Raw genomic sequence first — 114,609 nt, forward strand, 5'->3', positions numbered from 1 at the left:
CATTTTAAGATTTTTGTTAACAAATCAACACTATAATTTAATAGTTTTTTAATTTTGTTATTTTGCATTTTCGTAAACGTTTTACTGGTCTTATTTATGAGTACTCATAATGCGTATGTTCAGAGTATAACTACTGTATATGTATGAGTCAATGTATTCTTCTTTCAACTTTCTACTACTAGTTTGGCAATTTGTAACTGTGCTATATTCTTAAACGTTTTACTGGCTGCTGTTTTTAAGTAGTTGAATATTTATTCGCTTAAGCCATAGGGCATCTTTTAGTCGACCATTAGTGATGCTAGTTTTTTCCCTCTAATATTATTCTTTGCATTTTTTGTTTCTTGTCGCTTTTTACGCAGTTTTTTTTGCTTTACATTCGCACAAGAACTTGCGATTGCCACCCCTTTACTTTACATTACTTTTTTTTTGCGTGCGTGCGTGTGTGTGTGTGTGTAAGGACCGTTGTCCGCAGCGAGCCCAAAGGAGATGTGGGACGCAGAAGGCAGGACGCAGGACGTTGTGTCCGGGTCTTTGGGCTTTGCCTCTTTTTCTTCTGCTTCTGCTTATTTTTTTTTATTTACTCGCCTCGCCGTCCGTGCACTTTATGTCCAATTTTTTTCGACATGTATTCGCCGCGTGCGTTTTTCTTTTTTCTCATACTATATATATATATATATATATATATTTTTTTGCTTTCTTTTCGGTGTTTAAATTAGAACTTTGTTCGTGCTTTGAATTTTTAAGTTATAAACTCAAGGGGGTATTTTCTCTGCTTCTGCTTCTGCCTCTTTTTTTTTTTTTTCGCATTTTGTAGGCGTTGCTGTGGCCTAAAGTGAAAAAAGGGGAAAATGAGTTTCACTTTTGCTGGCGAGCGGAAGGTTGGCTGTATTTTTTTTTTTGTATTTTGGCGCTCAAAGTGAAAGTAAAAGCGAAAGTGAAAGTGCGTGCAGAAGAAGATATCAGAGTAAAGCTAAAGGCGTTGGAGAATGGGCAGAAGGAGAAGAAGCAGCAGCCGTTGATACATTGCGTCCACTCTAAATGCTCCACTGTGGCCGCCCAAGCAGCTGCTGCTTCTTTCCCCCTCTCTAAATACACACACACATACACACACACACTCGCAGAAGTCCACAAGGACCTCAAGTCCTGCGAGAGCCACGCACACTTGGGTTATTATCAAATTGAATAGAAATAAATGCGACTGCATGTGAGTTTAAATTTTGCGAGGATGTCGAAGGGGGAAATCGTATGATTTCTGGTACAAAATTGCAGAGAAGTGGGGAGGGAAAAAAGGGAGAGATTGCAGCGAGGGTGAGCATTGGAAAACAGGCTAATGAAGTCAATACCCGGCACTTGTTGCTAGCTCAGGTCAATAGCAAGATCTATTAGCGGGGAAGGTTGAGGGGACTGAAAGTCTACTGAAACTAAAGATGTGTGCAAACGATTAGTTAACGATAAGAAAGAAGAACAGCAAAGGCATTCATATTAATTTTTTTTTTTTTTTGATATTCTATATAGAGTTTAATTTATACATTATTATGGTAATGGATTGGCAAAACTGATAGAATGACGACATTTTTTACTTAAATATGTCGAAATCAATCATTAAATATCAGTTAAAGAACTTGCGTGTGCATAAATTTATAGTCTTGATATAATACCTATTTTATATTATTCATTTTCGAGACAGTAGAAAGATTGTATTCCAATTTTCGCACAAATTATAGCTATATTTGATGTCTGACAACCTGCATACCAAATTTCCTATCATTTGGACTTATAGTTCCTGAGTTAAGTAAGATTATAAATCACATTGATACCTTAATCAGCTCATAAGCTCTGTCAATTAAATGTCTGCTCTATAAGATACAAGTTGACAATTTCTCAACATTCAACTTGAAAAAATTTCTTATCTTAGCAATTATTCTAACTCTTCAAGCCAAAATTCATTTTAATTTCGACTTAATTACTTAAACAGTTGAAATGTCATCGAGAGTTTAGAACAAAGAACTATCTCAAGTTTCAACTGGCAATGCTCACTTTTCATTTTGAATTGTCCAAGTTTTGCAGTTGGCTTCAAAGTGAAATTAATGTAATGAAACATTTATACAATTTCCATTTGCTGTCCAGTGAGTTAAGTCAAAGGAAAATCGGACAAATGAGACGTGAAGATAAACACATGCCGAAATGAAAGGCAAGCCTAAAGTACGAAGAAAAAGGCATTTTAAAAAAAGGATAAAAAAAAAACTAAGGGGAAATACAAATAACAAACGCAAGACAAACTGGACAGAGAAAAGGGACGACTGTTGGGACTTACAACAGCTCCAATTCCAATTCCAGCTCCATCTTCTTCTCCACCTTCAGCACCAGCTACATTCTCCAAAGAGAAAAATGAAACGCTGCAGAAAAATTACATTAATGTGTTTTTTTTTAAATACCCTGTACTCATTAAAAATGCACTAAGCGGGTATGTCACATTTTATATCTTTAGATTCTAATCATTTGAGAGGGACTAGTTTTTTTTTTTAATATGCTATTTCTATCATAGGACATTCAATTTTTTTAAAGATTAGGATTAAACCATAATCTTAAGAGTAAACCAAGAAACAAGATGCTACATAACTCCAACTGCTTACAGGATATCTGTTAATCGAGTTCTTCTTTTTCGCATTCGTTTTGTGCGACTAACCCCAAGACGATACAAGGACGAGGACGAGGACGAGGACGAGTCCGATGAGGAGGTTAGGTGGATGGGTAATGAGTCCGAGTCCAACCCTATCTTTCTTATTAAAATTTTCCTTTTAAAAATAAATGAAAACTAAATAGAAAACTGAAAACGCGGCCCGAACTGAGGGCAAACATTTTGATTTTAACCCCGTTTCTTTCGCTCCCCCTCTCTCACTATCTCACTCCCTTCCACTCTCTTTCCCTTTCTCTCTCTCTCGCGTAGATGCGACGCTGCTGGAAAACTTTTTAACCCTTTTGTTTAATTAAAAAATACAAAAAAAAAGATGAAAATGAATATATATATATAGAAAAATATATATAGAGGATATATATGTATAGGATAGGACAGCTGGCGCTGAATTTTAAAATGCTTTTCAATATCAAAAAGCAAAAAAAAAAAGAGTGAAAAACGCAGAAAATGTGAAAAGAAGAAATAGAAAAGACGAAGGAAAAGTACATAAATTTCGACAGCCGCTGCCCCGAAAGGGTTATTACAACAAGGAAGAGGGGGCGGGGTTAACGGAAAACCAAAGAAAAAGTAAAGTAATTATTTTGCATTTGCGTAGATAAAATTAACGATGATGGCAGAAGAAAAAATAAAAAAAAAAAACCAAGAAGGGGGCGAAAAAAAATGAAAAGAAATTGTAAACGCCAAGAACCAAAGCAAAGTTTGGTGGAGGATTTCCAAGGCAGCCGGACCAGTGACAATGGCTGTCCGTCCCACTTGGAAGACAACTGCCCCCTTCCCCCTTCCCCCAACTCTTCCACACCCAAGTCCTCCGTACTCCTTCTCAAAGCGTCACTAACCCCATCATTATGCCAATTCAGCTGTCAAAACTTTGTGCGTATTTTAATTTTTCTTCTCTTCTCTTCTCTTTTTTTTTTTGTTTTCTTTTTTGTCGCGTTTTATGGCCTGGAAATGGAATGAGGAATGGGCTCTAAGGGGGCAGTTAGGAGAGGGGGCGGTGGCAAAGGGCCAAGTGCTTTGATTGGGGCGGCAACGTTTTTTTTTTTTTTTTTTTTTGGTGGCATTTAAGTGCGTGAGCTTGATTTTCGTTTGCTGGGATTTTATTTTCCTACTCCTGCATAACAATTTGAATATGCATGGAACGTTCTTACAACGCTTTGTTGCATGCCACGTGCGTAGACACTGACCAAATATGATAAGCATTGGAGAGTGAGTTTGATGGCTAAAACTGGTTAAGGGCTGACTCAAAAAAAGGGTTAGTTTACTTTCGAAATCAAATTCAATTGATTCGCAAGCAATAACAAAATAATCATATGTGTATTTTATGATATTTTTCGGATTTATTAGTTAGCTTAAAGTTAGTCAAGGATTATTATAATATGATATAAGGGGTTTTCCATGTTATGTAAATAAATTAAATGATAGTTTAACTAGTTTATCATGAGGTTATTTTATATTAAATAATAACAAATTAATGTATTTAATGTATTTAAATTGGTAAATAAGTAAAAAAAACCTGGAGATATTCAAAAAAATTTTATTTGAACCAATGGTTGATGCAATAAATTTTTGAGATATATTCATATATGGTTTATGGATAATTTAAGATTCGTTTTATACACAGTTTTCTCTAGATCCTAATGAGCTAAATAAGTTATTTGAGTTCTGCTATTAATGTCAGAATAAAATAGATTAAATTTATTTTTGGGATGGAAATTTGGAAATTATTTTGGTTTTGAGCACAGTAGTTCTTAAAGTATGTTTTTTGATAAAAAAGTTGTTAAAGCAGTTTTCGGCTTCTGGAAAACCCAAGTTTTAGATAGTTTTACTGCACTTATAGTTATGTTATTAATTGACATAACGATTTGAATGATGGAAAATTTCATGTATAACTTTACCCCCTCTGCTATCCACGCCTCTGCTTCTTTGATTTGTTCAGCTGTACTTTGAACTCGTTATTTCTGCTACTTACTCCTTTCCTTTGCATTCCCCTTTCTCTTGCCCCATCCCCCCTCACATTCATCAGCAATCGCCTTACGCACTTTTTTTTTGCATACCAACAACAAGAAAATCAAGAAAAAAAGGGGTTGATTATGGTCACTTGCAAATTGGTAGTACGAAAAGATGAAGCAGTGCCCCCCACCCCCACCTTCCTGTTCCCCCCCCCATACGCCCACGCGGCCCATGCCGGGTCCAGTTGGAACAGTGGGAAAGGGGGAAGAGGAGCAGGATGAGGACCAAACGTCGACAACGACACGACAAGGACGAAAACAAAAAGTGGAAAAGTGGATGTTTTTTTTTTTTTCTTTTGGCTGCTGTTGATTTTCCTCTTTATTTATATACAAATTTTTTTCTATTTTTTTTTTATTCGCGCGCAATTTTCGGTGTTAAGAATTTTTACTCCTTCTCCGTCTATATGGGTAGAGTCTACATAAGATATTTATGTATAGAAAGCAAGAAGGAATAATATAGCGAGAGTGAGCTAGAGAGAGAGAGAGAAAGGAAGTATGGGGTTGGGGGTATGGGGTATCAAGTGCGGAGGGCGGGGAAGGAGCTTTCTTGTCTGTTTATAATGGTTTTTAAATTTTTGTAATATTTCAATGTCATTTTGCTAATGCGAAGCGCGAGGCGAGTTGAAGAAACATTTGGTCCAAGTACAGTTGGCTACAAAAGTTCAACAAAGGGTTAAGCGTTTGTTCTTAATTGCGGCGCCATCTGTTGGCCAGCAAGTGAACTAAACAGTTTAAATTCTCGTTTAAGCCTGATTTCAATTGGCAGTGAATGAAAAATTAAAAAGTCCACAGACTTGACGCATAAATAACACACACTTACACACTCACACACACACACACTTACCCACTCACACACAAACACGCACACTGCCATACGTAACAAAATACACATGTGCTCTAAAATGTTGTCAAATAAACAAATAGACAGTGGGACAGACAAACGCATTTCGCTTTCAGCTTTTGGCCAACGGGCAAAGGGGAAATGATAGAGAAATAAGTGATTGGGGGTGGAGAAGGGGCTGTTAGACGTCCAGACGTATGTGAAAGTCAAATGGGGGTAGCAAGGCAGCAACACACACACACACACACTCAAACACACACTCACACACATGTACAATCTAAAGAACGTAATCGCACGTAAGTCGTGGCGTCCGGTAAAAAATGCAAAAAGATATTGTCAATAGAAGTAAGCGACTACAAGTTACCCTAGATATTTCGATGCTAAGGGAAAATAAAAAATATCTTTTAAAAAACTGCTGATGTCTTCATAATTATAAAACAATACCTAAACTTTAAAAATATCAGTACACTGATTAAAAAAAAAGGTTCTAAAATCAAGTTTTTGGTCTCAAAACTAAGTATTTTGTCAAAAAAAATGGGTCGAGTACATAAAATTCTTAAATTCAGAAAACACAACTTGGTTTTAAAAACATTTTAAATAAGACCAAGTTTTTATTTTAAGAATAAATATTCTTTAATTGTAAATCCAAATATGAATAGAAATTAAAAATGATATTTAATTCATATATATTTTTTTTAATTTTGATTAATATACAATTTATTTTGACTTGGTAATTTTTTATTTTTATTTATTTTTTTTTTTGATAGGGGTAGATAGGGGTAATAAATTTATTGTGGGTGAACACACTCGTGCTCATCAAAGCACTTTCGTATCTTGAGCATGTGGAAGAACAAAGCAGGGAAAATTGCAGTTACGGTAATTTTTTTAATGTTATTTTAATTTGTTAGAACTGGGATTCGAACCGTCGCCTACTGCTTTACAACTTAAGAGGTTTCTCTAACCAGAGCGCCACGGGGCCCTCATTTGCTTCATATGAAATAGTACATATTTATAATTTCCTAACAATTTAAGATTTTTGTTCTTTTATAAAGAACTCTGATTTTTTAGCTTTATATTCTTAGTCTTAGTAATATGGTCTTGAAATGTTCTTATTTTAAGCACAAAATACTTAAGATGAATGTTCTTGATGGTTTTTTTCTGTGCAGTATTTGCTACAGTAACCGCTTGAAAGTATTTTTTTTTTTTTTTTAGCATTTTAGCAGTATAAATTTAGAGTTTGCTGCAAATTTTAAAACTCGTTTGGAAACATTTGTGGAATTGCTTTCGGTGTATTTATTAGTTAATTTCTTCTAATATGCCCATCAACTAAACTTATATAGGATATTTAAACTGTAAAGCAAATCGAAAACAGGAAGCTGCCAGTAACTGTCCTGATGCTGGTGCTGCCTTCTGATGTTGTCTCCGTCTCCGCCTCCGCCTCAGAGCTGGCTCAGTTGCCACCGTTCCCGCCTTCAGCTCCGCCTGCGTCTCTGTCTCCTTTTCCTTCTCCATCTTTATCTCAGGCTGTACTGCGGCTCTTTCTAGTCCTGTAAAAAATTCATGCGTGTTTTTGTGCGTCCTGACGCAACGGCTCAACGAACGCGCCACACGGTCGAACGCACGCATTGCCACAGAGTCGGTGGCAGTGGCAGACAGAGACTGAGGCAGAGGCAGAGTCTGAATCAACTGCCTTCTGTTTTGTGTCCACATGTGTGTGTTGGTTGTCTGGTTGATTTCTTTCCATCTTTCTTTTTTTTTTTTCTTTTTTTTTTTGCCTGGACAGCTGCTGGCAATTCCTGCCACGATTTTGGCGACAACAGAAATGCTCAACTAACTGATTTTCACATTGCCTAAGAGTTCAACTTGAAATTGGATTCGATTATGCCTGCGAATTGAATAACAAACAGTTGTGAATAGAAGAGGATTCTAGGACCCAAAACTAAATAGGTTCACAATGTGTGAGAAACGAATGTGAAAGTTAATTGGCATTTACAACAGTCTCCGATAAGATTAAAGAAGCTGTGACAATTAATAGATCGCCATTTTAAATCTTGATTATTCTCTATGTTGCATATTTCATTGACAGCATTTATGGCGAATTCTTTACATTACAAAATAGTATTCTACATAAGCATTGTAAGTGACATTTATGCTTTTAATACATTTATTCAGAAAGAGAAATTCCATTTAAAAATAACAAGCTCTTGTGGCAGTCTTTGGTCATATTTATTGAATGTAGAAATTCTGCTTAAATTCAATTTCTTTTATTCAATAGATATGTGATTTATTTTCTTTGAAACTATCAAACCAAAGGCATTGTTAAACTTTGAATGTTTCTGACAACAAACTTTTACAACACACTGTTGATTTAAAGAATTGTATAACGAACTTTGTCTAATATAATTCTCTAAAGCTTAATTTTATGCAGTTTTTTGCAAAGGTTACTATATTAATTTCTCAACTGTTTTCAATTTTCGTAAACAAAAAAAAATTTTTTAAGTCCACGACTGAACTCATTTTTCCCCTTTCACGTCAAGTTGTTATGTATATTTGTTTTTTTTTTAACGAATCGCATTCTCACTGTTAAAACGAATCGCATTTTTCTAAATTCGTCTAAAAAAAAAAAAAAAAAAAAAAAAAATTCAAGTGATTTTTAAGAAATTCAGAAATTGAAAGTCAAGCTAAAATAAAATTACATTTATCATTGTTAAATGTATTTAATTTATGTAATGATTTGTTCATCAAGCCTTACCTTTATTTTAAGAAATATTTTTAATTAATTTTTTTTTTTTATTGGAATAGTTGATATATTAAATAATACATCTTTTATCACAAAATAAAATATCAGTAATGTTTGGGCTTAAAAATGTGTTCGTTACTAGATTTACCTTTTGTAGAGTTTATTTTTTATTTTATTTTCTGCTACTAGAATCGAAACTTTAGCCTGTTAATATTAATTTTGGAACTACTCTGCTCTATAGTTAAGTTTAACTGGGATTTTGAAATGCCCCTTTTCTATAAGCTTAGTTGTAGCTACATATATCTAAGTATTTAAGTACATATGTCATACTCACACACATGTGTGTGGTGTGTGTGTGTGTGCAGGACAATCCCTTGGTTGGTAACGGACCAAGAACTCCCCAATGCCCAAGACAAGGTCCAAACGCTAATTTCGATGCTGTAGCCGACGGCGCTTATGAGCTTTAGCAAAAGCGCCATGAAGTTGGCATTACGTATGTAAAATAGTGCGCCCAATCGCACACACACACACACACACACGCATGTATACCCCACCCACTAATGTGGCACAACTTACGCACTTTACACACAACAACAACAACAATAACAACAACGACAAGAGAAGAAGGAAGAGGAGAAGGCAAAAGGCAGGCGACGCTGGCAATGGCTTTTATTGTAAGTTAAGTTAAGGCTAGGTGTGTGTGTGTGTGTGTGTGTGTTTGTGTGTGAGAGTGTGCATGTGAGGGGTTGGAGCACGCTTCAGGCCAGGTCTTCAATTTGGCATTCGCAAATCTTAGTCCTGCGTCCTGCGTCCTTCTGCGTGTGTCGGAAATTTAAAATTTTTTGTGTGGAAATAGGTTTAGCAATGTGCTCTCTCTCTCCCTCTCTTTTCTACTCTCTACCTCCTTCTCTCTCTCTCTCTCTCCCTCTTTCTCTCTCTCATTCTATGTGCTTGTGTGTGTGGGGCAGGTGTATGTCATGCTGATCAGCCTGGGCTGACAAATAATATATAGCATAGACCCAATACATGGAGAATGAGGCATGAGGCATGTGGCAGGAGCAACATGCGTTCTTGCCTGTTTCTATGCTACACTTTACACAACTCTAAACTATGTGACTCTGTGTTTGTGTGTGTGCGGGTGTCTGTGTGTGTGATTGTGAAAGGGGTGGGCCAAAACTAATGCACAAGTTTGGAATATTCATCATGGACAAGTTCGTCCTCAGTTGTTGTCCTTCGTTTGTAACACAGTGGTGCAAATTATGCTAGACTCGCAAAATTATTTTCAAATAACAGAATATTATCTTAGCTGAATAAATCTATATGCAATAAATTAAGATATTAATAGAAATAAACTTTATATTTCATTTATTTACTTTCAAAAACTCTTTGCATCAAAATATTTTTTTCTTTTTAACGTAAATCTTGAGGAAAACTCAGTTAAAATAGTTTTTATTAACACTTAAATTATTGTATTTAATTTAATAAATAAATTACTAGTTTAATCGACCTACCATTTAAAAAAGGTTTAACTTTTAATATATTGTTTGATCAACTTATTGCAAATTTCACTCTGGAGAATATTTAATAATAATATTTGTTATTTTGCAACTAAAAGAAAGAAGCTGTAAAACGAAACTAATTATCCAAAACATTTTACTTTGATATAATGGTTTAGACTTAAACAAACCAATTTGTAATGCTGATCCATATTTTACAAGTATATAATACTCTCATATTATAAAAGCCATAAAATATATAACTCTGCTAATTGATCTATAATGTACTTATTTCCAAATTCATTTGGTTAACTTGTATGTGTAATAACTAAAGTGAATGTCACTAAGAAATTAAAGAACTAAATCTCATACATACTTTTCACTTTCAGGTTGTAAGCTTTTCAATAAGTTGTGTCCCACTGTGCAGGCGGTTTGTGTTTGTATTGCGATAGTTATGCTGGCCATAAATTAGTGCAAACGCTCACACACACATACACACACACACACAAAGACTTATGCTGATACAAAATACGCATTAGCATTTACACACACTCACACTCACTAAAACCCACACACACACACATACACATGCATACATAAATATGTATGTGCGACACAGTTTGAAAGGATTAAATTTTGTTTATGTAATTAAGTTGAAATTTATAATCAAGGCAGTTTTTGGGGCTATTTCAGATTTGTTAGTTGGCTTGTACATACATAAAGCAGCACAACTGGCCAACAACACACACACACACACACACAGACATACACTCATACATACACTCATACATTTACAGTAAACGATACGCATGTTGTTGTCTTATGCAAACTAGTTTTCAAGTTTTGCGACCGCATAGTTCTGTCTACCCAAAAAGGTGGGCGATGGACAACCTAGGGATATACACAGAGATGGAAAGTGAAAGAGAGAGTGTGAGTGTGAGAGTGAGAGTGAGAGAGTACTGAGTGTATGTGTGTATGTAAGGATAACGAAAGTTTTTGATTGCGTGGCATTTGCACGGTTCGTCGCATCAGTGTAGCATACTTTTGAGCGTCGACTGAAACTGAAAGCTGCATGTTTAATTTATAGCCACAACACACAACAACAACTACACGTCAGAGTTGCCATGTTAGCTTCTTTTTTTTTTTTTTGCTAGATCTAGCTTATTTTAAAATAAAACTGCCAAAATATAATTTTTTATTATCTGTATGAACCAGGGTCCGTAAATAATAATTTGTTTTTTTAATTACAAAATCACTCGATAATCATTTTTTTTTTTTGATACTCAAATATAATGATTATACATGATTTATATTTTTTTCGCTCAAAATAAAACTCAACAATAGTTTATGGCTTATGTGTTAAACTTTTGACTATATGATTACATATTCTTGATCTATGATTTTATACCTTTCCTATGATACATCACATGTCGAAAAGTTGAACACAGAAGCCGTAAACTATTGTTGAGTTTTATTTTGAGCCAGAAAAACAAAAATCCCTTATAATCATTATTTTTGAGTTTTAATTTTTTGATCAAAAATAATGATTATCGGTGAAGAAAATCGTAAAAATCATTATATAATCATTAAAGCTTGATTTTTAAAATAAAACTTATAATGATTACGGTCCCTGCTATGAACACCTAAATCTCTGAGACTTGGAGGGGTGTTCCAGAAATGTAAACCAACCGAAAATCTATAATGTATGGTTTGGTTTTCGGTTTTCTGGCATACCGCCAAACTTGGGTTTTAAATTCCTGTATAATCTAAGTTGATTTGATAGGTTTTAGAATTTTTTTATTTAATCCTCTTCCACTCCCGAAAATCGACAAATAAATTTATTAAGTGTCAATTTAAATAGCTTGAGGCTTAAATTTTGCACTGCATGATGAGAATTGTTTGCAGTTGTGTCCTGAAATCTTTCCAACAATCGGAGACATACACAAATATTTTTAAGTTTTAGTCAATGTCACGCTATAAAGAAGAAAGAAGAAATTAACACAGAGTACTTAATCGCTTCTCTAAATTTTTATAGTTAAATAAAAACGATAAAAGCAAAAATTTTCATTTATTTTTGTCATATTAATTTTGTGTTTTCATCCAATTATAGCAACTTTTTCCCAAAATCTAGCCTTAGTGGACTGTCAAAAGTTGGCAACACTGTAGTTCACACACACAAACACACCTCTATTTATATGTGTGTGTGTGTGTGTGTTTGTTTGTTAGTTTTTGTTGCCGACAACAGACACAGTGACTTAGTTCCCACAGTCGCTGCAAAAATTTGGGTTAAGTTGACGCCTTTTAAATCGGCCAAAAAACAAGTAACGCAAAAACATGAAAACGAAAGCAAAAGCGAATGCAAAATCACGTTAAAAAACAAAAGCAAAAAAAAATACATTTTCGGAACATTCAGCAATGCCAATGACAAGCGTATGCGACATTAGCATTAGTCCAATACTCCCCCTTTCTCCCCCTTTCTCCAGCTTTCTTCCACCCCCTTCCTACCCCTGCCACCACCTTGCCAAGGAACTTAAAAGGGTTGTCTGTTGTCCTGTCTGTTCCGACCGTCTGTCTGTCCGTCTGTCTGTCTGTCCGTCTGTCTGTCTGTCCGTCTGTCGCGTCCTTCTGTTTCGCCTTGACGGGCAGCAAGTTTACAAAAGAAAATCATTTGATAACAACGCGCAAAAGAGAGCGAGCGAGGTAGAGATCAAAAGAGAGAAAGAGAGAGAGATAGAAAGTGAGAGAGGGAAAGAGAGAGAGCGCGCAGAAGGACAACGATGAGCAGCTCGGACACAATTTCCTACTTAAAAAAGCAACAACAAACGGCAAAGGGGGCGGACAATTGACAGTGGGTGGGGGGGGTGTCTGTGAAAGGGGCAGGGGAGGGGGGTGCGGTAGGAGTGCGTCTGACTGTCAACTACACAACATTGAAATGAAAAGTTAAGGGAAGATTTTTCTCTGTTCCGTTCCTTTTTTTTTATTTTATTTTTACTTTATTTTGTGTTGTATTTTTCGTGCATATGCACATGCATATGTGTGTGTGTGAGTGCTGTGTGTGTGTGCGTATATAAATTTGGTTTTTATGTAATTTTTCATTTGCTGCCGCTGTCGACGTTGACGTTGACAGCGACGCTTCGCTGCTGTCCGCCTGCTTTTTTTTTTGTTGGTCAAAGTCGTCAGTGTGCGTTCTTCTTCTTCTTCCCTTCTTTTTGCTTCTTCTTTTTTTGTATATTTATTTTTTTTTAGCATACTTTGGCGCGCAAAGTAAAAGGCAACGTGTGTGACTGATGGGAGGGATGGGGAGTGGGAGTCGGACAGGGGTGGGGGGGAAATGGTTGTCCGTGTGATGACTGCGTTTGATTTGCCGTATTAGCTTGACCAACGTGCGTGTGTGTGACTGTGTGTGTGTGTGTTGTTGTTGTTGTTGTCTGTACCACATTTTATAATGTATATGCATATGCATGAACATGTGCGACTTCTGCCTCTTCCCCTCCCTCTTCTACCCCCTCTTTCACTTTCCCTCTCTTTTTGTGTGTGTGCGTGTGTGTTGGACATGGCCAGCACTTTTGCTAGCTGTTTATTAATGTGCACAAACAACAACAAAATCTGCGTCTTCCTCTTCATCTACTTATTCGTGCTGTTGTTTCTCTTGTTGTTGTTGTTGTTGTTGTTGTCGTGACAGCTGCGTCAAGTTGTAACATATTTCAAAGCAGTGGACACAACTTTTATTTTATATCCAATATTATTTAATAGTTATGGCCAAGCAAAATGATTTAACTCGTCAAATTGTTAGAAAGAATGAACTGGAAAGCTTAAGATTTATTTATTTTTTATTTATTTATTCATTTATTTATTTATTTATTCAATCATTTATTTATTCATTCATTTATTTATTTATTTATTTATTTAATAATAAAATTAATAAATTAGAATTTCAATAATTTTATTGTTGGAAAAAGTAAAAATGCATTAATAAACTCATTAAGCTACTTTAAATTACCATAATACCATAATTTAATATGCTTAATGTAAATTGGTAAATAATTGAGAAAATATAATAATTGCTTTTGTATATGAAATTCATCTAGGTTTCACGCCTTTTAGACAATCAAGATTTATAAGCATATAGGCTTGCTGATTTTATTTCGGATTGCTGAGAAATTAATAATTTTGAATTGGATGTGAGAATTTGAATTTTGTGGAGAAAAAAATTTTTTAAAAATTTTTAAGTATTGTTTAAGTTTTATATGCGATGATTTAGTTTGACATTTAATTAATAATTAATTAATATACATATATGCATGGATTCAAGGGATACAAGTCATAGTTTGGAATATAATAGCAATATAATAACAATGATGGTCAGTCCAATTTAAATATTTAAGTTGGTCACCCTAAAACAGTTTTCGAAGATGATCTTTTTAAAGCGGTTGTGAGTTATCATCGTTGTTTTAACACAAATATGGTCACTCTAATGTGTATTTCGACTATGGTCACTCTAAAAATCATAATTGAAATTAAATCGCAGTATTTTTTTAAATTCAGTTTCAACTGACAAGTGAATGCACTCACCCCTCTTAGCCTTACATCCCCCTTTGCCACACCCCCTTTGCCACACCCCTTTGAAGAGTATGCTTTGATCACGCTACTTTAATCTATTAGTCCAAATAGTTTTCAATCTTATCGCTAGAAATAACAAAAACTATGTAGAGTGTGAGAGTAGAAGAAGAGGAGAAGGAAGCGGAAGATGAGGAAGTGGAAAGAAGCAGCAGCAGTTAACATAAACTTGCAACTTACACAACTCATTTCCGGAACTCTGATAAGCCCACGGCCCATGGCACAAAGTAACTGTCCCCGTATTTCCCCATTGGCCCCCTATGTCCACCACCCTACTCCCCACTCCCCCCTCCATCATCCTGCTGCTTGTCGTCTGGTCCTGTGGACACCCTCACCTTATCGCGGTAATAACTGTAAGCATGTAAGCCTGGCCAAAGGGGGTGATTTTGTAATTTTCTTTACATTTCTTTACTTGAACGCCGACGTAGACGTTGACGTTAACGCTGACGTTGACGTTGACGCCGGCATCGACGTCGACGTAATTTCGTAACCCTTTTTTTTACCACGATTTTTTCGTTCTTGTTTTTTTTTTGTTGCTCAGAGATTTTGCCTGCTTTTCTTCCTCTTTTTATTTGTTGTTGTATTTTCTTTTCTTTCGTTTTTTTTTATGTGCAATATTGTTGCTGTTGTTGTTGTAAATTTTCTATATAATTTGGTGCGTTTGCTTTTGCTTTTTTGTGCTGGTCAGCTTTTCTGCACGCTTGGCAAACAGCAACAGTGGAAAAGGGGAAAGGGGAAAGCAGGCGGTGCGGAAAGGGGAGGGTGAAGGGATACTTTGCCAAAAAAAAAAAAAAAAGAGAAGGAAAGAAATGAAAGCCATGGCCAATTGTCCAAACGAGCGTGCATGTGTGTGTGTGTGTGTGTGTATGTGTAGAGCCTTTTCCATTCTTTTCTCTCCTTTTTGTTGTTGTGACGCAAGAAGCAACCCATTCTTTAGCCCTTACCTAACAACCACCCCATCCCCGTCTTACACCCTTTGAACGCCTACACAGCATCCGCTTTTGTTACAATTTTTGGTTCGCGTTTTATACCCTATAATCGGGCATTGAGATGAAAAAGGTTGTCATTAGCTAATTTAATTTAATTGAGAAGTTATAATTCGGTTATAAGAAGATTTAATTCATAAATATTCCTTATATTTTAGCTTCAGAATTTTGTTATAGTTTAATATTTGTTACTTTTATTATTAATTTTAAATATTGTATTTTCTTTATTCATTTTTTATTAATCTATTTATCTTAAATATTTCAGAATTTTTTTTTCAAAAGATGTTTTGGTACCAGATATTTTGGTTTCTACGATCGGTATGTAAGCCAACTTAATGTGACTCCCCAAAAAAAAAGAGAAATACCAAAATTAAGAACACTCTTAATTATATTCATATATTGTTTATCTTTCTGTAAAGTATATTTTAACATAAAAAATTTCCACATGGTATCTACTAGTCTAACATATTCAATAAAAGCATATTTCAATGTTTAATATTTAGTTATAATATGCTAAAAATAAGCTTGTAACTACTGTACTCTATGTATTTGAATATAACATAGCTCAAGCATTTCATGCAGGGTATCTGCCAGTCGAGCATATACAAATAAAATCCTTTAAATTAATTATTGATATTTGATAGGGCTAAAATAACAAATTATGGTATCCCACATTTTAAATTTTTTTTTTATATTATAATATATATAGGGTATCTCACAGTCGATCAATATCAGTATAAGAATTCTTATGTCTTTTGGTCATTACAAACACTAATGTTTCAAGAATCTTTTAGTTATCCTTATGCTTAACACTTTGTACAGGGTAGCTGTCCGTCGAGCAAGCTTAACTAGAGCACATTCACTCGGTTTTTTATCAGGTGGTTAGAGAGAGGAGGGGAAGAGGGGGTAGCGTTGCGCAGGCGAAAGGATTCGTGCGAAACAAAAAGCCTGTCCAGTTGACCAGCCTAACCTAAACCTCCCCCCAACCCCCAACCCCCATCCCTTGTCGTCTTCACCCCCTACCCCATAGTTGGCTGGCACACGCCACGCACATTTTGGCTGACTTTATCATGGGCAGTTTTGGACCAAAGCAGCTGAGGAAACAACTCAACCCTCGAGGCTCGAAGCTCGTGTCCAGTCCATCTTTCGTTTTTTAGCATTTTCCATTTTCTTTTAATTCAGCATACATATATAGTGGCTGTGGGTCTCCCTCACACACACACACACACACACACACACACTTTCTTTTGTGCAAAATAAAAAAAAAAGGGAAAAGAAGCAGAGCGAGTGAAAGTAAAAGCAAAATTGTAAATTGAGTTACGCATTCTGACAGTTTGCATTACGATCTCTCCCTCTCTTTTGCTCACTCTCTCTCCCTCTCCACCTACTGGTCACACATGCTGGCCATAAATGCGTGTGTGCGTGTGTGTGTGTGTGTGTGTGTATAGTGGCGGCTATCTATCGATCTACTTTTTACTCTTCATTGGCATTATTCCCACTACGTTCCTCCCACCGTTGCAACGCACAGTGGGGCAATTGGGCTAACAAAATAAATTTTTAAGATATTAATTTTTCTGTTATAGTAACCCATTCAGAAAAATTGTTAAAATATTTGTATACCTGTACTTATAAAATAAGTAAAAGGGTATATTGTGTTCGTTGGAATGTATGTAACAGGGAGAAGAAGGCATCTCCGACCCCATAAAGTATATGTATTCTTGATCAGCATCAACAGCCGAGTCGATATAGCCATGTCCGTCTGTCCGTCCGTCCGTCTGTGTGAGCGCCTAGATCTCAGAGACTATAAGATATAGAGATACCAAATTTGGCACACAGATTTCTGTAGACCCTACGCAGGTCAAGTTTGTTTTAAATTTTTGACACGCCCCCTTCCAAATCGCGAAAAGCCACCACTCCCACAGTTTTTAAAATAATTCAGTTCTTATGGTTATTAACGTTATCTATTAATATTATCTATAATATAACTTAATCGCAGCAAGATCGGACAAGTAGAACGGGAGTAACAGCTACCCAAAGTTATTAATAAAGTTATTATTTCAATCCAATCGCCTAAAAGTATGCAGTAGTTTTTATTAGTCATTTGTTTAAAGTATATATATTAAAATAAGTAACGGGTATCTTATGGTCGGGATCTCGACCATAGCCTTTCCCACTTGTTTTTTTTATTGAATCTGAATCGGAATCCAATAAATGCAAAAAAAATAAAAAAATTTTGAAAAAAAACTTTCAAATGTAAATTAAACTCCAATAGCTGAGCTGTTGGGCCCACTGTGCGTCGAGTCGTCCTCAATCTCGTCCTTGTCGTCGTCATCTCAATTGAATTCGTTTCATTTCGTTTCGTTTGAATGAATTTCACTTGCCCTTTTGCTGATGTTTCTTTCGACTACTATATCAGCATATATCTAACACACACACACACACACACACAAACACACAGACATAAGCTGTGTCCGGCGCGTGTATGTTTTGTTTCAGTTTTTCTCCTTTTTTGGAGTCCTTTTTTTATTTTGGCTTTAGCCCCGACTCGCTTCAAAGGATTCGAATATTTAAACATATTAAATATCAAAGACATTTTCCTTTCATTTGCCATTTTCAATTTGATTTCGAATTCTCGTTTATCAATCATTTTATTGATGCTGTTTCGCATCGCATTGTCAATTAAATTTGCATCATTTGCCATGGCAAATCATTTGTCATTTGATACCAGCTCTGGTCACACTTTCTTCCCCAATGCCTTGATCGAATACTATTAGTTTATCATCTAATCTAAGTATTTTTGTGTCAACTTAAAAGTTGTCTAGCTTTTAACTTTCGCTTTGGCATCTCAATTCAGAATCCACAATTAATAAATAGATCAATTGATTGTTATTATATAATTATAACTTAAAAAAATTACATATTTTATATAATAAGCATTCAATAAATATTTCACTTTCTTAAAGTGGCCATTTAATTTTTGTTTTTATATTTATTTTATTATAAAATTTTCTATCTAAAATAAATGTTATTTTAACTCTTCTGTACACTATGGCTATTTTTTGCTTTCATTTTATAGTTTTTCGCTACCTCAACTATTTTCTTTGCATTGCAATTTCCAAATTGTGATTTGAAGGATCAAATTTACATTAGAAAGACTTTTTGCATTCCACATATAAGTTATTATTATTGTCATTTGAGTTATAAATTCAATTTGTAAACAGATTTGTATAAAAAATTTGGCAATATCAGAAACCTTATTCAACACATAATTTATAGCTTCATTTATCAATACAATTTCTGAAACTTTCTTAAACAGGCTCAAATCCATTTCCATTTATTAAGCACTCATAGAATTTGATTTTGTTCAGAATGAGAATTGTTGTTGCAATCAGCGTAAACTAATTAACAAAAGCTTCAATTCATTGTTACCATCCTTTTATCGGGCAGAATATTTTATAATTGAAAACCTTCATAAATTTTGTATTACAAAAATGTTGCTTTTCCTTTTTATTGTTTAGTCTAGTTGGCAGCATCTTTATTTATTTTCATTTTCTGACGTTCGCTGAAAAGTAGGCAACAATTTTTTCCAAGACAATTAAAATTGCTTGTTATTGTTGTTCTTAGCTGAAACTTTGTGTGTGTGTGTGTGTGTGTTAAGCTGTTGTGCACAGCAAATGTAAATACTTTTGGCCAAAAAGCACCTTTCTCTACTCCTTTCCCCGCTGCCCAAAAGCCTGCGGCTTGAAAAAAAACTAAATAAATGGATTTGTGTATTTGTTAAAAATTCAATTAAAATTGTTTAGCTTAGGCGAAAGAAAAAGTTGCCGACTCGCACAATATACATAAAAACACATAAAATACATTATATATCAAATTGTACAGAACAGCAACAACAACAACTGCGAAAACAACAATAAAAAGCAGAGCAAAAAAGGAGGAAAGTATAAAAAAAGAGTTAGAGCAACGTCAACGTCGACTGCGACGCAGCGTCGCTGCAGCAGCGGTCATTTCAAACAACAGACAACATAACGAGATTCACACACACACACACACACACACACACACACACACACACACGTAGTCCAGTCAAAAAAACCACCCCTTTATATATATATATATATATATTTATATATATTCGAGGCAAAATCAAATAAAAAACACGAAACGAAAAGCATGTAAAAACGTAAAAAAAAGAACGCAAAATTGAGAAAAAATAAAACCCGCTTAAATTAAGCCCACCGGCTGCCCAACACCACCACCACCACCACCACCACCATCACCACCGCTACCATCATCAGCGCCACCCACTCGGCAATCCACCAACCACTGGACAACGCACGCACGAAGCATCCAGCGCAACGCACGAACGGGTTAAGGTCCAGATCGTGGCGCATCCCAACCTCCTGCTGATGAGCCTGGCACCACCAAAGTCCGGCCAGTGATGGTGATGGCTATGGTGGTGGTGGTGTTGGCTAATGGACGGGGTGGCGCTGCATTTTGATGGCTGCTGAGCTGCCCGCTGGCGCTTGCCAATTTAAAAAGCACAACAAAAGCAAAAAAAAAAATTAGAAGAACATAATAATTGACTAATGCACACCGAGTAGTAAATACCCTTGCTTTCCCTTATTTATTAAGCCTTTATTTTTTGAATGTTAAAATCAAGGCTGCAAACCTGTTCTGAACCAAACTTCGTTAAACCGGTTTGCTTCGGGTTTTTAAACAGCCTGAACCGAATCATGAACCGAACCCTTGAAATTATTTACTTTGCGAACCCGAACCTAAACCGAACCGCTTTCTAAATTAAAAAATTCGGTTCGAAAAAAAACAAAATAACTACATAAATTCTATGGTTTTCTAATATTACGCAATTATTTAAGACTTCGAATTAAAATAAGTCATATTTAAATCTTAAATATAGACCAATTCGCAAACCGAACCGATGCCTTGCTCTATGGTTCGAACCGCCGAACTGAACCTTTAAAACAATTTTGGAGGTTTGCAGCCTTGGTTAAAATACTATTTTACTATAACAATACATTGATTTTGTAGATAGTTATTTTGAAGACCTTATATTGCAGTCTATAAGTTGTTTGTTTATATAAATTTATTTAACACAAGTATTATCTATTTTTAATGCTTCAAAAAGTTTTGAAAGATGCACTTTAGCTCAAAAAAAATAAGAAAGTTAATGCTATATAAAATATTAAATAAAATAATAATAATGTTAAAAAACAATTATTAGAAATTATTGCAAAATCTTAACACTAATTTTTCAGGCACTTTTATATATAATGTCAGTTAGCTAATATGCCGCATTGCGGCTGTAGGGTATCAAAGCAGCGAAAACGTAGCGATTGGCAACGAAACGACCACGCAGCATAAATAAAATGCCAAGCTAAATAAAAAGCAAACACAAGCAACCCTTTTTGGCCAGCTGGACTCCTTCTCCTCCGCCCTAATTCTCATCTCCATTCTCATTCGCATTCTCATTCGCATCCTCAGCCTCATTCACATTCTCATTCTCATCGTTGTCCTTGTCGTCGTGTCCACCTAGAGAAAGAAATTCAAAATTATGGAGTCGCCTTCATCGTCGTTGTCGTTGTCGTCGTCGTTGGCTGCTCTGCTGCCTTTGTCCAGTTATCCTTGTTGTGCTCTGCTTCGTCCTCCTCCTCCTCCTCCTCCTCCTTCTGCGCCATTTGCTGCTGCTGCTCGTCGGACTTCGGGTCTGGTCTGCGCCTGGTCGTTGGTCAGTGCGTAGACATTAAAATGCGTAAATTTGCAAGACTTCTATGTGTGTGTGTGTGCGAGAGTGTGTGTGTGTGAGCGAGAGTGTGTGTGTGTGTGCGAGAATGTGTGTGTAAGGGAGTCGCAGTCGGAAGTGTGTGCGTTGCTATCTTCCTCAACAGCATCGTCAACAGCGTCGCACAGTGGGCAAAAGTTAAAAAATAGCATGAAAAATATTTCAGTGTGGCCGACCTATTACATAATAACTAGAACTACAGTGTGAAAAACAACTAGGTTCGAACCCTGCCATGTTAAAAATCTGTAACTAACCTGTTCTGTTAATTCTTAAAAATGCACTGAAAATGATTTAGGTAAAATGTAGCGAGCTTATAATATTAATAAAACGTATAAGAAAAAAATAATAATAATAAATAAATTTAAAGCATTAAGAACGCAAAGCATGGCTTAAAATTTAGTTTGAAGCTACTGTACTTATCAGGCGTGCTCCACAAACTTCTTGTTAGATATTTGTAGAACATGCCTGTTAATTTTGTTTATTAACACCTCTCTGTTAACTAAAAATGTTGGAAAAAATCTATACTGTAGAAAACTTATCATGAACAAGATATCTTAAACATTTTTTGACATACAAAAATCACACTGAAAATTAAGATCAACTGAGTTTCTATTAGCTAAAAGACATTTAAATTTTTAATTTAATTTTAAACGTTAATTTTTATAAGTTTTTATAAAAAAAAGATGCTAAAGAAGAAGATTATAAATTGATTTATTAATGGCAATCTTTAAGAAGGAGAATTTATGTGAATCCAAAGCAGAATTTATTTCATAATTTTTATTTTTAAGAATCAAGCTCAAGTTACAGACAATAAACTCCTAAAATTTTAAAAGATTTTAAATTAAAATTTAATAATAAGTTCTTGTTAAGCCTGAATGTTAAGTAGCTCTTGAACTGTTTAAAATAGCAGTTCCATTTTATATACTTATTTAATAATTAAGTTAATAAAAAATTAAAAATTTGCTTTAATATTCTCACTAATTCACATGTTGTGGACCATATTTCTCGTTTTTTTGCCATTGTCACGTGAAAGTGAAAGTGAAAACGAGTTGAGATCCAACAGGGGACATCTCAACCAACGGGGCAAATGATTGGTGGCATTGCGTGCGTTGCATGAACGAGTACTCGTATGTGTGCGTGTATTGTACGAGTATACTTGTGTAATGCCACATTTCGATTCGGTTGCATATGTTCTGTACCACCTTCTCATCGAAATAAAATATTCCCTTTTTTCACTTCTTTAGTACCATTGACTGTCGGGGGATGCGCTTGACTGGATTTGTGTCCTGGTTACTCCTGCTTCCTTCTAATTCAATCCACTGCCCCTTTTGCCCTCTGCAGTAATATGATTTACTGGTCGGTCTATCTGTCTGGATTGTTATGGGCTAGCTGATTGCTGGTTGCGCCTTTTGAATTTGCCTAATTCGACCCTGATGCCAAGGGGTTTCTTAAACAGCTTCTTCATATTATATTTAATGTAATCTTATCTGTAAAACTGTTAAACTCTCTTTATTATAGTTTCACTGCAGGAGATCTTGAAATTATCGCAGGCTTATCGACTTTAATTCAATTAAATTAATTAATGCAGAGTGTACCCTTTTCTTTAAATAGAATAGTAAAGATCAAGTCTCTATTTAAGCCTTAAGGTTTTAAGTTACATAATTTTTACCATGTTAAGCCATTTTTACAAACAAAAATAATTTAAAATCTGTTCTACCTCACTTAGAAGACTCACAATCTCTGTCAAATTATCTGAAAACAAAAGCAGTTTTCTTAAAATCTAAATTCTAGTTTCAACTGAATAAAAGTATATTCGCAAAAGTCACATAATCTGCCTTGTTTTGATAAAATTTGTATTTTCCTATAAAAATTCCAAGGTATACTAAGATTCATTAACTTAACTTGAATAAAAGGCGAGTTCAGATAGGGAAATGCCTTCCAACTCCGCTTCCTTAATTTTCTAGGACCATTTACATTCATTTTCTCGCAAGTTGGCAGCTCTGAAAAGATATTTTAAAAATAAAAATCAATTTCGTTATATTCTTGTTGGATTTTAGGCATTTTTTGCATTTATTTCTCATTTGTTTTACTTTTTACTTTTTATTTTTCTTTTTGTTTTTTTTTTAAACACATTATCTTTGCAGTTTTTTTCTTGTTTGTGTTTTTTTAATTTTTGTTATTTTTTTTCATATGTTTTTAATGTTTCTATCAAAATTACAAAAATTCCATTTTAATCGGAATATTAGGTATATATGTATGTATATATATCAAATGTCTTGTTGGAAAAAAATCGTATCAAATGGCAACATTGTTCACTATATAATAGACCTGCAAAAAATTTCATGTATTTGCTTTATTTAATTTTACTTTTAATTAGTTATAGTAGTTGTAGTGGTTTTTGTTCTTCTTGTTATTGTTTTTTTTTTTTTTTTGTTGTAAATTTGTAGTTATAGCGTACATTAATTATATAATATTTTCTTGGTTTTCCTTTTAGATATTAATAATGAAGTTATTTATTTTTCCGTTTTGTTGTGTAAGTCTCTTCTTTGTTGTCTGTGGCTGATTTTTATTTAACGTTTGGATTTTTATTAATTTTATTCATATTTTGCTTTGTCCTTATTTAATTTGCAATTTGCTGCGTTTTTTATTTTGTTTGATTTGCTTTGAGGTTAAGATATAAAAAATTCCATTCGGTACAAAAAGCGTAAAAAAGACGGAAAGAATAAATTAACAATGGCTTGAGCCAAAGTTATAATACCCTTGATGATGTTAATTATTTATATTTTCGAGTTTTTTCTATAGCAGCTATATAATATAGTAAGTCAATTCGGCCGATTTCGACATGTGCCCAACTTTAAATCAGGCATAGCATCTGAATCAAGTTTTATCAGAATAGCTAAAGTGAAAGATAAGTTCTTGGAGTCGGATAACGTTATATCAATTAGTTTTGTTAAACTTTTAATAAAAAAACTCATGACTTCAAGGGTATAATCAAGGATTTTCAATTCCAAACTTGTTCCAAATTTTTAAAATATTAAAATTTAGCATTGTGAATAATGATAATTGAACTTGAAACAATCTCGTTTATACCATTCCATATTATGTGTAAGTTTTTTCCATAAAAACCGATTAGTTAGCACATACTTAAAGTATTTGAAATTTCTTTCATGTATTAGTTACGCTCTCATTTCTCAATATTATGATATAAAATGGTTGTTGATTTTTTGTTGTTTGTTTTGATTCAATTAGTATAACTTATGCTAGTATTTATATAAATTTTAGTACATTGATTTAGCATATTTTCAAAGTTTTTCAATCATTTTATTTCTTTCTCTCGCTTTTTTTTCATTCTGCCACGCTGGCGCCTATGGCACATTTTTTTATCAAGCATAGCATTTTTTATTTATAAGTATTATTTATTTATTTATATTTTTACTGTTGCTATATAATAGTAATAATAATAATAGTATCTAAAAAATAGCTTCATGTATCCATATAAATTCAATAATTGTTTTCAGAATTATGCAAGCTTTAGAATCGGCATTTTCATTAGTTTATGTATGCATACACATACACTTACATTAAAACACATTACACTTACTTTTAGTTTGTAATGGTAAAAAAAATTATAAAGAATAAAACTCAAAAGATGATCATAAATAGCATTTATTTATATAAATTCATATATATATATATTATTTTTGATAATAGCAAACAAATCTGAACATTAATGCAAATAATACAAAAATCAATTCTATGTAGGTATGTGTATATTTATAGGCAGTTCATCCAGTTCATATCAGATATCATATAGGACAGACTTTCAATATTTTTTGATTTCACGGCGGGCATTAAATGACCTAAATGATAGCTAACAATCTAAATCGAATCAAATGCAATTACCTTGTTCCTACACTGAGGGAGTACTGATTTAGATAGATTGAAAATCTTAGGTATACTGATAGGCATATCATAAATACATATTTATCCTTTCCGAACTAGGTTCTCACTTGAGCTGTGTGGCTGGATATTGGTACAGTTGTTTCATCTTATTGTAGTTACTAATATCGAACGGATCGGATCACTATATATAGCTATATCTCTATATGAACAATCTATCCAAAATGACATTTTGTATGATTTTGATTTAATATTTTGACAAATTCAGACTACATTCACTCATAAATATCCCATAGGGATTATCTTTTCATAAATAGATTATGATTTCGTTTACATAGAGCTTGTCACTTAATTGTTTTTATTATATTTTTTAAGTGGTCTAGCCCAATGGATCTCAGAATTAATTTTTTATAGCTTCTGTATAGTTCTGAGCCACTCTAATATTCCAAACATTTCCTTGTTTCCTACTGTATTTACTTTTGTATAAATAGTTTTTGATATTTTAAGATTTTCAATCAATTAGCAGACAGCACTCCCAAAGCGATTACTAGGCATCGTTATCGAATCAATTTCAAGCAATTATCGATTAGTTAGCCAACAAATACTACAAAAAATAAATAAGAATAAGAACAAAGATATTATATGTATATTCGATTCGACTGTACTTTCATTTTTGATTCAATTTAAGAATTGTCTTAAACATAACATAATTACATATTTCTTTATATATAAAAGTATATTCTTTAAATCTGTATAGCTGTTATCTTCATCGATTTATGGCGCTCAATGTATGGTCTGTTATGTATTGATCTGATATTGTATGAGGGGGGATTTTAAAATTATACAACAATATGTGAAAAAATAAACATGGCAAATGAGTTACAATTACAATAATGCGTTACGATTTAAAGTTGTAATGATAGCAATTGATTTTGGCTCTGTTTCGTATTCTGTCTGATCTATTCTGATTGCTGGACATTCAGATAGAACCATTAGGAACGCCGGCTAAGCGCTATGCAAAATATAAACAACAAATATTGAAAGACAACAAAAATTCCATTTAGCGCATATGAATTGCTATAGATGCATTGCAAAAAGTACTTAGATATCTAACTATGTATGTATATATATAAATATATATTTATATGCACAACTATAGGTATTCTATATAGTTATCATCTGCTGTCTCTGTATTGATTTGCAGTAAGTACAATTACAATTACAATTCCAAAACATAAAGGCAGCGTATAATTCAAAGCGAAAGCAATTTTAATAATGACATTCTCTATGTATTTATGACTTATATATAAATATGTATGTATATATGCACTTAGCTTACATAGTTGTTTATTGACTTAATTTTAGTTATTTGTATTTTATTATTATGTAAGATGCATTAATTGATTAATAGTTGTATAAGGCTTGCTTGCAACGTAGTTTTTTCCTCATTTCTTTGCTTCTTTTGCTGGCGCATTTAATGCGCCACATTAAAAAAAAGTTTTTACTACGATTTAAAGAAAAAAAAAAAACAAAAAAAATTTATAATTTGCAAATTAAAACAATTACTAGTTTAAAAAAATAGTGGTTGTATTTATATATATAGGCATATATTTATATAATACAAAAACAAAACATTGTGGCTCGTTCTTATAATCTACAATTTAGCTTAGTTATTATAAATTTTTGATTAATTTTCGAAATTGAAATCAATTGAAAATTCTCGAATTATTCGATTTTTGTGCTGCAAATGTTGAATTGCAAATTGTAACATTAAAATAAAAAATAATAACAAAATAAAGGAAATATACATAGCTATATTTATGCAAATATAGGGCATACACTGCTGTGCATTTCAATAGGCACGCTTTACATCTTTTTATCAATTTATTTGATACTTTAATCAGATTGATATAAAACAATGACTTTAGCTTTATACCAGCTGTTTACTATGATTTTATGAGAATTAATTTAAAAATTACTAATATGCAAATAGAAAGACTGTCAAATCAATTGAAAAAAATCTCAATATTGTTTTAGAATTGTTAATATTCGAGAACTAATGAAATATGCGTTTCTTGTCTGTCCAAAGAGTTGATCATATACATAATACTAATAACTAATAAACATTTTTCTAACATAATCAACCCATTCGATCTTTGCAATCAAATCGAATATTTCTTATTCTTATATTCAATAAATTTTTAAATTAATTTTAAGCGGTTGTAATAAACTTTAGGTTAAAATTGTTTGATTCTAATCATATCGTAGCAAGTGCTAGGTTATTGAATTTAGTTGTTTTGCTTAAAAGTTTCTATTTATCTGCACAGTGGTGTATGTATACTCGCAACTAGTAGTTTAATTGTACAAAAATTATAAAAAAAAAAATACACATTTGCAGCTTACATTTTAAATAGAGTTAGGAGATGAAAAAAAATAACTGAACTGATATAATACTTGAGAAGTGGGCGTGGTCACGCCGATGCCTTATAATCTACAATTTTGGATTTGTTTTTTTGCTCTTAGATAGGAATTTGTTGTGGTTTTTTGCACTTAAGTTTAGACATGTAGAAATTGTGAATGCGGATGTGATTTTTCCTTCCATTTCCAACATATACATTTGTTCTTCTACGATATTCGCTTTGTTTTGTTGAGACATCGTCCATCGAAGTAAGGAGATGCAGAAAAGGAAAGAGCGTGTGTTCTGCAAGAAAAATGGTGTGTTAATGAATGATTGAATAAACGATTGATTAATTCAGAGATTTACAGATTGACCAAATTCAGCAAGTGAGCTACACAGCTACAACAATCTTGGGGAAAAAATTTTACTGCTCAAATTTAATAAAATTTGAATGCAGAATGAATAAAAATGCCGAACCATGCTCAAAATGACATTCCTTTTGAAAATCGGTACAGTTTTGACAAAGTTATGAAAGCTCGAAGTTGGTCTGACTCTTAACCTAACATCTTTACAAGTCAAATTTTTTGTCAAATTTCACATGATTTTTTACCAAAAAATGAAAGGTCTTAAAAGCAAGTTTAAAGTGTTGTTTTACACTAATTACGATATAAGGAGTTGATTAAAAGTGTAAACTTGAGATTTAAAATTTTCAATTTTCGAAATTTCCAAGGGGGGAGTCTTTGCTCTATAATCGCAACCTTAGAGGGGAAATTTTTTTGTAACAAAATTAATTTAATTTTAATGAAGACTGAATTTACAGATAAAACCATGATCAAAATGACATTCCGCTTGAAAATCAGTTGAGTTTTGATAAAGTTATGAATGTTTAAATCTGGTCAAACCTTTGAACTTGCAACATTACCGAAACCGTGCTAGTACAAGCGTTTCGGTTTAAGGTTCTTGAAAAGGAACGCTTATATAGAATTTCTTAATCAGCTGTGTTTGAGTTATTAAATGCAATATAAGAAAAGAATTGGTATTTTTGCATATGTATTATGATCATACGAAGGGTTAATTATGTATTTAAGAAGTTGATTGTTCATTTTATAAAATCAAAAATTCTCTTAGTTTACACTATTAAATTCTAGTCTCATTTGCTGTGTGTTGTTGTAGTTGTTTGCTCGAAAAGAGCTCGTTGAACTGTGTAAGCCACACCTGAATTAATGAACTGACGCCACTTACTGCTGGTATTAGTGATAAGTCTTGGACTTTAGACGCGATGCGTCAGATGCGTTGAATCGCTGCGTTTGGGCGGCGGCGGTGGTGGACGCTTCTTGCGCAGCGCAGCGGTGGCATCTGCCACAGCAGCTGGTGGTGGCACTGGCGGCGGACCACCATCAGTTGTAGTTGTTGTTGCTGCTGCTGCTGTCGGATTAATTGGAACAGCTGCTGCTGCTGCTCCTGCTCCTCCATTGCTCTGGGCATGCACATTCTCGTAGAGCGCGTATTCATTGTGCGCATACTCGCAATGCTCCTGCACCCAATGACTGACATTGGCCGTCTCGCGATAATAATGCGATGAATTCGCACCCGAGTTCAGATTGTGCGCGGCCAGTAGATCATCATTATTGAAATCCCGAAAGCCGAGCACCTCGTGCGGCGTTGTTGCCGGCTCCAGTTTGCATTTCTGTGCCACCTGCCACTTTTTACGCATCACACGCTGCAGATCCTTGAGGAAATCGCGTGGCGGATTCGATGCCGATTCCTGGAGACGTTTCGGTGAGGTGATCATATCGCTGCCATTCTGACTGCAGCCGGACAGACGCGACAAATCGCTGCGTGGCGGCAACAATGGACCTGGTGAGTAAATCGGTTGCGATTGATAGTTGCAACTCAAATTGGAGTTGGTGTTGGAGTTGGAGCTGAGTGTTGTGCTTGGCGAGCGTTGCGGCAACTGTGGCTCCGGTGAGCACATTTTGCGACGCAGCAACACGGGCGAATCCGCAAATGACACCTTCTTCTGCACCGGCGCCGGCGCTGGCGTCGCTGCCAGCTGTTGTGGCGCCACTGTTACCCCTCCGCCCGCTGCAGGACCCACATAATCTGGTGGCGCCTTGTAGGGTGGCGCTGCCTTAAGTGTCTGCTTCACCGCCGGCTTGATGGGCTTGGCGGGCACTGCGGGCGGCAATGTGCCATTGCTGTTGGACATGGGCATGCCCAGACTCATGCCCAGGTTCATGGACATGGGCGTGGGTGTCAATGGAGTTGTGGGCTCCGCATAGCTCATCATTACCTCCTCGGGCGGCGGCGGTGGCGGCAGCGAGGCCAGCGATAATTGTGATCCGTAGACATCCTGTTCGTCGGCATGAAGAGCGGGCGGCGGCGGCGGCGGTGGCAACGAGTCCAGCGACAATGTGGAGGAGCACATGAGCTCGCTGGCATCTGTAAGTCCTGGCAGTCCCGGGAGTCCAGGGAGACCCGGTAGACCCGGTGGCGGCTTGGCACAAATGCTGGGCGTGGGCGTCGGTGTCGAGTTGCTGGACGAGGAGGAGCCGCCATCGTTGGCCACCACCAAAGAGCTGGAGGCGACGGAGACGCTGGCGTTGGAGGCAACAATCACCTCACGCTTGACAGGAACGGGAACAGGACGACGCTTGAGGGTGCCACCGCTGCTGCCGTTGCTCTCCTGCGATTTGCGGCGACTGTGACGACGCGTCAAGGTGCCACTGCGTTCCGGCGACGCGGCCGAGGAATCCCCGCCCACTGCAGATACCGTCGCAGCTGCCACTGGACCAGTTGTGATCTCACCCACCTCCTTGAGCTGGCGTGTCATGGTGGTCAGTGGTAGATTGGGTTTCATCGATGGTTTACGCTTAATCGTGCCGGTGGTGAACTCCGAATCGAAGGCATTGTTCTCATCGGACAGACAGCCACTGGAACTGGAGCTGGAGGCACGCGAGATGCGTCCACTTGAGTTGGACATGCTGCTGATGGCCGATGAGACGCTGCCACATTGTGATGGCACCGCCGATGAGATGCTGCTTATGGACTCGCTGCGCATTGAGGCGACAAAGCTGCCGCCCAGACTTGCCGATCCCGTACCCAAACCAGATCCCAATCCTGAACCTGAACCTGAACCCGATCCCCCGCAGAGCTCCTCCATGAGCAGCTTGTGATTGTGCCACAATTGTTTGCCATATTTACAGATGCGTATGGCAGTCAACCAGCGATCCAAAGTTGCCCCATCCTCGGCACAGAGCATCTTCAGGGATCTACAGGATTTGCCCAGTGATGAATCCACCGCGGATTTAAAGCCGAACGTGTGATCCGTTGGTGATTTCCATTTCTTACGCCATCCAATGCCCGTATAGACATTGTGTCCACTAAAAAGTGTTAGACACACCAAATCCCTCGTGTTCTTCGTCTTTTCCTTGGGAAAATAATAGAGACCCGATGAGCGCAACACGAAATGATGTCGCTTCCAGCCCTTTTTGGGATCTGCCTTCATATAGAGCGGACCATCGAGCTGCAGCTGCGCATGCGTCTCAAAGAACTCCTCGAGGAGCATGTGACGCGTCTGATCGTCATGCTGACAACCTGGCGCCATCTGCGGTCCCGGCAAATACAATTCCGGTTTGGCAAAGAGCGCCACTTTATCGGGACGTTGTTGGAACAGCACACGATTGCCTGCATCCGAATTCCACGTCATCAGATTGTCCACCAGCAGCTCATGATCCTCAAAGAGGCGTTCTAAAAGGGCAGACAGAGAGGGCATTAATAACATATTAATTTCTTAAATTACAATTATAAAATAAAAATTAAATTTTGATTTATATCAATCCATCATCCTAAAATAATTTTTTATTTTCTCTCTCTAATTAGAACATCAGCTTAAAAAATAACTGCGTTTCGATTCCTAGTCATGTTTATCCTGTCTTTGAAAAAAATAAAATGTCCACAATATAAACATAAAAAATAAAAATATATATAAAAAACCTGATTTACAATGTGTTAATAAAATTTAAAATTTTAAAAAATGGCAAAATATAATTAATACATTTGGTAATATTAAAAGTTAAGGAATTTATTTCAATTTTTATTAAAAATGTAATGTGCTGTCGTGGAAATAGGCTATTAGATATCCTAAAAAAACAAAAAACTTTTTCATACTAAGACTTAATTTTTGATTGAGCGTCTCTATTGCAGCTATATGATATAGTGGACCGATTTTAACCAAACTTGGTCAGGATGTATAATACCAGCCCAGATGTATATTTTATCAGTTTGGTTAATATATCATAACAAACAAAAAACATTTTCATACTAATACTTCATTTTCGATGTATCGTTTCTATGGCAGCTATATGACATAGTGGTCCGATACAAAAATAAAAACAAACTTGATCTGCCTATGGCATACAGGAACCTACATACCAAGTTTGAAGTCTCTAGCTCTTATGGTATCTGAAATCGACGCGTTCAAACAGACGGACGGACAGACAGACGGACGGACAGACAGACGGACAGACGGACGGACAGACGGATAGACAGACAGACAGACGGACAAGGCTCAATCAACTCGGCTGTTGATCCTGATCAAGAATATATATACTTTGTGGGTCTGCCACGCCCCCTTCTGCCTGTTACATACACTCTGCCATACACATTATACCCCTCAATGGGCTCAGGGTATAAAAAGTGGCTTTTGGTCTATTTCGAATATTTTCACAGTCATCCAGATAATTTTCTTGAATTTTGTACACTATTAAACTCTTATAACTGACACTCTCTCTCTCACTTTCTGGCTCTCATTCTCACTCCCACTCACCCATTTGCAGATCTGCCAAGTGCTCGATGAGCGCCCACGTTGGTTGCATCTGGACATGATTCTTGTCGGCCAGGAGGCGTGTCACGTGGCCACAGCCCATGCGTTCATCCACCAACAGTGACTTGGAGGCGCCGTCTGCGGTGAAGGCCTTGACAAATAGTCGACGGATTGAGGCACTTTCCAGTTTGTGCAATGCCAGCTGAATTTTGGCTGCCTTGGAGATGCCACCACCACCACCACCCACATTGGATGTGGCATGCAACATCGGCTGATGATTATGATTCTGATGATGATTATGGTTATGGTTATGGTTGTGATGATGATGATGATTATGATGCAGTTGCAACTGTTGTTGCAGTTGCAATTTCTGTTGCAGTTGTTGTTGCTGTTGCTGCTGTGTTGAGGTGTTGGACGAGGCTGAAGATTCGCTGGACAGCAGAGAGACGGTATCACTAAATGCCGAATCATTATCGGGAGATTCAGTGCGCGGTTCCCGAGGCGTCACCACGCCCAGCGTAATGCCCATGGTCATGTGGCCACCACCAACCAGAGTAGTCGAAGTAGTTGTAGCACCACCAATACCCATGCCACCATGACTCATAGACATGCCAAGACCATTGCCATTCTCCGAGATGCCCGAGGATGAGGATGCAGTGCTCACATCACCAGAGATGCTGCTATTTGTGCGTGAGTGTGTGCGTGATGAGGCCGCCGATATGGATGCCAATGCTGGTGGTGGTGGTGGTGTTGGTGTCGTTGTTGTTGTTGCTGCTGTTGTTGCCACACCAACACCTACACCACCACCACCAACCGTTGCTGTTGCTGCTCCGCCGGGCAAGAAACTCGCCTCCACATATGTTATCTGTTGCTCAAGCAAGCTCAGCTCGCCGAGTATCAAATCGAGTTCGGACTCTTGTGTATCCTCCAGATTGGCCATGGAGATGCGATAGGAGGCGTGCGTTTTGGCGTCCGTTGAGGATGACGACGACGACGACGACGACAACGTCTGCCTTTCGCTTTGCTGATGCTTTCGCAGTTTGACGGCGCCAGCGCCGCTTAAACTATCCCCAATGCCCAGCAATTTGTGCTGTGGACTTCCACCTGCTCCACTGGCTCCACCTGCTCCTCCTGCTGCCTCCGATCCTTCGCTGGCAATGCCGCCAACGATGATCCCCTGGCTGGTTAGCTGGCTAATCTGTAAAGCAAACAAAGAGGAGTTTTATTACAAAAATGTCTGCATACAAATTACAGTTGAAAAAGCAGTTAAAAAAACACTCTCTGAACCGGTTCACTAGTGATTACAGTGGTTCAGCGTTGTGACTTCGCATGCAAGTGGATTAGGACTTTAAGATTTGTTTCGGATTTCACTTGATATCGTTTTTAATTTTTGCTACTTAAAGACTGCCTAGAATTCAATAATTTTCATGAGCTCTTGAACCGGTACAAATGTGGTTCAAAAATATATATTTCAGTTAAAAGACTGACTCATCAGATGGTTCAATGTATATTTTTTAAAGTTTAAAATTTAAACCATATATTTTTATCTTATTTTCCCTCTCCTTTTCTTTCTTAACTATGCTATGCTCTCTCTCTCCCTTCTGACTCTCCCTCCTGACTCTCTCTCCTTTCAGTCCTCTTCTCTTCATCTTTCTCTTCTCAACCCTCTTTTTTCTTCTCATTTCACTATGCTTCTCCTTATCTCTTTTTTCTCTTACCTTCTCAAAATGTATTCTCTTCTCTTAATTTGTATCTCTTTTTTCTCTCGTCTCCCCTTCCTTGTTATCTTCTCTCTTTCTTGTTTTCTCTCCTCTTTCTTTCTTTCTCTCTTAATGTTTATCTTCCAGTTTCTTTCCAGTTCGTTTGAATCGTGCTTTGTAAATGTTTCAATATTCAGTCAAGCATTCAATTAAGCAAATCATTTATGAAAATGAAAGGGAAATGCATTAAGACGCGGGCGTTGCATTAAATCAACCAATCACTTCCCCTGCCCCCTTTTTTCCCTCCCCCCCACAGCACCCCTCTACCCACTCTGCTCTCTGTTGGCTTAATCAACACTCGCTTTTGGTACGTGCTTAGCTCAATCGCAGCTGCATTGACGACGACTTCAAGACTTTGAGACTTTGAATCGGTTTCGAATCAAAATCGAATCGCGAGTTTAAAGCTTCAAACACGTTGCGCATTTCCGTTTTGAGACGTAGCAACAGCAACAGCAACAATTGCTAAATGTAATCAATCCCTCCAACTCTGCCCCTCCCTCATCCAATCATTACCTTCCTGCCCCTTCCCTTAAGCAGCTGCTATCCTCCTCTCCTAACCCCTTCCTAGTTAGTCCCTCCTATTGCCCAGTTGATTGGCATTATTCCAGCTGTTGCTGTTGTTGTTGCTGTTGTTGCTGATAGCTGAACGCTTTTTATCGCCTCAAAGTTGTCGCTTTAGTCACTGCAGTTGCTGCTGTTGTTGTTGCTGTCAGTTGTCAGTGTTGGCAAGCGTTAAGTAATACTCCAATGCATAAGTCACGTACTAACAACAACAACAACAACTGGCTAACTGCCAGCGTCTAAAGAGAGAGGAAGTCGCTGAGTAGAAAAAGGAGCTACAAACAATTTTGGCTGCTTTACGACTTTCAACACGTTCCAATAACAATAAAAACAACAACAACAACAACAACAGAAACACTTACAAAAACAACGTTGTAACTTTCCAGTCAAAAAAAAAACACAATATCAACTTATGATTGAAAATCTCAATTCTTTTTCAGCGAGTTGTCTCATCTGACAAAAAAGAAAAGCAGACAATTCACTGAGATAGATAATATATATTCAATATACAGCAAATATGAGGTTAACTAAAGTATTATTAGATCCTCTTAAGATCAGAAAAATTTTATTCAAGCTAAAAGTTACATTATGATTGTTAATATATTAGTTCTTGGCGTTTTTAGACTTAAAACTATAAATTTTTTTTAATTATCAAATATTTTAAATATTCAATAATTCTTAAAATTTTATAAATTATCTTTATTCTTAAACCACTTTTGTATTTTTATTTTTAAATCTGTTTTCGTCAATGAAGCTTTCAGTTAAAAAAAAAAAAAGAAAGACTATTATTCTTAGTTTTTAAAACGATCGTCTTTATTAAATTAAAAAAAAATTTATCAAAATTGTAAATTAATAAAAAGCTCTTTCTTAAATCAATATCTGTATAATAAGGCTTTTTTTCCCTATTATGAATTAATGTCAAGTTTACAAATATGCTTTACTTCCATATAATGAAATTTCTCTTTTAATTATAGGGCTGTAGATTGGTTCACCTGTATACTATTGCAGTATTGAGAATCTATAATTAGTTGCAACTAAGTTTAGATAGAAATTATAGCTTGAATAAAAATGGGTCAACTTGGTCCATAACAATTGCAACTTTAACGCTTTACAACACTTGAAAGCAGTGCTAAAAGTGCGCAGTAGAAGTCCCTTAAAATCTTTACCTTTACGACAGTCTATAAACACGGGTTTCTAGGCAACAAAAACATGGAAACATAGTCAGGGTTAGCTTGAACTTCAACATTGTCTAATTGATGACTTACACACACTCTTCACACACACACACACACTCCAGAAGTAAAAAAAGACAGACTGCAGTCAATGTTATTGCTGTTGCTGTTTACGGCGGCTTTCGAGCTTGATTGGTTTAACAGGTAACGACAGCTAACAACTACAGGTAAACTTGCTAAACTGACATTCGAGAGTTACTTGGCGGCTTTCAACGCTCGAATGAGTCACAAACGATTTTTGGAGGCTCAACGGTAATTGGCACTTGCTGACGTTGTCATGTCTCTGTCTCTCTCTCTCTCTCTGTGTATCTCTCGCTCACACACTGTCTCGCATCTTTCTCTCTGTTTGTCTCGTCTGTCACATCATTCATCTCTGTGCCAACAAAGTGCGCATTGCACCACGAAGGGCAGCGAACAGTGGGAAAAAAACAGCTAGATTTGCTTAAAATAATTAATATCATAGATATCTATTACAAAAATATTTTTATTATTTTTTTAATATTTAATTATTTTTTTATTTCAAATTTTAATATTTTTTCAATTTCTTTTTTTTTTTAATTTCTTATTTTTTATTTAATTTTTTTAATTGATAATCCGCTGAAGTATTTTTAATCGAATAGATTACAAAACTTAATCCAAATTGGATGTACTAAAATTTTAATTATTTTATGATATTCTAGCCGTTTTGCCCACTGTGCAGCAACATAGACAGAGGCAGCGCTGCAAGCAGCGCAGCTGATAACTGTCAGGGACGCATGAAACAGAAAATAAAATGGGGATAAGCGTATAAGTGGGACGCTGAATTTGGAGCGGGGAGGGGGAAGAGAGAAGGGAGGGGAAGCGAGGGTTAGATGATGAGGTCGCAAACCACACAATGCATCAGTTGGTTGGTCGAATGCGTTGATTTATGGGTTCAAGTGCTATAAACTGAGTGTGTGAGTATGTGTGAGAGTGTGTGTTTGTTGTGTGAGTTTGCGAGTTTGTTGTGTGTGTTATTTAGTGGCATTTGCTTTGACTATTGCCATTATCCAACTTCAATTTCGAATGGATTCTGCCTCTCCCCACCTCCCCACCTCTCCACACTCAACAACCTAACAAAATGACGACCCTGCGTTTGTTCAAAGTTCAATGACAGCTGCTACAACAACAATTACAACAACAAACAGCAATTCTAATTGAGTTGCATTGTCAAATAGAATAACATTAAAAAAGCAAGAGTTAAGGACTCGACTAACAGTTACCCTATATTGTAATTACTTACAAATTAGAGTTAATCCAAATTTGAATTGTGCAGAATTTAAAAGCTAAGCTAATTTCAAGAAACTACTTTACACAACATTTATCTGTAGTTTAAGGTATTCGTTCGCACAAAAGCAAAAAAAAAAAAGAAAAAATCAAGTGCTCAATATTTTAATAAATTTTGCAAAACCAAGGTGTTTTACTTTGTGAAAGCCATCTGTATTTCATTGTATGACATAATTCATTCTCTATATATGCCAGCTGTCTATAATTCTTATCGTATTTTAATATAAATTCGATTTCCTATTGTTTAGTTTTAAAGGAAAAGTAAAAATATATAATCTAAATTTCAGGAAAAAAGACTCTTTCTTTAAAAAGTCATTATTTTGTCTCAATATTTAGATATTAACATGAATCTATATAGCAATCGCAACTCTAATAAAAATGTATATACACCATGTTAATGCACTGTACAGGGTACAACTGTCCTAGGGTGCCACACACATTGATATATTGAGGTTGTGCGTTGTACGAGTACCACAGTTTTTTTTTTACACCGATCTCTTGTTAGTTTATGACCTGCTATTTGCATAGTTTGTTGTTACGATCGTGGATCGTGGTTGTTGTTCGTTTACTCTATCGATTCTTTCAACGCGTCTCGCAGCTAAGTGCCAATAAGTATAACAACAACAATGATAATAATAATGCACTCTGGTGCATTGTGGAGTTGTCTTGTCTCAGAGAGAAAGTCGAAGATCTTAAAGCCTCCAAATTGTAATAAATTTATATTCCTTAATTTGCAAATCTCTTTCACATTGTTGTGTTTATTATTATTACTATTGTAATCCATGTAAATCTGTATATAATGTTCATTACTTTCGATTCTGTAATTTGCATTACAGGTCTCCGTTTTTTTTTTTTTTTGAACGCTGTTAACCTTCATCGTGATCTCGTTCAATGTTAACAGTCACAGTTTTTCTATAACAGACTAATTGTAGCCACAACTAAATTGACTATAGATTGCTTATAATACGATTAACTATGAGTGCTTAAGTTTCTGCATAGCATCAAAATTGAAAGAGGAAGAAGAAGAGGAAATAAGACGTGACCTTCACTTATCGCAGCTGATAAGTTCTTTGTCCCCGTTCTCTGCTTACTTCATGCCTATTGACGTTAGAAAAAGAAAATATATGAGATTTTATTATATTTTTCTTTATCAAATCATAATTTTAATTGTTGCATGACAGTCACAGCTGACATTATAAAATTAAATTCATATAACATTTAATATTTATTTTTAATTTTAAATTTTTTACTGTTTCTTAAAAATTTGAATTTTATTGAACACCACAGTTGACTTTAAATCAGGGACAGAAAATAATGATTATTTTGTTATTTTTTTTTTTCAAATGGAAAAATCATTCACTAACTGTAAATAAACGTGAGATACAGCAAAAAATTTCTTTAAGTGTAATCTTTGCAATTTCCTCACGATCTTAAAAGTTATGATTTTGATTATTTTACTCATGAAATAGTAATTATTTTTGAGCAAAAAAATAAAACTTTAGAAATAATTATTATTTTTGAGCAAAAAAAATAGAGCTCATAGCATAATTATTATTTCTTGAGTTTTATTTTTTTGAATCAAAAATAAAACTCAAGTTGTTTTCTTTATAAGTCAAAACAACACCTTGAGTTTTATATTTGATTAAAAAAAAACCAAACTGAAGATATAATCATTATTCAATGAGTTTTATTTATTTTGCTCAAAAATAATGATTATTACTCAGTTTTATTTTTTTTGCTTAAAAGTAATCATAAGTGAAATAATAAAACTCATAGAATAATTATTATTTATTGAGTTTTATAATAAAACTTATACTGAAAAATAGCGTACTTTCTAGTCAAGATATTGAAATATGTTTTTTATGTGTGATGCGTGCGTCATCTTGATGCCACAACACGCTGTCAGTTCAATTGCTGTCGCTTTAAGCAGGAATCTAAGCTCCCATTAGGAGCTGACCCCGTTTGTAGCATAATTAGATGGGATAGGTTTACCTGTCTCTCTCTTTCTCTCTCTTACTTTCTCCCATAATCTTTCTTTCTCTCTCTCTCTCTCTTTTCATCGCAATCCTGACCCATACAATTGTTTAGTTGTTGCATGTTCCAAGATCATCGCATAGTCATGGTTTGAGCGCACCCAAGTGACCAAGTGACCTCCAAATGTGGCAAGTTTGTGTTTGTGTGGCGGGGCAAGTGGGTGTATGTGTGTGTGTTTGTGTTGCTGGTGGCAGGTGGTTTTTACTTTTAGCTAATTGGCAGCATGTTGCAAGTAAGTGGCAGCAACATCGTAATGCTGACTGTAATTACTTTTACTTTTAGTTCACTCTTAGTTTACCGTATAAATAATAATCATCAACTAAGTAAAAGCTGCCATTAACTAAGCAAGCAAACTAACAACAACAACAACAACAATAATAACAACGACAACGACAACAACAACAACACTTAACTAACGAGCGTGCAAAGCTGTTTATCCAAAATGACGTCATGTGCATAAAATGATTGAGCTTAAGTTGAAGGCATTAGACCAGAGGGAATAGGCTGGGAAGTAGGGACAATGGTACGGAGAGGGAACAGGGGGTGTGGGAGGGCGTAGGCTGCTTGTTAAGGGACCGTCAGACAAGTCGACTCTATTTCCTCTCCATATAAAATATAATATTATTAAAAAACATATAAATATTTTCATGTTTGTGGACATTTACAGCAACTTCCGTAGTCAATTAATAAAAACAACAATAAACAAACTAAAACCGCGCCAAAATTGTTGCGGTAAAGTGCGTGTGCAAAGCACCAAACCAAAAAAAAAAAAAAAAAGTCGAAAAAAAAAACTAAATTAATACATTAAATAAAATATTTGGCTGGTCGCTTTTAATGGCAGCGCACACAAGTTGCCTTATAAAGCGAATCCTCCGCTCAATTTATATGTATTTTATTTTATGTTATACTCTTCTTCTGTTTTTTTATACTCTTGTGCAAATTTGTCGCCGCATAAAAAGCCGACTTTATTCAAATTTAAACTTAAATTCGTGATGTGAGCTGAGTTTTTTTTTTATTTTTGCTGCTTCGTTAAGCAGCTTAATTGTCAAGCAGGCCAAGTACGCTGTTTCCTAATCACCACAACAACTACAAGAACAACAACAACGACAACAACCTTAAGAAACCCTCAAGAAACGTTTCAAGTAATCTAAAGAAATGAGAACCATTGACATGCTGCTTTCGGATACTCTGCTTGTTTGTCACGCATCGCAAAAGCAGCTGGAAATGTATAAATACACAAGTATCATGTACAACATTCCATAAATAATCTGCTTTCAACTTGTTGCAACAAACGCAAAATTCCATTAAAATATAATATTTCAATTCCCAGCTATAATAAAGGTATATCGTATTTTCGATTAATTTTTAAGAAATTGCAATATTATATTCTGTTTACTTCTAAGGAATATCGAAGGAAGAGCTGTTTTACTTTAAAGTGTAAATATTAGCTAGAATTAAGTTGGAACTAAAAAAAAACATTTGTTGAAGATAATATTATAATAATGTCACATTATTGAAATAAATATATTTTTTTTATTAAACAACATTTTTATGCAAAATATTTTAATCTTAAAAGCGAACTTTTTATTATTATCAAACTGCAAAAAGTCTTTGTAAGATACGTAAATTTTAATCCTTATCAGAACAAGTTGTTAATTAACAGAAAATTTTACCACAAAGATATGTGAAAGTTTACTATAGAAAATTCATATTTTGATTAAAGATTTCAATTTTTTTTTTTTTTTTTGGCAAATCCCATACTCAATCCAAGTATAACATAACAATGTTGTAGGGGCACTAAAACAGACAACAACAAGGAAACACATTAAAGCAACACGCGACTGTCGAGACAATCGACCCTTAGGAAAAACATCTGTCGCCGGGGCTTTAAGAACCAAATCGAAAAAGCAAAAGGAAAGAGGAAAAAAAAAACATTGTTACCAAGAAATAAAAGAGGAAAAAAAAAAAAGGAAATCTGCAGCGCAATCTTTAGTTTCAACAATCGGAATCGGGTTCGAATTCTGGTTCTGGTTCTCGTTCGGGTTCGGGTTCGGGATCTCAAGTCAGGGGCTGTTGTTGCTTCTGTAGCACGACGCGTGCAGGCGGCAAACGACGCGTGTCCAGCAACAACTACAACAACAGCAGCAACAACAAATCGGAGCAAGGTTTTTAGGGTTAAAATGCATAATGTATAAGAAGTATCTTAAGGATACGTTTCTACAAACACACACACATACGCAACACGGACAACAAAAGGGGACACCGGCTGCGTGTTGCACCTGCCACTTGCTCAAACAATGCCAGACGAGCCGAGCCCTAAAGAAATCAAGAAGAGAGAGAGAGTCTTGCACACCACAAAAATGGTAAAATGACGCGCGTTCCCTCATTTCAGTCTCTTTTCCTTATTGCTCACACTCACAACCAACTATGTAGATACCCTACACGTCATTTGCCATCTCCTTTATCCTCATCCTCTACCTCGCCCTCGCCCGCTGTCTGATTATGAGATCAAGATAAGCGTCATTCTCGCCTTCATCAGCAGCGTCATCAACGTCATTCTGCCGGAACAGATGCATTCCAAGTTGTCCCAGGGACAAGTATGAGGAGTATGAGTGTGTACAAGTGTGTGTGTGTGTGTATGAGTGTGTGGTTACAGCTGTTAGCCAATACACTTGAAGAATGTTGATACACAAAAGGTACAGTTGCAAATGAAAAGGATCTTTTTACATGCTAAGAATGTAATCATTTCAAAACTGCATTTAAACTCATTACTTATTAATTGTTTATATTAAACTTACACTTCCTATTGTATAACAGTTCTCAGTTTTTATACAATATTTTTCTTATTATTCAAACTAACTTATTATCTTTGTATAGTTAATAATAAATATAGTTAATAATAATAAATAATTTGTATTGACAATTGACCTATTTTACATTTATACACCAGTTAAAATAGAAAACATTATTTTCTTTACTTTTCTTTTTTTTTAGTACAACATATTTTATTAACCAATTTAGCCTATCTTAATTGAAATTGATTTTCTTGTTTATTTTAAGATTAGATAAAGCTGTTTCATTTCTATAACTTTACAAAAAAAAATGTATTTTATAAGAGTTCTTGTGTATGTTCTCACTCACTTTTTTTACATCTCTTTTCCATAACAATACTCATGGATACTTTGTATTCAAAAAGAATTTATGCACAGCTTTATATTTATATATAAAAAAAAACAGATAATTATTTTTCAATTTGAGCTTTTCACTTGAAATGAATTTAATTGTTTACTATACAATCATCATTTATAGTACGTATATGCCCATTCATTTGATTTTTAGCACATTCATCATTCATCTTCAATTTACGAGTGCCATTTTCTAGCGCTAACTCATCTTTTGTTGCAGTGTAATCAGTCTTTTTTCCCCGTACATGCTTAAGTAGTCGTAAGTAGCCGCCCGGCAAATGCGTATTGTGTAATTTGACACCGTGACGTGCTCTTGTCTGAGGGTTTTCTTGGTCTACATATAAATATATATGTACCTACATACATATATGTACATCTGTACATTTGTACAGCTCTCACTCTCAAGATGATCATTGGTTCTGGGCGTCATCAATCACTTGTTGAATTCAAAAGGGGGACACGGGAGCACATTTGTTATAAACATTTCGAGACGTTGCATTATAAATCATAAAACCAAAGGAAAATAAAAACATATAATTATATGCTCCAATAGGAAAAGAAGTCTCTCCCCCCTCTCTCTCTCTCTATCTCCCGCTCTCGCTCTTTCTTCACCCCTCTTCGCTCGCTCTCCCCTGTTTATTGCTAGGCTGACAAATTTTTATTGCAGCTCAATCAAATTACAAGTCGTCTTTTATTATACGTTTAAATGCAGCGACTGAAACAAGGGGAGAGGTGAAATACATTTATATTTTGTGCTTTGTGTGGTACGAGTGTCTCTAGAGAAAGACAAGCGATTTGAGAGTGAGGGAGGTGGAGACTAAGTGAGCTACTGAGTCAGCATTTCCAACTGTGGCACGACCAAGTAACTGGTAACTGTAACAATTTCTTTATGGGCCAGAGGAAAATTTTAACCAAAACATATGTTTATCGATAATACGTGTAATCATATACCACATAAAGGTATATTTATGCATCTGTTCAGTTACTAACTTCTGCTTATGCTTTTATGAAATTTGCAAAAAAACAATTGAAAGCTCAACTTCTAACCTTTAGATCCTTTTTTACATTGAAGAAAATACAAAATTTTCAATATGTACAAAAGTGTGTAAATTATTAACTTCCAAGCTAAAATTTTTTTTTAAGTTACTTGAAAAATGTATTTAAAATTTGATGAAAAACAATCGGAAATTAAGTTAAAGAAATAAGTAATCGAGCTTAAAAAGATCTTTATTTTTTAAACGATTCGGACTAATATCTGTTGGGTAGCTTTTGCTATAGATACACATGTACATATATGTATCCGTAAGATTTGATCTAAATTAAAATAGCGCATAGTATGAGTATTAACTAATTAGGCGTGGAATGCGGAACCAAAAAAAAAATTTGCTAAAAGACCATATAAATTATACATGCTATACAATACAACTATATAATCATCTGACTCTGCGAGTGCTGTGTGTGTGTATGTGTTTGTATGAGTGTGCTCAATTTGTTGATGTTTTATTGCTGGCTTTAGACGAAGTCAAGTGCTGCACTTAATTAGCTAAAGGCGGCCTGGGAACTCAACAAATGAGAATGGGAATGAGAATCGAAATGATAATAAAAATGAAAATGGGAGTTGTAATGGGAATGTCAATTATAATGCAAACGGAACGAAATGGTACACAGGAACAGCAACGTGTAGAGCGCCCAAAATTTAAATACAGTAAGTCAAGAAAGTGTGTTCACAAAATTAAAATTTTGCATTTTGTTTAATTTATTTCATTTTTTATTTTCAACTTATTCTAAACACTGTCTTAAAAAAAAGGAAATAAAACAAAAATTCATAAAATATATAAAAAGTTATGATTTTGTCCAGGGAATAACACCGTAACTGATTCCGGAACCGTTAACCGAACCGAATGAAAATTCTCTGTCAAAAAGCGAATACCGAAACTTTTGTACCGGTACGGTTGTGGTTAAAGAGTTGACCAACTTTCAGCTGTCATAACTTGATCAAAACTGAACCGATTTTCAGTTATTTGGGGACGTACCGGAACCGAAACCGTAACCGATATTTGTTTCGGTTTGATTCCCTGATTTTGTCAAAACACTTTCTTGTCTAACCGTATATATATTTCATACTGCGCCAAATTTTGTTTTTATTATCTCTCATTCTCTCTTTTGTTGTTGTTGTTTATGTAACATTTTGGCAGGCAGGAAATGGCAAAGCGCAAAATGTTTCCAATGACCAGCAGAGATTAACTAGACAGCGAGTGAGAGAAAGAGCCAAAGAGAGAGACAGAGAGAGAGAGTCTGCATCAGACCGGGCAAAACCGGGCAGCGAGTTCAATGCGCTAAATAATGCCAAAAGCAAAAAAAACAACATCTACAACTACAAACGAAATGCAAGTCTCTTGGAGTGTGTGTGTGATTGTGCGTGAGTATCTGTGTATTTGTATGTGAGTGTGTGTGAGTGTGTGCACGTTAGCTGTGGCAAAATGCAATCTATTAGAGAAATTGGGTCACTGCACGCCCACATTGGTAACAGAGCTGCGTCGCAGTCGAAGTCGCAATGTTCCGATCTGATCCGATCAGATCCGATGTGAGGCAAGGCGACAGAAACAGCAACAGCTACAACAACAACAACAACGATTCGTGTTTAAATATAATTTACAAATGCGGCGAGACCAAAAAAAAACCACAGCTAAAAATACAAGACAAATACAAAATATTGCGCTAATTTTGTAATGCAAAGCGACAGACAGAGAAAGATAGCAAGGAGCTGGAGATAAAGAGAGAAAAAGATGGAGAGGAAGAGGGGGAGCAAGAAAGATACGCACATATGTCCATACATACATATATAAGCCAAAGTACTAGAAGTAATTATTATACCCTTGCAGGGGGTATTCAAATTTCATCACAAAATATGTAGCACCTTGAAAGAGGCGTGACACATCCCAGTAAATACAGTGTCCCCTTAAAGTCTTCGTACATCAGCAATTTATTTACTTTGTTGGCTTAATAAACAAAAATATTTATTTATTTAAAATATATATTTATTTAAATCACCATCTTAAATAATAAATCTTCAGTTGTTCACCTGCATCACTTTCAAAGCAACTCAACCCCAATTAAGTATTTCAACTATGTGATAAATAAAAAAAAAATATAAGTATTATTTAAAAAAACAATTTTTTAATATTTTTTGGGTCGTCTTCTGATTAATAGCCACTTTCAGATTTGAATTTTTTTTTAATTTTATATTATTGATTTTAAAAAAAAAACTTATTTCGGGACATTGTCATGTTGAAAACTAATCAAAAATTCCTAGCTAGGGTATAAAATATTCGGCGTGCCGAAGATATCCATTCTTATTCGTATTTTTTCAATTTTTTTTTTTTTTGCCTTCCTCCCACTATCACGAATAAAATTACAAAAAGAAATGCACAGGGTCAGCCATGTTGGTTGATGAGAGGGAAGACAGAGGGAGGAATCCAAATGGAATGGCATGGAATGGGAATGAAGAACATACATACATATACCATAGATAGATAGACAAACAGATAGCTAAATTGACAAGGAGGGGTAATGGGGAACGGCAGCAGGAGAAGGAGGGGGACAGAAGAGCGATGCGCAACGGAGCGTCGTGTGAAGCAACAAGCCAAGTACATAATTTCGAAATGAATATGGCGACAAAAGAATTTTAAATATGCATGTATGCGTACGCCAATACATATGTGTATGTGTATGTGGCTGTGTGTGTGTGTGTGTGCGTGCGCACACATTTTTCCCCATTTTGGTTCCTAAACGGAAACAAGCGATAATAAAATATTTACAACAACAACAAGCGGCAGGCGCAAAAGAAACAACAATAACAGCAATATACAGCGACAAAATTAAAATGAACAGCGGCAGAGATGTTGCGTTGTCGTCGTCGTCGCTGTCCGCAGTAGCCGCATAAATATTTAAAAGACACGCTCAGTCAGCGTCGCTGTCAACGAAGTGAAGTAAAGTAAAGTAAAGCAAAAGCAAAGTAAAAAGCCAGCAAAGCGTGTAATAAGAATCATAAAAAGTAAAGCACTAACAACAACAGCGACAACAACAACTACTACTACTAACGGCAGCCATGTGCAAAAGTCATATGGGTGCTGCTGTTGCTGCGTCGACTGCGACTGCGACCGCGACTGCGACTGCAATGTGCTCAAATGAGCGATTTTACTTCTTGCTTTGCCAACCTCCATCGCACAGTGGGCCAAGGCATGGCCTTGTGGAGACGAACTGGATGCCGCTGTTATTTCATGCATCAGATTATGAAATTGTACTCTAATTATAACTGGGAAGTAACGCCATACAACAGACTTATGTCATAAGCACAAATGTTTATATCAATGTGAGTCAAATTATAAATCCTACTCAAATCGAATCGTATCAAATTATTTGCTTTGTCTGCACAGAATGTATCCAAGTGCATTAGAAGTCTAAAAATATTGTACGAAAAAAAAAACAAAAATGTTGATTTCAGTTCAATTCAGTTGAGTTCAGGGCAATACAGTATCAATTAAGTTCAGTGCAAGGCTACATGTATGAACATACAATTTGTATACATCAAAATACATATACATATGTATGTATGTAGCTATTAAAGAGGCGTAGAAAAAAGTCTTGATCGTTTATACATTACAATAAAAATCACTCGAAAAGTGTACAAATATGTTACACACAGAAATTGAATTAAAACTTCAACTGAAGTTTACTTGTTTGGTAATTGTTCTACTTGATTAGTGGAAGGCCTTTCAACCACAAGATACTTAATTTTAAGATATTGGTCGGAGCAGTCATAAGAAATTCATCTAAAATACTGCTCTTATTCGAAAAAAGACTGTATTTTAAATTAAAAAATTAGGCTGCATGGTGAAAGATTCTCAAATCAAATATTTCTTAACTCGACCAAAATAGAAAATTTGAGATTAATTGCAGTTGAGTTATTCAGAATGCATTTTTCTTCAAGTCTATTGAACATTCAAAATATATTGATGTGTGAATAAGGAATATGTCTAAAAATAAAACTATCACAAACTAAAGTATATGTATTATAAGTAGATTTTGTGAATTTCTTTCTCTATAAGGCAATGGAATAGTCTTCTAAAGTTTAGAATCTAAAGGTTTAAAATTCACAATAATGAATATGAATAACCTAAAAATAATAAAAACTAAGAAAAAGCCGCAATTTTTTGTAATTTTTTTTTCAAGGGCCAAAATTTGAAATTTGTGGAAAGGGTTCTTCTATTGTCATACTCAATATTTATATATGGTTATCAGACGAGAATGAGATTGTCAAATATTCCGAGAACAAATGGATTGTAAATCAGTGTGAAAAGTCGCATTGGGCTCACCATTTCGCATACTCACACACATGATTTCCTTCTAAATTGTGTGCGTGTGAAAGGATGAAACGTATGGCACACATACACATGCACTTACTCGCACATGTGTGCATTTATGTATGGGAGTAGTGGGCAATGTAATTAAAAAGAGTTGAGCAAATATTTGACGAACGTGCAGAAGCAATTAAACGGCCACACCACTAATAACAACAACAAGAGATGGAGATAGACAGAAAGAGAGCACGAACCGAGAGAGAGAAATGCGGGTACCGTTACAGGAGTTGCGGGTGAGAGCAGGAATATGGATGGGGGGCGGGACAAGGATGACGATGACGCACATACTGAGACCATATGACTTGGCAAAAAAAAAAATACCGGCAAAAACAAGAGACTAGACTTGGCGGCGTTGCCATATCGAAATCGAAATATTTAGCTGTGGCATGTAGAAAAGTTGAATGAAACTACGCCACATGTGTGTGTGTGTGTGTGTGTGTAAATGTGTGAGAGTGTGCGTGTCTGTGACTTGTGGTTTGTGTAGTAAAGAGAGTATATATGGCAAAGATGAAGATAAGGCACAAAATGAAATGAAGTAAACAATAATAAAAGCATAAGGCAATATGGCAGCAAGCTCATCACTTCCCTAAATAAATGCTCCCTATCTCACTTGCCCACACCAATACGTCCAATTCCAATATAAAAGCAAATAAACTGACACCGATGTGCAGCCGCCCCCGCAAAAGACAAAAGCGAAACGCATTAACATTAACTGCCAAAAAGAAAAACAAAAACAAACACACACACATACAGAAGTTGTCGGTTTCGTTCTATTCTCTTTCACTCATTCGCTGCTATGTTGAAGCGTGCTTTTACAGGGGAGTCAACAGGGTTGTATGCAGGAATAAGCTTATGTTTGTTTGTATGTATGTATTTGTGTGATGATGCTCTTACCGCGTCAATGTTAACGTCAATTTGATTTCGATTGCCAGCAGTGGCAGCGGCAGCGACTGAAGCAGAAGCAGCAACTTTTGTTGTTGTTTGTGTTCAGCTCTTCAATTAAAAAAGGCACTTTTAATTATTGCTTCATTTGACGCGTGTTGTTGTGTTTGTTGTATAAACAAAAGCAGCTGGAGTTAATTGTTTTTGTTGTTACGGCTGCTGCTCCACAAGGAACTTAATAAACGCGAAACACACACAAGCACAAACCAGAAAAAAAATATATATTTATCAACAATAACAACAACGGCAAAAAGTTAAACTAAAGCTGCGAGTGGGAGCGATATAAAAACAATACTTTAATTGAGTTTTGTCGCCTTTTTATTTGACTTTTCGCGCGCGCGTTCACAAAATTTACAACTATATTTTTTTTATATATTTTTCTACTTTGTTTTTTTGCCGTCAGTTTCATTTACCCGCTGCGCTTTGCCGTCGTCTCGTGCGCGCATCGGTCGAAATATAAATGCGAGCAACGGCGACGACGCGCTCGCTATATGGACTCGATTCCTCTCTCTCTCTCTCTCTCTTGCTCTCACGCTCTCTCACTCGCTGGTGCTCTCTCAGTATGGCATGGTGACACAAATGCGGAAGGTAACGCATGTCGCAGCGACAGCATTTGTATGCAAAAGTGTGTGACGTCACGTACATTTACAAGTTACATCTTCTCTGCACTTGCACTTGTTTTATAAAAATAGCAAAATAACAGTTCGAAAGAAAAGTGGTCGGATGGGCTTTAGTCGAGATATCCGTTACTTATTTAAATATTTATATAAAAACTTAATAGAAATTGTAAACTAATAAAAACTACTGCATACTTCTGGATGCTTGTATTGAAATAATTATTAATAACTTTGATTAACTATTACTGCCGCTCTACTAGTCCGATCTAGCTGAGATACTAGATAATATTAATAGATAATGATATAGATAATTACCATAAAAAATGTATTATCTTCAAAACTGAGAGTGTGGGGTTTTTTTTGCGAATTACGGGGGCGGAAGGGGGCGTGTAAAAAATTTAACCTGGAGCAGTTCAAGCCTCAACTCCATTGGGATCTGCGTGCCAAATTTGGTTGCTCTATCTCTTATGTAATTTATATTTATCTTTGCGGTCCCAGATAAATTATAAACGTGACACAAAAGAGCAAAACTTAATCAAAAGGTCGCACTAAATATTTGAAGTAACCTTCTTTATGTTCGCTTAACGACATCTAGTGCTGCCCATAGCAGCTCAATTGCACTAAACTGGCAACTCAAATTGGCAGCACTGGCAATTACTTAATTACTACACTGCACACACAGAAAGAGAGAGAGAGAGAGAGAGAGAGGGAGAGAGAGAGAGAGAAGGGGAGAGAGAGAGCAAATCAGGACCTGGTGTAAATGTGTCGCATGCTGTGCGTATCGTATCCTTGAGGCAAACATTACTCGCTCTTGACCATTTCACTTCTCGGCTTTTACATTGGCCATTTTCGGCACAACAAAAACAACAACAACACACAGCAACATGCGACACGTAATTGCAGTTAAATTTTATTGCAGTCACGTAGCGCAAAACAAAACTTAAGAAGAACGCAGTTGGAGTTGGAGGAGGAGGAGGTGGAGAAAGAGAAGGTGCAAGACGAAATGAAAGATTCAAGCGACCGCTGCGGCAAAAACAAAGAACGAAAGAAGCAACAAGCGTAAAGTTGTTGTTGTAGCTGTTGTTGCTGTTGTTTGTACGTCAACGCCAACGGCTTTGGTCTTGTTGTTCTTTTTTTTTTGTTATTGCCTTTGTATAAACAATTTCATTTTGAAGTTCATTCCTTGCTGTAGTTGTTGTTGCTTTAGAATTTATGCACGGTGAAAGTAATGGGCAAAAGTTCGTACCATGTACAACACGGCAATTAAAGCGTCGGTACCTCTCAATTGTGGTTGTTATTTATACCCTATAATCATGACAAGTGGAGCGGGGCTTTAATAACTACTGGGTGTTTGTGTAATTGGAAATAAACAAATTTTAATATCTTCATTTAATCAAAAATAAAATAAAGAGTGTAATAAAAACAGGGTATTATAAAATCGTACAATTTAATTTAAAAGCGAAATTAAAGCACCTTAGCATTAATATCAGGTTAAGTATCCGATTCGTTTGTCAAACTCTCCTTTTGAAATAGTACATGAAATAAATAGTAAACAGGGTATGTTGGAGTCAGGTCAGTAAGTTAAGTGTTACATTCTAAAAAATATTCAATAAATTGTAAAATTAATTTATATATCATAATTTTCTTAATAAGGATCAAGAAAAAAAGTTATAATCAATTTCTAATGTAAAAAAAAAAAAAAAAAAATAGTTTATCCGATTTTCAAGATACCCCAATTAAAAAATAATATATGTATCTAAGATTATCCAGATCATTTTATCTTATTTGTATATTTAAGTTTTCTGATTAAATTTCTAACAACATTTTTCAATATTATTTGCGCAAGCAAATAAATTAAACAGGGTATTAGACTAGTCGAGCATTGCCAGCTGCATTACGTTTATGTGTTTTTTTTTTTCAGTTGATTTTAGTTGAATAAATTTTTGTTATTATTGCTTTTAGCCGGAGAGCAGCTGTCCGGAGATTAATCATCGGTTGGCTAAATAGACTTTGAGTCATTCATTTTCCTAGTTTGCGAACTTGGCCAAGTTAAAACGAAATAAAAAAAAAACCATAATGTGTGTTGCAAGCATTTCAAGTTTGTGGCATGAACTTTGTACTTGGCAACCAACAACAAATCACACAATTTCCCCCGCTCCCACCATCCCTCTCATCACCTTCTTCTCTTCACACGGCTCACTTACACACACGAAAACACACACACACACACGCGCGTACAATATTCAATCTGCACATAAAGTCTTAAATTATTTATGCACATGGCTACCAGCCACGCCCCCTCTCTCTGTCCGCCCACACGCCGCGGCCGCCGAAGACAATTGCTGCGTTCGAAACAAAGCGCAAAAGGAAAACCGAACAAACACACAAATACAAAACACACGCAGCGGCGAAGACAACTTCGCTGCCAGCGTCGCTGTCAAAGTTACTCATATGAGAAATATCTAATAAGAAAACCAATAAACTGCAAGAAGAACAGCGCAGCATTGGAACGACGACTGCGACGCAAGCAGCGACAGCGGCAGCGAAACGCATCGGTTTGTGTGGGGGCGAATGCGAAGTGGAAGTAAAAGAGAAAAACATACGTACATGCAAGAGATGTATGTACATACATACAGTTAGTCAAGAAAGTGTTTAGACAAAATCACAAATTAGCACAATTTCTCTTGCAACAAATGTTTATATTTTTAAAGGATTTTTATATCTTAAAATACGTTAAAAATAAAAAAAAATATAATATATGTAAATATGTATTTTGTCAAAATACTATGATGACTTACTGTATGTACATATGTATGGAAGTATAGACAAACTTACATTTGTTGTTGCTATTTCCTCAAGGCAATTGAGCGTATTTGGTTGTTGTTGTCGGGAGTGCTGCAGATGTTGTTGTTGTAACTGTAGATGTTGTTGTAACTGTTGTTTTTGTAATAGTTGTTGTTGCTGCTGCTGCGCGGCAAGAGCACCACAATCCATATTACGACGTCGACGTCCAAAACAATAAGGAAGAAGGAGAAGGAGCAATGGGGGAATATATGTAACAACAAATCCAACAACAAAGGAACTGCAGCTGAGAGGCCAAAATGGACGTGATCTGATTCTCACTCTCTCCTTAGGGCCTCTTTCTTTAAACACACACTCTCTTTGCTCTGTCTCTTTGGAGCTTTAGATCAGTTGCGATGTAGAAACGTTTGGCATCAATTTGCGACTGCGTTTTGAATTTCAATGCAATGTGGAATTGAATTGAAAACCCGTTGCACTTATTTCAATTTCTGTTAAATTTGCATTTCTCTTGTATTTCGTGTTTCGTACTTTATGCATGCCCATGCATTCTTAAACCGCTTCCTTTGCCTGGCGCTGCTGCTGTCGCTGCTGCTGCGTAGGCGAATGCTGTTACTCCAACAACACGATTCAACGAGCGTGCGAACAAACGAGCGAGCGAGCAATCGAACGAACGAACGACCGACGACAAACGACGACGACTGCCGAACACGAACTTTATCCGCTGGAGCTGGGCTGCTGCTGGTGCTGCTACACCCACACACATGCATGCAAATGTCTCTTTGTGTGTTGCATTTGTTTGTATACGTTTGAATATGTGTGCGTATGTGTGTGTGTAAGTTGCTCAATATGTACTCCAAATACAACTGCCACTGAAGTGCCGCTCCGTTGCTGCTGCTGTCGCTTTTACTTCATTTTTTCTGTCGTTTTTTCCTCGCCTCGCCTGCAATTGTTTCCTCCTTGCTTTTTTCTTCTTTTTTTTTGGGTGTAGTCAGTCAGTCAGTCAGCCTTTTTGTTGTTGTTGTATTTCTTGTTGTAGTTGCTGCAAATGCTGCTGCTGATTGCATCTTATATCCATCTTACTAGCTAACATTTGCAATTGCCTTTTTGCCTTATTGAACACAATTTACACTAATATTATTTGCATTTATTTGCATGTGTGCTGCATTTATTTATGCTAGAACCGAAAAAAATAAACAAATAGTACTATTGAGCTACGAAAAAACACACGGGTGTATTTCAAGACCTTGCCACCTGGCAGAAACAAAAATTTGCCGTTTATTTGAACGTTGCCAGATTTTGGCATTTGTAATAGATCCTTAAAAATGTTGAGATATTTTTCTAAAAGTATCTTTTTCAAAGTAAAAGTATCTTTTTACAATTTTGAAGCTAGAAATTTAAATTTTTGGCAGAACTTTTGTTGAAATTAAAATATATTTTCAGCTAAGTCTTGCTATTCAAATTGTTGGTAAAACTGTGCAACAGTACCCACAAAAACAATTTTAGATGCATTCCAGCCAAAAACAGCGATTGTTCCCCCTAAAAACTTGGCAGCACTGGTGTGGAAGGCTGCCACCTGGACCAAAGACTGCCACCATGTACCATGGCAGCATGTACCGTTTTAACCAAATTGCAAGAAAAGTTAAAAATAAGAAAATTCACCTTTTTTTAAAAAAAAAATTTTTCTTAATATTAAAGATGCTATTTAGCATCGCAATTTCGTCTATTTTTCGGACGCTTTCTAGCTAGACACAGCCATTTTTCCTCTAAAAAGTTGGAAGCACTGGCTTGGTGTTTAAAAAATATGCTGACAAGCCCGATATCGATTATAATAATTTACAGGTTTTCCAGCACTACAATGTATCTATCTACTTTGAAAGCCCTATTTCTTTAATTCAAGCATGTTTCTGCAATTCATATAATTTTCTGACTTACTTTTAATGTAGACACTTCATAAGCTTATCGATTGTTGTATTGTCCAAATTATAGCCAATTTAAGCTATCGATTCGTTATAAATCGATATATTTGTTTAAAGAGTGAGTTGGCATTCTATTTTAGCCAACACTGAGTCCCGATTGAAATTGACGCTGCAATTGTAACCGATATTTAAAGACAGAAATAATTGGTTGTCACGTTTTGAATTATCATATCGTTTATATTTACTTATTTACATTATGATTTCAATTTCTCAACTGCCTGTTTTTCTATCTTTTTCTGAGTCGCTTAAAACTAAGACTTCGAGTTTCAGTTTGTTTTTTTTTTATTTTTCTCGGTTTTCTGTTTTGATTCAATCTTATGTTATTTGTTTTTTTTTTGTATGTATGTATATAAAAAATACGCACATATCATAATTGTAGTTTTTGTTTACACTTCTAAATTGTTTCTGTTTGTTGTTGTGGTTGTTTGTTATTCATTCATGTAGTAGACTTGAATTGTTTCCTTTTCTGTTTTATGTTCAATTCAGAGCACGAAAACGGAAGTATACGATTAATAACTGAATAACACAACAAAAACAACTGTGTAGTATGCTTTTATAGTTTACTTTCTTTCATATTTAAATAACCTTTACGAACCGATTTATTAAATTTCTATATAGTCAGCACTTAAAAATTGTCTAAACAAATGATTCAATATAATAATAGAATATATTATATGTATGTATGTATGTGTATATTGATTTTTCTCTTCTAATCTTTTGTTGCATTTTCTGTTTTGCGCTTTTTTCCATGCTTTCTTTTCACTTTAACACTTTCTTTACAAATTCACAACATAATTATCGTTTAAATGTGTTTTTTTTTTATAAATACGCATTATATTTTTATTAATATTTATAAAAGCGCTAGAATTTATTAATAAAAAAGAAAAACAACAAAAACTTGTTTAAAAATTTTTACAACAAAGACAGTTCAATTTACAATATTGTTTGTTGTTGTTTTTGTTGTTAGTGGTGCTTGAAATTAACGGCTGCATTTTCCATTTCGTTGAACAAATTTTCCTTCGACTTCTTTATATAGTTTTATTTATATATAATTATGATGTATATTTTCGGTTCTAAAATTTTACAAATCAACAAAAATTAATTTAATTTAAACAAAGAAAAAAAAAAAGGTTAGAAAATATAGAGAAACAAGTTAACTAAAATATTTTAAATTTTTGCGCATTCTTTTGACCATCTTTTTTGTTGTTGTTCTTCTTCTTCGCGTTGTTGCTTCTGCTTTTCTGTTATTTATTGTTGTTATTTTTAATGATGACCAGAGCGCGTAAATATATATATAAAAAAAAAACAACAAAACTTATATGTAAATATATATATATATATTTTAAAGATGCATTCCAAGTGTGTTTACTCTCAATCCGTGTAGTAGTAGTTGTAGTTGTTGTTGTAGTTGTTGTTGTAGTAGTTGTTCCAGTCAAAAGCTTCTCTTTGCTGCCTAACGTTGTTCTCTCGCTCTCTCATTGGGAGCTTTTTGGGAGTTGTTCAGTCAGTTGGCGCGTTGCTTTGTCTTACCAGCTTATAGCGACTGCGCAGCATGTTTGCTGCTTCTGCCGCCGCGCTGCTGGCGTTGCCTTCACCTTCGTTGTTATTGTTGCCTTTGCGCCCTTGCCGTTGTTTGCCCAGAAAGCTATATCTCGACGGTCTGGCAGCTCTGTTTGCTGTTATGGTTGTAGTTGTTATTGTTGCATTATTGCTGCTATTGTTGTTGTTGTTGTTGGCACGCACAAAGCGATATTTGTTGAGTCGTTGCTTTTGTTGTTGTTGCTGTCGCCGCCGCTGCAGCTGCTGCAATTGTTGCAGCTCATTTTTCAAGTGCTGCTCTTGCAGCCGGCAACTGCGGCGTTGCAACATGACCGCCGCCGATGTTGCCTCCACCTCCTCCTCCACCACCTCCGTCTCCGCTTCTTCTTCTGGCATACATCGGATTTTCGTCAGTGTCGTTGTCGTCCTCAAGGATTCCCGTTGCAGATCCATTTGCGGATTCGGTTCCGTTTCCAGTTCCAGTTTCAGTTCTCGTTTCCGTTCCCGTTGCAACTGCTCGTTGTCCCCGATTGTCGTCGTTGTGTCGCTGTCGTTCAGCTTTTGCTCCGGTCTAGGTCTCGATCCAAGTTCCAGTTGCAGTTCCAGTCCATGTTCGAGTTCCAGTTCCAGTTCATGTGTCGTCCATTCCTGTCGAGTTCTGTCGGCGGCGGCGTTGGCGGCAGCAGCAGCAGACGCAGCGGCGGCCGTTTGCGCTGCCATTTCTATTTCTACCGCGGCGGCAGACGACGCATCGGTGCGCGTATCTTGCGGCGCGGATTCTGCATATTGTTGTTGCCAGCATTTGGCGGATTGAAGCTGTGGAAATATATGCAAATTATCAATTGATATCACAAATACACAATACACTCTCAACCTAAGGAACAACAACATAACTAAAACAAAGAGAGCAAGAGAGAAAGAGAGCAAAGATTTATAGCATAACAATTGGATTTCATCATGATACAACAATACAGGTAGCGACATCTCAGAGAGCGCTCTCAATTCTTGCTGTCTAATATTGTTCAGTATGTAAGAAGACTAGCAGCCCTGCAGTTCTAAAATTCCCTTTGCTTGATTGTCCCTGATATTGTCCCTGATGTTGTTCTTGGGTTCGAATTCCCCTTTGAAGTCATGAATAAAAAAAATATTAAATTAAGTCTACACTCTTCGATTAAGTATCATAAATGTAGTTTTAAATTCAAAAATTGAAAAGAAAATAAGAAAATAAATAAATAAAAAAACAGAAACAATAAATAATAACGTTTTATATGTGAGGAGAAGGTTAGGAAATATCTAGAGAGGTCACCTCTGTCCCTGATTGTAAGACATCACAATGTTAACGTTTTTCAAACAAAGTCCTCTTGGATTCCTCAACTTTTCCTTGAGGTGTGGAGCTGCTGAAAGGCTATAAAATATTGTGTCTCGCTCTCACGCTGTCATACTTCTAGTTTTGTCGCTACCTTTATTATTGTATCAAGGATTTAACGAAAGCTTTTTCATCTCAGTGTGACTTACAGCTACACACACAGACAGACGCTCACACACACACAGACACCCACGCAAGCACACACGTCTGGTGGGTGGGGAGGGGAAGGGAGTGTAACCAAATGACACAAATAAATGACACAAGGAGACATGAACACATGTATGTGTGTGTATGTATGGTATGTATGTACATATGTGTGTGCATAAATGAAACGAAACATAATTTATAATTTTGTTTATTATAATTAAAAATTAATGTTTCAAACATAAACAAAACGAAAACAATAACGATGCATAAAATTAACGTATGCAATGCAAAAGTTAAAACAATTAAGAATTTGCCTTGTGCTTTTGTGTGTGTGGGTATGTGTGTGTGTGTGTACGTAAGTTTGATCACGTGTGTGTGTCTGCCTGTCTGTTTCAATTTAACATTGGGCCAAATTCAACAAAAACTCTCAACTTATCTTTTCTCTTCTCTCTCTCACACACTCTCTCTGTTCACTCGTATCTGTAGCAGCAGCAGCAGCACTGGCTGTTGCTATCCTTTTCACTCTACTTACGCAAATATATTGGCTGGCGCAGGCGCACCGGCATTAAATTGGAACGGAGCGGCGTTTGGCGTTGACTGCAAAAGATATATTTTTTGTTTTTGTTTTTAGTGTATATTTTTTTTGTTTTTTTTTTTTGTAATTTTGTCAGCTCAAAATGTAGGTAAATGTAAAAATGTCGCATATTTTCACCTCATTTGTTTTGCTGTTTAACACAATTGGCATTTTGGTGTATATGTATAAAATGTATGTATGTATGTGAAATGAGAGAATGTGCTAATTAAATGGAGCTTTATCGAAGTAGTGCATATGTAAATGTGAATTGGAATATGAATTGAATAAATAAGAGAGCTAAAATAAGAAAAACTGTTGATCACACTTTGGGGTTGTATGTGTTGTTATTGTTGTTGGGTTAGTTTTAAAGCTAAGAGAGCAGTGAGCGCATGTCAAACATGGCGGCCTAGCCAGAGCTTCATGCAATACTCTCAATTAGTATCTAAAATATACTTAAGAAAAACAACATCAAAATGAAATGTATGAAAAAAGAGAGTGAAAATACACCTTAAATAAGTGTATGTATGTTTGTTAGTATAATGCATGCTCGCTATGTATGTAATTGTAATATTAAGTTAGTTGAACAGAACTACTATTAAAGTGCAAATGTTTAACTGAATACAAAATTAATTAAATATATATTTTATAAATGTACATAGAGATTGGTTAAATTGATCAAGTTGCTGTCCATTCTCGATTTTTGTTTACCTGCATTTGCTGCGTTGAGCCAGTAAAATTAAACAATTGACCCGCTGCTGCTGGCACTATCGATGATGATGATGAACTAGTTCCAGTTCCGACGCCAACGGCGGCCACATTATCAGTTGTGGACGCAGCAGCGCCAAATTGGAAAAGTCGTTCCGGTGTTGGAAATAACTACGTTACAGCAGCAATAGTAGTAGTAGTATCAGCAATAGTAGTAGTAGTAGTAGTATCGGTAATAGTAGTGTTGTAGTAATTGTGGTACAAGTAATTACGTGCCCCGTGCCCACAAGAGTTTACAGAGATAACAAAAATAGTTGAAAGTGACAAAGTTACATCAAAAGAGTACAATAAATATTTACGTAGTATACAGTATTTTTGTTTGTTTGTTTGTTTGTGTTTTCCAACATTTAGACAGGAAGAGAGAGAGAAACAGCCGGACAACAATCAATGAAAAAGAGAAATAAAAAATAAAATATATATAAAAAAATAGAGATGCGAAATATATAAGTACATATAATTATACATTAAAATTAATTGTTTACTTTGAAACCTATTGAAATACATGTACAATATGCGTGTTATCGGTAATCGATAGCAAACACTGAAGAACAACACTGCCGATAGAAATTGCATGCAAGCACTGTTGCCAGAATTTGACCGTTCAAAAAGCCAGTTTTGAAAAAAGAAAAACTTAAAAATTCTAAACAAAAAAGCTAGATTGGCAACAGTGCATGCAAGTTAGTAAAAAACCAAAAAAATAAGGATGTAGGCAAAAAGAAAATTAAATGTGACAACAATAATTTAGTTTCTTTTAGTTTCTTGTTTCTTGATTACTTGAAGTCGGCTTCATCTATAGATTTCGATTTTTCGAGCGATAATAATACAGTTTTGCGTGTTGCGCTTTCCGTTGCAACATGATTTTATGCTTGCTCAGAATTCTTCTTTTTGGATAACTTACATCGTTGCCGCCGCCGCCGATGCCGCTGCTTGTGGCTGGCGCTGCTGTTCCCGCAGTTCCCGTGAAATTAAATGCCGCTGTCTGTGGTGCTGTGCCACTTGCCGTAAAGTTGAATGCGGGCTTTGAGGCGCCACCTGGATTCGTTGATCCTGCGCCAAAGTTGAAAACGCCCGCTGCCGGCTGCTGAAAGAGAGTAACAGAGAGAGAGCATAAGTAACGAATTATAAGTGCAAGTGCTGGAAAGTAGCGAATCAAGAGAGTGACACAAAGAAAGAGAGTAAAAGTGACAGACATTTAGCTATTTTATAGCTAAGCTTAACATTTGTTTAATGGCAATAAGCTACTAAAATTTAAAGAAATGCTTTTAGTTGAAAATCAAGCTTTTCAAAAAATAATCCATTATTTTTTCAGATACTCTGATAACTTAAAAATATGTACATAAGGAAATGCATAACATTTAGGTATAGAAATATTTTAATGAAGTTAATATTGAATAGATAAGATTGTGTTACTGCTAAATTAGATTTTTTTTCTTTCTTAATTTAGCTTTATTAGCTCTTGAATATTGGAAAGTAACGCTAGTAACGTGTTGGAAAAGTCGTTTACTCACCGTGCCAGGCGCTGTAGCGGCTCCAAAATTGAATACCGGCTTAGCTACAGTTGTTGTTGTGGCCGCAGCAACTGTTGTTGTTGCCGCGTTGTTGTTAATGTTGTTGTTGTTATTGCTGCTGCTACTGTTGAATATATTGGCCAAAGGTGCTGCAGTTGCAGTTGTGGTGTTGCCACTGTTGAACGGATTACTGACATTGCCAAAAATGGAGGAGAGTGCACCACCAGTGTTGCCACCACTTGCTGCTGTTGCACCACTTGCATTGCTTGCTGCCATAGACATGCCAAATGGCGAACTGACTGCTGCATTGTTTGTTGTTGTTGCTGCTGCTGTTGCTGATGCACTTGCAACACTGCCAAAGCTTGCAAATTGATTTGTTGGCGCTGCTGTTGCTGCTGCTGGCGTTGTTGTTGACCAGCTAAAGTTGCTGCTGCCGCTGGCCGTTGTTGTTGCTGCTGCTGCTGGGGTTGCAGATGCAACTGCTGCTGGTTTGGAGCCAAAGCTAAACGTTGCGTTGTTGTTGGTGCCGCTGCCAAAACTAAACATTGCTGAGTTGTTTGGTGCGACAGCAGTGTTGTTGTTGCTGCTTTTGGCCAATGTGTTTGAGCTAAATAAGTTCATATTGTTGTTGGCTGCACTGACAATGGGTGTTGTTGCAACTGCTGCTGTTGTTGTCGCAGCTGCTGTTGCTGGCGAGCCAAAGAAGAAATTGCTGGTGTTGTTGCTGCTGCTGCTGGCAGTAGTTGTTGCTGCTGCTGCAGCGTTTGTTTGACTGCCGAATACAAATGCAGCAGGTGCAACTGCTGTTGCTGTAGTTGTTGTTGCTGCTGTTGTTGTTGCTGCGGCAAACAAAGGCATCTGTTGGCCAAATAATGTAGATGTTGTTGTTGTTACTGTTGTGGCGGTTGTCGTTGCCGGCTGCTGCTGTTGCATGTTGCTGCTGCCAAAACTGAACATGGCTGCTGCTGGTTTCGAGCTGCTGCTGCTGTTGCTGCTGTTGGTGGTGCTGCTGCTGCCGCTTGAGCTGGACATTGTTGAGGTGGCTGTAAAGGAGCCAAAACTAAACAGCTTGTTGTCAGCTTCAGTAGCCGTTGCTGTTGCAGCTGTTGCGCTTGTTGTTGTTGCTGCTGTGGCGTTGTTGCTGCTGCTGCTGCCAAATGCAAATGTTGTTGCTGCTGCGGGTTTTGTTGTTGCTGCTGCTGCTGCTGTAAAGAGTCCAAGGCCGATGCTGGATGTCGCCGGTGCCTTGCTGCTAACCGGCGCAGTCGTGTCCGCTGCCTCGGCTGACTGCTGCTGTTGTTGTTGCTGTGGTTCTGACAATTTAAAGGCAACCGATTTGCTAACTGGCGTTGTTGCAGCGCCAAATTTGAAGCCAGTTGTTGTTGTTGCTGCTGCTGTTGTTGTTGCAACAGCAGCTGAGGTGCTCAATGTTGTTGTTGTTGTCTCTGGCTTATCTGCCACATCCTTGCCAGCAGCAGTTGCTGCAGCAAAGCCAAACTTGAATGGCGCCGCTGTTGTTGTTGCAGCTGCTGTTGTTGTTGTTGTTGCTGCTGCTGCTGTTGTTGCTGCTGCTGCTGCACTGTTGCCAAAACCAAACATAAACTTTGGCACCGCCGACGTGTTGTTGGCTGCCTCCACAGCGGCATCGGCGCCGGGTTTTAATTGTTCACAGCAAATGCATTTGTTGCGTGCCACATCGTTCTGTGCGGTGCATGCCTCACATGTCCAACTGCTTGACTTTTGTGCCGCAATCAATTGCTGAAAGCCAGCATCTGGTTTCGGTGGTGCTACTGTTGTTGTTGTTGCTGCTGCAGCAAAGCCAAATTTAAAGTTGCTGCTTGTTGTGGTTGCTGCTGCTGCTGTTGCAGTGTTGCTGCTGCTGTTGGCCTTGGGATTTGGCGTTTGACAGGCAACACACGCATTGGCGCTGCTTTCGTTTGTTATCATGCACGTATCACATGACCACGTATTCGCTTTTGGCTTGAATGCATCACCAAAACCGCCAGCAGTTGTTTGCCACATGTTGTTGTTGTTGTTGCTAGTTGCTGCAGCAGCAGTTGTTGCTGATGTTGTTGTTGTTTTGCGTGGTGTCTCGCAGGCAATGCATTTGTTGGCATCCATTTTATTTGACAACATGCAGGCATCACATTCCCAATTGCCCGCTGGCTTTTTAAAGCGATCCGCAAAGCTAGCAAAACCGCCAGCAGCTGTTGCAACAACTGTTGCTGCTGCTGTTGTTGTTGTTGTTGCAGCTTTAGGCATTGCTTTGGGCGTCTCACAGGCAACACATTTGGTGGCATCCTCTTTGTTGGACAACATGCAGGCATCACATTCCCAATTGCCAGTTGGTTTCTTGAAGCGATCAGCAAAGCCAGCAAAACTTGAAGTTGTTGTTGTTGTTTTTGCTGCTGCTGTTGTTGTTGCTGTGGTTGTTGTTGCTGCTGTTGTTGCTGTTTTGGGCAACAATACATCAAGCACACTGCCGCTGGTTTTTAGACTTTTATCGCCATTCAATTGCAACTTGTTCTCTGGTTGTTGTTGTTGTTGCGGTTCTTGTTGCCCGTCCAATGGCGTTGGTGCCACAAATTGAAAATTGTGCTTGACACGCTTCTGTGGCAAGTTCAAATTGTCTGTTTGTTGGCAATTTAAAGGCAACGGCGCATCAAATGTATAATTGTTGCTCGATTTGGACTTTGATTTGCTGCTGCTGCTGTAATCGACACTATTGAGATTTGTTGCAGCTGTTTTACTGCCAACAGTTGTTGATAGTGTTGTTGCCACAGTTGCTGCTGCTGCTGTTGTTGGTGTTGGCTTTGGCGTCGGCACAAATGTCAAATCAAATTTCGGCTCACTTGCCATGCTAGGAAAACGTATGTCGGGCAAATAAATTGGAGCTGGCGGCAATTCATCATCCTGGCTGCGTACATCCTTGCGCGTCTGATGCGATAAACGTGAACGCATCTTATTTGTGTGGCTGCCGGAGGAGGAGGAGGCAGAAGCGGTTGCAGTGGCAAAAGATGTGGAGCAGGATGTAAAGGAGTTGCTAACTGTGGTGTTGACTGCGGTTGCGGTTGTTGCTGCCGCTGTTGGTGTTACTGCGCCAGCTGTTGCTGTTGTTGTCGTTGTACGAGGTGGTTGTTGCTGTTGTTGCTTTAGTTGTTGCTGCTGCTGCTGTTGGTGGTGTTTGGCATCAATCATTTGCCGTGTGCTTGGCGTCACACGTTGCAAGCGTCGTCGTTCAAGCAATTGCAACATTGTTGGCACCAACAATTTGGAACTATTATTACTACAACGTGACATATCCTTATCCTGTTCATTATTGCTATTGCTTGTGTGAAAGCTATGATTATAGCCGCCATATGCTGTTGGATATGAATATGGCTTTGTGGCATGTCGATTTGTACGCTGCTGTTGATGTTCACGCAATGTGCTGCCCATTTTCTTGGCATCCATCAACGGTGTCGTATGATTCTCCAGGAGATTGAGTATACGTTGTGCGGTTTGTGATAAACCACCAGTAACAGCGCCACCACCAGCATTATCATCCGTATTTGTTGGCTTATTTGGACGCATCTCAATCGGTTTCATGCTATAATTGTGACTGATAATACGTGCACTGCCAACGCTAATGCTGTCACTGTTCGATGGTGCCGGTGAGCTGCCACCCGAATTAATGATGGCCAAATTGCCTTGACTAAAGTAACGATTATTTGCCGAACTGCCGCCAAATGCTGTCTGTCCCTGATAGAATGGTGATCCCGACATTGTTGATGATACGCTGCTGCTTAATAGACGACTATCGCTCAGGGCCGATGTGCTGCCATAAATGGAGGCATTAAAGCGACGTCGATTGTTCAAAGAGTTCAATGACAGTGTCGAATTATGATGATGCGGTGGTGTTGCTGTTGCTGCTCCTCCGGTTATATTGGCAACATTTGTTGTATTTGCATTAAACACCGATTTGCGGCTTTGTAAATTGCCATAAAATAATAAATTGCTATTGTTGTTATTGTTATTATTATTATTGTTGTTGTTGTTGTTATTGTGCGTACGAAGTGCCAAACCAGCATGACTTTCATTACTCTCACATTCCGAATGGGAATCTGTGCCAGCTCCTGTTTTAGTATTATTATTGTTATTATTGTTGTTGTTGGTCTCTTGACGCATGATTGTTGTCTGCTGCTGTTGTTGTTGTTGCTGCTGCTGTTGTTGTTGTTGGGTCTCAAAGCTAGCAACTTCGCTTATGGGCGAACAAGTGCGCCAGTTTAAGCCACGTTGTCCCAACAGCGATTGTCGCTTATAACTGGCCAACATTGTCGTTGTCGTCGTGTCGCGACGTTCAGTCATTGGCGGAATATTCAACGAACGTCTCGAGCTGCAGTAAAGCAATCAAAACACGAATTAAACGGATTATCTAAACATTGATTATCTAATAATATGCATGCTCACCTCATTGGCAGATCACCGCTGGTGGCAACAGCTGCCTCGCTGCTCGAACCGGCGGCTAAGAAATTAAAGGCGGGCTCACGCTGACGCAAATGTCCGTAGAGGTTCAAGCGTGTTAAACGATTCGGTGGCGCATGACTGCGCAGTCCAGCATCATTGATAGCCGGCGTTGAGGCATGCAACTGTGGACGACGACGCTGAGCGTTCAGCTGAGGACTAAATGTTATTTCCGGCTGCTAAATATACAACCAAAACAGAATGGTTTTAATTATTCAGTTGATTTATCTATAACTAAAACTATACGTTCAAATGGTCAACCTTTTTAGTCCTAACTGTGGGATAAATTTTAAAGAAATGTTTCTTTTTTTTTGAAAGTTAAAATATAAAAGAATAATAGGCAAAACTAATCCAAATGAATATACCACTTTATGATAATAATAGTAAACATGGTCACCCTTTTTGAGTCCTAATTGTGGCATATAAATGTTATCTCCGAACCAGAAATGTTTTGTTTGTTTTTGTTTTAAAGGGAAAGTTTAACTGAATAAAAATATCACTTTAAAAAAATAATGATAGGTCCCCCTTTTTAAGCCCTAAATTGTTGGGAATCAATGTTATAATGTAAATTATATTAGCGTTAACTGTAGTAAAATACAAACCAACCCAAACTAAGATATTTAATAATAATAGTTAACATGGTCACCCTCTTTGAACCCTAATTTTTGGGGAACAAATGTTCCAAGGCTGAACATTAGAGTGATTATAATCGAGCTTACCTCGAGTCGAGTGCGCTTCATCGGTGGCTGTTGAGCTGAAGCATTGTTGTTGTTGGACTTTGCCACTTTGAAGCCGAGTGCATTGCGATTTGGCTGATAGTTGTGTGCATCATCGTCTTGCTCCTCATCGTCCTCCTCTTCAAGATCATCATCGTCGTCGTCATCATCATCATTGACAACGTCACGTGCAACGACAGCCATTTGACGCTTGCGTAACAAACTAACGTTATATTCGCTGCGACGCGTCTGCTCATCCTCGGCAGCCAGATCGTGTTCGGCAATGTTATCGGCTAGTTGAACTTCCTCATCGTTAAGATCCTGAGCATCAATGCCGTCATCGATAATAATATCGGGCGCATCATCGGCTTCCAATTCGATGCGACGTCGACTGCGTTTACGTTTATTTGTCAAAGCGCTGCCATTTAGCTGCTGTTGTTGTTGTGATTGTTGTGGTGACTGCTCGACGTTATCGGCACGGGCAGCGCTGCCCTCCGTTGTTGGTGAGAACCATTTGCTAAGAGAATCCGGAAATATGGAGGATACGCGTAACTTTACCTTGCCCATAATGGACTGCAGTCGAAGAGAACGCATGCCATAGGATTAAGAGAGAGAGAAAAATTTAAATGATTTTAAAATGTGTTGCGCCCTTGATTTAATGATGGCAGCTGTACTCACGTTATTGTTGCTGGACGCCTCATTTGTGTGTCTTAGTGGCGTCTGTGGAGATGGTGGTGTTTGTTGTTGTTCTTGTTGTTGCTGTTGGCCAACATCAGATGTGGACATTATTAGATTTTAGCCGGCCACTCGTAAGCGCACAAAATGCAACAATGCACGCACGCACGCACACACACACACACAGGTTCAAAATCAAAATAAGAGTAACGAACTAAATAAATATATGAAACGGCCACACTGTTGCTATCTATCGTATGCGTGTGTGACTCGACTCGCGCGAATTTCCTGAGACAACGAGATTCCAACACACGCGGCGCTCTCTCTCCCTCTCTCTCTCTCTCTCTTTATGCTGGCTCTTAAATTCTGCGGCTGCTTCTGCTGTTGCTGCTCTGCGACTGCGGCTGCTGCTGGACCAACACCAATTTGCACTTTGGCGCCACGATCGTCGAGTTTTTCGTTGATTTTATTTAACACTGAAATTGCTTGTGGCCTTGTGTGCACTGGAAAACGAGAATTGTGTTTATATTTTATTATATTTTCTTGCTTTCCTTTTGTTTGTTGCTTTTGCTAGAGTTGTAGTACTTTGTATTATGAACTATTTGTAACAAATGATTTGATTTGACACACACATAAAAAAACAAATAAGCTTGATTTTTTGTCGAATCATTTGGAAATGCTAACATTTGATATTTATGTGTGCGTACATATGTATGCTTGGATGTACGTATGTATGTAATAGTGTCGCTGCCAAAGCCACGCCGCCACCTTCGGCAACCGCTTGCACACACACATTGACACACACTCGCACACACACTTACCCCGCCACTTGGTGGGCTGTTATTGCTTTTGCTTTTTTTTAGTGCATTGCACGCCGCGCGCGCGTCTTTTGTCTGTTTTACACACACACACACAGCCTTACCCCGTTCCCCTCCCCGTGTCAACGCCTGCCTGTCCGACTGATTGCCTGTCTGTTTGATTTGCTGAACGTAGTTTTTCTTTATATTTTTCGCCTTTTTGTCTCTTGTCTTTTTTTTTTGCTCTTTCGCAATTCGCTTTTTTTATTACACACACACACTACAATCACACACGCACGCACGCACACAATCAAACTGACATCAACGTCGCGTTGCGGTCGAACTATGCGTCGCCATCGTACTTTGCATTCGGCACTAAAAAACTCACACGCACGCCTTGAATTCAATTTGTTAGCGCATTGAATAATTGGATTAGCCAGTTGTTGAGCGCGCAACTAATGTATACTTTGTTGTTTGACTAATTAACTTGTTTAATTCGCACATTAAAAAATAAACTGAGGGCGAAAAAAGCACGATTTGGAAAACGCGTGTGTGCCAGGTGCGACGAGTAGCGGATAGCCACGCAGCGAGTGACGAGTGGCGAGCGACGAGAATAAAAATGGCGCCGATATCTCAGTGTGCGGCAACACTGTTGCCAACTTAGCTATTTTATAGGTAGTTTTAGCTATTTTCAGAGTTTAATTGCTGGAACAATTTGAAGATTGCTATTTTATTCAGCTATTTGTTGCTATTAATATTTTTTCAAATCAATTTTAGATGCCGATTCAGCCAGAAACGGATCTTTATTTTTAAAAAAGTTGGCAGCACTGCACTTCTCGTAAGCACGCGATAGTTTTCTCTCGAAACCACTGTTGCCAACTTAGCTCTTTTATAGCTAGCTCTGGCTATTTTCAGAGTTTAGTTGATAGAAATATTTGAAAATTGCTATGAGCCGCATATTTAACTATGTTTTTCAATTAGCTCACACAAAAATATTGCTGAAACAGCTATTTTTTTCCACTTAAGTTGGCAGCACTCATGAGGTATTTTGAAAAATTAAGATTATTTTCCTGGCCTTTCTCTAAATATGAAGCTATAAATGGCAATGTTGCTTAAATTTTTGTTAAATTTTATCGATATAATTGTATGTCTATTGTTTTAATTAGAATTAATTAATAGCAACTTTCCTCCCCGAGTGAATTTGCGACTTTGACATATCGATGGTATAAACATCGACCTTTTGTACAAATTCACCGTTACTATCGAGTTGACCATAGATGCTTTTGCAGCCCTCGCACTTAGCTATTGCTGTTATCGATAAGTCGATTTCTTAAGATCTTAAAAGTTTTATTTTTGTCATTAAACGTTGCGCGCGTCGTCAATTCGGTCGTGTCTGTCTCCAGTATATTCGAAAATCAAGCAAGATGTCCAAGCCTGCGTACAAAGTTGGTAAGTTATAAATAAATCAGCTCCGACATGCACACAATCCTGCACTTCAATTGTGCCGGCAATACGCACACACATGCAAATACAAAGACAAGTCCATATACGTGTATTTGACGCACATGTTCGCCTTAGGTTAAAGCACGTTGTTGCCGTTGCCGTGCAATAATGTTAAATACTTTCGAATGCTAATCTTTGTTTATATTCGCTGTCTGTCATTTAAATGTTATCATGTTATCATTACTCTGACATTTAGCCGATATCAGTCTCGCCGAATGGGGACGCAAGGCGATCATCATTGCGGAGAATGAGATGCCCGGTCTGATGGCGTGCCGCAAGAAGTACGGACCCTCCAAGATCCTTAAGGGTGCCCGCATCACCGGCTGCCTGCATATGACCGTACAGACGGCCGTGCTCATTGAAACCCTCGTCGAGCTGGGCGCTCAGGTAAACATTCAACTATACTACACTATACCCTGTAGTTACTAAATATATAAAGGGGCTTATACATTTGTGGCAATGTACGTTGCACTGGCAATAGAAGGCGTGTCAGATACCATTAAGTATATATACGTACACTCTTGATCAGCATCAACAGCCGACTGTCTATCCTTATCAGTATTGTTGTTATCAGTAACAGTACTACTTAGTAACTTCTACGGATTTCGAATATTTTCGTATCAATTAATCAAAAAATTCAACTAAGAAAAAATACCAAAAGCAACACAAGTAGCAAACAACAACTAGAGAATCTTTAATTCTAGATAATTCTAAATAATTGTTGCAATATATTCTTTTTGATGATTTCTTTTTTTAAGAGAATTTCAAAAATTTCAGCTAAATACTAAGCAGAAGTAGAAAATGTTTAAAAATCATGGGATTTTCTTAATTTTGCCTCGATTATTTTTTTCTTTTCTATTTTCCATTTTCTAATAAGGGAATGGAAAACTTTATATAAAAAAACAGCGAAAATTATTTTTACAGTTATTCTTATATGGAGTTTTCATTCCGCGGTCGTTTCGCTTCGGTCTAACAAGCCCTTAATATACATAATTTTTGTTTCCATATTTCGATATTCTGCGTATTTTTTATCGGTCCATAAAACTATATCTCAGATATTATAAGAGCTAAAGATTTCAAATTGGCTGAAAATATTTGCTAGGTGTGTTTGCTAAACAAGTTTTTTGACTTGCCTCTGCATTTCGAAAGAACAAGTTTAAAGAACATTTTTCTAGCTAAAGCCTCTATTTAAAATCGCACAAAATAAATACGACAGTGACAATGTGCACTAAAAATTTCATCACGTTTGGACAGTAAATTTAAAAGTTATTCAAATTTAAAGTTTGAAGAAAATTCAAGGTCTCTTGCAGTCGAGCACACTCTACTGTAGCCTTCATGACTTGCGCTCCTTATCACCATGTGAGCCAGATTATCAAAAAAACAAAAAACAAAAAATATTTTTGTGCTGCTTTGGGGATCGTGTTCGAGTTCAAGGCGCATTGGTGACGATAATGATAACGACAATGATAATCTCTTGGGGTCAGCTGGGGGGGTCATCAAAAGAACCCATTGATATGCAAAGTTGTTTACTTCCTAATGAATCCATATGAGATCACATGGCAACGGAACAACTCAAGTCAGCTCATCTGATCTGAACTGATCTGATCTTTTCCAGGTCCAATGGTCCAGCTGCAACATTTTCAGCACACAGGATAATGCCGCAGCAGCGATAGCGGCAACTGGAGTGCCCGTTTATGCCTGGAAGGGTGAAACCGATGAGGAGTACATGTGGTGCATTGAACAGACCCTCGTCTTTCCCGATGGCCAGCCACTGAACATGATTCTGGATGATGGTGGCGATCTGACCAATTTGGTGCATGAACGTTTCCCCCAATATCTGAAGGACATCAAGGGTCTCAGCGAGGAGACGACAACTGGTGTGCACAATCTGTACAAGATGTTCAAGGAGGGTCGTCTGGGTGTGCCCGCCATCAATGTGAATGACTCCGTGACCAAGGTAAGTCTCCTCTATAATCATTCACATCCCACATTTGATTTTTAATACCTTTCCTTTGATACTCAGAGCAAATTCGATAATCTGTATGGCTGCCGTGAGTCGCTGATCGATGGCATCAAGCGTGCCACGGATGTGATGATTGCTGGCAAGGTCTGCTGTGTCGCTGGCTATGGAGATGTGGGCAAGGGTTGTGCCCAGGCACTGAAGGGCTTTGGCGGACGTGTGATCATCACTGAAATCGATCCGATTAATGCCCTGCAGGCGGCTATGGAGGGCTACGAGGTGACCACCATGGAGGAGGCCAGCAAGGAGGCTTCCATCTATGTGACAACCACCGGTTGCCGGGACATTATCACCTCGGAGCATCTGCTCAACATGCCCGACGATTCCATTGTGTGTAACATTGGACATTTCGATTGTGAGATCGATGTCGATTGGCTAAACAACAATGCCAAGGAGAAGGTGAATGTTAAGCCACAGGTGGATCGTTATACCATGCCCAATGGTCGTCACATCATCCTGTTGGCCGAAGGACGTCTGGTCAACTTGGGCTGTGCCCATGGTCATCCCAGTTTTGTCATGTCGAATTCCTTCACGAATCAAGTTCTTGCCCAGATCGAGCTCTGGACCAAATCATCCGAATACAAGGTCGGTGTCCATGTCCTGCCCAAGCTCCTCGATGAGGAGGTGGCCAGTCTGCATCTGGAGAAATTGGGAGTCAAGCTCTCCAAGTTGTCGGACAAACAGGCCAGCTATTTGGGTGTACCTAAGACGGGTCCCTTCAAGCCCGATCACTACAGATACTAAATACTATATATCCAGTACAAAATCTTACTACTTATCCTCTTTGATGCAAATATCTATGTGCTTTTTATACAAACTAAATGAAAATGGGTGTTTTGCATTTTGCTTAAGCTTAAATAAATACAAAACTTGAAGAATATTTCCAAACTTTTTTTTATTTATTTATATTTTGAGTGGCAATTTACGCAACATAATATTTAATTTATATTTATTTTCCTTCACCCTTTCCTAGCTGATATATTTATCGGTGACATCTCTAGTAATTTTGCATTAATTATGAAGTTATTTAACTATTAATACTTGAAATGCAGGGAACTTAAATTTTGCAATTAATATGAGACTTGCATGGGTTCAAAATAATAAAAAATGTTAACCCAAATTCGTGATTTGCTGTCAATCCTAAGATGTTTTCACCAGGAAACCATAGTTCTGAAGTCAATTCCTAGTCCCCGTTTTTTGAGTTGAAAAATTAACTTTATTTTTTTGTATTTTTTGCATGTCGCCAACTGAATATTGAACTAAATGACTGATTTAGTTCACGACTGAAAAATGAACGAGTGAACTTATTCAGCACATTGAGCTACAAATGCCAACTCTAGACAGCATCATGATGAAATAAGTATATGGTGGTCTCGTCGGCAAAATTATTACCTTAGCTCAATGCTTCGGCTGCCTACGAGAGCACAAAACGTATTGCATCGTGAAGCTAAGGGAATAAACGAACGAGCTTCGGCTGCCGACGAGACCACCTATTACTTATTTCATCACGGACAGCATTTAAATTGGTTTTAGTGTGCATAGTGCATATTTAAGCAAAACAAAGCTGAGCTAGCTATAAAATAGCCAAGTTGGCAGCAATGACAGTGTGTGTGAACAAATGTAACCGATATTTATGAATTAACTCTCTTCGGCACGCTCAGTTGCTCTCTCACTGTGTGAGAGAACAGCAGCGGCTTTCACATTATTTGCTATAGCTATCTCGTTTGCTTGCACTGTTATTGCAATAGCAATAGAAAATTTCATTACATTTTGTTTGTGTTGTTGATGCGACAACAACTTGTTGAAGAGATAAGAAGAACACATTAAATAATTATATTAAGAAGCAAAGATCAAGTCATCTCGCAACAAGTGTTAACATAAAATGGGTTGGATTTGGTCGCTGTTCATGTTGGCAAATGCCATATTGCCGATTCTGTGTTGGCAATCGCATTTTAAGCCCGCTCAGCTGCAGTTGCAGATGAAACGGAGCGACGAGGTGCAACTGACTCTCTCTGACATCAAAGACGTTATACGGCAAGAGACGGATCGCTATAGTTTCCGTTTAATTAGCAATAATGCGCATCTTGCCACTGTGGCGCCGGAGAATGCAACAATTCCCGTTGCACTGCTAACGACAAGTGAGTGGAGTGGACGCATTCGCTTAGATGGACATTTTCTGGGCGAGGCAAGGATCTCCGTACAATTGCATGATGCACTATTGAACACGAGCACCGGACCGGAGAATTCCGGCCGTAATGATAGCACTTTGCTGGCGCTTATTGTGCGTCCGGAACGTGTCATTGATCATGTGTTTGTGGGCTCCATTATACTGCTGATGTCCTTGGTGTACATTAATTTCGGTGCCGCTCTCAATATGGAGGTGCTGCAGGGTCTATTGTCGCGTCCAGTTGGACCCTGCATTGGATTCATCACACAAACTGTAGGCATGCCTCTGCTGAGCTACGCCCTCGGCATCTTCATCTTCCCGGAGTCACCGGCCATGCAATTGGGCCTGTTCTTCACGGGCATTGCACCCAGCGGTGGTGCCTCCAATACCTGGTCAGCGGTCCTCAGTGCCAACATCAATCTGTCGGTGCTGATGACCACTGTCAGCAATTTTGCGGCATTTGCATCGATGCCCATTTGGATATTCACACTTGGCCAGCTGATCTTTGAGCGGGCAGGCATGGACGTACCTTATAGCAAGATAGCCACCTACTGTGCCAGCCTCATCATTCCCCTCTTCATCGGCATGGCCATTCAGCGCTGGCTGCCACGCCTCGCCCAGATCCTTGTGCGCCTCCTCAAGCCAATCTCCGCCTGCCTTATACTCTTCATCGTTATCTTTGCCATTATCACCAACTTCTATCTGTTCGAACTCTTCTCGTGGCAGGTAAGTCTTAGATAACTTTTGTTATCAACAAATATTTAAGAGGGCTTTAGTCGAGTGCCTGACTATAAAATATCCATACCCAATTGTATCTTTTTTTTTTTTTAATGAAACATATGAATCTCTTATTATCAGGGAGGGTAAATAAATATTATTATTATTTTTTTTTTTTTTCAATTGATAAAATCACTCACTTATAGTAACTTTAAAAAGAGCGTGAAATATACAAAAAATTTTCTTTTAAGGTAATTTACGCAATTTCAGCATGATTATCAAATTTTTTGATTTTTATTATTTAATCATAAAATAAAACTCGAGAAATAATCATTATTTTATAAGTTTTATTTTTGTTTTGCTCAAAAAAATAATAATTTCTTAAGTTTAATTTTTTTGCTCAAAAGTAATCATAAGTAAATATATAAAAATCAAAAATTATTATTTCCTGAGTTTTATAATAAAACTTATAATGATTGCAGTCCCTGCTTATTATACCAGTTGACGCGACACGGGAAATTAAATTAATCAATTTATAGAGCACCTTTAAGTTAATTTTTTTTGTATCCGTATTTTTTATTTAATTTACAAATTATAACAAGTTAAGAATCAAAGTTAAATGAAAGCCTACACGAAATTACAAACCAACTTCCATATGGAAATAAAGCTGCTACATAAAATTTTAGTATTTCTCCCACAAGGTGCTGTAAAATCCGATGAATCCATCTTGAAAAAATTTCAAAATGCACTTAGTCGTCCACAATATATTTTAACGGTGGTAAATTAAAATTTAAAAAATAACTATGTATACAAAATTTAATAATTTAAAGACCCATTATTACGAATAATTTGTATTTGAAATCTGATATAGCTACGCGATATTAGAAAGGTCTAAACTTTATGGAACTTATTTTTTTTCGAAAGAAGACTATAATTTTAAAAAGTTGTTCGGTTCGAGAATTAAATAAATTCAAAGTTCTGGTGCATGTTCCGGTTCGGGTACCCTAAAAGGCCAAACCGAACCGGTTTGGCGAGGTTCGGCTCAGAATCGGCTTGCAACCTTGATAATGAAATATGTACATAGGTTTTCAGATATGTTCTAAAAGTCTATTACAAACCAAAAGCAATGCTCTTATATTTTTTTAAAGCTTTGTAAAAACGTCTAATTTATAAAATTGAATTGAATTATTATTGAAACTAAATCATTGTGTTTTATATAAATAAATATTTAAAAATTTTGTTGTTTTGTGAAATTTGTACTTTTTTTTCCGAATTTGAAAATATGTCCTAAAATTTAATCTTTTTCTCGTTCGCATTTTTTTTTTTAAATACCTGTCGTCGAGACACTTGTTAACACTTTACAGGGTATGCCAGTTACAGTCATTACAACGAATGCAATATACCCTTTCACACTACGAATATCAAGTATATTAACTATATTACAACATTTTGCAGATTGCTGTGGCGGGCTTGGCGCTGCCCGGACTGGGATATACGTTCGCCTGGCTGGCGGCCAAGTTGTTGCATCAGAATGCCGCCGATGCCTTGACCATTGCCATTGAGACGGGCATACAGAATACGGGTATTGCCATCTTCTTTCTGCGCACGACATTGCCACAACCGCAAGCGGATCTGACCACCGTTGTGCCGGTATCGGTGGCCATAATGACACCACTGCCACTGCTTGGCATCTATATGTATCAACGTTGTCATGGCATCAAAATGGGCGAGACAAGTGCTGCAGAGCATCAGAGAATTGTCTAAACAAGTCAGAAGATAAATTGGAAAGGGAGTCAATCGATCAAGCAGGCGGAGGCTCAACATGGCGTCCACTTAATTATTACTTTAATCAATTGGTTACTACATATGTACATATGTTATTATTATTTTATATATACAAATTATATACATATTTCTGTTCGAAAGCAATTTAAATTTGTAAGTGCAATAAAACAACACAAATATGGTTAAACAAGTGACCTGACATCGTAACTAATTAATATGAAGTTTAATTAATTAAGATTCTTTATTTTTTTTTTTGTTTTTATCAATTTGTGTTTGTATACATAAATTATATATATTTTCTAATCGAAAACAATTGAAATTGTAAATCTCAGTGCGCAGTTACAATCAAATAACACAAGTGCTGTAATACAAGTGACCGGAAATCGTTTCGACAAACTCTATTCCAAATTGAAGGCGCATCGAAGCGATTGGAATATTTTAAGCAAACCGAATATTGTGTGCGGATTGAGATTTAATTGCTGAAATTCGTACATGATGCGCAGATAGTTAATGGGACCATTGCTCATATCGACGCCATTCAACAGATCCGGCATTAGGTTGTAATAGTTGATGACACAATAGACACGCTGCAAATCCTGGGCACTGATGCATGCCACATAGCTCGGCTCCAGTCGCTTCTGGCACAGAAATTCACGCAACGGGACGCACAGCTCACGCGTTGATGCCTCTAGTTGCACCTTGAAGAGCTCCTGCATCATTTGTATGAGCTCCACGGAGATGAGCGTATGTTGACTGGGACTTTTGCCCAAATATGCATCGATTAGTTTCACCTGCCACACATCGTTGTTGTTGGCCATCTGTCTGGTGACATGCTGTAAGCAAAAAGTAGCAGCATTTAATTCAAGTTACTGTAAATAAATCCAATAAATAGAAACTCACATCGTATAGTGTTAAATAAACCGGCAGCAGATGCATGCGATCCTTGACGACAGCATTGAAGAAGAGCAGCATCAGTTGATGCCGCTTGGCCAGCTCCGAGAAGCTGAGAGTTGTGCCCTTGGTCTGCAGGAAACGACTGAGGAATGGCTTGACCAAACGTTCGCTGGCAAATTGCTGCAGATCATTCACATCCACCTGCCAGCAAATGCTCTGCTCCGTGGTCAGTGTCTGGGCCAGCATGCTCTTCAAGCGATCCGGATCCTCCAAATGGGAGAGACGACCCGTTCGCTTCTTAATGTCAATCGGTGCACACAGCTCCAATGCCTTCTCCAGCTGATGCCAATTCCGCGATCGTTCAAAGCAAACTGGCCAATAATTCTCATCCTCGACAATCACCTGCTGCAGTGTGCTCAACTCCGGCAGTATACAAGGAGCAATAGGCAGGCGACGCATCTCATTGGCGCCAATCTCCAGCACCGAGATGTTGCACAGACACAGCTGATGCGTGTCAATATCCCGGGGCAGAAACAAACGCGGCTCCACGGCCAGCACATACAGATGACGCAATGCCTGTAAATGATAGCTAAATTCATACATGAGATTAGCTTCGAAATTCAGTAAGGATCAACTAGTAGGAAAGGCTACAGATCAGAGAGCTCGACTGTGAGAGACCCTGTACTAATTTATTATTTCATTTTAGTGCAGCAGAGACCAAATCATAATCAAAATGACATTCGGGTTAGTTTTGACAAAGTTATGAAAATTTAAAGTTGGTTTGACCTTCGACCTAGCAACCCTACAAGTCCAAAAATTTGTTTAGTTTAACATGATTTAGTTTCATTTTAACATGCTCCTTAGCATCGAACCCATGTTCTAGAGAAAAATAATTTTTTTTACAAAATTAATTAAATTTGAATGCAGAATGCATTAAGAGGTTAAACCAAGATCAAAATGACATTCGGATTGAAAATCGATTCAGGTTTGACAAAGTTATGACAGTTTGAAGTTGGTCGAGCCTTTGACCTGACAACGTTACAAGTCAAAATTTATGACCGATTTGACATGATTTTTTACAGAAAAATAAAAGGACTCAGAATCAAATTTAATGTGTTGTTTTATACTAATTACGATATGAGGAGTTGATTAAAAGTGAAAACTTGAGATTTAAAATTTTCAATTTTCGAAATTTCCAAGGGGGGACCCTTAGCATCGAAATCAATACAAGTAGAATCTAGAGGAAATTATTTTTTTTAACAAATTTAATAAAATTTGAAAGCAGTTTGAATTTAGAGGCTTAACCAAGGTCATAATGACATTTCGTTTTATAATCGATTGAGTTTAGACAAAGTTATGACAGTTTGAAGTTGGTCAGACTTTGGATCTAGCAACTTTACAAGTCAAAATTTTTGTCCAATTTTCCATGATTTTTTACATAAAAATGAAAAGTCCCAAAATCAAGTTTAAAGTGTTGTTTTATACTAATTACGATATTTGGAGTTGATTAAAAGTAAAAACTTGAGATTTAAAATTTTCAATTTTCGAAATTTCCAAGGGGGGACCCTTAGCATGGAAATCAATATCTAGTAGAATCTAAGGGAAAATATTTTTTTTTTTTGATTTAATAAAATTTAAATGCAGATTTAGAGGTCAAACCAAGATCAAAATGACATTCGGATTGAAAATCGGTTCAGGTTTGACAAAGTTATGACAGTTTAAAGTTCAATTTGACATAATACTTACCGATTGTCGTTGCTGTGTATGGGGAACTTGGGAAAGAAGGCGCAAACGAGAGCCGCTATTGATTCTGGTGTCTTGGCAATGGTATAGCGACCGGCACCAAGGAACAACAGACCCAACGACATATGGATGGCCATGTGGGAGCCATAAGTAATGTGTGGATATTGTGGTCCGACCCGTGATCTCAAATACCGAATGATGCGAAGTATCTCACAATTCCCAGAGCCAGCAAACACCAGCGATATGGAAATGAGCAGTACCATCAAACAGCTCTCAATGGTTGTGCGACCGGCACATTCACCCATTGGTGTGCCGGGGAATCCCAGGAATTCCTTGATTACAGCACGCAGTGTGGTAAAGGCCACAGGATTCTCAGTGCCGGCATATTTGAGACCAATGCAGAAGGCGGCGCCAGCCAAAATATTGCAGTACGCTTGACTGTTAAGTAGAAGAATTAAACATAAATGAATGGAAAATGTAAATTTAAACAAATATTAAGAAGTTAACAGTGTGTTAACAAGTAGATAGTAGATAGAAATATAAATGAAAGGAAAATGTAAATTTAAACAAATATTAAGAAGTTGACAGTGTGTTAACAAGTAGATACATTTAAAAATTATAAAGAAATGTTCATTCAAAGCGCGGTTACTAACAATTAATAAGTTAACAGAGCGTTAACAGTGTAACACTGATGTTAACTGTATAAAATGTAGACAAACCAATGTTAACTTTATAAAATATTGTAGACAAATTTAAGAAATTGACAAAAACAAGATGTAATCGAAACAATTGTTGGTTAATGAGAATTTTTTTTAGAAAAAGCAAGTTTTAAGCGCCATGTTAACGTCACTTTAACAGAGCTGTTAAGTTACTGCTGAAAAGGAAGACTTACGTGATAGCTTCATAGTCGACATCGCTGTCCTCGGGCTGCTCGTCATCACGCGTGGGCAGACGCAGATGGATGCGAAGGGTTTGGGGAAACTGCGCCTGGAACCAGCCGTTGTCCGGCTGCACATCCTGCCAAAGGATCAGGCCGCGTGCAATGGTGCGCAAGAGCAGAAAATCTGGACGCACCATGTCCAGTAGATACCTTGAATCCGGTGGCCGCATCCACTCAGCAATTGCCGCATTGCCGGAATCAAAGAACATCAGTCCCAATGCCAAAGTTGCACCCGGAGCGGTCACATCAATGTTGACGCTATCTCCCTCGCGCACCTGAAACGATGGCAGCCGATACTTCTCCTTCTGGGAGCCACCAATGGGTCGCTTGACGCCGCCAACCATGTAATAATGCAGGGTATCCGGCAGCTGAAGGTCACGCAAGCCGGCTGGAGATTCACCCTGACCCAGGGTGACCAAACCAAGTGCCAAGCCTGCGGTCATAGCATACGATTCCCGCTCCACGCTATTCTCCATCTCGGGGCCAGGTGGACGACCAATCTCCTGGAGCAGAACCTCGGCAATATGCCGCTTGGCGGAACCCTGATAGAGCAATCCGATGCCCATGAGAGAGGCCACCTGTGTGCTCTGCGGTATGTCCAGCTCCATGGCCGTGGCCGGCAACAAGGCCTCCAGATGGACACTCAACAGCTTGGTTGTCTTGGTGTCCATGCTGCCACGATGTGCCGCCGAGATGCCCAGCAGCAGACCCACACTGGTCATCTCATCACACTTGACCAAATACTTGTAGATGCTCATGAACGACAGGGATTTGAGGTGTCCATTCAGGCCGAGAGCCATGAGGAATCCCGCATGCTCCAGAGCATTATTGGCCTGTGTCTTGGGCTTGTTATACACAATCCATGTGGAATCAATGTCCAAGGCTTGTGGTGAGATTTTCAATCCGGTGGCGACACCATTATGAAACGATGGCCACATATGCATATTGGCTGGGAACTCGATCTGTTGCATCTCAATGGTGGTGCCCTTGATGGGTTCCCTGCCCACCAGACACAGCTTTGGCATCGGCATGTTGTCACTTGGACGCGGCAACAGGGTGCGCAGTGTGAACATGCCTCTGCCCAGGGGCAGGGTCATGGTGCGAGCGCATAGAGCAAACAATTGCTTCTCCTGCTCCTCGATGAACTCGTGATCACTCGTTCCGGGTGATTGTTGCACCTCAATGGCCACGGGATCGGCGCTGTTGAGCAGACGACGCACTTCCTCCACACGCATATCGTCCGGGAAGCGTAGACGCAACAATTTCGTATCCATATTGTCCATGCCATCGTGACGCAGCTGCTCCGCATCCGGTTCGGACATGGGCCACTCGCCGCTGCTTGGCGCACAGCGTGGCGACAGCGAATCCTCCTTGTAGACGCGACCACAATGCGGTTGGCCCAGTGTCGCCTCTAGGAACGGCAGCTGGGCGTGCGCCGCCAGCTCGGGACGCAGGATCAGCTCATAGGTGGCCTGACTGCAGCCCATGGGCGGCGAGAGACGCGCCTTTTCCAGCGCCTCGGCCACAATCAGATGCACTGCAGCCGGCAGTCGTTCAATGTCGCGTCGCGTCAGTTGCATGCAGAGCAGCAGCTCCAGGAGCTGATGACAACGTGGCTTATCCGCTGAAATGCTGCGCTTGGCACGCTTCGGATAATTGGATTGGACGGCACCAAAGAGCTCAAGGAGTTGCCACCAATGCTTCAGTTTGGTGTGTCCATGCATTACCAGCGAGACGAGCTGCACCAGATTGCGACTACGCTCATTGATGCACTCCACGTAGCTGAAGGGCACCACCTCCTCCCTGCCCAGTATGACATGCTCCAACTGGGCATATATACTTGGCGCTGGCATTCGCAACAGCTCCTGGTAGAGCATCAATGCTCCGTGCTCCGAGCTCAGCATTGTCATCTTCGTTGTCTTGTGCGTCAGCTCGGGAAAATCCAGATGATAGTGGAATATATAACTATCCAGTTGCATGTCAATCGCCAGTTGATGCAGAAACTGCAAATTAAACAAATTTGATTAATCAGTGTTGATATTAATGACTCTGTCAAGTGATTCAAAGGTGGTTCAATAAAACAGTTGTCAAGGTATTTATCCAAAGACCTGGTCTCAGAAGGTATTCCCTTGTAATTGGACAATTTCCTACAGTCTATTTCTTTAATTCTCTTCTATTTACTCTATTCTATAATTGTTTACCTCTTTTCTTTATGTTTATTTTTTTCATATTTAGCTATTTTAACGGTCTAATTTTGGCTAGTAATAGTAGTGGCTGATAATTGGCGCCAGCAAGACGCACAAGCAACATGCTGCTTGATTTGATGGGTTTAAATCAAGGCTGCAAACCTCCAACATTTTGTTAAAGTGTTGGTTCGGCGGTTCGAACCATAGAGCTAGACATCGGTTCGGTTCGCGAATTGGTTTATATACCCCCTGAACCAAAAGTTTGGGTTCGAATCTTGTTTCAATTTCATACAACAAAATATTTTAATTTTTAAACATTTTTCTCTATATTTTAAGCTAATTAAATTTTTTTTTTAAGAAATCAAATTTTGATGATGATTAAAATTTAGTTGAAGATTTAAATATGACTTATTTTAATCCAAAGTCTCAAATAATTGCTTAATATTAGAACACCAAAATAAAATTTATGTAATTTTTTTTTCCGAACCGAACCTTTTGTTTTAGAAAGCGGTTCGGTTTAGGTTCGGGTTCGCGAAGTAAATAATTCCAAGGGTTCGGTTCATGATCCGATTCAGGCTACTTAAAAACACGAACCGAACCGGTTCTACGAGGTTCGGTTGAGAACCGGTTTGCAGCCTTGGTTTAAATAAACAAAATCTAAATGTGAACCGTTGCGATTGTGGTTTTAGGTGGTTTTCGAGTTTAACTAATGGATAACTACGAAATAGTGAAATATTTTCTTGAAATTTTCGATTTTTATAACAATTTTTGGTTCAATAGGGAGTTTAAATAGGTTCAATTATGATTCAAATACGTTTCAGTCTTATAGCTACTAAAGTTTCAGAGACACGTTAATGAAATTTGAAATGTGGTTGAGTAAAAACTCTCTAAATCGATGTCACTAATCAAACTATCAGAATACCCTATAATCGAGGTGTACAACTAAAATCTGCAAGTGAGCTTTACAACAAACACAACTTTTGGTGTCATCAATAATATTAAAAATTAAACAATTTGTTAAAAATAACGGAAAAAGCTCGATGAACCAAGTGAGCCACAAAGTGTTCATGCCTGCCTTATACATACAGTTGAAGGGTATATTCCAGTGCTATTCGTATAATGAAATTGAACCACATAGACGTGAATTGTGTCACACTTACCGTGCCCAAATAGATGAGCCCGCTGTTAAAGACCGAATCCAGTTTGAGATCCTCGTAGAGCATGTGCAATCCATAGAATACGGCGGGAAGTACACGGAAAAGCGGCGCTGTGACATCCACGCTGTAAGCATGCGAAGCATCGCCACCGCAGGGAGCCAACGTGGTGTGCATGAGCAGGAATTCCCAATCATCATCCGTGTACGCCTCGCAGTCGTTGTATTTGCGTCGCTTTTTGGGCTCATCCTGTGCTGCACCAGAAAACATGGCGCTTGGCGATTGGTATGGCGGCGTGGCACAACGAGCATACGATTCATCCACATCCGGATGCTCACTGGAGGCGGCCATGCAGCCCATCAGTCCAAGGAGTGTGCTGCGAAAGAGTTGCCATTCCTGTTCGATGCTGTAGTCCCTTGAGCCGGGAGGATTACGTGCGCTATACCAGCGTATGATAAAGTGTAGAAACTGCGATGGATTCAACACCTGACGCAGTGCAGCCACACAGCGTGTGATGAGACGTGTATCATTCAAAAGCGGCAATGCAATGCGCAACATTCTGCCGGTGGCATAAACCAGAGTCAAACGATTCCCGGCCGGATCTCGCAGTGCCTTGCAGATATTGTGCGCCTGCCTCTGTGTATAGGACATGGGCTGAGGCTGTATGGGCGAGAGCATGTGCAGCTCCAGCTCCTCGTCGAAGGCATTGAGATCGGCAGCTGCCTTGGTGGGCAACAGACTGCTCCGACGCACCTCCACAAAGGAGCTGCTCGACACCTTCAGATGCGATTGCAGTGTTCCCTGCAGTGGCGTCTGTGGAGCCGAACCCGGCGCAGTTGCCGGCGTGGGAGTTGCCGTTGTAGCTGTTGCTGTTGTTGTTGTCGTTGGCGCTGTGAGCAGCGGTGTTATGTGCACTTTGGATATGAGCACTGTGCCAGTGTAGAGTATCAGATTACCGCCGGGATCCAGCACAGCAATCATATGCAAACGCTGCAGACCCACTGCATCTTTGGCGGGCAGTGTCGATGCCAGCGTGGACAACTGCAAATCACTAGTGTTGTAGCCATTGAGGAGCACCAACTGCAGGCGACAGGAGCGGGGTAACAGATAGCACAGATACGTCTGACCCACCAGATCCGTGTGGATAAAGGCACGTGTCGCCATCTCACAGAATTCGCGTTGTCTGTAATGCAAAGAAAATTAATAATAATCTTTAGGTCACGTTTTGTATCATAGATATGCTAAAAATATAAATTCTATAGATATACTCGTCTTTAATCTTTGAAAGATTATATAAAATGATTCAAGTTAGGTATATTTTATAGAATAATAAAAATATTCTTAGTTATATTATATTTATGAGTGATAAAATATTCTTTGATATAGACATCGTTTCCTTTAATAGTAAATATAATATTATTTTCTGATTCAAATTTTTATTTTTTTAGGTATACTGTTGTTATTAAGTTATTTATATATATATATAGGTATCGTTGTCTTAAATAGAAAATACAATATAATTTTTTGGAATTACATTGGTTTCTGTATTGATTAATATGATAAAATATCAAATATTTCGAAAAACTTTTAATGATAATGCCTATGCGATATCATATAATATTTTTCTTTACATTACATTTAGGTTACGTTTTGTATCATAGATATGATAAAAATATAAATACTATAGATATACTCGTCTTTAATCTTTAAAAGAATATATAAAATGATTTAAGTTAGGCATATTTTATAGAATGATAAAAATATTCTTAGTTATAGGCATCGTTATAGAATGATAAAATATTCTTTGATATAGACATCGTTTTCTTTAATAGTAAATATAATGTTATTTTTCGATATTCAAATTTTTATTTTTTTCTGTTAAAAAAAACTATTTATATTAACTTATTTTTATTATACTTATAATAAAATCAAAATATAATGCAATATAATTTTTAGGAATTACTTTGGTTTTCGTATTGATTGATGTGATAAAATATCAAATATTTAGAAGAATTTTCATGATAATGCCTATGCGATATCATATATTTTTCTTTACATTCAATTTATACATGCTAAATTTTGTCTTAAGTCTCCAAGAAAATATTAGGAAGCTATTTTTGTTACTTTTATCATATTAATAAACAATATAAAAAATTAAATTTAGGATAAGATTCATCTTAACTTAAAGCTTGTCCCTAAAATTAATTTTAAAACTACTTGTTTATCATACAGAAAATAATACCCCTTTTTTTTTTTTCCCTAATTATTTTAATTATAAAACATTCAACAATAACAAAAAAACATTGGTTATAAAAGAAAGAGGGATTTAACTATTGCAACTATAGTTTTGGAAATATTACACCATTAACTGTGTAATCTCTATGTATATTATTTGTATATATGTATATATTTTTCGTTTGATCTTCACTTACGTGCCATAGGTATTCTCCGTCCAGATGTGCTCCAGACACATCTCAGGCTCAATTGGCTTGGCCGGCTTCACATGCGTCATCTTGCGCATGTCCTTAATGGACAAGGATTGTTGACTGATGCTATTCTGCAGCTGACTCAGCGGAGAGCCCAAAGAGACGCGACTGTGAAAGGAATAAAATTAAATTGGGCATAAGAGAAGAATTTTAAGTGAGGATTACATACTTGGATTGACCCAGAACGCCACTGAAGGATTGAGATTGACTAAGTCCGAACTTGGAGAAATTGTGTGGAGTAGGCATCGCAAAGGATGCGGTGTTCCGCTTGGGTGTGGCTATAAAAAAAAAAGAAAAAGGATAAATTATTATAAAGAACAGATAAAAAGGAAATTCAGGAAATTGGAACTTTTAAGTATGGAGCATGTTAAATTGAGATCAGTTATAAAGCTTAAAGAATTTAGAAACGTGGATTTGGAAACATATAACCATTAAACATGAGAAATTTAGATACATAGTACAGATATATTTCAGGTTTTTTTTAAAGTTAAGAATCGAACATGTAGAAATGAGATCAGCCACTAAGCAGATCAGTTTCCTTTTCAGTCCAATTGTGAAATGTGAAATCTAATAAGAATATTACAGTTGGGAACACGTGGTACTGGGAACATGAAAGCATGGAGCAAATGGAATTGGGAATATGTAAGAATGGAACAAGTGAAAGTGAGATCAACCACTAAAGAGATCAGTTTGCTTTTCATTCCAATTGTGAAATGTGATATCCAATGAGAATATTACAATTGGGAACAAGTAGAATTGGGAACAGATATGTTTCCTTTTTATTCCAACAGTGAGAAGCGTAATACAATTATCTTGCAGTTGGAACACGTGGAGTTTGGAACAGGAAAGTATGGAACAAGTGAAAATGAGATCAGTCATAAAAAGGGTTTTTTTCCCGCTCTAATTCCATCATTCCAGTTAACAATAAAACGGAATTGGAATCAAATTTAGAGTCCAGTTGGAATTGTGGTTGTTACCTCCAGTATTCTTGGTGGAGCTGAAGCTGTGAATGCTGCTGGTGCAGCCGGGAGTGCCGCCGCGATGCCCCTGCAGGGTATGTGTGAGCAGATCCTGTTGCTGCTGCTGGCTGACATAGTTGACCTCCTCGGGCGTCACCTTGCGCAGCCGGGCAACGAAATGCTTAAAGAATTTGGCATCATAGAGGAGCACCAGATCCGAATCCTCAGCAGTGAAGACAACGCTGTATTCGGGTTCGGTCATGTAACCCGTAGAATTGGTCGATGTCTTCAGCACTACGGGGCAAGCCTCGTGCAAGGGATGCGACATGGAAAAGAGGCGTGGCATTGGTATGGACAAATGTGAGATAAGGGCATTGCTGGAATCCTTCTCCAGCAATAAACCGTGCACGGTTTGCCACAGCTGTGAGATGGGAAAATCCAGATTGGCCAGAAAATCATCGCCGTCATCACAGTAGACACGCAACGCATCCTGATCCACCACACAAATGGCCGTCAAATTGTCATCCTCCGGCTGAACGGAGGCCCGTAACTGTGCCAAGCGTCCGCGCACAAATCGCCGATTCAGGAAGCAGGCGAATTTCACCGGAGTGTCGCAGGTGAAGCACATGCGCTTGTACACACCGTCGTCGTCGTCATCGTTGAGTCCCTGGGTCCAGATCACCGTGTTCCTATTGACATACAGTTCCTCCTCGTTGTTGACTATGTAATCGCACATCGGTTCCTCCCGTCGCTGCTCCACGGGCTGCAGCAGCTGTTGTGGCAGCGAGGTCAATTGGGTGGCAGCCGCTGCTTTGGGTCCACACTTCTTGGTCTGCTCTATCAATTGCTGACGACGCTGGGCACGCTCATAGCTGGACTCGTAATCATCGTAGATTTCGCGTATGCACCAGAATTCTTGCGGCTCCTCGCTGGCAGCCGAGATGTTGACATTCTGCAGTCGCTGCAGCAGCAAATGCTCGGCGGACAGGCATTTGGGCAGCGGCGGCTCCGTTGGCCCGGGATGATCCTCTGCCGCCTGTCGACCGCGAGGAATGAATTCCAGTGGCGGCTCTGCGACGGCAATCATCTCATTGCATGCATCCAGATTTGCGAGATTATTGGCTCCACAAACAGTCGCGCACTTCACTCAAGTTATCAATCAACAACAACAAACAGTATTTCAAATATATTTAACTAAAAATGCCGGCTTTATCGCCGTCGTCGTCGCGCCGGCAAAAACAAATTCGTATTCGCACGGTTATCGCTATCGAAACTGCATGTGTAGCAGTATCGATATTAAATACTATCAACTTGACAGTGCTGCCAGTTCAGCAATTTAGTTGCTAGATTTAGCAAATTTTAAAAAATTTTGCAGCTTTTTTTTCAGAAGTGTCATTAGCCACAAATCTAGCAATTTTTATCTTATCTTTAGCAATTCTAGCATCTTTATTACAAAACTACAATTTTTTCATATTTCCTTATCATTCTTGCCTTATTTTTTATAGCTTTTTAAATTGCAAAAATTACGATTAAAATGGTTCACAAAAATATCGGAGCTTGTTTTTAACATAGTAGTTCGATTATATGAACGATTATATGAATACATGTATTGTTGAAAACACAATTTTTAGCAACTTTTTTTTCCAAATCTAACAATTTTTGCTTTGAAGATTCTGGCAGCACTGCTGTCAAGCAATTTGCTATTCGGAATCTCTTTTACATTTTTTTTTTTTAACTTGATTAAAAAACTTTATCTTATTGCTGCAACATATAATTAAAATATTTTACCATTTTCAACAATAAAAGCCATAACATTTTTATTAAGAAAAAGCTTGTTTACAGACCAAGCAACTGTTAAGACAAAGTTTTACATTTTGGTATTTTTTGACGCAAACATCGCTATAAATATCGATATAAGTCAATTGCATGGAATACTAATATCGATAAGTCGATACACAACGACAACGTATCAATCGACAAGGCTTTTGCATAAGCGTAAGTTTAATAACAACAATTAATATTGGTAAATTAAAAGCAATAATCCTAAGAAACTGCTGTCAATTAAAACACATTTAACTTGTGTGCATACAGAGTAATCAACTGTTGGCACTGTAAGTGCTTATATGTTAGTTGCAGTAGTGTTTTTTGCATTTTCATTACGTAACACAAAACAAAAACATTTGCGTTTTGCATGTCGCTCAATTCTTGTCGTTTACATTTGTTTGTTTACAGTCCATTCGCATTGAGCACAGCACGAGACACATACATATGGGCAGTAGCATCATCTCGCAGCTGGCGCGAAAGTACGGTGCAGTGATATTCTTTCCAACTGTTACAGTCGGCTCCATATACGCGGATTGGTCGCATACACGTGAGTGGAAACGCCAGCAGCAAAGAGACGCACAAAGCGCAGCGCTTAAAATACACAGCTAAAGAGAACAGAACAACAGAGAAGATGGTGCTTGGTCTGGATAAACGTGCTATGTGGGCGGCGGTGCCACTGCTTGGCTTTGCCATCGGTCACTTCCTGGACAAGAAAGAGACGGAACGCATGTCACTGTTCCGTGACAAGAGCGCACTGTACGCTCGTCCCGCCGGCAGCGAGGATAAGCCGCCATCTTGGTGATTAGCATTAAGTTTGCATAATAACAACATATGCATACGTTATAATTCACAACTTGCTTTTTGTTTCTCTCACTGTCATTCAAATAAACTGTAAAATGGCCATGTGAAATGTTGATCTATAGATGGTATACATATATATGTAAATACCTGTATTCCCATTTGTAGGCCCATAAACCATCCAAGATCCCTGAGCATTACAAACCAAATCTCGCTGTGGTCGCCTACACAAACAATGGAATGGGATGGGAATGGGCGGACAGACAGTCGAGCAGCTTGATTTATTTATGAAGGATTACGTTCTTGTTTTTGTTGTCGTTGGCTGCTTCTTGGTCCATTGTTTGTTGTACACTTGGAAAACCATAAAACCATCAACAACACGGACCAACGATAAGCCAAAGATAACTCGTTTTAGGCTTTTTCTACCTGGATGGGATTTCCAATAACACAAGAAAACAAACACAGTGCATCAATAGTGTATTTGCACATCTATAATATTTTGAAAACGTTTCAAGGAGACGACTTAGAGATAATGTAAGGATTCCAGTTTAATTAGGCAATATTTTTTAATAGGTATTCAAACAGAAAAAAACTTAATTTTGGAGCCGAAAAGCTTGGATTGGTTTCTATGTTCCGACTAATAAGTATCTTAACCTCTTCAATGCAAACTCTATAAGCCTCAATCGGTCTTTTTTGCCTTCAATTAACAATATCAGTAATATTCTGATAAATAAGTCACTTTTGAAATTCGTAAGGACCAATTCCAGGTGTTTAATCAAGTCATCTCTATAACTGACCACTAAACTTTATTTCACGGTCACTCAAACTGCTAAACGATGAATAGTTCTTGATTTCAGGGTATTTTACAGCAATAAAATAACAATAAAATGTCTAAAGAATGCTGCTTAAAAGTACTGCATTAAGGGCCGGTTTTCTATATCATGTTAATGGGTTTAATACTATATCAGAGATATTTTGGAGTAAATGTATACAAATTATTGTCAAATTTAAAACAAAATTGTTTAATCAAATTTAAGAAGACACTGAAAAAACGGCCCTAAATATAGTAATAATAGTTAAGCGGCTATTCGATTTGAAGTTTGTATTGTATCTCTGTACGAAATAAGCTTTGAGTCACTGTACTGCGAACAAAAAGTCTCAGTTGGCATGTTTTTGCACCTTGTGTGCGAGCGAGACAGCAGTAGCAAGTGTTTTGAATACGCAAAAGCCGTTAGGATTTGAAGCAGCGTGTGTTTGTGTGTTTTGCTGAATGAAAAAGATGAAAATATCAGATGTACATTTCATAATAACTAAGCACGAAATGCATATGAAATTTGATTTGTCTGTGTGTGTAATATAATCCGCTTGTGCGGCGCAGACGCACAGACGAATGGAAATAACAGACGCACACAAATTGAAATGCCAATGCAACAAAACTAATTTATTTTTATGGTCACTGTGGCAACAAGCGTACACGATTGTTCCCAATTGTTTCCAATTGCGGGCGTGCTGCGCCAAAGGATCTTGGGTTTTTGTCCTTGCACACATACAACGGCTTTTATTTTGTACACAGGCTCAAGGCGATGGCAGCAATCCCGCTGCGCACAAGATTTGCAAAGTGCGTCGGCGTCGCTGCCGACCTTTATGGTTAGGTGCAGTCTGTCTGGCAGTGTGAGTGCGATGGCAGCATAATTCTAGGAACGTAAAGAGATGTGCACTTAGAGATGAGCAACTGCGACTGTGACGGTGACTCTAAAATCACAGTAATCAGTAAACAGTATTCACGGTGGACAACAAGATAAAGAAAGATTTGTAAGATTAAATTTTCAAATATGACAATTTTGCTTAGCAATTAATAAAGAATTTTATAGTTTTTTTAAATTAACTTTAAAAATGGTACACTTGTTTATATATGAGGATAACAAGTTTTGGTTCACTTTTATTGACATTCTTCAAGTGCAACGGTGACTTGTAACTCTATGCTCTCTCTCTCTCTCTCTCTTGTGCAAGTTTATAAGCATGCATTTTTTGTTTCGCTCTCTTTGGTATGTGTTTGTTTGCGCTGTGTCTTTCGCACAGTCACGCTTGTCTGCGCATCTCTAATGTGCAGCCAGAAACCAGCACTTGTTTGTGTGTGTTGTTGTTTTCGCAGGTAATATTGAGCGTGTGTGTGTGTGTGTGTGTGTGTGGGTGCGCATGCGTTTGCCTGTGTGTGTGTTTCGAGTTTTGCCAAAACTCGTTTGGCAGGAGCAATGAGATGGATCAGTTAGTTTTCGGCACTCAAAGCAAACAGAACGAAAGCACGGATATTTGAAAATCGAGCGAGTGGATAGAGAAAGAGAAGACGCAGCAGAGAAACGAATAAAGTGCAGCCTCAGCATGAGTGCAGAAAGAAGCGAAGAGACAACAACAGAAACAATAATAAAGATTAAGAAAATGCCGACAACGACAACGGAATTCGCGAATAAGACGCTGCAGGATTACGAGGTGTTGGCGGTGATGGGTAACGGTGCATTTGGCACCTGTTACAAGGTCAAGGACAAGCTGACGGGGGAACTGTACGCCTGGAAGGGCATGAACTATGATGAGTTGGACGACGAGAAGTGTGAATCTCTCGTCTCGGAGATTAGTGTGCTGCGCCAGCTGCAGCATCCGAATATAGTGCAGTATTATCATCATCTGGTGAACCGTGAGGCCAAGTCCATTTACATAGTGATGGAGTGCTGTGATGGCGGTGATCTTGCCCAGCTCATCCAACGTGCCCGGAGTCAAAGACAGCGCTTCGAGGAGCAGTACATTTGGCGTGTGCTCTTCCAGCTGTGCCGGGCACTGCAGGTGTGCCACAACCAAATACCTTCAGGCACAATCCTCCATAGGGACATCAAGCCGGCGAACATCTTTCTGGATGCCCTGGGCAATGTCAAGTTGGGTGACTTTGGTTTGGCGCGTGTGCTGCGACGGGATCAGAGCTTTGCCGCCTCCTTTGTGGGCACGCCGCACTACATGAGTCCGGAACTGGTCAAGGGACGGCAATATGACCGGAAGAGCGATGTCTGGGCCGTCGGTTGTCTCATCTACGAGCTGTGCGCACTGCGTCCGCCGTTCCGTGGTCGGGCATTTGCTCAACTCTCGGATAACATTGCCCATGGTCAGTTCAGCTGCATTCCCGGCGTCTATTCCACGGATCTGCAGTCGATCATTGGCTTTATGCTGGCCGTGGATCATGAGCAGCGACCTGGCATCGAGGTCATCACACGTCATCCGCTGCTGGTGCGTAATATAAACCAGCTGGATGGTGAGTTTCCGCGTCTTCTCGATGCTGGGGAGGATTTCCAGTTGCCCGGTCTGGGCAAACTGTTTCCCGAGTCTCCGGAATTGTCCAGCACCATGTTCACGGAACAGTATAGCTTCAATGAGGGTTACGGACAGCGACGTTTGAGTGTCACTGGTGTCTTTACGCCGGATCTGCGCACGGAACTCTTCTACTCCGCCAAGCGACGCATCTTTGCCAGCAAACAGCTGCAGCAATCGGATCCCTCTTTATACGAGAGCATACGTCGAGAGCACACTGTAGTACAACAACAGGAAGAGCAACAGGAACCGGAGAGTCCACGCCGTTTAACCCAGAATATCTTCAATGATGCACTGCAGCAGCGCTTGCATGCGATACGCGCACAGGAGTCGCTGCTGGATCAACGTGCCTCCGAGTTGCTGGCGGCGGAGCAGCGTGTCCAGGCCATGGAGCGGGAATTGGCACTAAAACTGGAGCAGGCGGAGCAGGCGCAGAAGCAGTGCCAATGTCGACAGCTGTCACTGGTGCCACAGGTGCCTCCGGTGTCACAGGTACCTCCGGTGCCATTAGTGCCTCCGGTGCCATTGGTGCCTCCGGTGCCACCACGGTCCAAGCCAGCGGCAACACGCCATGATGACACCTACTGCAGCATCGAGTTGAACGAGACGTCGCCAACAGTGGCCAAACTGAATCTGGCGCTGCTCACGGCTCCCAAGCAGCTGCACGCTCATAGCTCCCAAACGCTGCGCAAGGTCACGTTCCAGTCGCCAGCCAAGTTTGGTCAGTCTACTGCTCCCGCTCCAGTTCCCGCTCCCGCTCAAGCTGCTCCTCTGCCCATGCAAACCAGCGTCTCCAGCACCGAATCCGCCGACAGTCAAGCCTCCAGCACTCGACGCAAGTCCATTCTCTCACTCTTTGGACTCCGAAAAGCGTCAACAAAATCCACAGTGACTGCGACTGCAACGTCTACTGCGACGCCGGCAGCTGCGCTTGTGCCCGCATTGAAGCCGCCGACGCAGCGTCCGCCGCTGGCCGTGAAGCTGCCGGCGACGCAGCAAGTGACCAATATGTGGACTAAGGAGCAGAAACGTGCCGCCTTCGATTTGTTGGCGGCCATGAATGCAGCTGAGAAGGACGCGGCCAGTGTTGTAAACGGACGCCGGCAGCAGATGCGTCAATCGGTGCGGGAGCGGAATTCCAGCATGCAGCGTAATCGAATGCGGCGTTCCTTGGTCCTGGCGGGTGGTGGCCAACAGAAGCCAGTGTTGGTAGCGTCGCGCGAACAAATGTTAATTTAAGTGCTAACTTATTCATAGGGAAGAGGGGCGCTCAAAGTGACCCGCCTTGTGATGTGGACTCAGTTCCGATAACTATTTTTTTTAAACCATTTTTTTTTTCTTGAAGCCATTGTCTTGTTCCTAATATACAAATATATTATTTGTAAGCCACATTTATTTGTAAAAAATAGCTTTGCGCCTTGTGCAATTTACATGTATTAAAATAGTGATAAACAACAATCAAAAGGCCGTTACAATTGAATTCTGCAGAGCAGTGCTGTTAAGCAGCGGTAGCTGTGATCGATATCGATATACAGTCGTGTTTTGTACTGGTAGATTGCCAACGCAGTGGCAACTCTGACCGCACATTGCACATCTCTAATACAATTTTGCTGCGGTATTTGTTTTGTTTACTTTTTTTCTGCTATGCTGCCGCTCATCGAGGAAGATGTGCCGGAATTTCTCATACAGCGGGATACAGTTGCTTACTGCAGTCAGTTGCATGTGAGGAAGACTAAATCCAGCCTGCTGCTGAGTCGAAACTTGAGGTTCTATGAGTTTCGCAAGAAGGAGCTAATGCACCACATCGATCTGAGAAGCACTTGCCTCCAAAAGCTTAAAACACAATTGCAATCTTATAGCGGACCCATAAGCAGTTTCCTGATACGCGACGATGTGGCCGATGTGAGTGGCGATTCCACCAGCTACAGCATGTTGCATGCCGCCGAGGAGCTGCCACTGAGCATAGGTAAATTTGTGTGGCTGGGCGAGCATATCTATGTGCTCCTCCGATGCTGGCAAACGTTGCTCGTGCTGCAGCGTCCAACGGAGCATGGTGGCAGCTTCAAGCTGATTGCCCAGCATGAGAATGTGGAGAATTATCGACTGGTGCGAGGTCCTATCAAGTATCAGGCTTATGTGGAGCTGCATTTCAACAATGGCAAGCGACAGCGCACGAATTTCCAGAGTGCGGAAGAGTGTGCCGCTCCAGGCAGCTCCACGGGCAGCGGCGCCGTCGGCTTTCAGCGTTTGCTGCAACGCGTCCATGGAGCACGCGCTGAGTTGCACACACAACGCGCCTTGACGCATCAGGATTTTGTGCGCGCTCGGGAATTGCAGGCATTTGGTGCGCCAGGACAGCGTTCACCTCTGCTGGAGGAGAAGCAGCTGCTGCGTCGCTGTGGCGATGTCTGGACACGCATATGCGGCAGCTGCCTGGTGCTGGGCACCTTGCTCTCCAACAGCGCTGGCAGCAATCGTCCCAGCGTGTTGCATGCACTGCGTCCATTGATACGTCTGCCCAATGGCTGTGGCCTCAACTTTACGCATCGTCTATACGAGCTGCCATTGCAGGCGGATGGCCAGCCGCCGGAGGATTACGATGAGCTGGCACAGTTCTGGGCGTGTCAGGAGCAGCACAGCACGAGCATCAGCTGGCGTCTGCTCACCAACGATGCACAGTTGCCACCGGAACGCAGTGCTGTGCTGTTGGTGCGTCTGCAGCTGGAGGATTTGCTGCAGCTGGAGCAACTGCAGCTGCTGGCACTGTACGAGTTGCATGGCGAGTCCAAGCGTCAGTTGCAGCTGCAGCTATGCAGCATTAATCTGACGGAATTGCTAGAGCGACCGGAGTTACATATGCCCAGCTTTAAGTCGCAGACAATGCATCAGGATTTTCTGGCTGTGATCATGACACAAACGGCGCATTGTCCATTGCGGCTGCAGTTTGAATCCTCGACAGAGCAACAGCAATTCGAGCAGCTGCTGGAGACCAAACTGGGCTTGAGGAGCACAACAGTGCAGCAGGAGCGGCAACCAGGTGAGTTCTTCAATTGATACACCCTAAATCTGAATAACAGCTCCTCTTTTTACAGCTGTCCAGCTGCTGGATGAGGACTTTGCCTATGGCAACAACTGCAGCAGCAGCTCCAACAGCTCTCGGCTGCATCTGCAGCGCATCTTTTACAATCCGCAAACGCAACTGCTGCTGCTCCATAATGATCCCGAGCAGCATTGGCATATCTATGCCCACAGTCAGTCGGAACTCTGTTTGCTGCTCCGTCGTCTGCTGCGTGATCTGCTCCAGCTGCACTGTAATGTCACACAGCTGGAGCGGCACAAGGATGCCTGCGGTGTACCCGCAAATGCCGCCTTGCTTTTGGAATCAGCACTGCGGGATGAACTCCAGGCCAGATCCGAGTTATTGGCACTGCAACCGGCGCACTCTCAACTCTCCGCTCACTCTTTGAAACGTGTCCATCAACTGGAAATGGCCAGCGATTTGCTCTTCACTGTGATAAACAGCCAAAACCGACCGGAATCCCTCTAGCTATCAATCCAACAAAAAGTGCACTTAGTAGTCGGTTTGATTGTAATATATTTGATATATATATATTTGTACAAAACTCGCCTTAGGTTAATAAAAAAAATTTTTGTATGTACTTAGGCACTGTTTTTCTTTTATTATAAATTAAATTCCAACTTCTTTAGATTAGTTTATAAACTATCTTTTTTCCTGCACAATTAAGTATTGTTTTCAAAATCAAATTTTGTAAATAATCCTTTAAATATGATGATTACTTTAATTTTAAAGCATTTTTTAAACAAATATTAATATTCGAATTTTATAATGGGATTGTCTGCTTTGTTTTTCTATTTAACTATTATTAATTAGTATTACTATTATTTAATACATTTTTTTGAGTTGAGTCCCATACCAAAAAGTGGTTTCTTCATTTATTTTAAAGTTTAATAAAAATCGGTTATGTAAATCAAAATCAAAAAGAGTTTTGTTTAAGCAAACTTGCACAAAATCGAACTTTCTGTAAACAGAACTTAATTAAAGACAGTTAAATTGAACTTACTTGAAATTACTGTACTTATAACCTTTAGTTAAACTAGTTGATATTGTCAGTATTGTCTTTTTGTCTGATATACAAGCTTAATATAATACAAAATACTATTTTAAGGACGGAAGATCAGCTGTTGATCCTAAAGAGGTATAGATACATATATACCCCATGGGATGTATACAGCAATGGAAGAGCTGAGTCTTTAACAACTTGTCATTAGCTTCAAATTGTTAAGAAACATTTTAGAAACTTGGCTTAATTAATTATTAATATTTACATATAACTGCACGTGACTTTAAGGCATTTGGAATGATAATTAAATTAATATTTGCAACTTTCAGGTTTTGTCAAGGTATGGACAATATATTATTGTCTTTCTGTTTTGATTACAGTGAAGCCTTCACTTGTTGTCCGCGCTTTGAGCTTGTGGTGCTGCCGATGCTGCGTCTTTGTTCCTCCTCTGTCTTGATGATATTGTCCAGGACATTCTCCAGATTCTGTGTGGCTGCCGACAATTCAGCATTGTCACTATACGAATCCTCAACAATCTCCTTGACTTTGTTAAGCAACAATTTGAAATTAGCCATTTCCGTATCGCGCATATCCACATTGATGGATTGCTCCAAGAGTGCACCAAGTGGCATGGGTAATGATAACGGTGCCCCTTGTGTTCCAGGTGCTTGCAACAAACTGGAACGACGTTGATCGAACCACAAACTGATGTCGCTCAACGAATAATCCGACTTATTGGCCTCCAAATAGCTGCGATTTAAATCAGCGCCATTAACTGCAAAGCGAAAGTGAAAGAGATGGCATGAGTGGGCATGAAAAAGAAAAGAGATAGACTAATGAACTGTCTTTGTCACGCCGAAGATTTGATACCCTTGCTGACCAAAAGCATTAATATAAATTAAGTATATTTAAAAAAATGGCTTTTCTTAAATTTGAGAAACAGAAAAGATTTTCGAGAGATCGTTTCTATAGCAGTTATATGATATAGTAGTTGGATTTTAACTAAATTTGGCTAGGGTATGAAAGAATATATTAGTTATACAAATTGTAAGTTCTCTTCAAGAAACAAAGTTTTTTATCACTAAAGGATCATTGGTAAAGATTGATTTTCGAGCGTTTGTTCCTATGACAACTATATTTTTTAGTATGCCAATTATAATAAAATTTGTCGGGGATGTATCGGACAATACCTTTTTCATAATTTGTGTGTTTGGTTGAGGTGTCTTTAGAAACAAAACAAAAGTATCTTATAGTAAAATTCGGTTTTTAAATGATCCTTTCTATGAAAGCTATATGTTATAGCAATGTGATCCGCTCAGTTGCGACATATGTACTGCCTGTACTAAATTTTAATAAGTTAACTAAAAAACTGCGACTCCAATTTGCATAGAAACAGACGGACATGGTTAGATCGATTAAGAATAAATGTTTATAATATATGGGGTTTGATCTATAGAGATCAACTCACTGGAGTGTGTTAAATTAGCTCCGACAGGCGCATACATATCATACACTGGCTGTCCAACCGGCACCGAGAGACGCTGTGGAGTGCTGGCATTCAGAAATGTGGAGCTGATCAATGGAGCAGCAGAAGAAGCGCGCTAAAAGCAGATAAATAAGTGTAAGTTGAATATTAAAGTTAATTTCTTCTCTACTAACCGATAGTTGTCGCATATCCTCAATGATTTGCAGCAAAAACCGCTGATGAGCACTTAAAAACTCCGAGATTTCAGCGCTTGAAGTCGTCGATAGCAATTGCAGCTGTGTTTCCAGTTTGCTGTTAACAATGTAAAATGAAAATTGCTTGAAAATGTGTATGAAAAACGTTATTAACAATTAGACTTACGAATTTTGCAGTAGAACGCGATCAATGATGGACTGAAGACGCTCGGAGGCGTTGCTGGCGAGTCCAGTTAGGGAGCCTGCAATGGCAAAAGATTATATTACTTGATTTGAAATAAAAACGTTTACATACATTGGCAAAAAAACGTAAATTAAATTTTAGTAGACTTTGATGGAAGTAATAAAAAAAAAAAAAAGTGGGCGGTTACAGTCGAGCACGCTCGACAGTAGGATACCCTGTGCCCAGGTACTCTGTACTAAATGCTGATTTTCGAACGACTGTTCCTATGGAGTTTTGTCCTATTTTTAAATGCATAATTTGTCAAAAACCAAAACAATTTTTGTACTATAAATTTGAAAATAAAATTGATCTGCCTGAAATTACAAGGAGTCTACGTTCCAAATTTGATGCTCCGAGCTCGTACCATCACTGAGATCTTTTCGTTCATACAGACTGACGGAAGTGGCTATATTGACTCGGCTGAAGATGCTGATCAAGAATACATATAAGCTTTATGATCTCTTTGCAGAAACTTAATATACCCGCTCAGGGTATAAAAACTATTATGCACTGCGCATCTAACAAACTGAATAGCTTTTTTACATTGCTTAAGTACAGGATTTAAGCATAAGTAATTGCAGTGCATACATAGCTCCTGTTGTGGTTGTTGTGTCGTTGCTGGCTTCTCATTCGTGGTGGATTTGAGACGCATTGTGGAATTGCTGCGTATGCTGCGAGTTTCGGCTGGAATGGGCGCCAGTTCGGTGGCATTATTGGTTTGTCCCACGCCGGCGACACTCTCCTGGGCATTGCAGAAGCCACGACGTTCCTCTTCCTCGGCATCGGCGCGTTGTGTCTTCTGTGCATACGGAAACCAGCCACAAAGTCTGGCTAGATAGTGTGTCCAACGCTTTGGCGTCGGCTGATCCTCAACAAAGACCTCGCACATGCGATGCGATGCCTCATGCTTGCCACTCACTGGCGTGGCAGCCGCAAAGCAGGGCAGGCACAAGGATACATCCCGACACACCTGACACTTGAAGCGTATGCCAATAATGTGCTCCATGCGACAGCCAGCACACTGATTGCTATGTATCAAATGCTCCGTATCCTCAATGCGCTTCACCAGCGCCAACAGATTGCCATAGATGAGAAAGCGTGTTTGTGTGTGCGTCCAGAGATTATGGAACTGCTGCTCATTCAAACCGGCGACACCATGATGACAACGTGCAAAGCATTGCTCCAACATAGTGGGTATATTATGCGATCCATAGGCTTTGCTCTCACCCAGATAACTCAGGAGTTTGCTGATCGTCAGCAGCAGCTGCTCGAAGGCATAACGTGAGACGCACTGGGATTTGGCATCCGCGAGCAGAGAATAGAAGTCACCGACCATGTGATCGCTGCTGTAGAGCTTGCAGAGCAGCAGAAATGTGACCTTGATCTCCAGCAACGAAATGGAATGACGACGATGTCTACAAAATACAAATTTAACACATTTAAATAGGGTAACAATTTGCAGTTGCATTCCGCTTACGGATCATAGATGTTCCAAAAGAAATTGGCCAACAGTCCGGTGGCTACATCCAATTGATAATTGGGTGTTTTTGTAAAGTGTCCCAGTTTCTCGCAGGCAAAATAAATATCATGCAACAAGGATGTGAGCTGAAACGGTGGCACCATTAAATTCAAATTACAATTGCCACTGCTGGCGGGCATGCCATGGCGTTCCAATATGGCCAATACCAATTTATAGGGTATTTTGCTAGCTGTGAATAAAAAGATACTAATAAAGTAACATTCATTAATATGTTGTCCATTTACTTACTGTGAAAGATTTTCTGTAGGGCCATAAATTTGCTGGCACAGCGATAGACAGTGTATTTGTAATTGCCATAATCCAATTGCAGTTTAGCCATAATCTCAGTTAAACTCGAGGTCACTTGTTGCGGCGACTGCGACTGCGACGACACTTGTTGCTGTTGTTGCTTTTCTCCCGGTTGTCCTTTGTTATTTGCCAAGGCCGCAATAGCAGCGCCACTATTGCGCATTGTTGTCACTTGTGTGTTCACAGCGCTGCCCATCATATTGCTATTTTACTTTTACTTAAGCTTTGCACTTTTATTTATTGTTTAATTTAATAGACGGTTTTGTTTAAATTTGTGAAGCGTCGGTAGCTGCGTGTTTTTTGCGTTTTCACGACGTTCGTTAGCGCAAAAGTTAAATTTGAAATGATTGTGTGGCAACGCTGTTGCGCTTGCGCTTGGCAGCACTACGGTGATGCCAGTCAACGCAAAAACGTAGCCGTTGCATTTTGAATTTGCATTACTATGAACAATTTTGCTCTATTTAATATGCTTTTAAATAAAACGAGCATTTTTTAATGTGCATATATAAGATATTTGCAGTTTTTTTTAAAGTAGTCTATTAAATATATTTAACAACAGCCATGTAATTTGCTACATTATCAACTTATGTATCGTCTCGATATATCGTTTGAAGTGCACGACTTCAATACGATTGCTCTACTGTCTGTGTCGCCCAGCACTGATAAAAATTGCGAATCTAAAAAAGAAGTCAATAAAATTTTAATAAATTTGATGAAAATATAAAATTCAAAATTAGACAAAATTAAGGTTAGCATTTTAATGAAGGCTTAATGTTTGGCAGCCCTCAGGAAGAGAAGTTGGAAAATTTAATTTTCTTTGCGTTTAAAAACTTTAAAACCTATGTATAAGACCAGCCCAGAAGCACACTGTGTCAGATTGGTTAGGATATCTCAAAATACAAGGCAGTTTTTCAGACTTGATCTCTGACCGATGGTTCCTATGGCAGCTATATGATATAGTATTGCGATCCAAAAATAAAAACAAACTAGATCTGCGTACGGTATCCAGGAGTCTACATACCAAGTTTGAAGTCTCTAGCTCTTATGGTCTCTGAGATTGACAGACAGACATGGCTAAATCGCCTCGGCTGTTGTTACTGAAGAGTATATAAACTTTATGGGGCTTGCCACGCCTCCTTCTGCCTGTTACATACATTCTGCCAAACACATAATACCCGATTTTGCCTATTTTTAATGGGCACAGTGTATAAAAATGCACATACAGTATGTAAAGTAAATGGGTGCACAAAAATAACTTAGGGTTGTATTTTATTTTATTTTAAAAGACAGATTAAACTTTAAAGCAAATGGATAATGTTTATTTTCGCTAAAAATATTCTAGAAAACTTAAGAAACTATAATAAAATAAGAAAAAATATGGAGCCATCATTTTTATTCAAAGTACCATGGTATGCATGCATCCATCAATAAGGTTATTTTTTCTTTCAACACACATTAGCAGGTGATTAGCATACATATGGTATAGGCATACAGGTGTATGTGAGCGAGTGTGAGTGATTAAAATGCATAGAAGAGACAGAGAGAACAATGAAAGAGTACGTGTACAATAAACTAAGTTTGTACCGCCCAGCAAAGCTACTGATTGACTAGCTGACAAATGTGTGAGCAGTCATGTTGTTGCCCCTCCCAGTTTCACCTGCGCGAAATGGTTCAAATGTCATAACAAGATGGAGCAGACATGTCGTGCAATCACACACTCACACACACACACAGGCACACACATACACATTTGCATTTACATGCCGGGAGTTCACAATGTCAACCAGGGCCAGGAACAATGGACAAGCAGTTTGGGCATCGTTGGCGTCGTTGGGTTCGCCCAACTGCCTGCGCCAGGCAATAATAATTCGCCAGTGCCAGTCATTGACAATGTCGGTGCCATAATGGCTCTCAACTGGCAGTAGGAGCAGCAACAACAACAGCAACAACCACGGCAATGGCTGTAGGAGTTGCATTGTTATTGCTGTTGCTGTAGTTGCTCTGCTGCACTGCGTCGCTGGTAACAACGAAATGACAGACGGCGCGACACCTACAATTGTCAGAGTCATCTAAATGAATGAATTAAGTCAGCCATGTGACAACTGCAATGACCGCCCTTCTGCTGATGCCCAAAGTCCCCAACGCCAACGTCAGAGCCAGTCTCATTCTCATTCTCAGTGTCCGTCTCAGTCTCAGCACCATTCACAGTTGAGGCAGCCAACACGACAACGCACTATGGGCAAGTTTCACATTTTTTTGGCCATAAATTTATATTTTCATATTATTGTTATATACTTTATTTTCGAGCAAAAAAAAAATATGACTCATAGAATAATGATTATTTTTACTTTTTATAAGGAATATATGGACAAAATTTCTATAGATTCCTAGTCAGGGAGCCATTTTTAAATTTAAGAAAAATTAAAAAAAAAAATTTTTAAATATATTTTCAATTTTATGAGTTTTATTTTGTTGAGTCAAAAATAATGTTTATTCCTGAGTTTTATGTTTTGCTCAAAAGTAATTATAAGTAAAATAATAAAACTCATAGAATAATAATTATTTCTTGAGTTTAATATTAAAACTTATAATGATTACAGTCCCTGGTTCTTATAAAAAAATTGATCTACATCGCATGACTTAATCATATAGCTTCCATAGAAAAGATTTGTCTCAAAATAAGTTTTTGATTGACCATTTTTTTTGTTTTCCTGCTAGTCGGACCAATCTCAGTTGTAGGTCATATTGTGCATCTGACATTTACAGGGTGCCATAGAAAGCGAAACCAGCCGAAAATCTCCCAAAATTCCATACATTTTTGGGAGATTTTTGCTTGATTTCGCTTTATTAAAATCATACTATTATATTAGCAGTTTGAAGTTATTTCTTGTATGTGTTGTCATTAAAATTTATTTGTCAAAAATGGATTATTACCAGCAAAATTGTCAAATTCCTCACAGTGCAACGGCTCACGTTGCGCATTTGCCACATTGTTTTGTTGCTGTCATTCCTGACGCCTTCTGCTGCTGCTGTTGTTGTGATTACGTATTTTGCGCGCTTGCTTTCTTCCTCTTTCACTCCCTCTCTCATCGCCTACTCACTCTTTCTCGTAGGGAACAATGCGCGTTGCCAAAGTTATATGGCACACACGTACAACAACGGTGACGTCGACGTTGACGTCGAAATCGACAATGCCGCCGGCTGACGCAGGACAAAAGGCAATGCTGGAATGCAAATGGCGTATGGACGTGAATGAATGCTCCTAACACGGTGCAAAATGTTGCTCTTGATTTCTGTTTTTCACTTAATATGTGTGCATTATTAGAAAAATATCGAGCGGTATCAAAAACTTATAAAAATTGCAGTTATTATTTTTGAAATTTTCTTTCAGAAACAACCATAAATTATCAAAATAATAAAATATACAAATTTATCTTTAAGTTTTAGTTGTTTTTTAAAGCTTAAAGTCGTGGAAATGCCACTTATATAAACAATTCCACTTTTTGTGAACCACACATTTTTTTTATGTGTTTATAATTTTTCGTATAAACTTGAAAATATGAAAGTAATGTTTTTTAATGCTGCTGTCATATTTGTCATTCTAAATTTTTGACAGTGTATTACGTCGACCGGCCAGCGCGCCAATTAAGCAACAAAAGGTCGGTCGCTTGGGTTCCCGTTGCTATCGACATCGCTATCGACATCGTCATCATCATGCTTGACGACTTGGCTGCTCTGCTATTAAAACGAAGCGACGTTGCGAAATGTTTTGATGAAGCCAATGCCTGCGAGTTCGGTCAGCTGACTTGACGCCTCCACACAACTTTTCAATGGCCTCCACTTCCCCTTTCTTTTTTTTTTTTTGGTTTCAATCCGCAAAACGATTTATTATTGCGCAACTGTTAAAGCTTTTCCGCAATTTTATGTTATTCTTGTTAATTTCTTATTTCGCTTTTTTTTTATTTTGCTGCACATTTTGCAACAAACTTGCCACCCCATGTTGCAGCCACCAATACGTTTGGCAAAGTCTCAAGCTGTATGGATATAGCGTCCAGTGTCCAGCCCTGAGGCATTCAGTTTCTCTTTACATTGTTAGACCCTGTACTTAAAGAGTACAATGGGTCTACAAAATTTTATAAAATTTTTCATTATTGGAACAGCGGATAGAGCATATGAATTTCAATCTCACTTTAAAAATTTTTGTATTTTTAAATTAATTTTTAATGACTAGTTAAGGTTGAGAGATATTTTGACGAAAAATACGTAGAAATTAATGTTAAATTAAATAAAATTTAACAAAACTATGAAAAAATTACTTCATTATTAATTTTTTTTCTGAATATTCTTAAATAATCTTTGAAGTCAAGCTGAAATCAGCTAGTTTACTTAACAGCGTGTCCGTCTCTTATGTAAGTGGTCCTGAATTCCATTCCCGATTCATAAGTTTTTAATAATATTTTTGTTTACCTTTTATTTTTTTTTTATAATATTTTTATTTTCATTTTTAAATTTAATCTTTTTTAACAGAATACGTACAAGGTCTCTCACAGTCGGGTTTGCTCAACTGTAGCATCTACTGCTATTTTATTGTTTAAATAAAACGCGAAGAATAAAATAGCACTGGAGGACACAACGTGAAGCTTTTTGCAACTGTCTGCTGTGCGCACAACAAGTGGACATGGAGTAGAGCTGTCTGTCCGTCCCTCTGTCCGTCTGTCTGCGTGTCCGTCCGTGTGTTTCTCGTTAACGTTAATGGGAGCAGTGCCTCGGACCTGGTATGGTCTAATTTGAAGTCTGCCGTCTGCACAATTATCACATCATAAAGTATGAATCTGGGTGATGTTACGAAGTTGCGTTGTTGACTAATTTCATATTCATCTATATATTTTTAATATGGGAAATTCATCATGTGACTTGCATAAATTTGAAACATTCCTCTAAAATCTCTAAGCTAGAGCTAAAGAGCAAAACAAGTAAGACGATCTCACAAGAAAAATTTTATTTTTAATATCTCTTTAGTTCCCCAAAAATGCTTGATGCAAAAAAATAATCGAAGACCGTGATCTATATATAGTGATTGCAGTGAAAATATCACAATTCCTTAACTGAGTGTCTGTTATTATATGTATATACACATCATTTTATGTTTACCCGATTTCTGTGTGCCCAACGAAGTGCAGAGTTCAGCAATTCGATAGTCATTTATTTATATGCAAATATATTGTGTCATTTCAGTTTATGAAGGCTGGAAAATACACTGCAATGTATGTTTATTATTATTGCTGGGTTTTCTGAATAATCGATGAGCCATTTAAGAAAATATCGCATCAAGTTCGACACGAGTTCTTTAAAGACTGTTATCGATAGGTGATCGCCGGCATTTGCCCATTGCTCACATAATGGCGGACACCGGTGAAAGGACATTTTAAATTGAACATACATTGGCTTTTAATTTTTGCGCATTTCAATTTATTATGACGTAGTACAACACAACAAACAGGTGAGAGAGAGAGAAAACATTAAAACACGCCTGGCGATTCCTGTTCGTTCCCGAATAAGCGCTGCCAATCCAATTAGTTGTGGACAGTGCAAACAAGCAGCGTCCAGCAGCTTCGTCTACTTCTCTTCGCATGTTGCTGCCGGGCAATAAAAATGGAAACAACAACAGCAAATAATAATGGCGACAGCAGTAGTAACAGTGGAAACAACAATAACATCAGCGTGAGGTAGAGCTAAAAAGAGAGAGAGAGTGAGAGAGGAAGAGGAAGCAGCAGGATGTACGATAACCGTTGCGACTGCGAAACATTCGCACGCGTTGGCACGTGGACGATGGGTGAGTTTGCCTGTTCTTGTTGTTAATGGTAATGTTGTTGTTGTTGTGCGTTGGTAAGTTGACGCGAGTGACGAACACTCTTTATATCCGTCATTTTAGGCTACGGTAGTAGGGTATGCTTAGTCTTGATAATTGGAAGTTTTTACCATCTAACATATTTTAAAATTATAATTTTCATATAATTTTATCATGCTTTTTAAATTTTTGTTGCAAATTGTATAAAATATCCCTTAATACAAATATCCGCAAAAAAGTAAAACACTCTTTAAAAAAGTCTGAGTTATGCTACTCGATGCTTCTGATTTTCTCCGCAATTAGACTGAAAAAAGTCATCTATCAGTTATACATATCGCTCATTTATTTCAAGACGGTCATAACTCAAAAACATGATTATTCAACTTATGATGTACAAATATATATTTATGTCCTGTTCATTGTGGAAAATTTTATATTGATATCTTACATACTTTTCATGCGAGAGTCTAAGGAATTTTTGTTTTTACTGCAAGGTGTTACTTAATTGATGTGGGCCTTAAGCATTGATTTAATATATATATATATCACTTATACGCAGCGTTTTCCAGATTCCATTATTTTCATCTGTTTGCTGATGATAGTATAAATATTTCATAAATTCACTTTTATACTTGGGTCAAGGTATATTGCAGTCGTATACTTCTTATAAATCATGTAACAGCTGCATAGAGTATTATAGCTATAAATATTGTCCCAGTTTTTACAAAGTAATGGAAGTTAAACAAACACATTATACCCTTTTTTGCCCACTTTCAATGGGCTCAGGGTATAAAAAGTGTGGCAAGAATTTTTCTATCTTTGGATTCATTACAGAGTATCTTGCAGTTTAAAACTATCTTCTATTCTTTCGCAGTATTTTTTTTTTTTTTTTTCAACTATTAATGAGTTTAAGTTGTTTGTGTAGTTTGATTATATTGCACGACGACTTTCAACTTGAATTAATTCAATACTGCATTTGTCTTTAAATTGAACTGTTTTTGAATTAAAGAATAACTAAAATTGTACTCGTATTTAATTGGATTGAAATTGACAAATATAAATTTCTAAAGAAATTTTTAGCCAACTATTATGAAAGTTGAATGAGGACATTTTATTGACATTTTTCCGACAATAAGAATTAATTAACATTTCGCATATTTTGTTGTCCCCAAGTTGTCAACTTCATAATATAAGAATTTTGTGTGTCATTTAAATGGGATTTTCAGCTTCCATTTGGACATTTGAGAATACATATTTCAATAACAATTTTTTGCTGATGCAAAATAAAAGTAATAAAATGTTGGAGACTTGTAGATTTTTTGAGTGTGTTGAGAATTTAGAATTCAAATAAAATAATACAATTTTAATATTTGAGCTAGGGGAATAATGTCAATAACATAATCGAGCCACAAAAACCGCACTGGGAAAAGCAAAACAACATGCTACAAGTTTTTTCAAGTCCAAGGTGGAATGTTGTTGACTCTTTGGCGTGTTTGTTGTTGCTGTTGTCGAAAAGAGCAGAAGCTTGTCTCAGCTGGTATCAGCTTTAATTAAAAAGTTACCTGCAAAAATGTTTAGCTATTTTGCCTGGCAGCCATTGCTACCGAAAACCCAAACCCAAACTCAAACCTTAACTCAAACTCCGGCTGAGAGCAACCAACCAAGCAACTGAGCAACCGAGCAACGTTCCTGCCAGTCAATGGAATTTTACTGGTTTGCGGTGCTTGCTGAACTTTCTATTAGATTTGCTTGCACTCTTATGGCCTTGCAATTGATTTGGCTACGCCAACTCATAGCTTGCTTCGTCAGTGGGCCAACTGTAGTTGTAGTCATTGCCGTATCCGTATCCGTATCCGTGTCGATGTCCGTGTCCGTATTCGTGTCCATATCCCGGTTAACTTCCATAGACAGCCCGCAGCGTATTTGCTTTGTTGATGTGCGGGGATTGGTGGAGATTGTGGGAGTTGTGGGTGTGGCATGCGGCGGGTGGTAACCTTTTCCAACCTTTTGCCACATATTTCTATATCAATTTGAGTTTACATATTGCATTTTAATGAATTTTCCGACAGCCAAGTGCTGCCATTTTAGTTGATTTAAGCCTTTGGGGTGCAATTTCACGTTTCTTGAAGTCCAACTGAGCCAGCAGAAGCAAAAAGCTGCTATCTTTTACTGCATATATCCTCGAGTTTAGTTGGCAAACACTAAGCAAATTTCTCTGCTGGTCCAGAAATAGAACTAACATGTTTACTTAGCTGCTGAAATAATAATTTGAATTCTATTCTCGATAATTCACTTTTCTATTAACAATTTTAAACAGATTGGTTTGTTTTTAAATCTTAGAAATCTTAAATCAATCAACAACCACTCACAGCAAATACTCTGCTTCGAGTCGAGACGCTGAACACATTAAATTTATGACTCTGCGCGCAACAATTACGGAAATTAACATTGCTAATTGCTTTCTATTCCTGTCGTAGATTAGAGTATTAAAAACTTTAATTTATCTTTTTATTTACTTAACTTTTATATACCCTATTTATGCAGTTGTTGTCTTACAGGGTGTACAAATGAGTCCAACGGTTTAAAGCATCTTAAAGAACCCTCAAGTTGTGTGTTTCTCTCGCCATAAAAAGTGTGAGTGCATGCCACTTTGTAGTTATTGCAGGGTATTATGGTATGCTATGGAAGTAAGTGAACATCATTTGAATACAAATCGCTGCATATTTCTTTGATAGTCATTGCATACTTTTGGCCAAAGCGGGCCAACAAACTGCTCCAAAAGTGGCGTCATCTTCATCTTCATCTTCTTCTGTATCGTTGTCGTTGTCGTTGTCGTTGACGTTGTCGTTGTTGCTTGATGTATTTCATGAATTTTTTATCTACTCGACTGCCAGTTGGTGGAAAGTTTTGTGAAAGTGAAATGCTAGACTCGTAGCGCATTGCATGTTGCACGTTGCACATTGCAAGTTGCAAGTTGCACGTTGGAGACGCTACTCTCGAGACGCTTGTCTCCAGCTCGCAAGTGCAACTGTGTAACATTATGACAGCTCGAACTTATTTTACAGCGTTAGCGAAATGAACAAACATCAAGCGGAAATGGAGTGAAGTAGGAAATGGCATAAAGGATGGAGTGTGGAGGGTAGAGGGTGGCTGGGTTGCACGGTCAAAACAATTGCCAGGCAAAAAGACAACAATAAGAACAATCACAATGTATCTGCGGCAACCGAAACGTGCTGCAAAACTTTGTCTGCCATGCAAAACACGCGAGTTGCAAGTGCAAACATTGCACAGATACTTACTTTCAACATGAAGCATGTGCAGCATATGGGGCATGTGCAGCATGTGGCATGTCGCTTGTCAATGCTGATGCTGTAGCTGATGCTGATGTGGCTGAACATGACGCCGAAATTTGGCAACGGCTGCCACGCGATGCGGGTTAACATAAACACAGATCAATCTCAATCACACTCATCTATGCATGTTGGTGTGTTTGCCTGTCTGTGTGTGTCTGTCTGTGTGTGTGTGTGTCTGTGTGCGGGTGTTTGTGTGCTCGCAAATTGGTTAGATTGCATCGATGATTGAGTAGCAGGCAACTGCTGCAGTTGCTCTGACAGTCTTGTGCATAATTTAATACACTAGTCTACGTTCATTGTGTATTACATTTATCGTCTATCGCACATCGCTTGAATGGCAAACCATAAAAAAATTAACTGACTAGCCTAGCTTCAATTTTAAAAACTTTTTTAAGTAAACATAACTGAAAACGCAGCTAAATTATAATGATAAAATATTGTTCCTATAAACGCTTAATACAGCACATAGAGCCAGACAGACTTGCTTATATAAACATGTGAAAATACCGTGTCATTAAAAAAATCTGTACAATTTTGGACCCACACAATAAATGTATGAAAAATAAAATTATTTTTACGTTTAATCAATTGTAATGAAACTCGTTCTCTTTGTTCTTTGAAATTCAACAGAACTTTGTAACAAATGTCAATTTCATTTCAAGGATTGTTTTTGCTGTGTGTCGAAAACAAACGCAAAAGTTTCATGGAAACTCATTTTGCGTCCATAAAACATATATAAACATTTGTTACAAGTCCAAAGATATATGGAACTTTCTGCTAAAAAGAATTGTGCAAAGGGAATGTTGAGAAGCATAAAGGACTGATATAAAAAAATAACTCAAAAGTGTCAAGCTCTTCTGTGCTACAAACTAAATTCTTAATTACTTCAAATCTGCAATTATTTTACAATGCATCAAAATCTCTATACTTTAAAAATTTGAGCTGTCGGCAATTTTGATTATTTGCTCCAAAAAGTATGCTATATTTTTGGCTTATCAGTTTGTTATTATCCATAGTTATATTACAAATGGTTAAATACTTGCTAAAACAAATATTTGGGGTACCTATTTAAAGAGAGAGCATCACTGATTTCTATGCTTATCGATAGGATATAATAATGGTATATTTGTCATGCAAAAGGATATCATTTGCTAGCTGCTCATTTTGTATTGTCTCAATGTCTACATGTGTAAATAATTGACGCATTTTTTTATAATTTCATTTACCTGACACCTACAGCCATGCACACTCAATCACACACAAACACACACACACACAATCGCATGTGACACACGCACAATTGACAGAGCAAACTTGCAGGTTAAATAATATTAAGCATATGCAATTGCAATTGCAATTGCAATTCAACGTAATTGCCAGAATAATCGTAATTACGCGTGCGTATGTGAGGTACAACACACAATCATACACACAACAGCACACACACACACACACACACACACATTGGGTGAACTGAGAGTTCGAGTCCAGCTTTTCAAATAGTTAATTGAGCTGTAGCAGGCTTACAATTGTTCTTGTTGTTCTTGTTGCTGTTATTTGTAATTGCTGTTGTCTTTTGTTGTACTTGTTGTCATTAATGCGAGTGTCGGCACTTTCGCACGCAGCAGCCCCTTAGTCCCCCCGCCCCCCCTTTGTCCTCCTCGCACCCAAACGCAATTGTGTAAAAGTTTGCTGGTAAACACATTCATAAAGCAAATATGCAGGCACACCAGCGACGGCATCAATGGCTGTGCTGCCAGCAGCGACGTCAACGTTCACAGTGGGCTCAACAGAATGAAATGTGTAATTTCTTAAATTTCTTTAGTGCAAAAAAAATGAAAATCAACACATTTTATTATTTTGAACAAGCTAACAAGGTCAATTAGATTTTATTTTTAGTGTGAACAGCAAATTAAATAATAAGTTTAAAAATGCAGTGCTGAAAATTTCAACCAACAAATATGTAAATAAAAATAAGTACAAAAAATTAAAGTTTTATTTGTTAAGTGGTAATAACTAGTCTATATATAAATCTCTTTGTTTAACTGACTCACTGACTGACTTAGCTATCTATTTATGTGTATATATAAATATTTGTAAAACTAAGAAATGTATAAGTCAGACATTTAAATTCAGTAGCAAACCAATTTTATAGAGCTAAAACTAATTATTTTTCAAATGCATTTTACAATAATGACCGTTTTTTTTTTTTTTTTTGTTATAAGCTGTACAGGGATGCTTCGGAAATGTAAACCAACCACAAACTAACCAAAAATTAATAGGATTTTGTTTGTTTTTCGTTTGGTTTTAATATTTGAAACAGTACCGATAGGTTTATATTTAGTATTATGTCACATAAAGTTTCCAAGCTTTTGATTGCAATTTAACTAATTCTACTTATGTATTTGTTAACTCGTGTTTGTTAAACTTGATTTCGGCATTTAAATAGAATATAATGAATTTTTTAAAGAAATGACAATTAATTGAAGTATTTGTAATCGTATAGCTTATTACTTACGTTTAATTAAATGTTACCTACTAAGAAAGTGCCTGATGCTTTAAAGTTTAATTTAATTTAAAGTTTAAATAGAAATAAAGAACAAAATTAATGAGTAAATTAGTTAATTATAGCTTTAAATATTTTGTATTACAGTGTATTCAAGTGTAATTAACTATTAAATATGAATAAGTCTTGTAACATTAGAATGCAAGCTGATATTGTAGATAATTGGGTGAAAGAGAAATTCGCACCACTGTGCGGCCGATGTCGTTGTCGCTGCCAACACGGACATATGCTAAACGCCAAACGAACAAGTGGGAAGCCAAGCCAAGCCAAGACAAGCCATGCCATGCCAAGCCAAGTCATGTCAAGCCGAACGCCGTGGGCCGAATGTTGAAACGAAGCCGAGCCGAGCTGAGCCGAACATGGCGCTGATTTGATGCCGAACGATGGCCAATGGGACGCCGCGTTTTCGTATAAAAGCCGCTGCCACAGTCAACGCCGTTCAGCATTCTGCGTGCGGCACTCGTAGAGCGCACAACTCGACGGAGAGAGCAACACAGCGAGCGAGCGAACGAGCGAGAGAGACATACAGAGTTAAAACAGTTGTTTTGTTGAGTGTAAGAAGTAGTTGAAGAAGAAGAGAACGCAGACGGTAAAGCCATATAGGCAGACGCGTTGAAAAAGCGCGCGCAAAAGCATAGCGTACTTCGTAAACGTACGGTTAAAAGCAACGGTAAAGGCAACGGTTAAAACGGCACAAGAGTCGCGCGCGAATTGAGCGCTGTTTACTTTGCCATTATAAATCCGGCAAGCGCTTTTGTTTGTGTTTGTGTTGATTCTGGTATAAAATGTTCTTGTTCTTGTTTCTTTGTTTTTTTTTTCCTGTGCTCCTCCTTAGCTTCTTCGCTAGTTACAGTTCTTTTTTTTTGTTGTTGTTGTTTAGTGCGGAAAGTGCATAAACCAAGAAATAACAGGCCAAAAATTGCAAACGGAAAGCGGAAAACGGAAAGTGTTGCATTTCCGTATCGCTGCCTTTTGTGCTGCGGTTTTGTTGTTGTTGTTGTTGTTGTTCCACCAACTGTTATGGCCACAAAACAAAAAAAAAAAGGGGGAAAATGTTGAAGAGGAAAATCGAGGGAAAGAAACGGTTTATTTTGGCATCTTTTGACGCCAAAATAAAGTGGCCGCAGGTGCTGTCGACAAGTCGTCGCATCGTCGTTCACAATTGGCCATAAACAAATTCACGCCAATATCCGTTGACCTTTAAAATGGGAAAAACAGAAATTGCAAATTGCATCATAAAACCATTTAATTGATGATTTACCGCTTGTTCGTGACGTTATCAATATACAAATTTTATTTATATATCCACTTAGAAGGGAAATTGTGTTTTGTACACTGTGAAAAACCGAATTAACTTGCAAATCAGCTTGAATAATGTAGCTGAATAAGGTTTTTCTAATTCCATAATGAAAGTTGAAAGTATAGGTCAAAATATCAAAGTAATCAGAGCATTATTTGAAGACGACTTTCATTTAGTTTTTACGCGATCCAAGAAGTATGCTATGTTTTTTTTAATTTATAATTTCTTTTTGAATTTCTATTGCCTGAGAGATAAATTTAAAAAGAAGCATACTTAAGATCCATTGTAACTATTCTCAAAGTCTGAGCCTTTTTCATCTATTAAATTTACTGCGTAAAAACAAAAAAAATTTTTTTCAAACAAAGAAACATGAGATTTTGAGATAAATGAAATTTTTTGAAAGAAAAAATTTGAAGTTATTTAAGTCCTGACACTCCCTGCTTCCTCAATTGTTGAGGCGCTTTAGTGCAAATTTTTTTTCAATCTGTTATTTTCACAAGAAAATCTTTCGCTTTTTTCAGTTGTGTGCTATGTAGATATCAAAATGGAAATTGCATTCTCAGCAACACGCAGAGAAAGTTGCCAAGTTTTGCTTAAAATTTAAGTACTTTCTAAAGTATTTTCGTTTAGCTACGTCTGAGCACTGATGTCTCAGACACACACAAAAGTTGGCTAAAAAGCGTCAGAAATTGCATTTTAATATGCTTTCAGTTTCGGTTCATTGTCTTCAAAGCTACATTCATATTATGCCAGATGTTGCGAATCTAATTGGCTAGATTGATCTACTCAAGCGTTCATTAAATAATGCGCAAAAAATGATGAGGAAGTTAACTTGTTGAATTTTATCTTTAAATACAATTTGATTTGTTTTAAAATTTATGTTATACTTTGTTTGCTTATGGACTCAAAGGCGAGTTCAAATTAAGTTCTCTAAACTAATTAAACAAGCTGAATTGATAGTGGGGTTGATAATTTATATGTTTATTGACTTTATCAGAGGTGAGGTTTTATCAGGTATTTGTAATACTCTTCAAAATTCAAGCCAATCACTTTAATAGTATTAATTATGTTAAAAAAATTGCATCTCTTTTTGCCGATTAAATTTAATGGACTAACATTAGTTTATAGTTTATAGTTTAAACAGCTGCTTTATTTGAATTGAGTAATTCCAGAAAACTGTATTAAATTCACAAATTCATTTTTAACAACATTAAATAAGGAGTCCCTATTGTTGAGTTGCATCAAAAACTTATTAAAATGAATTCTACTTTAATAAAATATTTCACAAAAATTTAACAAATGAACCGACGCTGTACCACAATTTAGTTTTAAATCGAATTTCACACAAAAAGCGCAGCATATTTTGTAGATCGTTTAATAATTTATACAAAAAATTTGTGCAGAAATTTGAATTGGTATTACAATAGAAATTTTAATTGAAAACAAGGCATTGTTTAATTATTAATAAGTAATAGAATATAGATTGAAACTGGCGGAATTTAGCTTATAAGCAAGTTAATTGAATTGAATTCATTTGATTGATTATGCAATAAATTAGAATTGAAAAGGGCGGAGATTAAAGAGATGCAACAAATTGAAAGCCAATTGATTAAAATTGTGTATGCTCAACCCCACAACTGAATTGTGCTTATCTAACCTACGCACATACTTATATATGTACGTATACATAGCCACAATTGATTAGCACAATTTAGACATGATAAATGTACCGTTACATTTACAATTTTTCCCGTCAAACTTTTGGGGTCCATTCATACAGTTAAATGCACCGCAGAGGGACTGTCAGGAATTCCGATTGCCGGCCAACAAAAGGTAGACGACGAGACAGAGACCGATGACTAGACCAATGTATAGTAAGTGTGAAAGAGACAGCCAGACATTGGGTTGGTCATAAAATGAGTTTTTGTTGGCGCACACGTAGCACGAGGCACGAGGCACGTTGAAAACTTTTTAAATAAGTTAAAGATACTGTGGCAAAAACTGTGAGAGTTAAACCCACCGACAAATAAGGAACAAGTCGTAAAATCGCAAAGTGCGCTGCAAAGTATACTACACAAATTGCTCATGCAACGTTTGCCAATTGCGCGTGGATCGACAAAGGCAATAAAATGAATCCGCACCCACACATTGATAAATAAACATGCCAAATGACTATCTCAAAGCTTTTTTTTTTTATAATTTCTATACTCCGTAAACAAAAATAGAACTGTTATGGGTAGCATAGAAAGTATGGATACCTCGCTTTAATGAATAAATCCCTGATCATATGCAAATAACTTGAACGTGTATTGTACATACAACTCAATATTTATTAACTTAAGGATATTTTTTGTTAAGAATTGTAAGGAGAGATTAAAACTCAGCTAATAGTTAATTATTTAAAAATAGGGTATCTATGTAAAACCATATCACAGGGTAGCCTCTAGTTACGCTAAGGACTCCTAAAGACT

The 114,609-nt window shown here is 37.9% G+C and overlaps 10 protein-coding genes across 15 annotated transcripts; 6 read left to right on the top strand and 4 right to left on the bottom strand.

Moving 5' to 3' along the window:
- Window positions 1-25,467: 25,467 nt before the first annotated feature.
- On the bottom strand, window positions 25,468-53,420 carry LOC117781034 (ras-associated and pleckstrin homology domains-containing protein 1). Its single transcript, XM_034617753.1, has 4 exons — window positions 52,199-53,420; window positions 32,311-33,505; window positions 28,725-31,232; window positions 25,468-27,785 (listed from the first exon to the last, which is right to left on the bottom strand). The coding sequence occupies exons 1-3, from the start codon at window positions 52,355-52,357 to the stop codon at window positions 28,753-28,755; spliced, it is 3,834 nt and encodes a 1,277-aa protein (XP_034473644.1). The 5' UTR covers window positions 52,358-53,420; the 3' UTR covers window positions 25,468-27,785; window positions 28,725-28,752.
- Window positions 53,421-55,527: 2,107 nt separating this feature from the next.
- Window positions 55,528-67,316, bottom strand: LOC117781005 (nuclear pore complex protein Nup153). 3 transcript variants are annotated; one of them, XM_034617720.1, is made up of 9 exons: window positions 66,756-67,316; window positions 65,938-66,437; window positions 65,263-65,832; window positions 64,490-64,722; window positions 60,041-64,415; window positions 59,431-59,613; window positions 58,476-58,643; window positions 57,726-57,790; window positions 56,262-56,496 (listed from the first exon to the last, which is right to left on the bottom strand). In XM_034617720.1, exons 2-9 carry the CDS (start codon window positions 66,043-66,045, stop codon window positions 56,409-56,411), a joined length of 5,790 nt encoding a protein of 1,929 aa, XP_034473611.1. In that variant the 5' UTR covers window positions 66,046-66,437; window positions 66,756-67,316; the 3' UTR covers window positions 56,262-56,408. The 3 variants fall into 3 exon arrangements, with proteins under 3 accessions (XP_034473603.1, XP_034473611.1, XP_034473619.1); XM_034617712.1 differs by lacking the exon at window positions 57,726-57,790 and having other exon boundaries at window positions 55,528-56,496; window positions 66,857-67,316; XM_034617728.1 differs by lacking the exons at window positions 58,476-58,643; window positions 66,756-67,316.
- Window positions 67,317-68,022: 706 nt separating this feature from the next.
- On the top strand, window positions 68,023-71,134 carry LOC117781146 (adenosylhomocysteinase). Its single transcript, XM_034617888.1, has 4 exons — window positions 68,023-68,180; window positions 68,431-68,621; window positions 69,850-70,191; window positions 70,258-71,134. The coding sequence occupies exons 1-4, from the start codon at window positions 68,156-68,158 to the stop codon at window positions 70,996-70,998; spliced, it is 1,299 nt and encodes a 432-aa protein (XP_034473779.1). The 5' UTR covers window positions 68,023-68,155; the 3' UTR covers window positions 70,999-71,134.
- A 747-nt stretch (window positions 71,135-71,881) lies between these two features.
- On the top strand, window positions 71,882-74,918 carry LOC117781140 (P3 protein). Its single transcript, XM_034617874.1, has 2 exons — window positions 71,882-73,147; window positions 74,594-74,918. Exons 1-2 carry the CDS (start codon window positions 72,137-72,139, stop codon window positions 74,900-74,902), a joined length of 1,320 nt encoding a protein of 439 aa, XP_034473765.1. The 5' UTR covers window positions 71,882-72,136; the 3' UTR covers window positions 74,903-74,918.
- Window positions 74,919-75,087: 169 nt separating this feature from the next.
- LOC117781024 (anaphase-promoting complex subunit 1) lies at window positions 75,088-86,449 on the bottom strand. Its single transcript, XM_034617741.1, has 8 exons — window positions 85,304-86,449; window positions 84,496-84,604; window positions 84,273-84,434; window positions 81,847-83,023; window positions 78,453-80,503; window positions 77,564-77,998; window positions 75,824-76,406; window positions 75,088-75,756 (listed from the first exon to the last, which is right to left on the bottom strand). The coding sequence occupies exons 1-8, from the start codon at window positions 86,370-86,372 to the stop codon at window positions 75,322-75,324; spliced, it is 6,021 nt and encodes a 2,006-aa protein (XP_034473632.1). The 5' UTR covers window positions 86,373-86,449; the 3' UTR covers window positions 75,088-75,321.
- Window positions 76,798-87,734, top strand: LOC117781244. Of its 4 annotated transcripts, none has more exons than XM_034618014.1 (3): window positions 76,798-76,802; window positions 80,207-80,210; window positions 87,538-87,734. In XM_034618014.1, exon 3 carries the CDS (start codon window positions 87,554-87,556, stop codon window positions 87,716-87,718), a length of 165 nt encoding a protein of 54 aa, XP_034473905.1. In that variant the 5' UTR covers window positions 76,798-76,802; window positions 80,207-80,210; window positions 87,538-87,553; the 3' UTR covers window positions 87,719-87,734. The 4 variants fall into 4 exon arrangements, with proteins under 4 accessions (XP_034473905.1, XP_034473912.1, XP_034473897.1 ...); XM_034618021.1 differs by lacking the exon at window positions 76,798-76,802 and adding an exon at window positions 78,396-78,399; XM_034618006.1 differs by lacking the exon at window positions 76,798-76,802 and having other exon boundaries at window positions 80,203-80,210.
- Window positions 87,708-88,035, top strand: LOC117781232. Its single transcript, XM_034617989.1, has one exon. It carries the CDS (start codon window positions 87,741-87,743, stop codon window positions 87,909-87,911), a length of 171 nt encoding a protein of 56 aa, XP_034473880.1. The 5' UTR covers window positions 87,708-87,740; the 3' UTR covers window positions 87,912-88,035.
- Window positions 88,036-90,077: 2,042 nt separating this feature from the next.
- Window positions 90,078-92,716, top strand: LOC117793877 (serine/threonine-protein kinase Nek2). The gene has a single exon (XM_034634310.1). It carries the CDS (start codon window positions 90,287-90,289, stop codon window positions 92,495-92,497), a length of 2,211 nt encoding a protein of 736 aa, XP_034490201.1. The 5' UTR covers window positions 90,078-90,286; the 3' UTR covers window positions 92,498-92,716.
- Window positions 92,717-92,902: 186 nt separating this feature from the next.
- Window positions 92,903-94,921, top strand: LOC117790081. Its single transcript, XM_034629352.1, has 2 exons — window positions 92,903-94,295; window positions 94,351-94,921. Exons 1-2 carry the CDS (start codon window positions 92,903-92,905, stop codon window positions 94,803-94,805), a joined length of 1,848 nt encoding a protein of 615 aa, XP_034485243.1. The 3' UTR covers window positions 94,806-94,921.
- Window positions 94,922-95,180: 259 nt separating this feature from the next.
- On the bottom strand, window positions 95,181-99,387 carry LOC117785372 (dystrotelin). The gene is made up of 7 exons (XM_034623342.1): window positions 99,012-99,387; window positions 98,721-98,952; window positions 97,832-98,658; window positions 97,187-97,262; window positions 97,000-97,117; window positions 96,809-96,941; window positions 95,181-96,115 (listed from the first exon to the last, which is right to left on the bottom strand). Exons 1-7 carry the CDS (start codon window positions 99,268-99,270, stop codon window positions 95,715-95,717), a joined length of 2,046 nt encoding a protein of 681 aa, XP_034479233.1. The 5' UTR covers window positions 99,271-99,387; the 3' UTR covers window positions 95,181-95,714.
- Between the last annotated feature and the right edge of the window lie 15,222 nt (window positions 99,388-114,609).

The sequence above is a fragment of the Drosophila innubila genome, chromosome X, assembly GCF_004354385.1.
Source record: "Drosophila innubila isolate TH190305 chromosome X, UK_Dinn_1.0, whole genome shotgun sequence".
Classification (NCBI taxonomy): Eukaryota; Metazoa; Arthropoda; class Insecta; order Diptera; family Drosophilidae; genus Drosophila; species Drosophila innubila.

Bases quoted from the DNA above. Each gene is read 5' to 3' on its own strand.
- LOC117781034 (XM_034617753.1), bottom strand. From the start codon at position 52,357: ATGGATTGTGGTGCTCTTGCCGCGCAGCAGCAGCAACAACAACTATTA. The intron at 33,506-52,198 runs GTAAGTTTGTCT...TTTGCTTTACAG, and splicing joins AGGAAATAGCAACAACAAAT to ATTAGCCAGCTAACCAGCCA. The intron at 31,233-32,310 runs GTGAGTGGGAGT...CTGCCCTTTTAG, and splicing joins CTTGGCAGATCTGCAAATGG to AACGCCTCTTTGAGGATCAT.
- LOC117781005 (XM_034617712.1), bottom strand. From the start codon at position 66,045: ATGTCCACATCTGATGTTGGCCAACAGCAACAACAAGAACAACAACAA. The intron at 65,833-65,937 runs GTGAGTACAGCT...CTTCGACTGCAG, and splicing joins AGGCGTCCAGCAACAATAAC to TCCATTATGGGCAAGGTAAA. The intron at 64,416-64,489 runs GTGAGCATGCAT...GCTTTACTGCAG, and splicing joins AGCGGTGATCTGCCAATGAG to CTCGAGACGTTCGTTGAATA.
- LOC117781146 (XM_034617888.1), top strand. From the start codon at position 68,156: ATGTCCAAGCCTGCGTACAAAGTTG. The intron at 68,181-68,430 runs GTAAGTTATAAA...TCTGACATTTAG, and splicing joins CAAGCCTGCGTACAAAGTTG to CCGATATCAGTCTCGCCGAA. The intron at 68,622-69,849 runs GTAAACATTCAA...GATCTTTTCCAG, and splicing joins TCGTCGAGCTGGGCGCTCAG to GTCCAATGGTCCAGCTGCAA.
- LOC117781140 (XM_034617874.1), top strand. From the start codon at position 72,137: ATGGGTTGGATTTGGTCGCTGTTCATGTTGGCAAATGCCATATTGCCG. The intron at 73,148-74,593 runs GTAAGTCTTAGA...AACATTTTGCAG, and splicing joins TCGAACTCTTCTCGTGGCAG to ATTGCTGTGGCGGGCTTGGC.
- LOC117781024 (XM_034617741.1), bottom strand. From the start codon at position 86,372: ATGATTGCCGTCGCAGAGCCGCCACTGGAATTCATTCCTCGCGGTCGA. The intron at 83,024-84,272 runs GTAAGTGAAGAT...TTTGCATTACAG, and splicing joins ACGGAGAATACCTATGGCAC to ACAACGCGAATTCTGTGAGA. The intron at 76,407-77,563 runs GTAAGTATTATG...GTATGAATTTAG, and splicing joins ATACACAGCAACGACAATCG to CTATCATTTACAGGCATTGC.
- LOC117781244 (XM_034618014.1), top strand. From the start codon at position 87,554: ATGGGCAGTAGCATCATCTCGCAGCTGGCGCGAAAGTACGGTGCAGTG.
- LOC117781232 (XM_034617989.1), top strand. From the start codon at position 87,741: ATGGTGCTTGGTCTGGATAAACGTGCTATGTGGGCGGCGGTGCCACTG.
- LOC117793877 (XM_034634310.1), top strand. From the start codon at position 90,287: ATGAGTGCAGAAAGAAGCGAAGAGACAACAACAGAAACAATAATAAAG.
- LOC117790081 (XM_034629352.1), top strand. From the start codon at position 92,903: ATGCTGCCGCTCATCGAGGAAGATGTGCCGGAATTTCTCATACAGCGG. The intron at 94,296-94,350 runs GTGAGTTCTTCA...CTCTTTTTACAG, and splicing joins GCAGCAGGAGCGGCAACCAG to CTGTCCAGCTGCTGGATGAG.
- LOC117785372 (XM_034623342.1), bottom strand. From the start codon at position 99,270: ATGATGGGCAGCGCTGTGAACACACAAGTGACAACAATGCGCAATAGT. The intron at 97,118-97,186 runs GTAAGTCTAATT...CATTGTTAACAG, and splicing joins CGCGTTCTACTGCAAAATTC to CAAACTGGAAACACAGCTGC. The intron at 96,116-96,808 runs GTGAGTTGATCT...TTCGCTTTGCAG, and splicing joins AGCTAATTTAACACACTCCA to TTAATGGCGCTGATTTAAAT.